We start from the raw sequence: 144,179 nt of genomic DNA, 5'->3' as shown, positions 1-144,179 counted from the left end.
GGACCAGCCTTTATTAGGGAGAGCATGTTTCATGCTTCTGCTTCTAATTGCTTCTCTAACCCATAGTTTACAGTCTGATAGATTCATTTAAGCATTAGCCATCCCTAGCTATATAGGAAGGACTATATCCATCCGAGCATAAGATGCATTATGCCCATAAAAATCAGCTGTAATAACTGAAAAAGTAAGCACTGTTTATTTCCCAAGTGATCTCTTTCTGCACAGAGGACCACTACTAGCCCTATAGGTTGAAGTTGTTCAGTACCACTTAGAATGTGGTCCCTTCCAGGATCAGACTTACAAAGGAAGACTGAGAGGCTAGAAGCATAATGAAGTATAAATAAAACTGGAAGTCCTTTCATTTGTACAGATCCATGGTCCAAGAAGAACGAAATACAAAAATGCAAGCAGAAAAGAAATACAGGAACATAACCAGGATTTGAAATTTTTTTGTTTTAGTCAGCCAAGGTGCTATTTGTAACAAAATATATATATTTTACAGCGTGTGCCTTTTTAAAGCTGAAAATGTGCTTTGAATACTGCTTAGAGTTACTAATTATAATAATTATCTAGTGAGGAACATGGAGGCATGAGAAAAAAGACAGTAAAAAATATTCCCTAAAATATAGGGAAATATACATGCTTAATAAACCAAGACCTGTCTGGGCTGCCCCATGTGCCTGCACTGCGTGGAGCTAAGGGGCCAGCCACAGGTGGGATAAAATCACTTGGAGAGCTAGATCCAGCCCACAGGCTGTATTTTGCCCACCCTTGCCTTATTTGTATTTGTCACTTGTTTCTGGGTTCTCTCCAGTTTCTCTACACCCTTTTTTAAAATACAGTGCCCAAAACTGGAGACAGTACTCCAACTGAAGAATACTAGCACCAGACAGAGTAGGTAAATTACATCCTGTGTCATGTACACTACACTTATATTAAAACAAACCAGAATTATATTTCTTTTGAACATCATTCTGCTAACTTGAGTTTGTTCCACCATAACCCTGACTCTTTTCATCAGTACTACTGCCAAACCTGTTATCTGATATTCTACTTTTGTACATTTGTTTGTCTTACCTTTAAGACTACACATTTGTCCCTATTGAAGTCCACTGTTGTTGTCTAGATCCCAGTTCTACAGTTTACTAAGATCCTTTCGAGCCCTCCCAGTTTCATTTTGTCTGCAGATTTGATCAATGCACTCTATTTTGTATCCCAGTTATTAAGAAATGTCAGAAGGTCCTGAACTTCAAAAAGCCTCGTGTGGAACCTCACTTGAGACTTCCTTGTAATCTCACCTTGATCTATCAATAGTTTCTCCTTGCTTGTGATTATTCATAAAAAATAAGACTAATAAAGATGAGTGTTAGCTATAGTTTCCTACTCATTCTTTCCTCCAGAGAGAAAAGCTATGTGGCTGCAATGTGGGAGGAATGTTGGAGTATGTATTATGTGTTTTGTATGAGCTCCTTATAAGAAAAACAGAGCTGAAGAAAATACCTTTTGCATTGACTGGAAAGTGTTCAGGCTTATTGTCAGCCTGTTTATTGGACTGCAGTTTTCAAATGCCAGCCACCATTTCTGTATATTCAGGCTTACAGGGACAAAAACTGTGGTTTAATTATGGCTGGGACAAGAATGTGGGCTTCTGACACCAAAATACTACCACAGATTGAAAAAGACAAGGGGAAAAAATAAACAGAAAAGCTATTAATACCTGGAAACTTTTTAAACACCAACATTGTCTCCTACTAAGTTATGACTAATTTTTTTTTTTTATGAAAGAGAATGTTTGGTAAAAGAGAGTGTTTTTCTCTGAATATTTTAATATTCTACATCTCAAAGCATCATTTCATTTATTGGGGTGGCAGCTGCATCACAGGTATAAATCTGAATAGGTGCATTTCTCATTTTTCAACCAGGTAGTTAGATCTGAAAGTCTTTACGGGCAGATTTTGAGTTGGTGCTACTTTCCATAGCTCCCTTGAAATCAGTGGAGTTTTGCCACTTTACACTAGCTGAGGATATGCCCTTCACATGCCTTTCTTGCATGCTATTAGCTTGCAGATGAGGGCAAATTCTGTGGGCTAAAGTAAAGATGACTAATCCTGCAGCAAGGGAAGAAACAGTTAGCACTGAGACAATCCTGGAATGAAGATATTGTTGGTATTGCACACAAAGCGTGTTACTACATGACGCTGCATCTTACTAGTATAAAGATCAAACAGGCTCCTTCTATATGAGAAATATACCCATTTTTGCATGATATGTTATACCACCTAATTAAATTGCAATGGCATTGTCTCAGCCAGCTAGTGGGCAGGGAAGCCTCTGTATAGTAATTCTGCATAGTTACTGAAGAAAATCATATAGCTCTATCCCAATTATGCAATGTGCAATAACCCTACCAAATGCAATACTTCTGAGAGGTTCACATATAGTCCTGGCCAATGAGTAAGGAACTGGAAGTTATTTCTAAAACAAAAAGTAAACATGCAGAACTTCTTTTCTGGTTGATTCCTCTACACAGATTTTTTGAGCTTTCTGCCGTCAGCAATGATCAGTTTCATATTTCCTTCAGCTGAATGTAACCTGTAAAATTCCTCTAAAATACTCAAGAAACAGAAATTTTTAAAAGCCTGCCAATCTGTGAAACTGCTGACACAAAAATTGTTATAGAAAATATTAAAAACAATTCACTCATGTGTCATCCCACTCTCTTATACCCCTGCTACAGGTCAAGAAGTCTCTTATCCCCACATGATACATACTTTGGGTATTGTCATCATTCATACAGACTGAGGTCAGTTTCTTGTCTTTACCTTTAATTTAATTTTGAAACACAAATTCCTGTGTTAGTTACAGCACTATAAGAACACAACAAATGTATAGGAGTTGGCAGCAAGTTTCCTTGGAATAGAGATACTGTAGAAGACCTGTGGTGAGTCCTAGCTCCAGTGGGCCAGAAGGAAAATTTCTATTCGTACCAGTAAAACTGCATTTTTCTACAGTCTTGATGTATATTTTTAAAGAGAAATTTGCCAACATCATTTAACTTATCTGAACAGTTATTTTCTACGCATATTCCAAATGAGATATTTGGGCCTTGAGATAAAAAGGAATGGCTAGGAAAAAGGTCTGTTGCGCGTGTAGCATTTCTGACAGTTCTTGTACACACACGGAAGATGTCCAGTGCTGCATAGACTTTTACTAATGACATTCTAACTGCCTGCATCTTTAGAAAAAATAGACACATTATCTTGTATTGGGTTCTGCAACAGCGCACTGTCTAACAGACATGCTCTAAAGGATGCTTATTTAAGGTTACAGAGGGTGTGTCTGCACAAGACATTTACTGTGCAGCTGATGACTTAAGCGTTCAGTAAACATCTTGGCATCTACATGTGTGCCCCTATTAGGGCGCTTGAAACTAATAAGCTCTGCTGCAGGATAGGACCTGTAAATACAAGTCCTACCCTCTGCAGAGTTTTTCATGTGCAGCAGCGCACATGTAGACACTCAGGAGCTGGCTAGGGCATAAGAGTGTTTCAGTTTCAGGGCTACCTAGCAGCTAGCCCCACACTACCACACACTCATGCCCTAGCAAGCCCCTCTACAGCACACTGAGCCTGGTGGGAGCAACCCTGGGCTGGCAGGCTGCCTCCCTGGACCTCCTGCTAGCTGGGACTGCTGCAACATGTTATGATCTGGGCATACATGCAGACACACCCAGGAGCTTCCCCGGTGCAATAAACTGCAGAGCAATAAGCTCCACAATTTATTGCTGACCCCTGTTGGCATGTGTAGATGCACCCTGACAAGGTCAAGCTTGTTCATAAGGCAACTGAGAATATGGAGCCTATCCAAATATGAAAATTGCCTTGAAATGTGGTATAACTCCTAATATGAATAAATCTCATTGTGTCTACTTTCAGGCAGAAGGCAGGACAGCATGGCACCTTAGAGATGAACTGGTTCAGAGAAGCACAAGATTTTGTACATGACAGCCTGCTTCATAAGATGCAAAGTGGTCTGTTACCTGCAAAAGTTTAGGGCTCTCTGAGCCAGTTTATCTCTGAGGAGTCACGCTGCCCTGCCTTTTGCTTGACTTCATACTAATATGAATAACTGCCTCTCTCTGCCTACTTTCCTGTATATAAAAAAATTCTTGATAAAGGGGCTACTCCAGCCTCAAAGAGCAACATTCTGTTCTCAATCTCCCATAGTCCTGACCAATGAATCTAAGGTAAATCTAAAGTGAATCCACTGAATAAGTTCAAAATTGCAATGGTGTTCATGAAAAATTAGTCCCATATCATTAATTACAGGAGTTCAATTCAAAATGGCAGGACCTGATTCTTGAATTACTTTACTAAACTATGTTTCTCTGAACCTGAAGCACTGAATGTATTATGTTTGTGCATAGGCAGGCAACGTTCTTCTGCGCTGCTCCCTTGCAGCATGGAGAACAACAGAATGTGTGGTATGTGCCACCGCAGACACGTCTGTGGCATAGCTGTGCTCATCTGGATGTGGCCCTTTAGTTGTATCCTGGTTTCTCCAACATGCCAGGAGTTGGGAGGAGTGGGGAAAGAGCAGTCTACCCAAGGTGGGGCAATTTGCCCCACACCAAAGTGCACATGCAGGGACATACACAGTGGCAAAAAGTAGCAACACTAATGTGTGTCACAACTTTTTTTGCCACTGCAAATGCATGTCCCTGCATGTGGAGTTGTGCCTTACATCCAGATGAGTGGACATGTGATGCCATAGACCTGTCTGCAGCACCGCTCACTGCACATGCAGCATGTGGGCGGGGGGAGGAGGGGTTGACCCCAGGAGATCCTTGTGTCAAAAAAAGCCATGCTGAAAAAAAGCAGATCGGTGCATGTGGTGACAGTGTGCACCACTCAAAACCAGAGCCTGGCTAGTTGGAGCCATGTTCTGGCTGTGGGCCAGACTCCTAGCTGCAAGACTACCACAGCTATAGCTCCCCAAGATAGTGTCATCAAGTTGGGGGTGGGGGGGTGAGTGGGACAACCGCCCCAGGTGCCGAAGTGAAGGCTGAGCTGCTCATTTGGGGAGGGCACCAGGATGGGAGGAGGGTGGTTCCCACCACTTTGTGTGCACTCTCAGGCAAGCATGAGGGGGTGTACCCCCCCGGATCTGTGCCTGGGGTGAAGGTGGGCTGCTGCTGCAGGCCTTTTCTGGGCACCAAACTTCCTTGCTACGGCACTCTCCCAGGACCCCAGGTAAGGCTTCTGGGGTCCACACAGTTACTGGCCCTAGCCTCCCTCCCCTACCCAGAGTAACCTGCCACGTGCCAGAGTACGTGTGGCAAAAGTGTTCCCTAGGGACAAGTAGCAGCGGCACAAGGTGTATCGCTGCTACTTGTCCCCAGGGAAACAAATGTTGGCATTCGTCTGTAATGTGGCCTGTTTTTTTTTTAAAGGTTTGCACTCCAAAAGATCTCCTCCTTTGGGTCAAATACTTCCAAAGGAGGAATACTTCCATTGAGGAATTTATGAGAAAATTAACCAACTTTACATCTACACCTTCAAGTTCTAAAATCAACTGTGAAAATCCTTTCCTAATTGAAAGGTATGGGCATACAAACAGTTTAGCATTGGGTAAAAGGGAGCTGGGTTTTACCATGCATCAGCTGCTCTAAAGTAGCTGCCCATTGACCTGCTCTTATCCCAGAGCAAGTTGAAGCTGAACAGCTCTAATTCATCCTTTTTAAACTAAGGTATGAGTTCCTACTGGTAAGCTTCCCCTCATCAAAAGCTAAGAGTAGTCCATAGGCAGTTATTTTGGAACAGCTGATGTGCAGTAAAGGTCATTTGTCACACAGCAAGTTGTTCATATGCTCACATGTGGCACATCCAAACAAGCGCACACGTGCAGTTTGCAATGCCACGGACATGTTTGTGGCACTGCAATCCACACACAGTCAACATGCAACTGTGCACTATGCTGTACCAAAAATTGATACTGGGATGTCCTAGTATCAGTAAAAAAATCCCTGCAAAAAGCAGTATGGTGCACACAGCAGCAGCATGCACCACCAGAAATGCAGCCTGGCCATCCAGAGCCATGCTCTGGCTGCCAGCCAGGCTCTGTGCAACTGGATCAGTGCTGTTGCTACCTCAGGAAGCCCCCATGTAATGTTGCTTACATGGCCTCCCCTCTCCTTCCCAGGACAATTTTGGCATATGCTGGAGCACGTGTGTAGGGGCATGCACTGGGCACAGCTATGTGCCGCTGCTGTTTGTGCTGTGTCAAACGTGTGCCCTCACCTGTGGGGACATGCCCACGGTGGGGGTATTACTCCACTATATCTGCTGTTCTCCCCAGATATATGCTCTTCAATACACCTGAACTGCCTGTTCCCAACTACATGAGACAAAACAAGAAAAGAGGTGATGGAGCCACCCTCCATTGCTGCTCATGAGCACACTGGAAATGGATCTGAAGAAGAGTGTCAGGACCCCTTCTCAAAGTGGTTTCACCACATTCGAAGTTCAGTTTGGTGCATGCAAGCAAGAGTGAGTGGGCAAGATATGTGCAAGACAAACATTTCCTGAGAGTGTCAGAGAGTGGGTATAAACATACTCCAAGTTACAATAGTATAATATGGAATTAACAGCGATAAATGCAATGGAGTTTCTTTAGTTACATCAGTATAACTAAAAGCAGAAAATGGCCAAAATTTTTTCTAAAAGACAAACAATTTTTAGTGCCTCAGGTTCAAGCTTATGAACTTGACCTTCCTTCATAGTTTCATAGTTGGTAGGGTCAGAAGGGACCTGAGCAGATCATTAAGTCCGACCCCTGCCATGGGCAGGAAAGAATGCTGGGGTCAAATGACCTCAGCTAGGTGATTATCTAGCCTGCTTTTGAAGACCCCCAGGGTAGGAGCAAGCACCACTTCCCTTAGAAGTTTGTTCCAGATCCTAGCCATCCTGACTGTGAAGTAGTACCTCCTGATGTTTAGCCTGAATCAACTCTCCAACTTATGGTGGTTATTCCTTGTTACTCCTGGTAGTACTTGGGGGAGGGGGAGGGAGGACGGGGACTCTCCCATTGCCTGCTGGTCCCCCTCGGTGAGTTTATAGATGGCCACCAGATCCCCTCTCAACCTTCTCCTGTGGAGGCTGAACAGGTTCAGGTCTCGTAGCCTCCCCTTGTAGGGCCTGCCTTGCTGCCCCCAGATCATGAGAGTGGCCCTCCTCTGGACCCTCTCGATGCTTTCCATATCTCTCCTGAAGTGCGGTGCCCAGAACTGGATGCAGTACTCCAACTGCAGCCTGACCAGTGCCGCATAGAGGGGGAGAATCACCTCCTTGGACCTGCTCATGAAGCATCTACGGATGCATGACAGGATGCAGTTAGCCTTCCTGACCACATCCCCACATTGTCGGCCTATACTCATCTTGGAGTTAATAATGACTCCAAGATCCTTTTCTGCCTCTGCACTGGGGAGAAGGGAGTTCCCCAGCCTGTAGGTATGCTGCTGGTTCTTCTTCCCCAGGTGCAGCACCTTGCACTTGTCAATATTGAATCCTATCCTATTCTCATCCACCCACCCCTGTAACCTGTCCAGATCTAATTGCAGCCTGTCCCTCCCTTCTAGTGTGCCCACTTCTCCCCACATCTTAGTGTCATCCGCAAATTTGAACAAGGTGCTTTTCACCCCCTCATCCAAGTCGCTAATGAAGATGCTGAACAGTGCGGGCCCAAGGACCGAGTCCTGGGGAACCCCACTGCCCACATCCCTCTAGGTCCAAAATGACCCATCCACCACCACTTCGTGCATCAGCAAACTCTTAAAGGAGCCAATTTTTTTCAGTCCCAAACAGCCCCCCTTTCTCTGAAAAATCACACTCATTGAGGTGTGTCAAGTTGGGCAACCACAACAATGAGTCACTTTGAAAAATCTTGGTATTTATTTCAGCAAGTCTGCTCCACCTGCCTCTCACAACATATGGATCATGAGAAACTGTTTAGATCTTGTTAATAACAGTTGGTCAACCTGATACAAGCACTAAATTTTAAGGTTTTTTGGTGTTATTTCATCTTGTGATATTCGATTTTATCCATGGAGCAGCACATATAAATTCCTTGCACTGCTACTTAGTATGATTAAACTTCCACCTGCTTCCCCCAAATATGACAGACTAGGCATAGGGATCAGACCTTTTTTGTTGCCATTTTTAGTCACTTTTCAGAGTGAACTGCTCTTTATTTTCTGGTATATTGCCTTTTGGATAGTGGCAATCATAGAAATGCTTTAACAAAGATAAATCATTGTATCATTTTTACTTTAAAGGAACATTCCGTTTCTTTGTTAGTTTTTCTTTCTAAAACGCTGTGCAGGACAACACCGGTTTCATCTTATTTATTGAGACATTAATCTTCAGACTGGGCTAGTACACAAGACATTGATCTGAAGGGCAGGGATTTTATGCTATGCAAAAACCAGTTTTAATTCCTTCTGCGTAGTTCTTCATAGTGGTGTTTGCCTTATTTTTCAAGGCTAATACAAGCTGAAGAGCCATTTCATTTAATTGACTGGGGGAAATAACTTTAATCTAGACCTTGACCTCATGTGGCCACGAAATACTTTTTAAAGTCATCAACATGTATTTTGTGTAATATTCTGATAATTAATCAATATATAAATATTTTAAATCTGATATATTTAAATATATTTTAAATATATATATCTTGAAATCAGAGAGTTCAATATGAAGCACCTGACCCCAACCAGAATTTACTCATTATTGATGTGGTAGCAGAGACAGGCTTAACAAAAGAAATAAAAAATAAAAAGAGTTTTATAAAGTTTGAGAGAGAAGGAAAAGCTGAAAGCAAGATTACATAGCTTCTTGAAGGACTATAATATTCATCTTCTAAGGATGCTTGCTTGTTTCAGACGTGGGACACCTTTGTGTCTGGTTTGCCATTTCATCAAGCCATAAATTGGTTTCACATGTGACATGTCGCAATTTTTGGTTCCATTAATGTATAAATCACACTAGAAATGTAACATTCGCCAGTGGCCAATATAATCAGGGTACAGAAATTCAGAAGAGATGACCACAGATAGCAATAAAAAGAAAAGATGCAAAATAAACTCAAAAGTAAACAGGAAGCAAAACAAACTTGACAAAAAGGAGTCCATAAGGAGACACTAAAGAGCCATCCTCAGCAGTAAGGGACAAATTTGTAACTCCTAGTCAGACCTCTGCTCACCAGCCATGTAGTGGTAAGTCACAGCTGTGCAGCTAGGGAACAGTCAGAGAAGGTTTTTAGCCACAAGGTGTGACTGCTCCAAACTCAAGCTAGCAATAACACTGATCAGTATTTGAGCAACTCAAAGTGTAAGAAGGCCCTTTGTAAGTTACATCAAACTCTATTGTCCCAGAGAGGCAGAGCTGGGTTCACATACTGCCAAGTGGTCATACTATTCTGTGCTGCTTTCCAACCCAACAGGGGCAGAAATTCACATCCCAGACCTCTTGCTATAATATTCACCTCTTGTGAGTCAGCATATGTGGCATTATTTACAAGCAAAGTTGCAGGAAGGTCAGTGATCAGGAGGATGCTTCAGCCAAGTTTTGAAATGAGGACCATTTTTGTAAAGTAAGCTCAGTAGCCACTGCAAGACAAAAACTGACAAGTCACTGCAGAACCCAATGACACTGAGCAGGAACTTAGGGTGGTTGGGTTCATGTCTGTGTCGTTTTACAAACAGTGAATATGATCACCAGGACTAAATGCTTGGCACCTATCCTGAAGCAGAGACAATGTCAGAGTGCTGAAGGGCAGCAGCACAGATGGAAAGTCTATGTGTACTTGGCATGAAGGCTGCCTACTGAAATTTGTAAATACCATGTCTGAGGTAAAGGAGAGCTCCTGCAATACCCACTCCTGAAATACAGGCGGCATCAGAGCCTTCCCTCGCCACCTCTCTTCCCTGGGTTGAAAAGATGAGTGATTCTCAACCAGGGTGACATGGAACTATGGGGGGCTGGGGGGCTGTGATATTCTTTTAAGGGTGCTGCACAACATTATCCCTATCCAGGATGCAAACACCTACTTGTGGATGTGTACACACGTACTAACTTTCTGACAGTTAAGCCAACTTAATTTTTTTAAGTTGACTTAACTGTCAAACTGTATACACATATGTGGAGCAAAGTTGACGCAAATGTGGCATAAAATAATATATCTCCAAGGTGTATTATCTTGAGTTGCATTAAGTAAGTTGACTTAGCTCACAAGATGGCTGTCACCATGTCAAGGAGTGTGTACACATGGATGTGGCTTAAGTCCACCTAGTTAAGTCAACTTAACGAAGTTGCCTTATTTTAAGCTGATTTAATATATGTGTATGCACCCTACCTGATTCACAAAATAAACCCAGAGGTTTCACATAGGAATCCATAGCATCAGAAACATTCTGATCTATTGTGGTTTTTCTCAGTTCTTTGCAACAAAATTGTTCTGTTATTTTTCAGTAGTCAAAAAGCGAGGGAAATCTAAGAGCTGCCATTTTCTTTAGGGTGCCTCAAGTCAGAAAAGATTGAAAACGATTATTCTAATCACTATATTCTTCTGAGTTTAGGTTTTTCTGTTTATACCATTTAGTTATCAGTTTGTATTCTCAACTCTTAAAAGTTTATACTCTTTCAGTTTAACAAAGTTTTTATCTGCAAGAATACATGAAATTAAGTAAAAATATGATGTATCTAAAGTGATTTACTTTGTGCTTTCTTACACCTGTTTAGCAACCAACCAATATGTGGCTCATTGTGAAACATGTAAACATAACAGCAAATAAAAGCCCCCACTTAGAAAACAGGTAAAAATATGCCTATATCCATCTCTATTCAGGCAAGTATAAGCAGGGCATGTCTACATGTGTCCCTATAGCACCATTGTTACCACAGCATCATTTAGTATTTCCTTTTGGAAGTACTAAATAATTACACAGTAACAGCCTGTCCTGCATTGTTCACATGATGCATGGTTCTTTTTAGCCTCTCCATTGCCATAGTGATGCACTACACCGAGGGAGCACTTTGCTATGGCGACAAAGTGTCACATGTAGACGTGTCCACATTCACCTAACTTAGAATTTGTTTAAATTCCATTGACTTTAAGATAGACATGTATTCAAAATTGTTCCTTGAAACAGTTGCTTCCTGAGCCAAATTCTGAAATCCTTATTCAGTATTTACTCAGGCAAATCAATGAGTTTTGTTTGAGTGAAAAAAAAGTAATGATATTAGCATTTGTCCCATTATGTTTAAAAGTAATAAGGGATGAAATGGTAATAGTTCCTTACAATTGTGACAGATTGTATAAATCATTTAGGCTTTCTAGGGGACGTGTCTAGCTCAGAAGCACCTTGCCCTAGCTTCTACACTGGAAAAAAAAATCTGGAGGATAGAAGGCAAGTGCTGAGTATGGCATTCTTCAGGGAAAAGCTTCACCTTCAGAAAGGCCTTTACATTATAAGACAGACACAAGTTATCATTGAAACCCCTAAACTGCCAATAGCCAGAAAAAGTTAATAAAATGTAAAACTCAAAACCAAAACCTTACCTGAAACAGATTGTTGACCCAGGAAGAGAGAAGTGCAAAGAATCCATGAAGAACTCTAGGAATTGTAATATTGTTATCAGTTTACATAGAGAAGCAGTTAAATATTGTAAAAGTATGTACAGACAAACTCATAATCCTGGTGAACAATATCATGACATAATTAAACCATTGCTAACTTCCTCAGCAGTTGGAATGATTTCTAATGGGTCTTTCTAGTCCAAGCACTGGGTGTCCAAGACTTATTGATGGAGAAACTTGCAAAGGATATGTGAATAAGTGAACTGATCTCACTCAAAATCTGATTTGACCAGTTTGAACTTCATCTTAACCAGGTATAGTTAACTGCATATGGCTACAAAACAGTACTGTCACCCAAAGGAAATAGACCAATTCAGGATACTAAATATTTCTTCTCTCAAAATTATAATTACTTATGGAGTATAAATTGGAAACCTACATGATGTTATCAAAATAGCAATTCTTTATTGCCTTAAAAAGTCTTTGATTATCTTTATTCTAAGACTGGTCCTTTGTAATTTCTCTTCTGTTACAAATCAGAAGTACTTAAGCACTGAATTCTTTAGACCATGTAGTCTTCATAGACTTCATAGACATTAGGGCTGGAAGGCACCTCAGAAGATCATCAAGTCCAGCCCCCACCCGAAAGGCAGGAAGTCAGCTGGGGTCATAGGATCCCAGCAAGATAAGCTTCAATTTACTCTTGAAGGTGTTCAGTGCAGGTGCTTGAACCACCTCCGATGGCAGGCTGTTCCAAACCTTGGGGGCTCAGACAGTAAAGAAATTCTTCCTTATGTCCAGCCTGAAACGGTCTTGCAGGAGTTTGTGACCGTTCGACCTCGTCATCCCTTGGGGCGCTCTGGTGAACAGACGTTCCCCCAGATCCTGGTGGTCACCCCGATAAACTTATAGGTGGCCATCAGATCACCCTTAAGCCTGCACTTTTCCAGGCTAAAGAGCCCCATAGCTCTCAGCCTGTCATCGCGAGGTCTGTTTTCCTGACCTCTGATCATGCGCGTGGCTCTCCTCTGGACTCTCTCAAGCTTCTCCACATCCTTTTTGAATTGTGGAGCCCAAAACTGGTTGCAGTACTCTGGCTGCGGCCTCACCAAGGCTGAGTACAATGGGAGAATGACGTCCCGGGATTTGCTTGAGAAGCATCTATAGATGCAAGCCAGCATGTTGGTTGCTTTACCAGCCGCAGCATCACATTGAAGGGTCATATTCATCTTGTGGTCAATGATGACCCCCAAGTCTCTTTTTCCGTAGTGCTAGCCAGCATAGCACTTCTGGGCCTATAAGAATGCTGCAGGTTTTTCCTCCCAAGGTGGAGAACCTTGCATTTTTCAGTGTTAAACACCATGAGGTTCTCGTCCGCTCATCTGCTGAGCCTGTCCAGGTCATCCTGGATCGCCCTCCTGTCCTTAGGTGTGGATGCTTTGCCCCAAAGTTTGGTGTCACCGGTGAACTTGGCCAGTCCGCTTCTGACTCCAACGTCCACATCATTAATGAAGATGTTGAACAATATGGATCAAAAGACAGAGCCTTGGGGGACCCCTCTGGTCACAGGGCACCATGATGAGTGACTTCCATCAATTACTACCCTGTGGGTCTGACCACGGAGCCAATTTTCCAGCCAGCAGATCATGGTGGGCCCAAGGCCACAATGTCAATGAGGTGCATCACTGTTTTACACATCGAGTTTTAAAATCCATAAAAATCTCATCAAGGATTATTACAGGGAGTATGGTAGAAGAAGAAAAAAGAGTACATGTAATTAGAGGCCTGTGTCAAAATGGGACTAAGCGCTATGCAAGTGTACTACAAAAAAGTGATAGAAGATGTCAGAGAGGAGATGACAGGGATCATCTGGAAGAGAATGGACTGTCACAGACTGTTTAGAGGTGGGCCCCCTGAAGAGAGTGATGGTGATGGTGATGGTGATGATGATGATGACGATGATGATGGTGGTGGTGGTGGAGCCAGCGAGAGAGAAGTTGATGATGACAGTGATGACAATGATGACTGAAAGGACTGGGAAAGAAATAGGGGTAGCAGAGGTCGGAGCAGGGAGCAGGGAAGGAGTGAGCTTAGGTTTAGAGGAAATGTTTGCATATTTTGTGATGGGCAAGGGTGATGATGATGGACATGTGGATGCATAGACACGTGGAACTGTGGATGTATGGTGCGGATATTGTGACAGGAATGTGCATAATATAATTGCAAGGATGTGCTTTGGAGTAAGCCATAGTGGCCACAGTTTGGTAGAGGTACTATGATATAGGGATATATATTCCTACAAAACAAAAATGTGGAGGAGAAATCACCTTGCTAGACCCTGTATGTAATTCCTGTAAGTAGGAAGAAGCTTTGTTGAAGTTTTCCATTTATTATTGGTTTATTCAATAGCAGATGTATTGGATCAACCCTTAAGATAGAACTGTGTCCGTCAACCTGAGGTAAGGAAGACGTTTAAATGGATTATTCCTTTTTTTTGTTTGATGAACACCTGGTGGATTGAGAGTAACTATAAAGAGAGATATGAAGGCTGCAGGACAGGATGAAGAAGGCTTGTGCCACAGGTACAACAATCTGAACAATCTGTGGTAATGCAAATCATTGAGTGGTGTAGCTGTAAACTTGGGAGTAGCCTGGAGTCTGAGGCAAGCAAACTGAGATGATGGAGAAGAAGCCAGCAAGCTGTTGGCCCATCCAGGAAACCCAGGGAGCCACCTGACACAGAGATCTGTCCAGGCAATGAGACCCTGCCTTAGGATTCTTCCACACCTTTGCTTCAAGCAGAGGTAAGACACCACCCAGATTAACTATTTTTCCAACAAGGTATGGCAGACAAGTGAAACTGGGAGGTCTCCAAGTAGGTCTCCAAGTAGGCACCCCCCCACAAGGTCCAGTCATAGTACAGCATGTAAAAACTACTTAACATTGAGCACTTTGAATTGTTTTAGCAGAATAGCTATCCAGTTCTCTGGCACAAACTCCAGAGTCAGCATTCAGCTTGTCTTTAGGGATCTGATCCACCATATTTAGTCCTCTATTCTTACTGTTTGGTTCAGTAAACAATTTGTCATGTTTGTTAGTATGTAATCTTGGTTGTTTGAAATACTATTTGCTTACCCAAAGTTAATAGAGACAGCTGCAAAATGAAATGACATTATGTGTGGGTCTTGCTCTGTGTGGGCTACAAGTGCACAGCCATCTGCAAAGAGTAGTTCTCTAATAAGGGCCTCTGAAACCTTTGTTTCTGCATGTAAACAAAACAAATGGCAAACTGCCTGAGAAGAAACTAGAATCTGTATTGCCAGGGATGGATCATGAGTTGCTTCATCTAACATTGCTGCAAAAGGTCCATACCATGGTGCAGTACCATTTAACACATTCTGCATGGAAGGCCGTCCAATCTTTGGCAATGTAAACATGTACAACCATGAACTTAGAGCATCTAAAGACCAGAATGACCAAAAGTAAGCAGGTCACTAACCCAGCTTCCTTATCTAGGCCAGACAGCACTGCATCCCCGTGCAGCAACCTCATCCCCACAAGAAATAAAGCAAACAACACATTTAGCAAATATGCAAACAGTAAACAAAACCAAAATATGCTGTCCTTCTTCACTCTTTGAGAGGAACAACCCAAGATTTGCACTTCTACCTTAGCACCATGGCTTCCTTTCTCCCTTTGCCCTCTGCTCCTGAAGCTTTGGACCCTCTTTGTAGGATAGATCAGAGGAACCACAGATTAATGTGGCTGCACGAGGAGCTTTTCAGCTGCTTCAAAATAAACACACTCATACCGTCAATGGAAGGAAGTGGTGAGTCACTAAGGATGTATCCCAAGGAATAGCAAGAACTTGAAGGAACAAAATCAGGTCAGCACAGGCAAAAAGTGAAATACAACTGGCAAAGGATGCTAAAAACAACAAAAAGGGTTTCTATAAATATGTGGAGTAGAAACTGTGAGTTTCATAGTTTCTAGGGTCGGAAGGGACCTGAGCAGATCATCTAGTCCGACCCCCTGCCATGGCAGGAAAGAGTACTGGGGTCAAACGACCCCAGCAAGGTGTTCATCTAACCTCCTCTTAAACACCCCCAGGGTAGGAGCCTGCACCACTTCTCTTGGAAGTTTGTTCCAGACCCTAACCGCCCTGACCATGAAGTAGCGCCTCCTGATATCTAACCTAAACCTACCCTCTGCCAGCTTGTGACCGTTATTCCTGGTCACTCCTGGCGGTGCTCGGGGAAACAGTGACTCCCCCAGTGCCTGCTAACTAGTTTATAACAGGCCACAAGATCCCCCCTCAGCCTTGTCTTTTGGAGGCTGAACAGGTTCAGGTCCCGCAGCCTGTCCTCATAGGGCCTGCCCTGCTGCCCCCTGATCATACGAGTGGCCCTCCTCTGGACCCTCTCCATGCTGTTGACATCCCTCTTGAAGTGCGGCACCCAGAACTGGATGCAGTACTCCAACTGCGGCCTGACCAGTGCCGCATAGAGGGGGAGGATCACCTTTTTGGACCTGCTCAAGATGCATCTGTGGATGCATGCCAAGGTGTGGCTGGCATTCCTAACTGCCTCCCCACAATACCAACCCATGTTCATCTTGAAGTCAATGATGACCCCAAGATCGTTTTCCGCCTCCGTGCTGACAAGAGGGGAGTTCCCTAACCTGTAGGTATGGTGCCGGTTGTTCCTCCCGAGGTACATCACCTTGCACTTGTCTGTGTTGAAACCCATCCTATTCTCGTCTGCCCACCCTTGTAACCTGTCTAGGTCTGAGTGTAGCCTGTTGCCTCCTTCCAGTGTGCCCACGTCCCCCCACATCTTAGTGTCATCAGCAAATTTGAACAGGGTGCTTTTTACTCCCTCGTCCAAATCACTGATGAAGATGTTGAACAGTGCGGGCCCAAGGACCGAGCCCTGAAGACCCCACTGCCCACATCCCTCCAGGTTGAGAAGGACCCATCCACCACCACTCTTTGGGTGCGGCCCTCCAGCCAGTTAGCGACCCATTTGACTGTGTGGGTGTCTACACCACAGCTCCCCAGTTTCTTAATGAGAACGGGGTGAGAGACAGTGTCAAAAGCCTTCCGGAAGTCCAGGAAGACTATGTCTACTGCTACCCCAGCATCTAATGATCTGGTGATCTGATCATAAAAGGCCACCAGGTTGGTCTGACAGGACCTGCCACTGATGAACCCGTGTTGGTTGCCCCTAAGCATGCAGTCGCCAGCTGGCCCCTCCTGGATGTGTGCCAGCATAATTTTCTCAAACAGCTTGCCTAGGATCAAGATAAGACTAACCGGCCTATAGTTTCCCGGGTCCTCCTTCCTGCCTTTTTTGAAGATGGGAACCACGTTGGCCCTCTTCCAGTCCTCCGGTACCTTACCAGAGCACCACGAGTGCTCGTAAAGCCGTGCCAGGGGTCCTGCAATGACCTCGGCCAGTTCCTTTAGAACTCTAGGTTGGAGATCATCCGGGCCGGCTGACTTGAATTCGTCCAGCCCCTACAGAAGCTCCCTAACTAAATCCTCGCTGACCCGTGGCCCAGGTGTGCTCACTAGCCATGATAGACTATTTAATGGCAGAAGAAAAGAAGACAGACCTCTTCGAGGGTTACTTTATCTCAGTCTTCACAATAAATAAATTGAGCACCTATACATATGCCTTGGAATGGGGAGTGTTAATTAGAGCTGCTCTGATTACAATTTCCACAGTGTCTCATGTACTCAGTATCCCACATTTCCAAATGGCGACAGGGGTGCTTTAACTAAAGCTCATGTAGGTGTGTAGTAGGTACATTGGAGGGTAGAATTCGATTTCAGAGTGACCTGGACAAATTGGAGGGTTGGGCTGAAAGAAATCCCATGAGGTACAACAAGGACAAATGCAAAGTCCTGCATTTGTCCTGCATAGAATGGAAGAATACCATGTACTACTACAAGCTTGGGACCAATTGGCTAAGCAGCAGCTCTGCAGAAAAGGACCCAGGGTTACAGTAGACAATAAGCTGAACAGGAGTCAACAGTGTGCCCTTGTTGCCAAAGCTAACTGCATAGTGGGCTGCATTAGTAGGAGTGTTGCCAGCAAATCAAGGTAAGTGATTCTTCCCCTCTATTCAGCACTTGTAACGCCACATCTGGAATACTGTGTTCAATTTTGGGGCCCCCACTATGGAAAGGATGTGAACAAGTTGGAGAGAGTCCAGTGGCGGGAAACAAAAATGGTTGGGGGTTGGGAAACAAGACTTATAAGAAGAGGCTGAGGGAACTGGGCTTACTTATTCAGAGAAGAGAAGACTGAGGGGGATTTAACAGCAGGCTTCAACTACCTGAAGGAGGTTGTAAAGAGGATGGAGCTAAACTGTTCTCAGTGGTGGCAGATGACAGAACAAGGAGCAGTGGTCTCAAGTTGCAGCCAGGGAAGTTTAGGTTGGATATTAGGAAAAACTTTCTCCCTAGGACGGTGAAGAAGCACTGGAATGGGTTACCTACACAGGTGATGGAATCTCCATCCTTGAAGGTTTTAAGGCCTGGCTCAACACAGCCCTGGTTGGAGTGATCTAGTTAGGGGTGATCCTACTCTGAGCAGGGGGTTAGACTAGATGACCTCCTGAGTTTCCTTCCAACCCTAATTTCCTATGATTCTATGACCTCAGGATTTTGGTGGATCACAGGCTCTGAGTCAGTAATATAGGATCATAGGTAACTAGGAATAAAAGGGACCACAGGAGGTCATCTAGTCCAGTCCCTGATTAAGGCAGAATCATCCCTGACTAACCCCACTCCCCGCCCCCAGCCAAGTGTCTGTCTAACCTGCTTTTGAAAATTTCTAGGGATGGAAATTCCACAACTTTTTCCAGGTTGCCTGTTCCAATGGTTAACCACCTTCATAATCAGAAAGTTCTTCCTGATCTTCAACCTAAATTTCCTCTGCTGCAGCCTGAGGTTACTTCTCCTAGTTCTGTCCCCTACAGTCATAGAGAAAAGCCCATCTTCATCCTATCCATAATTGTCTTCCACGTATTTGAAGAGTGTTATCAAATACATCCCCTTGCCCCAGTCTTATCTTCTCCAGACTAAATAACCCTAATTCTTATAGCCTTTTCTAATAAATTATGTATTACAGACCTCTAGTCTCTCTCTCTGTTGTTGTTGTTCTTCTTTTCTGCTGAACTCTTTCCAATCTGTCTACATCTTTCTTGAAGTGTGGAGCACAAAACTGGACACAGTAATCCAGAAGTCTCACCATTACCAAATAGAGAAGAAGAATCACTTCCCTTGATTTACAAGAGATGCTTCTGTTAATACCATTTGGTACATTACTGGTTGTGGTTTTGTTGTTCCTGGTTTGTTTTTAGAAACAAGAGCACACTGTTGGTTCATACTGAGGTTATGGTGCACTGTAACTCCCAGGTCCTTTTCTGTGGTACTGCAGCCTAACCAATCATTCCTCATTCTGTATTTGTGCATCTTAGACTTACCTTTCAGAGGATCCACCCAACCTGGTATCATCTGCAAATTTGCTAAGTGTGCACTCAGTCCAGTTGTCCAAATCACAAATGGAATTTTACCCCATGGTTAGATTCGTATTAACTCTAGGGGGTTTTGCCTTCCTCTGTAGCCAGGGTCCATGGCCCTACCTGGGATTTCTTGAGTATATATTGACATTTTATACAAGCATGATATTGGCTGCCATTGTTCTCCTGCTTTACTTGTGGCAGGTTTGGGTGTTAGGTCAATGTTGTGTCAGGGTTGAGAAAGGGATCTTAGAGTCATAGTTGACTTCAAGATGAACATGAAGTGTCAATGTGACAAAGTGATCAACAATGCTAACCACACTTTATCATGCATTAGCAGGTGCATGACAAACAGGTCCAGGGAGGTGATGCTTACCCTCTATGAGGCACTGGGCAGGCCCCAGTTGTAGTACTGCATCCAGTTTTGGGCACCGCACTTCAAGAAGGAAGTGGAGAATCTTGAGAGGGTTCAGAGGAGCACTTCAAGAGGGATATGGAGAATCTTGAGAGGGTTCAGTTAGAGGCCTGCAGGCAAGGCACTACGAGGAGAGACTGAAGGACCTAGATCTCTTCAACCTTCGCAAGGGAAGGCTGGGAGGTGATCTTGTGGCTTCCTATACATTCATCAGGGGAGGGCAGGAGGGAATAGGAAATACTCTGTTTACTAGGGCACCCCCGGAGTACCTAGGATCAATGGCCACAAATTGCTCGAGAGCAGATTTAGGTTGGACATTAGAAAGAACTTCTTCACAGTAAGGGCTACCAGAACCTGGAATGGGCTTCTAAGGGAGGTGGTGTTCTCCCCTACCCTGCAGGTCTTCAAGAGGAGACTGGACAATCACCTACCTGGGGTCATTTGACCCCAATGCTCTTTCCTGCCCAGGGCAGGGGGTTGGACTCGACGACCTCCTGGGGTCCCTTCTGACCCTAACATCTATGAAACTATGAATCCAACCAGTTATGGATCCACCTTGCAGAGCATTCACCCAGTCTGCATCTTAATTATTCATTAGAATTTTGTACATCAAGGGTCAACTTTGAGTCTGTTCCCTTTTGCAGTCATGATTAATGTGTTTACTGAACAAATAAGATGACCACCTTGGAATGTGGTGTACATGGATGACATGGTCATTTGAGCTGAGAGTCTAGAGGAAGTGCAAGTTGTATTGGACCAATGGAGAGAAGTCCCAGAGGGAAGAGAAATGAAGATTAGTCTATCCAAAATGGAATATATGCACTGTGATTTCTCTTAGGTACCTGATATAGGAAATGTGATAACTGATGACAAACATGCTTTAAAAGTTGACAAGCTCAAGTATCTGGGGTCAACCATTCAGCGGAATCCAGTTAGATGAAGAGCTGAATCACTGAATAAGGGCAGGGTGGACAAACTGGAAATTGGCAACAGGAATATTATGCAACAGAAGAGTATCAGTGAAGTTGAAGGGGAAGGTCTACAGGACATGTGTATCCAGCACAAAAACATGCCCCCTAAAGAAAGCTCAAGAAATAAGACTGAACATGACAGAGATGAGAATGTTCTGATGGATGGGTGGAGTGATGAAGATGGATAAAGTGAGGAATAGTTACATCAGAGGATTGATGAAGGTAGTGGGGGCATAAGAAATAAGAAAGTACAAAACAGAAGACTGGTATGGTATGGGTATGTTCAAAGGAGTGTGGAAGAATATGTGGAAACAGAAGTTACCAGAATGGCACTACCAAGGAGAAGAGGAAGAGGAAGATTGAAGATGAGATGGAGAGAGAGAGAGTGCAGAAGGACATGAGAGAGAAGGAGTGGGAAGAAGATACGTATGACCAAAGCTGGTGAAAAGCTAGGATCCTTAACAGCGACCCCGTTTAGATGGGTCAAGTCAGGGAAGAAGGATTAACAAGAATTTTGTGGAAGACGGTATCGGAAGCCTCACATTCACTGCTATCCTCCCATTCACAGACCCTGTAACCTAAACATTGAAGGCAATCTGTGACTTGCTCTTGCTCTTCCTGGTCATTTTGTCCTTCATTCCCTCTTATTATTTGTATACAACTCCTGCCTGCCATAACCGCTACCACCACACATGCTTCCCATGGACTTGCAAATCTGTAGGAGAGATTTGCTTTGGTATGATTCAAAGCCACTGTTAGACAAAAATGTCATCCCTATCTTAAGCACATTTAATTCCCACTGGTTTTAATGGACATACGCATGAGTTTAGAGTTAAGCAGATGTTTAAGAGGGGTTTTTTTCCTAACAGGGTTGCTCCCCTGAAACATAGCCTTAACATTTTGGCTCATTATCAGAGTAGATTTCTAAACAAACAAAAAGCTTTATTGTAAAAGAGTTAAGGTTGAAAATATAGTTCAATGGAATTCAGCAAACACATGGAACAATATTACTTGCTTTATGGAATTTAAACAACTTCACAAAACCTAATATGTTAGAAAACCTGGAAATAAACAAGTAACTCAGACTGTTCCCATAACTCAATGTTGCGCTTCACAGTTCACACATGTAATGAACTGTATATTTTCTTCTTAAAATTAAAAAAGTACAAAAGTCAAACTCCTAATCACTAGGAAATATGGGATATAATATATTTTTTCTCTTTTCCCAAGATTCCCCAAATCAGTATATACAAAATATGAATAACAAATCTGTATCTTGAGAAATGGACTCAGCTAAACTTCCACAGACCAGAAATTAGGGAGGAATAGGCCCATAAACTTTTCTGTGAACCTCTCATTTTCCATTCCCTGACTGAAAACATACACTCTTATTTAAGAATAAAGCTATTACCAGTTCCTTGCTGGTAGGGAAAATGGATCATTTTCAAGAGTAAGGAAATTCTGATGCACAAACCAGTCATCTTCTAGAAGATGGGTTGGCAACCTACAGTCTTTTGCCTGAATCCAGCCCACAGAGCCTTTGGATCTAGCCTGCAGAGGCATGGCTTTGGTGGCATTTAATGGCAGGTGGCTCTCCCTGCACCACAGTTGGGCACCTGGAGTGGGATTCTGGCACATGGCACTACAGCTGGGCAGCAGGAAGAAGTGGCAGCCTGGTCCTAGTGCCCACTTTCTCTAATCTGAGCTGTGTCATTCTAATTCCCTACCGGAAAACATTGTTGACCCCTGTTCTAGAAAGAAATGATTCTTGAAAGCCACTTGTTCCACCTTCTTTGCCTTGGGTTCTCTGGGTACGGCTGAAAGGGATATGGCTTCAATCAATTCTTTCTGATAACTGAAGTTGAGGTGGGCCACATGGAGGCCCTTGATACTTCAATCATCTGTGTTGCCCTTTTGTTATTTAAAAATGTAGACCAGATTTGCACATCTAGGTATACAACGCAAATACAGGAATTTAAAGTTAGGCCCCAACATCCTTATTTAGGCATCTAAGCAAACCAACTCCGGTTTCGGAAGCGCAGAGCAATGACTTTCATATGCTTAAATTCTAATCACTAGGAATCTGCGGCGTCAGTGCCAGGATTCAAGGATAGAGTCCAAATGATTATAACTGTTGTTCTCTGATAATTGGATTTGAGGTTTGGAAAGAAAATACAAGTGATGCCCATGCTTTTAGGAGCATTAACTTTATGGGGCTGTTTCATTTCAGCTGTGGTAGAATCAGGACAGTTTTGGCCTCCTGTTCTTGTAGTGCTATACCATCACAGTGTATTGGGATCTCAGTTATTCTGGTGGAATGAGAGGTGTGGTGTGGAAGGGAGATATCCAGTCAGCAGCATTCAGGTTCGAAATTAACACTTTTGCACCTTTCTCATATTATGATATGTTGAGAGCCAGATTGTTTTCGTTGACTAACAGAAGCAACATCTGTTGTCTCTTTAGATGCTAGCATTCCTAGAATGGGAGTGGGATGCAACAGAATCCAGATGCCAAACAAGTGTTTCTCCAGAATGGGTGCACTGGGGGATATCAGAGTCCAGATTTTTAAGGTGCAGTGGGTACGGTAAACACGTTCTCTATTTAGACAGTGGCGGTTGTGAAAGTCAGGCAAAACAATTGGCAACATCAGCCAGGCTTCAGAAGCTATTGCCACATGTTTACACTCCTGGTGCAACTAGATGTGTTGCAGTTGGAAGCACCCACACTTCTCCTCTGTGGAGCGTGGGTGGCCAAAACGGTGTCCAGGGGCTGGGTCCAGGTTTGGGCAGCATTTGCACTAAGGTGCATCTAGTTTAGGTCTGTTTTATGTGCATGCAGCGAAAGCAACAGCCTGCCTTTCTTTCTCTGTTTGCACAATGGGGGAGGGACAAAAATAGGTAGCATCCAGGTAGGGCGAGCCTTTGCCTTTTCCAGTCTGGATGCATTCATCCCTCATGCCCATTTTCCATTTCAAAGCCAGAGAGGACAGCTGTCCTAACTTGCCCCTGGCATCTATTTGGAGAGACAGGATGGGAAACATCCCCCTGACCCATCACGCATCCCACCAGGTGTCTTCAAAAGCCGCCCCGAAATGCAGCCCGGCTCGTGCCCGCCGGCTCCCACGGGGCTGGCCCAGGCTGGCCCCCTCCCGCCTGCGCGGCTCGGCAGGAGCTCCCGGGGACGGGGGCTGGGGACTGGCCGTGAGTCACAGCCTGGGGACAAGCGGGGAAACTCCAGCTGCTCGGGGAGGCTCCAGCGCTAGTGGCAGAGCGCATGTGCGCCGCCTGCCTCTCCTCTCCTCTGCTCTGCTCCGCTCTCCTCCCTCCTTTCCTCTCTCTCTCTCCCTGCCGGCTGGGTGCTGAAGTTGGGCGGATGGCAGCAGCCCAGCTCCGCTAGGGACCAGCTGCACCAGCCTTTCCCCGGGATCGCTCCGTGCCAAGCGCGCGCGTCCAGGCGGGGCTGGGTAAGGCGGACCTGGGCTCTTTGGTGTTGGGTTTTGTTGGGGTTTGGGGGGGAGGGGTTGGATTTGAACCTGAACCTTGGGAAATGCCACCAAAATGTCTGCTTGCTCCTGGTGCGAGGGGGAGGAAAATAAATTAATAAATAAGGGCGAGATGGGGAGGGAGGGAGGGAGGGAGAGGGTAAGGGATGGAGGGCAGCTGCGGAAGCACTCACAGGGGGGACTGCCTCAGGGGCGTGTGTGTGTGTGTGTGTGTAAAAGGGGCAGTGAGCAATGGATCGGCGACTGGGACTGCAAGTGTGTGCGTAAAAGGGGCAGCGAGCGACGGATCGGTGGGTGGGTAGGGGGGTGCGTGTGCCCGTCGCTCCCCTGCACCGCTGCACAAAGGGGCTGGGGCTGGGGCTGGGTCCCGCCGGCTTCCCCGTGCCCGCGGGTGCTGGCGCTGGCGCTGGCGCTGGCGCTCCGAGGCGCGAGGGACCCTGGCGAGCCCGCCAGGGGAGGGGATGGCCGGGGGGCTGCAATGTGACACCCGCCACCTGGCACATCCCCAACCGAGGCTGCCTCTCGCCCTCCCGCATGCCCCCACAGCGGCTGCAGGCTTCGTGCTGGGGGGGCAGGGGCGAGGAAAGCCAGGATGGCTTTCAAACGGGGCGGAGACGGAGAGATGCCCCTTGCCTTTCCTCCGCTGCCTCGCTTCCTCCCCCGGGCAGGGGGCCAGGGCTGCCCCCGGATCCCCCACCCCAGCGCCGGGGCTGCGGGGCCGGGCGGGTCCCGGCCCTTCATTGTTAGCATCCAGCCGCCCGCGGCTCGAGCAGGGGCCGGGAGGGGCCGGATCCCCGCCCCCGCCGGGAAGATGTCGGAGGCCGGAGGCTGGAGGAGGCCGGCTGGCCGCCCCCGGCCCGGCTGGCCGAGGGAGGAGGCATCCCCGCGAGCCGGGCAGCGGTGCCCGCCTCGCCCGCCGCCAGCGCCCCCCTCCCGGCGCCTCGCCGAGCCCGCACCCCGCCTGGCAGGCAAGGCTGGCTTCCTCCCGGGGAGGAGCTGGTTCCTCTTCTGCCTCTTCTGCGGTCCCTTCAGCCCCGGGTTTCTGTTTTTCCGAGCAGCGCTCACCTCTCCCCTCCCTTGAGCCGCAGATGGGAGGTCCTGCCTAGCCACCTTGGGCTCCTGCAGCTCGCCTCCCTCCTAATGCTCTGGCCCAGCTTATTCGTAGGGCGCCCGCCAGCACTGGTATAAGGGCGCTTTCGAGCTCAGAGTTGGGGTGTCCAGCACTTTGGAGGACTATGTCTCCTCCCCCCTCGTCCTGAAGAGTGTGGCCCCCATGTGTCACCAGCGCAGACGGGTTTCTTGAGAAGTATTTAGGTATCCAGCTCCTATTTATGTGCCTAACTCCCAATGATTTTAATGAGAGTCCTTTGCCTGGACACCTTGTTGAGCCATGTCTAAGATCTTTCTGAGCAATGAAAGGGGGGGGGATTTAAAATAACCTAAGTGAATATTGTGAATGTATCAGATGCCGACCCAGTCGCTGCAGAGATTGTAGAGACAACATTTATGTTGTTTTCATACATCAGTGCATTGGCCTTTACCTTTGATCCTTAGTGGCCTCAGAGTTTTTCACTGTCAGGGAAAATGGATGAAACCTCAGAAGAATAGGCTGCACTGGAGGAAAGCTGGGAAAGGGGAGTTAGCGACTGGCCATAGATGTTATAGCTAAGAAAGAAATAACCGGCGCTGTGCAGCTGCACCAAGTGCATTCCCATGTATTTCCATGAATGCTAATGTTATTATAAGACTTCAGAAATGTTTGGCTGACTTCAGTTATTGCCCATTGAAATAAACAAAGAGGATTTACCCCTAAACATTGGTAAGAAACATCACCTTATATCTTTGAAAGTATTGTTTTGTTGTTGGTGAGATATCCCACCCTATCCAGAAAAACTCAGAGCAGCTTACAGATGAACAGCCCAAAAGATAAGAAACAAAAACAGACTCCCCAGTGGACATCCAAAAACTTTAAAACTCTACCCTATACCACCCATACCCATTTCCTGCATATTACTCAGGCGAGCAAATCCTCAGGCCCATTGCGGCCATGCTTTCCAACCCCCGTTCACAATTAGGTGTACAGAAACGTTTTTCTTTTCTTCCCACTCCTTGCCTACCCAGAAGCATAACAAGCAGAGTTGGTGCCCTGGGCAAGCCCTGGGAGAGAGCCTGGGGGGTCGTGTAGATTCTGAGAGAGGGGGCACAAGTTCAAGAGTGGGGACATGGGTCTCAGAGCAATCTTACCCATGCTGGGGGCTCTTGGCTGAGCTCTTGCTGCCCCTACCTCCACTCTTAAAACAGCAGCAGCTGGGAATTGTTTTGGCCCTGGGCAGAAAACAAGCAGTCCCCAGCATGAGTGAACTGTGGGGCTGCTCTTGCTTCCAGGACATGGACTCTGCAAGGCTGGGGGTGATTTCTGTGCCTTTCTTAACTTTGTACCTACTCTCCCACCCCTAGATATGTTACTATCTCCACGTGCACATCTGCCCCTACTCCCTTGCCTCACATCCAGGGGAGATACCCTCTCCTTGAATGTTCCTATCAAGTCTACTCCCCCAGACTATCGTTACTTGACCAAATGAATAGCCACAATGTGCAAGGTACCATGAACACACACAAGAGTGTGCAGACTCTGCCCCAAAGAGCTTGTAATCTACGTACCAAGTCCAGATCAACAGAGGTATTCAGGTATCTAACTCCTATTTATGTGCCTAACTCCCGATGATTTTAATGGGAGTCTTTTGCCTGGACATCTTGTTGAGCCACGTCTAAGATCTTTCTAAGCAATGAAAATGGGAAAAACTATAAAATAAATAATGTAAGTGAATATTGCGATTGTATCAGATGCCAAGCTAATTACCGTAGAGACTGACTGTGCCCTCTCTCTCTCTCTCTCAAAAGCGCATAGAACACAGACAGGATAAACCTTTTGCAACTTTCTCAGGCTTGACCAGAAGGTTACCTTCTGGGTGCAAGGCCGATTGTTCTCCACCCCTATTCACTCCTTGGTGTTTCTGCTGAGACTACAAATAAGAGTAGTGGGGCAGGGCTGAGTGTTTGCTTTTAATGTGATATGGACATTTGTGCACAAGGAACTGGCCTAAAAATATCAAGTCAGTTCATAAAGCTGCTAAACAGCAGTTCAGTGGTAATGACTTTCCTTCACTACTGATTTGAACCAAATGCAGACTGGCAACAAAGATTCCCTCTTCTAGTTTAGATCTCTGAACCAGCCAGTCCCTGGGAAAACATGGGCGGCTTTTTTCATGAACTAGGGTTTTTTTTCTTCTCAAAATCAACTGAGTGTAAAATACAATCTCTGGAAGGACATATAACTCCAAGTTTTGCCTCTTTGCATGGTACTGTTGCTAATTGCTACATTAAAGATTCATTTAATGTAATGTTCATTATTTGAAAGGTAAGATAGAACTGCCCTACAAAAAAAGTAAGATGGTTGTGAAGGAACTGTGACAGAATTGCTCCTCCAAGAAAGGTCTTGAGTCAGGTTCATGCATAAGAACACTAGAGTATATCAGGTTTGCTTGGCAAAATATTCACCCAATGTATCCTGTGGATACAAGTAGGAATACCACAATTCCTCTCTAAAGAAGAATATAATTAGAAAAGATGGAGTCCTACAGAGCAGCAAAGCATGACGTGGAGTCCGAATACCACAGGCTGATGTTCAGAATGGATGCAATGCTGAAACATGACAATCTTCAGGGACAACACATGGATGAGGTAGATACGCATTTGAAGAGTGAGTCCCTCTACAAAAAATAAAATGCTAGCATAGACAAAAAGCTGAAACACTTCTTTCCTAAAAGTGAGAAAGTAGAGAAGAGGCGGCAAAGTTAACAGAACTCTATGGAGGACATAGTAAAAGTATTAAACTTAATTCAGGTAGACATCAGGAATTCCTGCTGTTTCTGCAACAACATGTGTATGTAAAATGTCCTTCACAATATAAATAATGTCTTCAACCAATTTGCTAAGCACATAACATTAACTTCCCCTAGCTCTGTAATGAGTAAATAGGGCTACTTGTCTATTTCATATCTTTAAATATGGAAAATATGGAAATTCTTAAAAATACTATAAAAGCATAGGAAATAAAAGAGTGATAGTTATTACAGAGGTGTTTGTAACAACTGCTTTGTGATTCTTATAAGACTCTAGTTAAGGTTAAGATCTATTTTTGCATTTTGCAATAGTAAAGCAGGACTCTGTTTTTGTTTCAGATAAAAAAATACATTAGCCTCAGTATACTTCTTAGGTATACAGGTTGTAGCCATATTGGTCTAGAGGCAAAAGGAATCAAAACTCATGACAGAGGTGATATTTTTATTAAACCAATTAGATATTTGCAAACATATTATTTTATTTATTTGCAAGCTTTCAGGCACACACACCTTCCTATGCTTGAATGTAAATAAATAAAATAATTTGTTTGCAAATATCTAGTTGGTCTAATAAAAGATATCACCTCTTCCACGAATTTTGAGTCAGTATACTTCTAGCACTTACTCTAGAAGTGCAGAATGAATTCTCTAAGAATTTGCAAATACATCTGTTAATTAAATTTGAGTTAAAACTAATATAAATCCTTTAAAAATGTAGCATCTGTGTCAACCTTTGTAATGTGATCTTAAAAAAGAAATAGTACAGACACTTAAAATTCTCCACATTCTAAAAATTAATTGAAACCTTGTACACAGGCTCTCTAAATTATATAAAGGAATAAATTAAGTTGTATTTACTCTAAGTTGTTCACAGTTGTATCTAATTATTATGAATATATTGGCTACAGGCAGGTTCAGGTCTACTCTTAAGTAGGGTCATTGTGACATTGTTTGCATGGAACAATTCTATTGCAGTTAATGAGTCAGTGGTACAATGGAGGCTGCATGCATGTCACAGGCATTCTCGCTATTACTTGGTTCAGCAGTTAATGCTCTTCAGTGTGTTACTGTCTGCATGCCGACTTGGGTATCAACACTTGTAAGGCTTTGCATGCCAATTTTGCCTTGTTTCCAGTACTCAGAAAAGCAGCAATGATGGGTGCTAAATGACCAGGAGCCAGGTGAAGCATTTAAAACACTCAGACATTTGGTCTCAGGGTCTCGGCTACTTTTGCCTTGTCTTCATATAACAAGGGTCCTCTAAATCAAATTAACAGTACACTTGGGCTGCTTTGCTTAGCTCTAGTGATTAAAAAAAAAAGTGTAACCATATAACATGCTCTGGCTGCTTTGTGTTGTTTCAATGAATTACTGAATCTGCTTTTAAATGTTAAAAAACAAAAACATCCCTATTATTTAAGGTCACTATCACACATCTTACAATAATAAGAACTATATCATGGTATCCTTTGGTTTTGGTTCCCTTTTTGGTGTTCATGTATGCAACTTTCTATAATTTCTAGGGATAAAGGAATTCCTAATAAATAAATCTATTAAAATGGAGATGAAAGGGAGGAGAGTGGATCCGGCTAACTACAGGCCCATTAGCCTGACTTCTATCCTGGGGAAGATCTTAGAAAAGTTTATTAAGGAGGCCATCCTTGAGGGACTGGCCCAGGCTAACATCCTAAGGGACAGCCAGCACGGGTTTGTTGCGGGTAGGTCTTGTTTGACTAATCTCATTTCCTTCTATGACCAGGTGACCTATCACCTGGACAAGGGAGAAGAGATTGATGTCATATATCTTGACTTCAAAAAAGCTTTTGATCTGGTATCCCATGATCACCTCTTGGCCAAACTGCCCAGTTGTGGCTTTGGCTCTACCACGATCCGCTGGCTGGGAAATGGGCTTCGTGGTCGGACCCAGAGGGTTGTGATTGATGGCAGTCACTCATCGTGGTGCCCTGTGACCAGTGGGGTCCCTCAAGGCTCTGTCCTGGGACCCATCCTGTTCAACATCTTCATTAACGATGTGGACATTGGAGTCAGGAGTGGACTGGCCAAGTTCGCCAATGACACCAAACTTTGGGGCAAAGCATCCACGCCAGAAGATAGGCGGGTGATCCAGGCTGACCTGGACAAGCTCAGCAAATGGGCAGACGAGAACCTGATGATGTTTAACACCGAAAAATGCAAGGTTCTCCACCTTGGGAGGAAAAACCTGCAGCACCCTTATAGGCTCGGCAGTGCTACGTTGGTTAGCACTACAGAAGAAAAAGACTTGGGGGTCATCATTGACCACAAGATGAACATGAGCCTGCAATGCGATGCTGCGGCTAATAAAGCGACCAAAATGCTGGCGTGCATCCATAGATGCTTCTTGAGCAAATCCCGGGATGTCATTCTCCCCTTGTACTCGGCCTTGGTGAGGCCGCAGCTGGAGTACTGTGTCCAGTTCTGGGCTCCACAATTCAAAAAGGATGTGGAGAAGCTTGAGAGAGTCCAGAGGAGAGCCATGCGCATGATCAGAGGTCAGGAAAACAGATCTTACGATGACAGGCTGAGAGCCACGGGACTCTTTAGCCTGGAAAAGCGCAGGCTCAGGGGTGATCTGATGGCCACCTATAAGTTTATCAGGGGTGACCACCAGGATCTGGGGGAACATCTGTTCACCAGAGCGCCCCAAGGGATGACGAGGTCGAACGGTCACAAACTCCTGCAAGACCATTTCAGGCTGGACATAAGGAAGAATTTCTTTACTGTCTGAGCCCCCAAGGTCTGGAACAGTCTGCCAGCGGAGGTGGTTCAAGCACCTACATTGAACACCTTCAGGAGTAAATTGGATGCTTATCTTGCTGGGATCCTATGACCCCAGCTGACTTCCTGCCCTTTGGGCAGGGGGCTGGACTCGATGATCTCCCGAGGTCCCTTCCAGCCCTAATGTCTATGAAATCTATGAAATTAACAGTGTGGATCAGAAACAGAAGGTTCAAAATAAAATACATTAATTTTGTTATCATCCCAAAGCCAAGCATTACAAATCCAGGAAAATCATAGAAATTTATACTTAGATGAAACCCGAATATGTCAAGGTAAGATATGTATCCCAGTAACTTAAATCTTCCCCATCTCTAAAGCCATAGAGGGGAAAAATAGAAAGGTCTATAGTCTTTAAAAACTAGCTTAAATGTAAATCTGAGACTACAGATCTAAAATCCTTTAATTATTATTGTACAGTCATCTCATGATATTGCTTTAGCTCTTTTTACCCTTGCATTACTGATTCTTATGTTCAACTTTAACTCTCTAGTTACAATTTATTTTTTGCCTGGGAATTATCAGTAGAAGCATTTAGGAAATACTAGGAGGAGAATGAGGAAAGAAGTATTTTATTTTATATATTATATACTGGGGTATCCAGGGCCCTCTAAAGTTGACACTTTTGGAAATGTTTTGCTTGATTCCTGTAAAATGTCAAAAACTGCAAATGCACTTCCAGAGACTGTAACAGCTGACAGGTTACTGCTACTTGACTCTGTACTTCAACCCTACCCATAGAATAGGTTGGAGCGGCTCAGGGGCCATTCTAGTTCATGTCAACTAGAAACAGTCCCCAAGGGATTGCCAGTCAATTGGGATTAGCTGGAATGCATTGTGGTCTGCACATACCTCCTTCACTCTTTCCCAAAACCCATACACCTCTTCCCATATTTTCCCCTTACTTTCTTTCCACATACTCAACCTCAGTGCAGCATTGGGGATTGTAGGCTGGAGTTGTGCAAAAATAGGTTATGCCCTCCATATGCCTACTGAGACCTCAGCAACTGAGGATACCCTCAGCATGGCAGACTTACATGCAGTCCCCACCACCTCCATGTCATCTTGGCAATATTAAAACTGTGGTGTGACCTACAGGAATTTGTCCAAGCCGTTTCAAGACAGATTGTCACTCCATTATAGTTTATGGTTTCATAGATTTCATAGATTTCATAGACATTAGGGCTGGAAGGGACCTCAGAAGATCATTGAGTCCAGCCCCCCGCCCAAAGGGCAGGAAGTCAGCTGGGGTCATAGGATTTAAAATACACCAAATAGTCCACCTCACTATACAGTTCTTTCCAAACCCACTTTAATTTTGTTTTAGGAAAATAGAATGTGTTTGTAACTTTTATAAAAAAAAATTGTCATTTTGTGTAGGACTTTTTTTTTGTTTTTACATTTTTTAAGGCATATGATTAAGAAGGTAAAGTCACTGTCACACTATATTGACAGGTCTAGCTTAGGGTATAGCAAAATGGGCACATCTACATGCGTTATTAATGCAAAGCAATAAACTCTGGTGTATTTTGCACCAGAGTTTATTGCTCCCAGGCACAGTTTCCACATGTGCCCATGACCGCAGTATATTGAGCCAGGGTAGAGCAGCCCTGGTTGGCAGGGGGTGTCAGGGATCACCTTATCAGTCCTGGGTTGCTCTGCCTCAGCTCAACATGCTGTGGGGGGCCTGGCTGGGCCATGAGGGTGTTCCAGGGCAGGGCCAGCTGGCAGGCAGCCCCTTCACTATAGCATCCTTGTGCCTGGGGTGACCACTCATCCTTAATTGGGCAGGGCAGCCCCAACTGGGAACCTCAAATCCTGGTCCTGGACTGCATGACTTTAGGACAGCATTTATCCTGGATTTGCAGCATCATGCAGGGATCCATGGCAAATGGCAGGTTTCCTCTGGCAGGCTGGCAGCATTCCAGCCTGCAAGTGGCTGCCTGGAGTGGGATGCAGGGGTTGCCAGGTGTATGGGCAAACCCACGCACATGCACATGGCTGGAACCACACACAGGCAGCCTGGAGAGAAGCTCTCTGCAGATAAGTCTATGGGGGGAAGAGGCTGGGGGGTTGGTAGGGGGTGCAGATCAACGCCCCCCCCCCCATGAGGGAGGGAGTGAGGAAGAGGCTGGGGGCACTGCCCAGTCAAGATGAGGCATGGGACCAGAGCATGGAGCAGGGCAGAACCACAGGCAGCTCATGCAGGGGGTATGGGGGGAGGGGGCACATGCCTCCCCAGATTTGTGTGCAGGGTGGGGGTGGATGCAGGCTACCTGCTGCAGGCTCAGGGCTCCCCGCCCTGCTGCCCTACCCCTGACAGCCCCACACTTGCCATACTGTCATGGCAAGGCACCCCCTGCCCACCTGACAGCAGCAGGGGCAGCCATAGCATGGAGTTGTGCCCCCATATGTAGGCTTTAGAGAGGCCAGGCAGGCATGATGGGCTGGCATGGGGCTCCCAGGGGAAGGCAGGCATGTGTCCTGCCTTTCCCTTCTGAAAATGTGGTCACCTACTCATGCCCCAGTCAGCCATGTCAGTATACACATGCATTGTAGCACACTAAATAGTGCCACCATAGGATAATACTTGTGTTGGGCAGTACTATCCTATGATGGAGTTAATAGCCTAATAGCAATGCACATGTAGATGTTGATGCTTCACTGTAGAGTTAATTAACTCTTCAGTAAACTTCTCATATAGCTGCTCCCAATGTCTGTTTATCACCAAGTACTATCAGGCAGAAGGTAGGGTAGAAATGTGCCCTGTATAAACTAAATCAGAGATGAATACACTTTTGTGAGACAGCTCACTTCATCAGATGCTATGAAAGAACATGCACAGAGCAGGCTCTGGCTCACAAAAGCTTATGCATCTCTGATTTGATTAATTTATAAGGTGCCTCTCTACCCTTCTTTCAACCTGACTTCAGACTAACACAGCTAACTACTCTGCTCAAGCAGAGTCAGCAATAGTAAAATAGTATTAAGGGTCAGAGACAAAGCTAGTAAAGCACAGAAATAGTAGATTAAGGCTCTAATGGTATCATTAAATGCAGCACAGTTCTGTCTTTGTATTGCAGCTCATCAGGCTCCCATCAGGAAATCTCAAAACACAGGGCATTCTGAAATGTATTCTGTTCTGCAGTTCCTAGACACACAGCAGGCTTAAGGCAGGAAGGCTTAACAGGAAGTCTCTGGATTTCTTGCTTTGTCTCTGACCAATAAGGATGGTATCTACACATGGCTCTGGGTATTTGCATTAGGGGAAAATGTGTAAGGAATGACAAATTGCATGGTCACTACCTTACATTTGTATTACTGGAGTGGCATCACCTTCTGAAATTATGAACTCATCTGTGTACAGGTCACCTATTACAAAATAATTATGGAATAGATTCAGTCTCCTTGGATCAGACCTTTAGCTGGTATAAATGGGTGTCACGTCAGTTTATACCAAATTAGTTAGTTGAGGTTCTAGCCTTCTAAGGAATAACTTACTCCATGAGAACCCCATTGCATAGCCCATTAAATGAACATAATATGGTAAACTTAGTCCCAGTCAGTCAGTAGTGTTAAGTACTGAAAGATAACTGATAGTTACTTCTGTATGTCAGAAATCACAAATGCTAAAATATTAATTAGCAACTCTCAAAGTTATCTTTGGGAAGAAACGTAAGATATATGTTGCCATATAGTCAGTAATTTAAAAACTTGTATAAAAGCATCTATGCACCTAGAATCAAGCTAATGTAATTAAATGATTGTAATACAGTATCTTGAAAAATCTGATGATAATATTGTAAAACGTAGGATTTATAATGTGCTATATACTAGCTCACCTTTACAATTCAACAGTGTAAGGAGTTCTGACAGATTTTTAACCATATAAATAAGCAGCATCTCACACCATTACAGCAGAATTACTTTACATAATATTTCATATTTAAGACCAAATCCTGGATCCTTGCACAGACACCAAGGATTTCAGAGTACTTTTTAAACATTAAATAATCCTCACAACAATTCTAGGACATACTGTACATGGCACTGTTATTTTGCGTGTAAAATTAGCAATCAAGCAATTAAGTGTTTGCCCAGTATCACAAATGGCACACGTACAATGCAAACCTACTAAGCTAAGCAGCTGGCACCTGAAATATGCTGTGCTGGTCCACCTAGGTTGCCTGCTGAAAGTAGTATAGTTGTGTCCACCTCGCACTCAAGGTGGGCTTTATACACTTGCTTAGTGGCAGTGCCAATTAGCTGGCCTGCATGTCAGATCGATGTATATATGTTGCTTCTGGTTTAGTATGTTATGGTTTCGGAGCCAGGCAGTGTGTCCTTGGGTGCCACTACCTAGAACAGTAAATTAGCCATCTAGACAATACTTGGTAAAGCAGTGGCAAATCCAGAAACATAACAAAGGTGTGAAATCCTAGCCCCCAGCAAAGTCAATGGCATAGGTCTGGCCTGTCCAACTACCAGCCTGCAGGCTGCAAGTGGCCTGTGATTGGTAAAAAAGTGGCCCCAGGCTCCCGCCTGGCTATTAATCCCCACATCACTGTAGCTACAACAGCAACCAAGGGTTCCAGGCTCCCCTCCCAACTCCAGCTTTCTCTGCCTGCCCCTGCCCTAAGTGGTGGGGCAGTGCAGTGTAGCATGGCCCAGGGGAGCTGAGAGTAAGTCTGGGGCTGGCAGTGGAGTGGCAAAGAGAAGAGTGCTTGGCTGGGCATATGGTGCAGCAGTGAGGGGAGGAGCAGGGTGCAGTGGCCAGGACAACAGAGGAGAGGCTTCTGTACAGTATGCAGCCCCAAGGGTCTTTGGCTCACCGTGGCACAACCTGTTGGCATGCAGCCTCTGCTGGTGCAAGCCTTTTGGTTCAACTCCCAGCCACTTAGAAGTTGAAAAGCCCTGGCATACATCATTGATTTTGACAGACAAAATTTCATTTTAACAGTGTTGACTCTCAATCTCACCAAATGCTCCCTTTATAAAAATACTTTGACAGTTGAAGATGCCTAAAAGATCCAGTTAAAAAACCAAAGCAAGAAAATTTTCACAGAATTCAACCCTGTCAGTCTTTCTATTCATAATGTTTATTTCAGTCACTCTGAAAATGTCTGGGTTGGTTTAGATGGGAATGATCGTGCCTAGAGTAGGAAATTGGACTTGATGACCTCTAGAGATTCTTTCCAGCGCTACATTTCTATGATTTTGTGGAAATAACTACAACAAAGTAGATGCATTTTCTTTCAATATGTTCACTCCTTTAAACTTAATTTTGTAACCTAATATGCAAGCTGAATACGTGACCTAAATATAAGCTGGAAAAATGTTGGCCCTCCTACTGAACTATGCTAAAAAACCAAAATCCATTATGAATACGAACTGTTCAAATGTCAAAGACTCCAAGCCAGACTAGACCCCAATATTTTGTATGCAGGAATTAAACTATATGTATATTCTGCAGATTTTACAGTTGGTCCCTTGATGTGTGGTGATGTTTGTTTAGACCAGTTCTTTAATATTATCTGCTTTTTTGGTGATTTATTCCATCACAGCCTGCTGACCCAGCTCCCTTTTATGCAGGGAACTCCAATACAATTAAACATAGTTAAATAAAATCCGTCCCAGCTTTAGCAAATTACTAATAATATTTTTCTACATTTCATTTGTCTTCATTATTAACTTTTGTGACATGACATCCTGGAACAGTAGGGTTGGAGTGTTGTAGCTGTGATGGTCCAGGGAACATATGAGAGGCAAGAAGTTTTTGTGATATCTTGTATTGTACACTGTATACTTGGAAGAGATTTTGGACAAGCTTTTGTGCATCAAGTACCCTTCCTCAGCACTCATCCTGGCCATGCAGTTATGATCTGTACAGCACTGTAAGAAATATGTGAATTTGTTTACAATTGATAAGGGTAACTCTGAAAACTATAGCTAAGTTCCAGAATTGAATATATCTTCTTTCAAGTCTGTTGAAAAAACTATAGGTTTTTGTTTGGGTTTTTTTTTTATCTGAGGGCATGATATACTGAAGGTGGATCTGTAGCTTATGTGCAGTTAATTAAAAAAACTGGATCTATTAGGCTGAGTTGGAGCTATGAAAGTCCACATGGAGCTTATCCAACCAGTACTTTCTAATGGTTTCAACATCCAAAGGCAAAACTCTATGATTTAACCTGTAATCAGTATATTATTATTAAAACAGCAAAGTGGTTTTTTTCCCTGTCTAAAACCAAAAGAAAAGCAGGTTCAAGACTGTTTTAGAGCATATTAGGACCAAGTTCTGCAAGGTACTGAATGTATCTATTTAGGAAGTGCACACCTCAACTTTATTGAACTCAAGCTTGCAAGATGCACTTACTGACCACATCAAGACAAGCACAACCATGTGGTATGTGCCACTGCAGACCCACACACAACACATTCAGATGTATTCTTCACTGCAAGGTAGCAGCATGGGGTTTGTTTCTGACCCCAGGAGATCCCAGGGTCAAAAACACCTGTGTAAAAAAAAAAGGAGCATAGCGCACGCGGGGACAGTGCAAGCCACCCAAAAACAGAGCCTGGCCAGCCACAGCCACACTCCAGCTGCCAGCCAGGCTCCAAGCGGCAGGAGTGCCATGGCTGCAGCTCCTGGAGGTCCCCAGGACCCCAGGTAAGGCTACTGGGGCCAGCACAGTTGCTGACCCCAGCCTCCTACCCTACCTGGGGCAACCTGCCGCATGCCAGAGGGTACATGGCACAGGTGTTCTTCAGGGACAAGTAGCAGTGGAACGCTTTACTATGGAGTTGACTAATTGGCTCCACAGTAAAGCATCACTATTTACACATGCATCCCTATTAGGCCAAAGTAAACTAATTAACTCCACCATAGAATAGTACTGCCCAACACAAATACTAGTCTGCGGCAGAGTTATTTACTCAGCCACAATGTACATGTAGACAGTGACCAGGGCTTGCTGGAGCATGAGGGTGCGACAGTTTGCCTGCCAGCTAGCCCCACACTGGAGCACCTTGTGCCCCAGCCAGCCCCTCCACAACACGTTGAAACAGGGCAGAGCAGCAATAGGCTGACAGGCTGACCTCCTGAACTCCCTACCAGCCAAGGCTGCTCTGCCCTGGCTCAACATGTGTGGTCCTGGATGCACATATAAATGCTGCTCTAGGGGCAATAAACTCCAGCATGAACTCTGCCAGGATTTATTGCATCACATTAAGATCATGAGTAGACACACTTGCTCTCTCACGGAATTAGATTACTGCCGTTTAATATGACAAGCTCAAGGAAAAAGGTACTTTTTGGAAATCTGGAAAAATAAAAATATAACATTGGAAGGGACCATCTGGTTCACTGAACCCAGTTCACTGCTACAGTGGAAGCCACGTCATGCAACCCTTTTAAAAAAACTAACTAGGCTGCATTTTAAAACCATTATGCTTTTACCCCACTACAATTATGAGAAGTCTGTTCCAGAACCTCACTTCTCTGATGGTTAGGAATCTTCTCATTATCAACCTTGATTTATTTGTGACCAGTTTATATCCATTTGTTCTTGTGCCAACATTGTCCTTCAGCTTAAATAACTCTTCTTTATTTCTCATGCTTACTTCCTAGTATTTAGAGAGAATAATCATAGCTTCTCGCAGACCTTTGCTAATGCATGTGCCTGTTGTGCTTCTGAGATCCATGCACCAAAAAATTATAGTTTCATAGTTGGTAGGGTTGGAAGGGACCTGAGCAGATCATCAAGGTCGACCCCCTGCCATGGCAGGAAAGAATATTGGGGTCAAATGACCCCAGCAAGGTGTTCATCTAGCCTGTATGCAGATCTACAAATCTTGTGAAGGTGGCTGAGATACCAGGATAGCAGCATTTCTGCTAACTGTGAAGAAGGCCCTATAGGTGAAGCATGTGCATTGGGTGAGAGAAGAATGAGGGATCATTTCCTCCCTAACCAGGCCCAGGGGAACTCATAAGAGAAATGTAAGAGGTTTTAAAGTTTATGATTTCCTTCCCACTCCTACTAATGCCATGGAGAGCCCCTTTAAAGGAGCTGTGTGGGAGAATCTGAGTGCCTCTACACATGTATAGTAACGCAATGTAATAAACTCTGGTGCTTATCACACCAGAGTTTTTTGCTCCCAGGTGCCATGTTTACACATGCACCCAGGACTTCAGCATGTTGAGCAGAGTCGGAGCAGCTCCAGCTGGCAGGAGGGCCAAAGGATCAATCTGCCAGCCTGAGGCTGCTCTGACCCAGCTCAACATGCTGTGATGGTGCTGGCTGGGGCACGGGGGTGTTCCAGTGCAGGGCTGCCTGCCTGCAGTGCTGCAGAGGAAAAAACTCTGCAGCAGGATTGCACTCGTATTTAAAAGTACTGTCTGTCTGCAGAGTTTTATGGTTTGCTCCAGCTTACTAGCCCTGCACCTGTAGATGCCAAGATGTTTACTGTGGAACTAATTAGGCAATTCCACAATAAATTTCTCATGTAGACAGGCCTCTCTCATCTAAAAAAATCCTGACACTGGGACCAGGACTCAGGGTTAGAGAACAGAATTCTCATGGCAGCACAATTCCTCTGTTGATCCATCCCCCCCCAGAGCCCAAGTGGATCAGAGAGCATCTGTGGGGTTTGGGGTTGAGTTTAGCTACCTCTAGAGGTGGGGAGAGTGGGAAACTCTGCAAAGGATATTGCTACCTGCAAAGGATTTTCTTCACTTAGCACTTAGCCACCACCATAGTGGCTTTTTTTTCTTCCACAGGAGAAAGCAGTTAGACTATTTCTGTTCACCTACAGTTATGCAGCCCTTCCTTGTTTGTTCCTGTGAAGAGTAGTGCCCAATCAGTGAGAATACTTGTGTAAGAAAGTGTTCACCAGTGTATGTAAGGATTTGAGTCTTGCTCTAATTAGGCATATTCTGCTGCTCTAATTTATGATGAGTAGTTCCTTACTCTGTGAGTAATTCATTGATTACAGGGTCACTTTTCACATTTGTAAGTAATTAATAACCATTAGACTGGCACTTAATTGGTTTCATCATATATTATACAATATAAAACACAAAGACTACTACCACATTTACCATTAGCTGGCAGAAAAGAAATAAAATGCCATTATTTTCATGTACATTTTCCTATCCTTAATCTGTCATGATAAAGTTCTGAGGAAACAAACAAAAATAAAGAAGAAATGGAAGTATAAGTACAGTATGAAGAAATTTAGATATAATGCACCACTCAGAAATAAACATTCTAATCAGTCTTTAAAATGAATGTATGCTGACAAAGTTATGCTGATTTCATGCACATTTAGAGAAGATTTAGTTTAGAAAGAGGAGACTGAGAGGAGACTTAATAGCAGCCTTCAACTACCCGAAGGGAGGTTCGAAAGAGGATGGAGCTAGATTGTTCTCAGTGGTGGCAGATGACAGAACAAGGAGCAATGGTCTCAAGTTGTAGCAAGGGAAGTTTAGGTTAGATATTAGAAAGAATTTTCTCACTAGAAGGTAAAAATTCCCACAATGCCAATAGGGAAAAATAACAAATTTAGTTTTTTCATCTGGTAGAGTCACCTAAAGATGACTTCTATCAATCCCCTCTGTGCTCAACACCATACCATCTATCAGAGTGGTGGACATAACTTTTAAAGCATTTCAAATGCATTTGAATTGTTTTAAAGGGTCAATTATACAAATGTACAAGCCTTTGAAACATTCCAAAGTGGCTTAAAGACTCTAAAATAATACCTTTTTAAATGGGTTACTATTTGGAGTGTTTTACTTTTGGTTATTTATGCACAGGGGAGGAAGGGAGATGGATGTGGACAGCTGATAATGGTGCACATGCCAGGTCCAACTCCAAATCCCAGGAAGTCCTTGCCAGGAAATCCAGGAGGGCCTTGCGGGGGAATGCATGCTCAGGGGCAACCAACATGGGTTCATCAGTGGCAGGTCTTGTCAGACCAACCAGGTGGCCTTTTACGATCAGATCACCAAATCATTAGACGCAGGGGTTGCTGTGGATGTAGTCTTTTTGGACTTCCGGAAGGCTTTCGACACTGTCTCTCACCCTGTCCTCATCAAAAAGCTGGGAGACTGTGGTGTCGATGCCCACACGGTCAAATGGGTTGCCAACTGGTTGGAGGGCCGCACCCAGAGGGTGGTAGTGGATGGGTTCTTCTCGACCTGGAAGGATGTGGGCAGTGGGGTTCCGCAGGGCTCGGTCCTCGGGCCCGCACTGTTCAACATCTTCATCAGTGACTTGGATGACGGGGTAGAAAGCACCCTGTTCAAGTTTGCTGATGACACTAAGATGTGGGGGGATGTGGGTGCACTAGAAGGGTGCAATAGGCTACAAGCTGACCTTGACAGGTTGCAACGGTGGGCGGATGAGAATAGGATGGGGTTTAACACTGATAAGTGCAAGGTGTTGCACATGGGGAGGAAGAACCGGCACCACACTTACAGGTTGGGGAACTCCCCTCTTGCCAGCACGGAGACGGAAAAGGATCTTGGAGTCGTCATTGACTCCACGATGAACATGGGCCGGCAGTGTGGGGAGGCAGTCAAGAAGGCCAACCGTACCCTGTCATGCATCCACAGATGCATCTCGAGCAGGTCCAGGGAGGTGATCCTCCCCCTCTATGCGGCACTGGTCAGGCCGCAGCTGGAGTACTGCGTCCAGTTCTGGGCGCCACACTTCAAGAGGGACGTGGACAATATGGAAAGAGTTCAGAGGAGGGCCACTCGTATGATCAGGGGTCAGCAGGGCAGGCCTTATGAGGAGAGGCTACGGGACCTGAACCTGTTTAGCCTCCACAAGAGAAGGTTAAGGGGGGACCTTGTGGCCTGCTACAAACTGGTCAGAGGGGATCAGCAAGTATTGGGGGAGTCCCTGTTCCCCCGTGCGCTGCCAGGAGTGACCAGGAATAACGGTCACAAACTGGCGGAGGGTAAGTTTAGATTAGATATTAGGAGGCGCTACTTCACAGTCAGGCCGGCTAGGGCCTGGAACCAGCTTCCAGGGGAAGTGGTGCAGGCTCCTACCCTGGGGATTTTTAAAATCTTGCCGGGGTCATCTGACCCCGGTGCTCTTTCCTGCTAAGGCAGGGGGTCGGACTAGATGATCTACCTAGGTCCCTTCTGACTCTAGCTACTATGAAACTATGAAACTATGAAAGTTGCCAGGTTCCCATTGAGACCCATGACATCTAAGCTGGGACTTCTATCTTAACCATGCCTGGAACAAGGCTTTTACCACACCCCCTACCAGACTGCTGCCAATGCCCACAGACCCCAACCACTACTGCAACTGGGCTGTAAAGCACCAGTTTCCTCTACCTGTCTGTTTGAGAGAGGGAATGAAGAAATATAGGGAACTGGATTTGGAGTATCAGCAGGTCTGGGGAGTCCCCTGCCTTTGACTTTGCTCAGGGCTCTTGGCCCTACCATCCCTTCTGGTCCCTGTAAGGGATGGGGGACAGGAGAGTGAAGAGTGTACCTACAAGTCGCTACAGCCTCCTCTAGCATCCCATGGCTAGGCTAAAGAAGGCTGCAGCATTTTGAATGTTCCTTCCAGGAACAGACAACAGAGCTGTACTTATGTCCTCCAGCTGCAACATTTCCTTTATGAAATCTTTCTAAGGGTGCTTCATTTGAAATGTTTCTATTGCTATCCCTGTCTACACCCTACATGAGCATTATCAAGTCAAAGGCCTGTCTAAGCCCAAGAGCCCATTACAGCAGTATGCTTAAAACACACAAGATTCTGTAGTCCATAGCACTCAAGGGGTTGATGTACTTAATATCACATCCAGCCACCTGTGACTTCACAGCCTGGATTGTCAGATACCCATCTACTGCTGGGTTACCTAGACACAACCTTTACTATGAGTCTAGAGCAGGGCTTGAACTCACACCTCTAGGGCTGAAGCACTAGGCCTTACCTGTGCTGTCATTGGGTGCATCTGTTAATATGTAGCAATAAACTCTGGAGCTTATTATCCCAGAGTTTATTGCTACTCGGTACATGTCTGTATGTATGCCTAGGATCACAGCACATTGAGCTGGGGTGGAGCAACTCAGAGGGTAAGCCTGCCAGCCTAGAGCTGCTCCCTCGCTCAGTGTGCTGCAGAGGGGCTAGCTAGGGCATGAGGGTGCTTCAGTGCAAGCCTAGCTGGCAGGTAGTTCCCACACTGAAGTATGCTTGTGCCCCAGCCAGCTGGGGCAGCATTGGTGACCTCTGCACCCCAGCATAGGCACATGCACCCCGAGATTGGCTGTGCACCCCCTGGAAGTGCTAGGTGCAAAACCAGAAGTGCATTTCTGGTTTCATCACTGGCTCGGCGATCAGCTGCTGGGGGACCCCACTGTTACCAGATTTGCCCGCTACTTTGGGGTATGCTCATTTATTAGGGCTAGGGTCTTGGTAATTCTATCAATGTGCTGCTTGTGTTACTTGTGTTTCTATACGGAGCTGTATCTCTCCCTTCTGCAAGCCCTCACCCCCAATGGAGCTATCTTGCAGGACTCAGTTCAGTGGGGCTGGGTTCCTCCAGTCCCCAAATCAGTCCTACACACAAACACACACAGATTAACGTGACATGCCTGACCTGGCCGGGTTGATCAGCAGGGACAGGCTGACACCCTCATATGCCAGGAATCAGTTCATCAGAGCAACAATAACTACAGTCAGACACAAGCACACAATTAAACAGAATACCTCTGAATCTGGCTGGGTGTCCAGATGACACCCTCATGGGCCAGCATTCAGTTCATTAGGGCACGTCTGAGCCACACTGGGTCAATCAGCCTGTACAAGCTGATCCCCTTATGTGTTTTGAACTCAGCACATCCCAATCTTTTAGTCTTTTGATGAGCAGACCCCACAGTATTTCTGGGCTTCACAGGGATCTTTAGCTTAGGTAAGAGGGGTGTTGCTACAGAGCAAGTAGGGAAAGAGAAGTAAAGAAGACGAAATATACTCAGTTACCACCAGTTTGACTATAAAAGTTATTTATTGCTAAGTAGATGAAATATATCAACACTAGTAGTGATAGACATGCAAAGGAAAAACAAACACAAACAGTCACAGTATACCCTGGGTTCACTAAGTATTTGGGGAAACTTAGCTCAAGCTTAACTAATACAGTTCAAGTTCAGAAATCTATGCTTAGAGGGAGAGAAGAGAAAAGAGAGAGAGAGCTGGGATCTCACCAGTCCAAGGCACTAGGGCTGCAAAGCTGACAGGTTAAAGGTTTCAGCACGATCCTTGAAGGGAGATGATTTTTCTCCTGCAGCCTCTCCAGAAGAAAGTGAGTGGTGTCAGCATCCCCACTGCTGCTTCTTTTACAGATTTTTATACCCTCAGTTTAGTTTCTTTCAAGCATTGTCAATATTGTAAATCAAATTGTTTTGACATTTTTATGGATAGCAGATATCTCTCTTGGTGTTTTCAGAAACAACCTCTCTATTGACAAGGGGTTATCTGAGTGGAACATCTCAGGAACTTGATGGATACTCAGTAAAACACCTACTTGGAGCCAGCTTGACATTTTTATAGATAGCAGATATCTCTCTTGGCGTTTTCAGAAACACCCTTTTTATTGACAAGGGGTTTTTGGATTTTTGCTTGCTGTGAACAAGCCTCAGCTTAGTATGACTTTTTAGATCTTACTATAGTCTTTTAACAGACTTAAGGCAATTATTGCAGTGTTCATAACCTGTTGTGGAGAGGACTTCCACCAGTCGTCTCGGGAAAAGTATGACAACACTTGTGGTCAGGGCTCCAACGGGCTGGACGCTGTGATGAACCCTGTGCCATTGTTTAAATGTTGCCCATACCCCCTCTGACTCGGTCTATTGCCTCAGCATTCCCTAACCCGGCAACCGAGTTTTAGCCAATTAAGTTTATATAGGCCTCTCATAGTGGGACCGGGGAATGTACGGCCCAAGATGCCTATTAAACTTACTTTTGCTTAGAGTTCTGTGTGTGTGTCGGGGGGGGAAAGTCCTTTGTAAATCCAAATTAGAACTGGTCTGATAAATGCTGAGCTGGGTGTAAGGGTCGATTAGCATTCGGAACACAGCTTCCCCATCATGCAGTGCTCCCCTGCTTCGTTGATCCCAGAATTCACTGCAGTCTCTGCTTCAGGTTTTCTGTTTAGGTTGGGGGGGTGAGTCTTTGTGAGTTAGACAGTCTGTGTCCTGTATCAGGGTTCCCCAAGAACATGGAGCTGACAGGTAACACCATTCCCCCCTGTCAGCGATCTGGTGCCCGCCCCCCAGACTCAGAAGGCACCAGTCACCCATGTGGGGCAGCATCTACACATGCACAGCTGTTGAACTTTTTACTCTGCAGTAGGATAGTACAAGTATTTACAAGTACTATCCTGCTGTGGAGTAAATTAGTACTATCCTACTGTGGAGTAAATTCTTTTATTCCATCCTAATAGGGGCACACATGTAGACACTGAGACGTTTACTGTGCTGCTAATTAGTCAACTGTGTAGTAAACAACTCATGTGGACTGTGTCCCTGAACAAGCATTATAGCAGAGGATTTATCAGGTAGACTTAATAAAGTTAGAAAACAAGGTGATAGGCAGTGCTCATTCTTGACAGGCTCATAAACCCAGCCATGAGTGTGTGAACCAAGTGTATTGGCACAGAACAGACAAGCAGTCCTCTCTTTCATTTAAAGCTGCTTGAATTCCTTTCTTATCAAAGGGTCAAGTCATGCATTAAAATTAAAAATTCAGGCTGTTTAAATGAATTGCCTGGAAGAGAAGTTTTGTTCTCTTTACAATGACCTACGTTTTCTAGAAGATATTTGCTCTGAAGAAATGTTTTCCTCCTTTTCTTCCCTTGGAAGGTTCTGACAATGAATCCTCAAGGTACTTCATTCACTGGGCTGGCTATTTCAAAATATACATGTATCACACATGTGTACATGGGTTTGTACTCCCCTCTCCAGTTGAGGGAATTATTGGCAGGGCAGTGTGCTGTGGAGGGACACAGCAGCCCAGCGGCCGTCTCCATCCCCTATAGAGTGAAGCTCAGTCAATCAGTTACTTAATTATATACAAGTTTATTATTATAACAAAACCATTAGAGGGGAAGAATATGGTTTTATACACACACACACATATTTATATATAAATATATGAATATGAATAAATTTACAAAACAATAAACCCTATACAATATATAGGTACTCTATTATTCAAAATGCAAATGAACAATAGCTCAATCCAGAACAAATTATATTGATTGGGCAACCTGAAAACTCTCTTAATATATAAGCTATTACTACAACTGCTACATGCGCCGCTGCATGTAGGGGGTGCTTTGCCTTGTGCTATGGGTTAGAGGCCCAGGCCACCTTGTGCGGCACCACAGCTAGGCCCACTCCCGGACTTTCTGTGCAACATTGCCTGCACCCGCACCCCAGCCCCAAGCCAGGGGTTAGAGACCTGAGCTGCTGCTGGTGGCTCCAAGCATCTTGGCGCTGCTGCGCACCACCTGGTACACTGAGAAGCCTGGTCGCTTGCCAAGGGTCACAAACCCGAGCTGCCTCACATGGCTCTCAAGGTTTGAGGCTCTGTGCACTGTACTGTGCACTGAGATGCTAGGGCTTGCAGACCCAAGTTGCCTCAAGTACTTCCCAGGGTCTGAGCTCCATGCACAGCCCTGCACACCAAATGGGGCTGATGCATGGGTCCTGGTGAGTGAGTCTTTGGGGCTCTTCAGGGCAACTGGAAGCACCCACTGGGCAAATCTACCCAGCTCTTCTCTGTCCCTTCTTCCTCCTTCTCTGTCCCTGATGTGTCTCTCTCTCTTCACATGCTGAGCACACAGCTCCTTTTATTTGCTTCGGAGGCTCCACCCCCAAAGTCTTGTCAGACCTGCAAAACGCAGGCTTCAATCACGTCTGGGAGGCTCTTTGCCCCCACCCACCTCCATGCAAGGGGCAGGGCTGCCCTCCCCCAGCCCTTACCTGATTGGTGGACAGGTTCCACCAATCAAAATGAAGATTTTTTGAGCCTGTTTGAGCCTGGCTGAATTTGTAAGCTTGCCACATACACCTACAAGAGCTGTAATAGGGCAACTCCACAGCCCATGCAGCAGCAATGCACAGGGCAGCACCAGCTGCATAGTGCTTACGGTGGCAGTGGATATTTTTGCAAACCCTACCCAAAGGTGGCAACTGGGGCTGTTGCCAAGGTCTCCCCCTACTCCCTCAGTTAGTCTACTGACATCTAATATTCTTCACATTTCAATGTCAGGTCTTGCAAGGCATTCAGTTCTACTGAGGTCTCTTTAATCCCTCCTAGACTCTTTCAAGTTACCACTTAGGGTCCTGCCACACATTCAAATTAAAGCTGGTTAAACCAGCTATAGAATTGCTACATATTTTCAAGCACTAACTTTGTAGCTAGTTGGCTCTCTATAGCTGGATAGTCATTTTTATGGTATGATAATTATTTTGCACATGTGGCTGGTAAATGTATTGTGTGATTCACAAGTTAAGTGTGTGATAATTACTCTGCACTTATGGCCGGTCTAAATTTATTGCATGATTAACTGGTTAATTGCATAAGATATGCAATGTGTAGCAGGGGCCTCGGCCTGTGTATTGCTGGATTCTTAATACTACATTTTGATTATATAATTTCCACACATAAAAAAAAAAGAAAACGTACTTGTTCCAGGTGTCTTCATCTCTGATAGTAGGAGTGAATGTAGCAGATCAAGGGAAGTGATTCTTCCCTTCTATTTGGAACTGAGGAGGTCACATCTGGAGTACTGTATCCAATTTTGGGTCCCCCAGTACAGAAAGGATGTAGACAAATTGGAGAGAGTCCAGCAATGAAAATAGTTAGGGAGTTGGAGCGCATGATTTCTGAGGAGGGTAAAGGTAGTAAAGGAAGGTAGTAAAACACTGAAACAGGTTACCCAAAGGGGTATGGCCTGTCCATCCTTGGAGGTTTTTAAGACCCAGCTAGACAAAGCCTTGGCTAGGATGAGCTAGTTGGGGATGGTCCTGCTTTGAACAAGGAGTTGTACTAGATGTCCTCCTGAGGTCCATTCCAACCCTAATTGTCTATGATGCTATGATTTGGATAAATGCATACTCCAGATAAGTGCATAACCTATTTGTCCAATATGTGAACTCCTGCCTTCAGGGTGCATAGTTAAAATAATGTTGATAAAATTTGCTTAAACACTTAGATTGATATTCAACCAATATCAGATTTGGAGGGGCCTGGGTGCTAATTGGGTGGACTGTGATCTAACCAAATCTGACCTATATGAATGCTAGTACACTTCAGGCTCACCTTTGCCTATGCCCCTGCCTTTGCATAGTACAAAATAGTAAAAGAAACATTAGCATCATCACCATGTTGAAAAAGCTTTGGTCTGTGTCTCCTAGCTAGTACTCCCAAAGACAAGAGAAATGATAACATGGAACTTCACAAATCAGCATCCGTGAGACCAATAAGTAAGAAACTACTGAATTCATGGCAGAATTGGGCTGTTCAGCAGCTCCTTTGATCATGCAGGTTGTCTCATGCACTCTCCCCTCCCCGCCCTGGCCAATTTATGGAGGGTCCCTGCCACTTGTTTTTGATTGGCAGGGAGGTGAAAACTGTGGTTTTAAATATGGCAGCATTTGCCTTCCAGTTAGTGGGCTAATCAGCCATGGTGGGGGAGGGGGAGCGGGGAGGGATGTGCAGGGGAACCTGCAAAATTAAAGGAGCTGCTGTGCAGCCCACTTCCACCATGAACTCGGTAGGTCCCTGCAGATAAACAGTTACCACATGGGTCTTTCTGAAGGTCCAGAATGAAGCTCTCACCAAGCAACTACTGTCCGTTCCTCCTAGACAGTAAGCAATCAGCATCTCTGGATCAACAATATCAAATGCAGCTTATAGAGAAAATTATGCCATCATCTTCACATAATCTTTTGTCAGGTACTGTTAGTCAATCATCAGCCAGAGCCACTGGTGTAATGTGACATCTAGATAGCACATATCAGCAAGGTTTAAGGAAATCTGAGACATCTAGATAGTTGGGGAGATGTCTCACAAAAACCTTCTCCAGAATTTTAACCAGAAAAGGAAGGTGAGAAATCTTAGACTGTCAGCAGCAGGAAATGGGGTTTTTTTTTGGTTAAACAACCTATGTACACTTTCCTCAAGCCCCTGGTATTCTGCTGAGAGATGGCATTAAAAAAAAACCTCAATAAAGGTCTCAATATTTGCCAACAAGCCTTCAGCAATGATGAGGTGAATGGATCCAAAGCACAGTTTTTTGGGTGTTTTTTTTAAGTTCTTCCAGCATTTCCAGTACATCCATCAGCAGTATAGGTCCAAAGCCAATGAGAAAGAGCTGTACTTTCTCAAATCCTGCTCTACCACCACAGATGCCAACTGTTCAGCCTGAAAATGACCAGTTTTCTCTGCAGTTCTAAGAAATGTCCTCACAAGATGATGTATCTGAATCAGCTCTCAATGACAATACTGCTTATCCCATATACTAAGTGGGATAAATCTTCCTATAACTGAATTGGGCCTCAGGAACAGCCTTGACGCCCCCCCTGGTGGCCAAGCAGCTTCTGCCCTGCTCTGGCTCTTTGGGTACCCTTCTTTTCCTCTCACCTGCCACAACTTTGATGTAATAATTAGGTTACAAAAAGGCAGACTTCCCCGGGGTCCCAGACTGAGCCCTCTTCAATTCTTGATCCAGCAGATCCCTCCTGGACCCAGCTGATCCCAGCCTTGCCCTCAAGTTTTAAGTGGGGCTCTCCTGACCCTGCCCATGCCCCTCAGGGCATCAGTCACCTTAAGGGCTATTGGTGGCCTCCTTTCATTCCTACAGCTATGATCATGCTTCACAGGTATTACTTTTTAAATCATCCACTGGGCCTGAAAACCCTGCCCATCACTCAACTAACTGAACTGGTCTGCTGGGCCCCTGGCCCTGGCTAGGCTCTAGGGCATCTTTACATGTGCACTGGGGTGGAGCAGAGGGCATTTTAATTAGAGTGGCTCTTGGAAGCCACTCAAATTAAAACACCTGCAGGATATTGTGTATTTGGCATCCTGTGCTTCAAAATGGTGGCAGGGGCACTTTAACTAAAGCTCATGCGACGTTCCCATGGGAGCTCACCATTTTGAAATGTGGGGATGTTGAATATACATGACATTGAGGCTGTTAATTAGAATAATCGACTCTGCTGTAGCATATTCTAATTAGAGCACACTGGAGCAGGCATCAGGCCCTGGCCCATTTTCTACCAGTACTGGCCTTCAGCCCCTTTCCAGGTGCTAGCCTCTTGGCTCAAATGTTCTCAGTCTTGGCTTCCCTACTATGGCCTTAGCCTTCTACTCTCTGAGTCCTTGGCCCTTGCCCAGCTGCCATAGTCCTATTCTAGCCCTCAGCCTCCTGGGCCTCTACCCCTAGGCCAGGCCACTTCTTCTCACTCTAGTCAGGCTGCCAAACCCCTGACCCTATGAAAGCTCCCTGTGTTCTCTGGGCCCCTCACCCTAATCCCTCTTCAAGCACTTCAGCTTAAGCCTGCTCTGGCCTCAGCCCTTCATTCTCTGGGCCCCTGGCCCTCGCACAGCAGCTATAGGCCTGTCTTAGCCCTCAGCCTTCTGGGTCCCTGGCCTCTGGCTGAGCTGCTTCTGCTACCCCAGACTTCTGCCCTCAGGGTCCCTGACCCCAAGCCAGTCTGCTCCCCTAATTAAGCAAACAGCTTTCCCTTTGGGCTTATGTAAACGAGCCAAGGGGAGTCAGCACACCGGCAGAAAACTGCTGGGGAGCAGCTACTCACTGCCACAGTCAGGAGAAAGCCAAGCCACATCGCACCAGAGCGGTGGCAGTTTCAAAGCTGGCTCTCCCTCTAGATTGGAGGGAGAAGCACCGGCGCAGCTACTTCTGGCCCCAGAAAGGGGCAGTGCAGGGAGGATACCGGTGGACAGAACGTGGAAACCACTTCTGGGTTCTGCAGAAGCAGCCAGGACTCATACTCCAGTGGGTAGGAGGGGAAGAGCCCGCAGTGCAAGGGTGGCTGGAGGGTCGCTGTTCTATAGAAAAGATGCTCTGGACTCAGAGGCTCTCTAGGTGGCCCAGAAAGTGCTGGACCTGATTGTTGAGGGACCAACACATACCTGAGCAGATTGAGGAGCAGCCTGGCACAGAGGTAGGTGAATCAGGAGGCACCGGGACGACTGGCAGTGTTTTTTTCCCACTGATGTGCTGTTTTGGGGTCGTGGACTTGCCCTTACATGACCCAGGGACATTTACTCTGGCCCAGAGCAAAGTTGAATAGCTCTTAAAGGACCAGCGACACTGAGAGCCGGAGGGGCTGGGTCCAAGCTTCTGTTTGTTCTGTGAGAGCTACAGAGAGTTGAGGGAAATGTCAGGGAGGCCAGCCCCTCAGGGATCTTCTGTAGAGATTTGAGTTGAATATAGACAGTGACCTGACCATAAGGCTGCTTGCGTCAGTAATTGAATTGCATGTGGTAAGCAGTCACCAGACATTGGCAAAAGGACTTTGTTAAGATTGGAGCTGCCTAGGGTGCAGTCACTCCAGTGGCATCCTGAAAGAATACCAGTGTCTGAAAGGGGATGGTGATGTGGAACCAAAAACCGGGAGTCTAAATCAACGGATTTGATGTGGTAATGATGGGCTGTTAAGGGGTGTCAGAGCCCCATAAGAAATCCTGCCAAAGGGTCTTTTGAAGTCATCACTGGTCTCTTAATTCCAGTTCCCATTGAAGAAATTGTTCCATCAGGACATGGCAGGAAAGAGCAAACCATCTGAAGGAGGAGACCATGGCACTCCTAAAATCTACCCTCCACAGCACAGACTCACAAGACCCTGAGAAGGGGAGGGGGGGCAGCCCTATAGAGTGGCTCATTTACAGCTTAATGATGATCAGCCTGCTTTTGTAATACGGCTAGTTCCTGCTCAGCTGCCTGCTGCAAATTTCCCTTAAAGTAAAAGGAGCCCTTGGCTCCCTGTTACACTTCCATTCAGGGTTTAGCTAAAACTTAGAACCATTTCAATCTGTCCTGCACAGCCATGTGATCTTAAGACATTTTTGTGTCACATTCATATTCAGGGAAGCACTTCTGCCACATTTCTTGAGCTTCCTTCTCACATCCTGAGGTAATAGTTGTTGAACTGTAGGAGCAAAGAGACTGCATTATTTATAGAGATAGCCGACAGGGAGATTGTAGAGTGAGTAATTGTAGAGAGCGAACCTCAAAACTGGCTGCCCTAATTCTCTAGCCAAGCAAGCAGTTCCAAAATTAAGAGGCAGTGGTTAAAAGGTGATAGATTTAAGAACACTAGAAAGAAATGCATGGAATTATCAAAGCAAGTGAATGTGCTAGGGTATGAGACTCGTGGAAGTATGGAGTAAGAGTTCACAATGTCATTTCAAACAGGAGTGAAGCTGTGAAGTGTTGTGAAGGTAGGAACAACAAATTTGGGTATGATGGATACAGGCACTCAGGGACCTGGTGCGTAATGATCATAGTGGTGGTAATAACCAATAGTGCCCACATAAGGTGAAAGATAGACCAGAAACTATAATTTTGCTGTAGTTAGGGTAAAAGCTGACCAATGGGTGGGCAAGGATTTTAACAGTATAAAGGTAAAGAAGAGATGGATTATGACACGATGAAAGGGTTGTATTCTGTGATTGACTTGATGTGTGGGATAAAGGAGTGAGGTGTCAAATGTGAGTGAAGTAACTAAAAGGGCCATGAAACAATTGTAGGAGAAGAGGAGAGGAGAGGAATGTTTTGGAGGAAAAAAAATCTTCTTTGTTCAATGATTTTAAATAGACAGTGGAGCATCAAGGATGAGATATGAGATAACCAGTCCCAAATGACACTGAACAGGGGAAGAGAGACCATCAGGAGAAGGATTTCAGGGTCATCATGGAGAATAATTAAAACCACTGGAGTAGTGTGTAGAGGGCAAGAAGGAACAACTGGGAATAAACAGTAACAGAGGGATAGGGGAAGAGGAAAATGAGGACGGGTCAGGGGAGGAGGAGAGCTAGGCAAGAAGAGAGCCTGGAAAACCTGTGGTAAGAGACATTTTATGCTTACTATTTTAACTGAAGTTTGTTTTCTAACAGCTTCTTATTGTTCATAGGTAAGATTGTAGCATTAAAGGCAACCAGTCTTTGTCCTTAAGGCCCTAAAGTTTGTCATCAGATGTTAAAGAATCGTATTCTGTTCCCCAAAACAAATTGCCTGAAGGACTCTACAGTCTATAGAATATGTTACATTTTCCTTTGTCAGTTGTGAAGTCAGATTTCTGTCATGGCCATTTATGACATAGCGTTGGCGGGCACAAACCATGACGCTATTGCGCAGTAGCAATGACCTGCTCATTGTTCAAAGGCCATTGCTACTGTACAGTAGGGTTGGAAACGATCCATGCAGCACCAGGACTGCACAGTACTGGTGGTTACTGCACAGTCGGGCACACATGTCGACATATCCACTCAGAACATGCTCAGTCTGGACCTCATCATAGAAAAACATCTAAATTATGATTTAGATAGAAAAACATCTAAATTATGTCCTAATAGAAGAGGATCCAATTTTCCCCTCTATATGTGTTCCTGAATATCAAGTGTTTAAGCTGCCTGGGTTGGTAGATTTTGTATGGCTTTGGAGCCAAACTTTGAGAAAAGGCAGAAAAGGTGTTACAGAACCAGGGCACATGCTGTCTGACCAGCATTAGGTGATAAATTTGTTAGAGTTAACAAAGCTTTTTGGGTGAACGAACACACACATTTGCTACTGAGCCACTTTTCACTTCTCCAATATTTTCCTCAATTTTTAAAAGAAATTAAGGAACATATTATTAATATTATTTTCAAAATGATTATTTGTTCTTTTACTGAAAGCCAACTTTTAAAAAAGAAAAAACCCCGAAGTATTATTTATTTCAGTTTTTCAATAATACCTTCGGTTTTTTTAAGTAAAAACCACATTATTTCCACAAGATAAAAATGTCAACAATATTGACAGAAAAATCTTCACAAAAATATTGCAATAAAAATTATTTTAATTTTTAAATAAAATTATTTTATTTGAAAATATAATCAAGTTCTTTTTTCATGCATACCAATAATATTAAATCCTTTATTGGGGCATATTGCCCCTGAATAGTAATTGGAAGAAACAAATAGTTAGCTGTCTACTTTAAGTAAGAAGAAAGGCTGCACATTTAGGCCCAGATGTGCAGCATGATTTTGATCCATAAAAGCATTTAGACACAGTGGTCATGTCCGTACATAGCATGTGTGGGTTGTGGCACCACAAACCTCTTTGTGGCACCACAAACCACTTGTGTTTCATGTTAAACCATGCACAGTGCTGCTACTTTGCAGCATTGGGGCAAAATTTCCTACTGGGATTTCCCAGTAGCAAAAAAGTGGCACAAAGCACACCAAAATAGATTACTGTGGAGACTGGGGCAGCAGGCAGCTGTGCAGGCCCTGGGTTGGCTCTGCAGCTGGCTGCAGCTGGTTGAGGCACAGTGTGCCTTGAGACTAGGGCTCCCTGCTCCCTCATCTCTACATGCTGTGGAGCCCCTGCGCTGAGGTACACGGCACCCCAGCCCACTCTCCGGTTGGTTGGCATGCAGTGTTCTTCAAGATGGGAGAGCAGACAGCCCTGTGCTGGCTGCTTCCCTGTTTCTGCATGCCTCAGCATAGGGGATCCACAATGTGTGGAGATGGGGGAGGAAGTAGCCCTGGAGTGCCTGCTCTCCTGTCTTTACATGCTGCTCCCCAACTGGCTGGGGTGCAGGGAGCATTTTACATCCCCAGTCAACACCTACACATGTTTTGTTGCAATTAATTAATCCACTGTAAGATACTCCTGTCCCTGGCAGTAGTATCTTATGATGGAGTTAATGTACTGTGCCATAATACCAGCACATGTGTAGACAGTGATGCTTTACTGAAGAGCTAATCTATTCTGCAGTAAATCATATGTGTAGATGCGAGCTGTATGTGCAAAGCACCCTCCAAACTTCTTAGATACATGAGAAACAGTAGGTGCCTACATTTTTACAACTAAAGTTATTTAGGTGCGTAAAATTTTGTTACTGAGCTTGCCCAAAATGGCTACTGTCTTCACTGTATGTTGGAGCCCATCCCATACCTAAACCATTTTGGAATTCACAGACTAGGCATAAGGCCTCTGAGAGGTTTAGTCCATTAAGTATGCTCAGAGATGTAGGTTTCCTGGAAAATTTTGAACTGGAAAATTTTCTGGAAAATTTAAATACAGCACACTTAATGTGGTTTAAATGTTATAGTCAAACAAATTCAGAGCTTTATGTCGAAAGAAATAACTTTATTGGAATACTTGTAAAAATGTAAAGACAATACACAATAGCATGTACTTCCCTTACGTTGTTTGTTTAAATTTAAGGAAAAAAAATGAATGCACTGAAAACTATTGACATGCTAATTTTAGCACACCCAAAGTATTGTGCATGATATGCCATGGTTGTCCACTCATCTACTTCAACAGAGTTTAACTCTCGTCCACTTAGGTCATTGTGGCACTTCCAGTTTCACTGTCACCATCCGTTGAATCACTTTCACTATTTATTAGTTCTGGTTCAGAATCAGATTGAAGCCAAATCTGGTTCAGAACTGCTTGAACCATATTGTCTTTTGCTAATGGTTTTACCAATGACTCTATGGGCAACAGCAACTTATCATCACACTGCATCTTCTTCACTAATTGTGCTTCTGACTGATTCTCCAGAAGCAAGAGATTTTGAGAAATAGAAACAAGCTTATTTGTTAGTCTATTCCTCTTTTTTGTCTTGATTAAGCTGAAAGCCTTCCAGTTCCGTTCACAAGAAGCTGCTGTTGGTGGGGTGCTTAGAGCAATCCTGGACAACAGTCCAGTGTTACAGTATCCCATCTACCATGTGAGAGGAGACATGTTCTCTGCTGCCCACCAAATGATGTCTTTGCTCCAACGTTTTTCTTTTACATGGTACTTGGCAATGTCTGTTATCACGGCTATTTCAACAATGTTGGGGACATTCTTAGCTACTTCCATAATTGTATCAAAAGATAATTCATCTTCTGATAAATATTGTTCTCTCTGTTGAGGATCCAAAAAGTTTGCTGCCAGATGAACTGGATGACAGCAAAATTCAGATCTCTTGGTAAACATTTGTTTTACTTCGTCTTTTTTGGATAGAGGTGAAGAAGGCAAAAGCTCAATTAGATTTTCATTCAGTTGTCTGAATATCTTTGGAATATTTGAAAGGCTTGGTGTAGCTCCTTCAAGCTCTACTGAAACTGGTAGTAGCAAATTGAATGCTCCTTGAACTGGAAACCAGAAGACATCGTTGTGGAGAATCTGCTTCCAAATGTTCATGGGAATAATCTGGAAGACTGTATCATTTATTGAAGCACACAGTTCTTTGTGCACAGCAAACTATGTAAACACTTTGTAGCTGAGCCCCTTCTAGTTTCTCCTGGCAATAAAATTGCATTTTCCTTCCCCTGTTTCTTTTTCTGTAATTTCTTCAAAGTTTGATTAGCAACATGATGATTGTTGAATACCTTCACAATTGCTTTGTAGTTTGCCAATATTGTCTTCACTGTATTCATACTTACTATGTCTTTTGCCAGAAGATTCAACCCATGAGCAAGACAGCCAAGTACTATCAAATGAGGATACTTTGCCTTTAATATTTGCCATGCAACCTTCATGTTACTCACATTATCAGTTACAAGGGCTTGTACTCTGGAGGGACCTGCACTTTCAGTCTCTTCACTCAGTAATTTAGCTGTGTATTCACCTGTATGATGAGAAGATTCGGCAGGAATTGCTTTCAGGAATACTGGTTCAGGTGTTGCTAACATAATGTTCAATAAAGGATTTCTTAGTGTATCAGTCCCTCCATCTGACATCAGAGTTCGTGATTCTGCTTGGCCAATCCTTTGAATAACCATTGTTTGAACTCTGTCATACTGTCTATCTAAGAGAGAATGTGATAAGTGACAACGTCACAGTAACTTACATGATGGGTGATTTAGTTTGTTATATTCTTTCCAGTATTGATTTTCTGTTATGGAAAGAGGTGTACCACTTGCAAGTATAGCTTGAGCTATGTCTCATCTGCTTTTTCTTGGTCTTCTTTAGACATTTTGTCCACAAAGCTTGATAAAAATCTTAACTGTCTTGAACAGCTACTCATGGTGGATCGCATATCTGGTGACAGTGATCTTGAAAGCGAGGATCCTGCTTCTTTTTTCCCCAGACCTGGCAGCTGAACATTTTCATTTTCCATTTTGTGCTATTTCACTTGAGCTACAAAGTTCCTGCACCAAAAATGGGAAAATATTTTTATTTTAGCCTATTCTAGTCTGGTCTCATCCATCAGAAGGAGAAAGAGAAGCAGTGAGCTTGCTTCCCCACTCCCTGCCAGAAACAACACTCTGCTGCTCAGCTTCCTGCTCAGTTGCCCTGGGACTACAGAGCCAAAGGGAAGTACAGTCTGGCCTCTGCCATAGGCTAGAGGACTAAGCTTGCTCTGCTGGGTTGAAATAGTTAACTATTTATCAATTATGTAATTTTTAAAAAAATTATTGTTAAGCCTAAGCTATTTTGAGTACTTAGTGCAAGCAGAATAGCAGGATACAAATATTTTAAATAAATAAATAGAGTTAATGCAGAGTTGCATTAACAACTTTTAAAATTATGATGTTTTAAAACAATATAGATGCTAGTCAATACTGTGTGTTGTTTAACATATTAATTTGTTTAGTTACATAGGATTCCTGAAGTAGACTTTTCTCAGATGTTGCTGTTCCACCACTTGGTTGTATTAGTTTTCTGTACATGGGTTATACTCTTTCAGGACAGTTTCTACATGTTATTAAATGTTTCTTCGTTCTTGTTGCATTGTTAGCATACTCCTGCCCACAATATTTATATCTAGCAACTTCCTTCCTTTCTTCAGTGGCTTGAATGTCACTATATTGATGCCACACACTAGTTTGTTTTTTTTCTGATTAAGCATTATCATGACTACTTCAAATCAAAACCACTAAAATACTAACAGATCTTATGCAAACACTTCCAACTTCCCCAACTCAAAAAAAGATGTGAGCCACTGCTCTGTGTGTTTGCTGAACTGAAAGTGAAACAAAAATGAATCACAGTTTTAGTTTTGGTTTTGCTTTCATTTGCAGTCTGAGATGAAATAAGAATTTTAGCTTTGGTTTTGATTTGACCGGCACAGCCGATTAGGTAAATTCATAACATGATTTTTGGTTTGGATTATTATGTTAGTGTGTTTACCCTCCTATTTACAAATCATTATCACATATATATACTCTCTCACACACTTCCTGGGGAAAATCACCTGAAAAACATTAAATTACAACTTTGAAACTACCAAGTTTGCCTAATAGTGCATTGGCATCCATTCATTGTTGCTAATGAATTTTATGAAACAATGAACTTTTAGAAATGGAAAATTTCCCACGGAAAATATAAAGCACTGGAAAATTTTCTGTAATTTACTGTAATTTCCCACATCTCTGAGTACACTAGGAGTATGCCTTTCATGAATAACATGGACATCTCTGAGTACACTAGGAGTATGCCTTTCATGAATAACATGGAGTTCAGTGCAAAATACACTATCTGCTTTCAATCAGAATAACAACAGAAGGAAGTAACGATGCATTGACCCTTTGTATAATAGCCTTGTACTTAGAACACTTGTCTAGGAAGCAGAAGACCTGTGTTCAATGCCCTCTTCAAGTGTTCAAAGCAGAGTACCCTAACTTCCAAGCAAGAGGCAAGACAAGGCTGAACTGGGCTACAGAGTCATAGTCCCTCTTATTTCCTTTCCTTCTGGCTTCATGAATCTTACATTATGGCTAGAGGTCCACCAATACATCAGTCTGATATTGGATCAGCACCAATATAAAGAACATTGTCTGTATCAGAAATTGACTTGATATGGCTGATAATTTGGCCAATAAATGCCCCGTACATGTGCACAGCCACAGTGCAGCACATAGGCAGTGAGAAGCACCACTGAGAAGCTTGGAGAGCAGCCTGCAGCTGGTAAATCTGGTGTGGTGGAAGGGGAGGGGGAGGGGGCAGATCAAGGCTCCTGCGGTGAGGAAGGAATGGGGCTGGGGCTAAGCACAGCCCACCTGGGGTGAGACAGGCACAGGACAGAGCCGCAGCTCATCCTGGGAGCATGGGGAGGGGATGGGGGTGGCTCCCACTGCTGCGCACTGCTTGTATGGGAGCTACTGGGCTGGTGGCTTGTCAGGTGCTTGCCTGCTCATTCAGCGGCTCCCACCACTGCTCCTGCCACTCATCTGGGAGGGCATGGGGTGGGGTGGGCGTGTGCCCCCAGCTTTGCATAAGCCCAGGGCTGCGCCAAGCTCTTTTTGGCAGGGTGGGGCTGGGCTCAGGGCAGGCAGTGGCAGTGCTGGGATGGGGAGGTTGTGGGGCTGCAGCCACCCCAAAATTCACCATAGCTCCCCTATCCCCCCCAGTCCCAGCACTGCCACCACACACCCCAAGCTCAGCCCCACCCAACCCCACCCCAGGAAAAGCTTGGCGCAGCCCGACCCTCTGCAAATCCAGGGGCACGCACCTCCCCTTGCCTTCCCAGATGAACCACCAGAACAGTGCTTCCCATACAAGCAGCACGCAGTGATGGGAGCAGCTCCCCGCCCCCCGCCCATCCCCAGACAAGCCATGGCTACGTCCTGCACCCACCCTGCCCCGATTGGACAGTGTTTGCCCCAGCCCCTGCCCCATCCCCAGCTCCACTTCTCCCTCACCACGGAGGCCTTGATCTGTGCCCCCATACCCCTTCCCTTCCCTTCTCCCTCCCTGTTCCCCTTCCACCACAGCAGACTTACCAGCTGCACACGGCTTTCCAAGCTTCCTGGCTGGTACTGGAAATCAAATCGGTATTGGCCAATATGCCCCCTTAAAAATCAGCTGTTAGTATCACCCCCCAAAATCTCTGTTGGTGCACCCCTAATTATTACCTGTACAGTGGCACAGTTTCAATAAAAAGCTGTTAGCGGAAGTGTGTAAAGAACATTGCTGCTGCATTTTGACCTTTAGTTCTGTGGGGATACCTAGGCAGAAGTCAGATGCCTTATGATCAAGAATGAAATCCTCAAGAGCACTGCCAAATTCCTCAGGTACTAACTTTTCATAAGTAAAGCTGCTTAGGCACTTGCTTTTAATCTAAACTGCCTCCATCTTGGCAGAGTAGAGTAGCTCTGTGCCTAAGTCCAGTTTGAATACTCACCCTAGGCAGACACTGACAGCACTTATCTCTTCCCAAAACAGAGCAACTACAGCTATTTTCATTAAAAATACAGCCAAAGAGCAGATAGTGTCTCTCCACATTTACACAATAGCGTAAGAACACTCATCTAAGAAACAGGACATGCAGTTTCTATTCCTACCTCAGCCTGAGGCAGTTCAAAGCCAGATCTCATACTTCCCAGGAATTTACCATAAATGCCTCACTAAAGGTACTCCAGAATAAGAGGGAACACTGCACATTTTGTATGGAAGCTGGACCAATTCACAGTGGAAAATTTAAAGATTGGACCAGAAAGAGAGCATGACTCTGTAGCTCAATGGTTAGGGAGACGAGAGTTCTGACCTCTCTCCTAAAAACTGCTAATTGGTTTTTCATCAAGCATTCTGTGAGAAAAAGTAAGAAGAATGCTCCTTAGAACCAGGACTGGAACATTTTCTTTTTGCCAGTAAATTTTAAATTCTTTTTTTGCAAAGTGATACATGGCACAGCTTCAACAGAAGTGGAGATTTCCTCTCTTGCTCTCAAGTCCCTCATAGCTAAATGTTTAGGACATTCTTGCAGGAAATGGGAGACATTTGTTTTTATCCTTATGGCCTGAAGAAGCCTATAACCTATTGCCTTTAGGTCTCGCACATCCTGGGTGAGTGCTCTGACATCTAAGATACTGTATAAAGGGGTAGGGGCAAAGTGCCACCTACAACATCTTCTGTTTCAAAGGAAAGGAATGATTCCCACCTGCCTTCCACTCCATAGTTTTTTTAATTAATGGCCTAGGCATCTAACCCCAGCAAAGGATATTGCATAATGTAACCCAACCAGATATAGGTGCCTCTCTGCAGCCCAAAGTTGATCACCTGAATCCAGGGGCAATGCATAGGGGGTGCACATGCACCCATGTGCACCCCCTGAGCGTGGCAATGCACCTGCTATGAGAAGGGTGCGTCTGCGGGCAGTCCATGATCCCTGCTGGACACCACCAATTCTGCTGGTGCCATCTGCATGTGGTCACCAACCCCTGGTCAGCACTTGCCACACCGCCCCACTTGCCACTACCACGCTCCTGCCACCGCGCTCCCACCACTCCCACCACCGCTATGTCCCCCCAGCTGCCAGGGGCATGCATCATTCATGCCTGAGCCACTGACGGGTAGGATTTAAAATATACTTTTCTCTTTTGTGTTTTCTACTGGGTAGCTTTACTGGCTTTCAGTTCAGTGTGTTAGCGGTTATGAGTCCCATTCAGAAGTACCTTTATTTCCATGGAAGACAAAGTTCTTTGATTACATTTATTTCCATGTGCATTACATGCTGAGCTTAGGTTCCTAACTGAAGGCTGTGGTTTCCACTGCAGGAACCAGACACCTAAAACTTAGGCACTTCTTAACTTCATCTAAGTCCCTTTGTGGGTCTAGCCCTTAGTTCAAGGGTTTGCAGGGTAGCAAAGCTGGGCCAGCTGTGAGGAATTAATCAGTCCCTAGAGCTCATTAACAGAAGGATGTGCTAGGAGGCATTGTGCAGAAAGTGTAAACTGGAGAGAAGGTGGAATATTATAGAAGGGGCAAGTGGAGCTTTAGATTCCTCATTTCTTCTCCTTGAAAGTCTGGCAAGATGAGTTGCAATGTAAATCTTTCATAGAATCATAGAAGTCGGGTTGGAAGGGACCTTGTAGATCTTCAAGTCCAACCCCACTCCTGAGCAGGAGAAAAACTGGGCTCAGATGACTCCAGCCAGGTAGGCATCAAGCCTCTTCTTAAAGACCCCCAGGGTAGGAGCCAGCTTCCCTTGGAAGTTGGTTCCAGCTCCTAGCCACCCTAACTGTGAAGTAGTTCTTATGGGTGTTGAATCTAAACCTACTCTCCAACAATTTGTGGCTGTTATTCCTTGTTATGCCGGGGGGCACTAGGGAAAACAAGGTCTCTCCCAAGCCCTTCTGGTCCCCCCTAGTGAGTTTATAAATGGTCACCAGGTCCCCCCTCAGCCTTCTCTTGTGAAGGCTGAACAGGTTCAGGTCCTACAGTCTCTTATTGTAGGGTCTGCCCTGTTGTCCCCGGATCATGCGGGTGGCCCTCCTCTGGACCCTCGCAGTGTTGTCCACATCCCTTCTGAAATGGGGCGCACAGAACTGGACACAGTACTCCAGCTGTGGCCTGACCAGTGTCGCGTAGAGGGGAAGGATCCCCTCCTTAGCCCTGCTTGAGATGCAGCTGTGGATGCACGACAAGGTCCGGTTAGCCCTGCCAACCGTGACCTCGCATTGTTGGCTCATGTTCATCTTGGAGTCCATACTGACTCCAAGATCCCTTTCTGCCTCCGTGCTCTCAAGAAGGGAGTTTCCCGTCTTGTAAGTGTGCTGCTGGTTGCTGCTGCCCAAGTGCACCCTGCACTTGTCAGTATTGAAATGCATCCTATTTTGTTAGCCCACCCCTGTAACCTATCCAGGTCTTGCTTCAGTCTTTCCCTCCCTACTAGCAACTCACCTCACCCCAAATTTTGGTATCATTAGCAAATTTAAACAGGTTGCTTTTCACCCCATTGTTCAAATCGCTGATAAAGAAATTGAACAGCACGGGCTCAAGAACTGAGCCCTGGGGGACTCTGCTGTACACTTCCCCCCAGGTCAAATATGACCCATCCACTACCACCCCCCTGAGTAAGACCCTTCAGCCAATCTGCAATCCATCTAACTGTGTAGGCATCAATGCCACAGTCACCTAATTTTTTAATGAGGATGGGGTGGGAGATGGTGTCAAAGGCCTTGCTGAAGTCCAGAAAGACTATGTCCACAGCGACACCTGCATCCAATGCTTTTGTGACCTGATCATAAAAGGCAATACGGTTGGCCTGACATGACCTGCCCCTAACGAGACCGTGCTGATTGCTCTTGAGCATCGCAGATGTGCTCCTTGATGATTTTCTCAAAGAGTTTCCCTAGGATTGAGGTAAGACTGATGGGCCTATAGTTGCCCGGGTCCTCCCTCCTCCCTTTTTTAAAGATGGGGACCACGTTGGCTATTTTCCAACCATCTGGTACCTGGCCCGAGCACCACGAATGCTTGTAAAGCCATGGCAAGGGCCCTGCAATAAGCCCTCAACACCCTGGGGTAGAGAGCATCTGGACCCACTAATTTGAACACATCCAGCCCCTCCAGAAGCTCTCTAACCCCATCCTTCCCAACCTGAGGTCTGGAGGCATTCCCCTCAAGTCTGTCTTGCATCACGGTGGGGAAGTCCCAGTCCCTGCCCAAGAAAACGGAGGTGAAGAATTGGTTAAAGAGGTCTGCTTTCTCCTCTGGCACAACCACCAGATTGCCCAGAGTATCTTGCAGAGCTGCACATTTCCAGTGCTTTCTTCATCCTCCCTATATATTTGAAAAAGGACATTTTATTAACTTGGATCTTGGACGCTAGTCCTAGCTCTATGTCTGCCTTAGCTTTCCTGACAGCCCCACTACAGGCCCGAGCAGAGGAGGTATACTCCTCTTTGGTGCTAGCACCCCCCTTCTACCAGGTGTATGCCGCCTTTTTGGTAATCAGGCATTCCCGGACACCCTTGCTGAGCCATGGGGGCTTTCAGGCACTCTTGCCCCCCTTGCTTCTTGTTGGGATGGTCACCTCTTTGGCCCTGAGTATTGTCTCCATAAGGAACCACCACTCATCTTGGGCACTGAGTTCCCCTACTCTCAAGAACCCCAGTGCCTCTCCCACTAATCTCCTCAACTCATTGAAGTTGGCCCTCTTGAAGTCTAGGGCTACTGCCTTGCTGCAGGCCCTTGACACCCTGCGCTGGATGGTGAATTCCAGCAAGTGATGATCACTATTGATCATCAGAGATTGATGTCATATATCTTGACTTCAGAAAAGCCTTTGATCTGGTATCCCATGATCACCTCTTGGCCAGACTGGCCAGTTGTGGCCTTGGCTCCACCACGATCCACTGGCTGGGAAACTGGCTCCGTGGTCGGACCCAGAGGGTTGTAATTGATGGCAGTCACTCATCATGGTGCCCTGTGACCAGTGGGGTCCCTCAAGGCTCTGTCCTGGGACCCATACTGTTCAACATCTTCATTAATGATGTGGACATTGGAGTCAGGAGTGGACTGGCCAAGTTCGCCGATGACACCAAACTTCGGGGCAAAGCATCCACGCCAGAAGATAGGCGGGTGATCCAGGCTGACCTGGACAAGCTCAGCAAATGGGCGGACGAGAACCTCATGGTGTTTAACACCGAAAAATGCAAGGTTCTCCACCTTGGGAGGAAAAACCTGCAGCATCCTTATAGGCTCGGCAGTGCTACGTAGGATAGCACTACAGAAGAAAGAGGCTTGGGGGTCATCATTGACCACAAGATGAACATGAGCCTGCAATGTGATGCTGCGGCTAGTAAAGCGACCAAAACGCTGGCTTGCATCCATAGATGCTTCTCAAGCAAATCCCGGGACGTCATTCTCCCCTTGTACTCGGCCTTGGTGAGGCCGCAGCTGGAGTACTGCATCCAGTTTTGGGCTCCACAATTCAAAAAGGATGTGGAGAAGCTTGAGAGAGTCCAGAGGAGAGCCACGCGCATGATCAGAGGTCAGGAAAACAGATCTTACGATGACAGGCTGAGAGACATGGGACTCTTTAGCCTGGAAAAGCATAGGCTCAGGGGTGATCTGATGGCCACCTATAAGTTTATCAGGGGTGACCACCAGGATCTGGGGAACGTTTGTTCACCAGAGCGCCCCAAGGGATGACGAGGTCGAATGGTCACAAACTCCTGCAAGACCGTTTTAGACTGGATATAAGGAAGAATTTCTTTACTGTCCGAGCCCCCAAGGTCTGGAACAGTCTGCCAGCGGAGGTGGTTCAAGCACCTACACTGAACACCTTCAAGAGTAAATTGGATGCTTATCTTGCTGGGATCCTATGACCCCAGCTGACTTCCTGCCCTTTGGGCATGGGGATGGACTCAATGATCTCCCGAGGTCCTTTCCAGCCCTAATGTCTATGAAAATCTATGAAAAATCTATCACTCAGGTTGTCAAGAACCTGGAGGCCCCTTCCCAGGTTGTCACCTGTGGCCAGGACCAGGTCCAACAGGGCATTTCCTCTGGTGGGACTGTGCACCTCCTGAATTAAGTGGAGGTCCTGTATCTTGGCCTGGAACCTCCTGGAATGGTCCAGCCTGGCTGACTGTTCCTCCCAGCAGATGTCCGGGTAATTTAAATCACCCATGACAACTACATCCCTTGCCTTAAGTGCCTCTGCCAGCTGGCCCAAAAATTCCTGGTCTAGCTCCTCCCCTTGGCTGGGGGGTCTATAGTAGACCCCCACTGTTAGATCCTTCTCCCCAAGGAGTGCAAATCATTGCTTTTTATGGGTTGTTGTTTTGTTTTGTTTTGTTTTTTCTTCCTCTAACATGTCACAATTTGTCATTTCAGCAGCTTTTGCTGTGCTTGGCTCTGAAAAAAGAACGATGCTTTATTGGTTTGTTGTTTTACAAAGAAATACCCTGCACTGGTGTCTGAGTTTTATGTAGATGTTTGTGGAAACTTCTGTATCTTCTATAGTTCTGTCTAGTTTGTTACAGACTTCTAGCTTTCTCCTCAAACGTGCCATTGCCAAACATCTGCTACGAGGTGGCCCTTGATACGTGTTGATATCTCACCAAAGCTTTAGTTTTCCTCTAGTCCGTGGCTGAATAGTAGGAGTGGATCACAAATAATGTATTGATTTTGGTTTGATTTATGGAGCTATTTAAATATTTTACCAACTGTGAAACTAATCTGAAATTTCTTGGTTGTTTTTTTCTTTAAAATTTACTTCTGAATTTGAAAACCTAAGCAAAGTGATGAGATTCAAGTTATCATAACAACTTGACTAACATGTAAATAGCAGAAGTAAACTGTCTGTACAAGGGGCAAATGGCTTGTTCAGACTATTGGATAAATAATTAAAAATAAATGAATACATCGTAAGAAAAATGGTATGGGTCTCTGGCTGGAAAAAAGGGCTATTTTTTTAACAAGACCATTAAGTGCTTGTTACAAATATCTTAATTTCTCCAGACTGGTGTTGTGCCTGTTGTCTAAGTGCATTCTCACTCTAACCAGTCATCCAAAACTTTCCTTATCTGCAAGTTCTGCAGTCATCCCAGGTACCTACTCATCTGTACTTTTCTTCTGTTAACAGCATTTTTCAGTTTCTTACTCTCTTCAAAATCTGTCTGTAACTTCTACCCTTTTGTAGTCATTGTGCCTCTTCTTAGACCAAGAAAATGTTCATGAATTTGTCTTCCACTGTTTTTCATTAGTTTTTCATTAAAAACTTGGGCTCATCTTGATGTAGAGTGGAATTCTTATTTTGATATCAAAGAAGTGTTCCATGGTTTGGAAAATAAGTTTTCCACCCCTTTTTATCATCAGAACTCCTGTGTGATATAGGGAAGCACTACTGATTTCTCTCTCTATGGACAGGAGGAGAGCCCCTAAGACTCAAACCTCACTGAGTACATGCACACGTCTATGCCAACGTCAGAGCATGAACACATACAGCTCATTGACATAGTGGCATCCATCTTATAAACCCTTCTCTGCAGAGTTGACTTAACTAATGCAAGTCAGAAAGTTAGTACGTGTATATGCCCTACTGATATCCATAGGATTTAAGCAACTGTATATCCTTTTAGGATCTGCATCTGAATAACTTCCCCAAGGTCATGTGGAAAACCTAAGGTAGTTGGTGAATTCAGTCTAGACCTCCCACTCCTAGGTTAGTTCCTAACCCCTGGGCTATCCTTCCTCTCTAATGCATAGATTGTTCTTGGTCAAGGAGGTATGGAGGCTGACTTAACCTTCATGGAGAACTTTCGTGCCTAAATAAAGCATGTGGGATCATTTGAGAAAAGATTAATACCAATCTTTTCAGTTTTAAACACTTCATTTTTAAATGTCTATAGGTCATTCAGTGACACACTGCAAGATTTGAATCAAAGCAATACTGGGTGTTACACTGTGGTGTGTGTATACAAACTGAAAGAATAGCTCTGAGGGAAAAGAAGTGCCATTATTCATATCAATAAGGTATTTCTCAAAGTCTAATTAGTTACATGTAAACATTATCTGTTGTGCTGCTGATGTTCTTGGAACCATTTAGCTAATGGTTTTCATGCACTATTAGATTTTTAGAGTAGAAAGAGAGAGAAGAGGAAATGAACACTGAAAAACAGATCAGATAAGTATAGTTTGCTCTGTGTCGGAAAGAGAAGGTGGACTGAGTCCAGGAAGGAAATAACAGTGAAAGAGAGATGTTTTAAGATACAGCTCTTTAAACTAAATAAAACTTTAATTGATAGTGTTGCAACTAATGCACAGCACTCTTACTCCTTTAAGTAAAAGGCATATGTGGTGGGGCAAGTCTCTTTCACTCTGGCTAACAGGCTGCTGGTAAGTTATTCAAACCTCCTATGCAACTGTCAAATGCACAAAATCAGGAATAAATTAATAGAGTAAGAAAGGATCATCCCCACCCCTTATGGCTCAGGAGTTTTGCACAAAACAACAACAGAAAAATAAATAAAAAGGGAGATAAATATCTGTCTATGTAGCACTAAGCTTGTCTTCTACTTGAAGCTATAAAAGCAAGAAATTGCCAGACTGAGTGTTCTCCATCCTTCTGAGAGGAGTAATTTTTTTTTAAGAACACCAGTTCTTACATCTGCTTTCTCAGCAACTCAAACGAACAAGATGGTTTTAATGTGTCTTAGGACTTGAGTTTGGAAAGCTATGTCCTAATGTCACTTACAGTAAAACCTGAAAAAATGATAGCCTGTGCCTTGAATATAGCCATCTCAACCTTATTACATTAGAGATACCTTCTGAAGTGAATGGGCTTTCTGTAAAGTAAGGCCAGTTGCTTTTGTAAGTTATCTTCTGAAGTGACAACTGAGTTGCCAGACTCACCTAAAATGACTGACTATTAAAAGAGTATGTCAGGTGTATACTTGTACATCCATTATTATCTTAACTTCCTATGTATCACTAGTAATGTAGTGCTAATAATGAAAGAATGTATTATCCTCCGTTGGGTAAAAGCAGATTTTTATCTTAAGCGGTCTAGCAGTTAGTGTGTTTTGTGAATCAATATAGTGGTTTAAAATAGGATTGGTTAATCTACATTGCAGGAACTCTGCTTTTCAGGATGTTGTGTTTTAAATAAAACTCCTGCTTCTGTTGAACTATCCTCCAAATGATATATAAAATAAATATAGCATTCTCATAAAATGGTTAATACCGTCAGATGTTACTGTATGACACATACCAAGTAACAATAGTGTATTAGCAGAAATGGGCTGGAAGACCTTGATTCTCTTTCATATTATTTCTCTGGGACCTATTTGGTTTGAAGGGCTATTGTATTCTTCTCCTGAGTGCAGATTAGACTCCATAAATTCACTCAAGATAATGAACCTGGCGAGAACTGAGCTACCAAAAAGAAAGTGCTGCTGCAGGAAACCACACTGAGGAACGATTTCTTGGATATCTAACTAAAAAGTTACTCAACAGATCACAGGCTGGATGTACTACTTCAGAATCTCATTTACTTAAATTGTAATAGTTTAATATGTAGGAGAGGTTTAGCTGTGAATTGTCACTAGCACCTTAGAGTCAATATGTTTGTGGGTTGAAGTGTGAACACTCGCTATGACACTGAGATACAGTTAGAGGAGAGAATGAGGAAAGGAAGAAGATGCTAGGATACGCTTGTCTTTGAAAAGAAAGCTAATGCTACACATGCATATTCCCATAACTTGCCAGCACCTGAGTATGAACAAAGGGATGTAAACAAACTACAGTACTCTGCATCCATCCTTAAGTAATTCTAATTCACTTCAGAATCCTTCCTCTATGCTGTTGGTATGGGCAGACATCTGCTAGTGACAAACTGACCTTCTCATTCAAATTCAACCACATTGACTAGCAAGTAGGCTACTGCTCTTCAGGGAAGTAAACCTGTAAGTGTAGTTTGTTCCAAGGTAAGGAATTTCCCTGTATATTTTTCATTAGCCAAACCCCAGTCTAGCCTTTGACTTGTCTATGGAATCTTTATTTTATTTTTTCAGTAACCTAGATCCACCTTATGGAACTGAAATGGACAAATGAATGGGAGCCAGGACCTCATGTTTTCATTCTTCACTGAGCTGTGGGCTCATATGAGCTTAATTTACAGTTAATCTTGTTCCCATAACTTGCCCATAAACATGTGATAAATGTAAGAAAACTAAGGCCATACGTGTTCATACTACCTCCTTCTCAATCTTGAGACTGCTGCCATGAAACCAAACCTTCCCATTTGCTCCTGCTTTGCACGTGCTGCAGGCTGACAAAACATTGCCTATTTGCTGTTCAAGAGATGCTAATTTGCTGTTCAAGAGATGCAGTAATGTAACTAAGGTGGGGCAGCCACCACTATGTCCATGTGCCAAGCGTGTTCAGAACCACTTACAGGAGCATTTTTGAGATCCTGATAGTGTCCCCAGCACATACCAAAAAGCCAACAAAATTACTTTTTTCAATAAGTAGCATGTATGCAGCTGGGCAGCAGTCTTGGTCACAGTCTCAAGACCAAGGCCATATAGACATTTTCTTTCTTAAAGGGTTATTGTGAAACATCATAATATTTGGAGTGCTTTGGAGCTGATAGGAAGTGCTGTGTAATTACAAAGTGATAATACTGCATAACATATTAGATGGCGCATCACGCATAATGCTACCTTCTTACTGAACAAAGAGCTGTCCTGCAATAGCTCAAACTGATATAAACCAGCAAACTCACTAAAAGAAAGCTTCAGCTGTCCATTTCATAAAGTGAGCACTCATTGATATATGGGGGCATTAGGGATACAGGGTAGCAGTGCAGTGGTGCAGTAGCACTCCCTTCCACACTTGCCAGCAGCTCCAGTTTCTCACAGCCGTGACATCTGGATCTCCTACACAATCCAAGGTGTGGCTGGAGCCTTGAGCGGGTGTGGGACCGAACAGGGAATGTGAGTTGGAGGGGACCTGGCTACTGCTGCCACTGTCCCCAGCTGACCCGGAGGTACGGGAAGCCCCAAAGCAGCTCCTGCCCTGCTCAGCTAAGGATTGGAGGAAGTGGCTGTTGGGCTTAGGTAGCAGCAGAAGGTTGGTCCCTGTTCCCTTCCCCTCTACTGCATTTCTCTGCCATTCCAGGGGCTCCAGCTATGGGGTGCCAGGCTCAGCAGGGTATGGTGGCAACAGGCAATCTCCTATGCCAGCACCTGCTTCTGGCCAGTGAAGGACACTGGTGGGGACTAGGTGGGGAGCAGGAGTTCCTGGAAGAGGAGATCCACATAGCACCACTGTCCCTGGCCAAGCCTGGCTTCTTGCTGCCACTCACAGGAGGCCCTGGTTGGAACCTGGCTGGAATGGCTCTAGGGCCTCCCTCACCTTGGGTCAGCTGGGACTGGTCATGGTGGGGATCCCCCTCCTTCCTACACCCAGAGGTAAGATCTGGGCAACCCCTGCTTGTGGGGGTTGGGAATGAGAAGGAAGGGGAGGTACTGCTGAGCACAGCAGGGGAGGAAGTGCCAAGAGCAGGGAGAGTCTTACCTGCCTCTAGGACAAAAATGTCACCAGCTGCAGCTACTGTGTTTAGGGGGAAGAGAAAGTGTTGGGCTGCAACCACCCTTGGCTTGCTGGTGGCATCTCCCACAACTGCCTTTTTGACTTCCTAGATCTGCCCATGGGGATATAGAGACACACATACAATGTTGAACACTTTAAATGTGGTTTAAGTCTGAAGTGGACAGACATACAAGCTGTTAAAGTGGTTTAGCACCATCTGGAAGGCTTCAGATGTGTACTTGGAAAATCAAATACTATTTGAAACTGATTCACCATGAACTGATTCAATGTTATGTTAACAGGTGTGCTGCGGAAACTTTTTATTAATGTAAATCTGCCTTGGGCTAGAAAAGGTTGGGAAACACTGCCCTACCCAGTGCTGCAACTGGCTGCTCTGGTATGCAGCCAAACCTCTACTGCCCCCCTTCCTCTCCCCCACTTTATATTATCAGTTTATCAATACTTATCACTGAGCAGCTCCTTTGTGCTACTTGTTCAGTAAAAGCTGCTATGTTCTCACCCCTGATTCAATTGAATCCACTCTTCTGACATCTGCAGACTCAACAGAAGGAAGTAACCGCGGTAGTTTATTGCTTCTCCATGGAGAGACATCTAAGTAGAAAGCTTGCTTGTAATGTATATGTAAATGGACCTACAAACTTAAACAGGCAAATAACACTGGGGACCAAAAAAGCAATTAAAAATGAATATATACAACCTGACAGGTACCAAGTTGACTGGAAATTGATTCATAGTCCTTGTGTGTAAAGCATAGATAGAAGTATTGCTTCCCATGCAGCCGGTCAACATTTTTTTAAGGAGTGAACACTTCAAGAAATGAGTATTCTGATCTTCATAGATTCTGGCTGCCCTGCTATAGAGCTCATCATATGGCATAGACTGCTAAATGAGTAGTAGCCTGTAATTTTATGGCTTATAACTTCTCTGCAAACCAGCTATGAGAGGACAAGATAATTGCAAACTGAAGAGCAGGTTTTTTTCTCACCTAGGAAATGTAGTAGTACGTTAATCTGGTGCATCTTTTAGCCTGGATGACATGATGAAAACACTAGAGAAAATTGACTTGTCCACAATTTCTCTTTACAAAGCATGATTAGAACTTGTCAAGGCTCCACTAGCTGGCACAGGTAAGATAGCTTTCCCCAAAAGTGACAGTTATCTCACAGTAAGGACTGACCATCCCAGTGTGAGCAAGGAAGCTAGCTTCTCCAGTGTTTATATAGTTCACATAAGATTAACTTCTGTTACACTAGTGCCTAGTTTAGACAACTATAAATCAAGCAGTTTTGAGAGGAAAGTAAAAAGAATCTGCTAAAGGTTATGGCCCATATACTTTATTCCCATTGCGGGGAAGAGAGGAGTGCAAAGACCTTGCCATTTGCAATGCTCCATGACATTATGCTGCTTCTACCCTCCAAAACTCATGGGGTTTTATTTCCTGTTTGTGTTATCATCTCCTATAGTTTATTGAAGTCTAAGTGTGAAACACCAACTTTCTTACTCTGTTAAAACCATATATCTAGACATGCAATTCATATAATCTCTTGTTTTGAGAACACTGGAACTGAAAAACTGTAACAGACCCATAGTTGATTTACACTTGTCAGGATTCCTGTTGCTGGGGATACTCCTACGTGTCTTTAATAGAAGAAATAAAATTATCATAACATCCCAAAGCATTTCAGTTTTCTACAGCATTGTATACTTGCAATAGCAGAATACAGCCCACTGATTTTTGTGTGCTTTTTTTTTTTTGCCATTCAGTAGTGATGGCCCTATTAGCTGGAGAAACTTTGGCAACTTGTATGTATAATAATATTTATTTTAAGTCAAATATGTAACTGACTAAACACTCTGTGTTTAGATGTAAAACAACCAGGTATATCTTACAGAATTAGAAGCATATTGAATCAGTAGCAATCACTTAACTACAGCCAGAGTGACAGTATTTGTTCATTTCTTAGAGAAAACAGGTTTCAACACAAGTGGAATTAAAAATGTACTCCCTAAATATTGTTTTACTTTCTTCCAACCAAGTATTTGTGAATTCTGTAACCTGGCCTGTGATTTTCATTTTAGCTGTTTTCTTCTTCCTAATCATGTCATAGCAGTCTCCCTACTAGCATGTGAATATTCAGAGTATTTTTGTCATAACTTCATGAAAACATAATCATAAGTTTAAATCTGGAAAATTAATGGGCTGTAGGCAAAAGGGAAATGAACTTAAGTGGATTGTATCCTATTTCTTATGTGCTACAGTTTCTGAAAAACAGTTTATATTCATTCCTGCCCAGTTTTAGTTTGGAGATGAAAATACAAACACTTCCCCTTTTCTAGGAAATTTTTTTTTAAAAATTCCTATTTTGAATTGGGACAGAGTTTCTAAAATATCACAAGTTTTATGGAAGTTGGGAGCAGATCTTTCAAAACAATATATTTTTAAGGGAAAAAGGCGAAAAGAAAAAATAACTAACTAGAAAACAGAAACTCATTTTGAACAAAAATACCAAAGGGGAATTTTGACACCAGAGTTTTTGAAAGAAAAACTCTTTTTGGATTAGAAGATTCAAAGCTGAACTGATTCTGTGTTCTGCTTTGGTTTAGATAAATTGTCATTTTCTGATAAGTATTTAACTGAAAAATTCCTAACCAGATCTGCTTCAGATTCACCTGGGAATTGATTGGCACCTAAGCAGTGAGCCAAAGAAATATGATATTTGGGCTGAAGAGAGAAAAACAAGCTGAAAAGAAAGCAGCTTCTTTCCCACAAAGGTCTCATGGTAAACTTGCCATGTCTAGCAGCAGCTCATTCAAAGATGTTGCACTATCACAGGCAGGCTGCCTCCTGAGCTGAAAGCAGTACTTTATCACTCAGCAGTGGTATTAACCTGTTCAGTGTTAATTAGCCCAAGTACAGTGCTATATGGATTTGTCTACATTGCTTTCTGTTTAGGAAGCTGCCACTGTGAAGCAGCACAGTATGCTTGAGGGTGCTGCTGATGGGCGTAATCTTATTATGTAGGCATGGCCACAGGGAGCTTAAACCATTACTGATCTTGTATGCCATGAAAAGACTAAACACAGTCAAAGTGTCAGGCAATAGCGGATGGTGGGAAGTCTAAGCTTCTAATACGCTCTGTTCCCTTCCATTTTTCCTCGAAGAACCAGTCTCAATCTGGCATGCTGTAGGTTCTGTACCTTAGCAAATAAAGAGAAGCCCACTAAACACATGGGCCAGGGACAGGCATTGCACTTATATGGGTATAAGTGACCAGAAACCAGGCTATGGGCATCTTTACATGTGCTCCATGAGTTCAGGAGGCACTTTAATTAGAGCGACTCCAAGACTTGCTCTAATTAAAGCACCCTCAGTGTCTCATGTATCCAGCATCCTGCAGTGGGGGTGCTTTAACTAAATGGCAGTGGGGGTGCTTTAACTAAAGCTCATTCAATAAGCTGTAGTTAAAGCGTCCCCACCACAATTTTGAAGCATGGAGACTCTTAATACATGAATCGTGGAGACTGCTGGAGTGCATTAATTAGCAAGCTCCAGCAGACTCAATTAATCAAGTTTGCTCTGACACACCGTAACTATAGCACATTGGAGCAGCATCCTAGCTTATCTACAGGCACCCTATATCCATAATGAAACAAAAGTTCAGCTTATAAAACCAGTCTATATCCATAAAAGAACAGAAGTTTGATATGCACAGACAGATTTAAAAATGGTGGAACCTGTTTTAAGATTTACTCCCCCACCAAAGGGCAAATGTGTATTTTGTTCGCTACCAATCTAAACTATGTTGCTTACAAAAAACCATGTAACTTAGATCAATTCCTTCTTGGGCTTTTTGAATGCCTGTACCTAGTCCTTATGGGCTGCAAATTATGAAGCTGTATGAAGATTCTAAGGAAGCATGTAATATGACTGCATTGTAAAATTTAATGTTCTCAATTCAACACTTAATGGGCACATTGATACATGCTATTACTGCTATAAAGGCTTGCTGCTCAGTAAAACACTGCTCAATGCATGTGTCTACATGAGATGCTTTACTGTGCAATAGAGCTAATTACTGCATAGTAAGTATCACTGTCTACACGTGCTGACCCTTACTTCACATTAATTTGTTCTAATTGTTAGTAAATTTACTACCTGTAAATACAAGTAGCAAATTTACTCATGAGTAATTACTGTGAAGTATCACATGTCTAGACAGCCAACCAGGAGTAAATTTGCTCCCAGTCAGCCAGGTGGCAAGGGGTGGGAGATTGCTCCCTGCGCCCAGCAGCTGCCTGCTGCCATGGCGTGCACTGCCACTGGAGCTTGGGTGGGGACAATGTCTCCCTGCCCCAGCAGCAGGGAGCTCCCAGCCCCCGCTCCACAATTGCAGGGTGGGGACTGGGAACAAGCTCAAAAACCCTACCCAGTTGGGGACTCACTGTTAGCTACCCCACCTATGGGTCAGGGCAGGGAGGTAGGGATTGCCCCTCTCCTGCAGCTCTTTCCAAGGGCCCTGCCTCCACTCAGGGAGCCAGGGCCTGAAGCTCCCTGCTGCTGTGGCAAGGGAACATTGTCCCTGCATGGACTCTGCCACCAGAGCCTGTCCTGCATGAGGGGAGAAGTGTGGGGCAATGAGAAAGTCTTGGGAAATAAAGTCACCCCATCCTTACCTAGGGGAGAAAAGGAATACAGCTGGAGCCAGGAGTGTCCTACCATGTTTCCCCAGTGAATGCTCCTTCTGGATTGGTGTTGAGGGAACCAGGAAAAGTACTTCTGGCCCTGGAGAGGGTAGCCAGGGATAGACAGCAGTATCCAGACAGAGAGAGGACAATGGAAGGCTCTGCAGTCTGCGCTGCACTACAGCTATCCATGGAGAAGGATTAGCAGGCACAGCTGGCAGAGGTGGTTGGAGGACCATGAATGAAAGGATGGACCCTCAGCTATGGAGAGCCAGGTGGACCCATCTGGGCAAGGACCAAAGCCCAGAGGACTGAAACAGGTATTGTATTCAGCAAATGGGTGTACAGGCATGGAGTGGGCTATGCAGTCTTGCCAACATAAAAGGGCAAAATGCCTCCCCACCACTGAGGCAGAAAGGGAACAGTCAGCTGCACCAGGAGCAAAACCAGTGAGATAGTTCACCCCAAACCAGGATAGGGGTACAAGCCAGAATAGGGGTAGAGCACCTGATGCTGTACATGCCTGCCCAGGATGGGTTTACCCAAGAGTAAACCCATCCCACAGTATTTGCATGTGTACACATGCCCAGTAAGTCTTCCCTTGGAGGACATCCAACCATGCTCCCTGTTGGGAGAAAATCTGTTCCCAACAGAAGTAGCCCAGTAAAGGGCTGCTCCTACCCTGCTCTGGCCTCCTGTAGCAGCCAGGGGGGTCTAAGGCTCCCCCAGGCTTCTAGCCTAGGGGCTGGCAGGGAGCACAGGGGTTGGTCCCAACATACACAGGGCCAGGAGGGCTCTGCTGGCTGCAGTGAAAGCTGTCTCCTGGCCCTGTGCACATTCAGAGGGGTCCTGATATGCATGGGGCTGGGAGACAGCTGCCGCTGAAGAGCTCTCCCAGTCCTGTGCACATGGGGACAAGCCTCATGCCCAGCAGGGTTTCCCTGCACAGTCGGGGGCTGGCCAGGAGCTGTCCCACTTCTGACAGAACTCCCAGCTAGCCCCCAGCTGGGCAGGGACTTCCCCTCAGTCCTGGGCTTGCCAGAAGCTGTCCCAATTCTGGACTGTCCCAGAAGCAGGACAGCTCATGACCAGCCCCAAGCTGCTCAGAGAAATCCCTGTCTAGCCAAGGGCTGGCTGGGAGCTGCCTCAGAAGCAGAACAGCTTCCAGGCAGCCCCAGGCTGTGCAGAGAAATCTGGCCAGCCCCCAGCTTCATGGAAAACCAGAGAGCTGCCCAGTTCCAGTGCTTCTTGGCTCCCAGATATACATGGGGAGCTGGGAGCTGAGCAGCGCTAGAGGACAGGTGACAGAGAGCTACCCTGTCCTGGTGCTGCTCGGCTCCTGGCTCTTGGGGGAAGCCAGAAGCTGAGCAGTGCCAGGACCAGGTGAGTTTCCTGTCCACTGTACCCCTAATGTTGGGGCTGACTGGAAGCAATTTTGCTCCCAGTCAGTGTCTACATATGCACTACTGTGCAGTATCTACTATGCAGTTAATTTACTATTGGTATTTACAGGTAGTAGCTAACTGTGCAGTAGACTAATTAACTGCACAGCAACTAGTGCACACACATAGATGGTGGTGTTTTAATGTGCAGTAGGTTAGTCCTCTGTTCAGTAAGGTGTCTTATGTAGACACACCCAATGGAAACTACCTAGGAGGTTTTTTTTGAAGGGGAGAGAAAGCATTATAATATGGAACTCTTGACTAGAAAACTCCCACACACCCTGCTTCCTGAAAGATTTATATACTACTTCTGCAAGCTACTTCACATGTAGAATTGTCAAAATAAAACTAAAGGGGTTTTTCCCACTAAAATTGAGCAAAACAACAACAACTACTATTTGCTGTGACACTTCAAATTTGTAGCTCCTCCCATTTTGGGTAAATAAATGGTCAATCTTTTATTAATATGACCAAAGTACTTGACAATCCATCAGACATTGTCAAATACCCTGTGTGAGCAAATGCCTACAGTTCTGCTAAGTGATGTATTTACCACTACCCATCACTTACTTTGAACATGCAGATGGGCATGCTGTAAATTCTGAATAAATTACATTTAGAGTATGTCTCAAATCTCCATTTTGAAATAGCCAGATCCTAGGCACTGACAGTCCTCAACCATGCATAGTATCCTGGTAAGGAGAACCACTAATAGCATGGAGAGGATGGCCTTTGGTAACTTGTTTTATAAGGACAGTCACCTCCACATGGGCTTTAAATTGACCTACCAAATTCACAGCAGGAGTAAGCTGCACAGGGGCTCCTTTAATTTTGAAGGTTCCCTTGTGTGTCCTCACCAATGATTGGCTCGGCTCCAGGCAGAACACCACAGAGGCCACCACAGACCACGCTGCCTGGGCAAGCTCTGCTGCGCATGCCATCTATCCCCTCCCCCTACTCCTGATCAGCGGGGAGGAGAAAACCATGGTTTGAAATATGGTGCTGTTTTTGCCTCCTGGTTGGTCAACAACAGACAGAGGAGCTGCCACGGCCCCAACGCCCATCAACTGCGAGCGGCAAAAATGGTGCCGTATTTAAAACTGCAGTTTTTGCTTTCTGGCTGATTAGGGGCAAGCAGCAGGCCCCCTCCACCAATCAGCAGTGGAGTCACACAAGGGAACCTTTAAAATTAAAGCAGACACTGTGCAGCCCGCTCCCTCTCTGAATTTGGTAGGTCCCTAGTTATAAAAGACAGAGAAATGGAAATCCATAGTGTTTGAATGGGGTGGCAAAATAATTCTTTCCTTCACTAGAGAGAGTGGAAATAAAGTCTCATCTCTCTGGATTTTAATGAGTTTTATATATCCTCATCAAGATAAGAATACAGCCTAGTATCAACCTAGACCGAGTAAACTAGAAAACCCCAAATGTTACCTTACTTCTAGCTGGCCTACAGAGATCTTGTGACTTCTATGGATGTTGCTACAGGGTCCTCCCACATCTTCCACAAAATTCTAAACCTCCAACTACTTTGGAAATGTCAGCAATCTGTGTAGTTATTTCCAAACCAAAACATTAAAAATAGTTTATTTTTACACTGTGTCTTGTTACGGTGCCAGGGTCATCATATTTTTAACCAACCCTATGTGATGCACTTCCAGTGGGCATGTCTACACGTTCATCAATGCACTTTTGCTAATGTGCATTAACTGTAGTACCTCCTGACGTTTTTTACATATGCTCCAGAGGTAGGGAGGATGCTTTAATTAGACCAGCTCCAAGAGCCAGTCTAATTAAAGTGCCCAGAGCAGCTTGTGTATCAGCATCCCCAAACTTATCTAACAAGTTTTGTTAAAGTGCTCCCACCACCATTTTTAAGTGCAGAGATGCTGATACGCGAGATGCAGAGGCTGACTAGAGCACAGTAATTACTACGCTTCAGCAGGCTAGTTTAAATAAGTCTGCTCCAATGTACTGTAAATACAGTGTGCAGGAGCAGCCTCTGGTCTCACGTACAGGCATTCTCCATTGTGAGGTACTATAAAAAGGTGCGTTATCTTATTTTAATGTGCATTAGTGAGAGCATACAGATTTTTTGTGACATTTTAATCCACATTAAAATGTGCATTAAAGCACACTTGTAGACACACCCACAATCATGGAACTCCCTGGGGGCTGGACTCAATGATCTCCCAAGGTCCCTTCCAGCCCTGATGTCTATGAAATGAAATCCTGATGTCTATGAAATGACACATTATCTGATTTGGTCAGAAAGGAAAAGAAAATGCATCATGTGATGTGGAATCAGGCACAAAAGCATAGTACAAAGGGAAGAATTGTGGCATGAGACATCACAGTTTTTCTGGCATATGCAATTTATTGTTGAACTGACCCAAATGAAAAATATTTTGTCCTGCTCAAAAATTTTTTAATGTGGAAGACAACTGGAAAAGGTTTAAACAGCATTTCACTCTGCATCTGCAAACAATGGTTTCCAGAGAAAAGCGAGAAAGTCAGAACATAGCCCTTTCTTCTGGCTCTGCAGCACTTGATGTTTTTAAAAGTGAACTGAATCTGCAATTTTCATAACTGAAAATTATAAAACTGGATTACAGAAATTCAAGGATTTTGTGTTGTTCTTTTAAGAATGTAATAAATGATTTTTGACAGACCATTTTTGAGGGGGATACCTGGGTTCATGACAGGTAACTTCCAAATCTCAGTCATTTTCTGGGATATAGGGAAAATCAATCATTCAGACTACCAGAAGACCCAGAAGTCATCCAGGAAGGAAGTCAAAAAGGCCATATTTTAGCTTGTGGAGGTTGCAGAGTGCTTTGATGTTGTAGACAGGAAGAAACCTGAAGCAGGAAGGTATGTTGAGCACTTGGGATGCACACATTGCACAAACAAACAAGTTAAAACAATGGCCAGCACCTAGAAAGAGATGCAAAACCATTGTGGATAATATCACTTGCAAGCACAACCAGAGGGTGCATAAGATAAACACAGGATGACAACAGCATTATTACTTCAGACAGATTCCTCACAGGAACAACAAACAACATTGCAGTGGAAGATAAATGGAGTATTGAGCTGACAGTAAATGAAACATTACATTTGTTGCATGTTGGATACTGGATAAGCCAATGTAGGAGAGCTAATAGTCCTGAAAGAAAAAGAAAAGCTATGGTCAGTAGAAGATAAACAGGTAAAATAGCAAGCCTACTATGGTAAGCTTATACTCACTAAAAGAGTATGTGAACTAAAAGTATGGCTAAATAGACAGTTGGAAAAGATTAAAAACAGCCATTATTGAGTTAAAAGTATGTCATTCTCATGATCTCATAAAAAAGTGCAGTCATCAGAAGGGGAGGGGCATCAAAACATCTAAGAAAATCTCAAATGCTGTGTTTTAGAAAATAAGGAAACTCTCAGTGCATGACTTACAGTGTTTTTTGGTTACTTTTTTTTCCACCATGTGTGCAAATCTAGAATATCACAGCGGACTCCAATAGAGTTACCTGGATATAGCAAGCATAATTTATTCCTTCTTCTTTCAAATACTGTTTCACCATTTCTCACCACTTCACTTATTAGCTACATTGCCTAAAGAGCCTCCATCTTTGTAAGGGACAGGCCTGTATTAGGTCCAGAGTGCATATTCATCCCATCATCACACACATAGCAACCAGATATTTTTCACGGAGGGAGAAGAGGAGGGAGTACAACCTTTGGCTTGCTGGCTTGATGTGTTTTTCTAGGTTTATGCAGGGAGGGAAGTTGTGCTAGTGTTATAACTTAAATTGTCTGTATACTCAGGGTTCTTATACAAGTTTCTTAAATTATTAAATGTTACCTGGTCTTCATACACTTCGTTTTTTCCTAAAATTTAACGTGGAACTTGCCTTATTTCATTGTTTTAAAGAAATGCAGCTCTTTATGCAACTTTTTTATGTTTTTATAAATAGTTTAGTTATGTAATGCTGAATTTTCTAAGCCTGGATAAAACGGCAGTGAGGAGCTTCCCTTGTGAAACCCATATTCTAACCTGCATTAAATAAAGACATCAAACAAATTGCATTACCAGTGAGCAGAATTTATACAAAGATCAGTGACATAATAGACATTCATATCAAGCTTTGTTAAGTAATCTGCGAAGATAGCATTCTAAGAAGTCTCATTTGCTGATCTTTAAGGATCTTTTTATCAAAATTAAATGGGTTCACTGTATCCTAGTGCATGCTGAAACAGAATAACTACTTAATGGCTTGCTATATGGTATTATAGCTAGGGGACTGCACATTTGTGCTAATTCTCAGGATAAGATTATAAAATTGAGAAATGTACAGGTCTGACTTAGACACAACACTTTCATTCTCAAATTTGCATGTACCCAGGGGATTTTCAAGGTTTCAATTTTGATAGCATGTCCTTAGTTCTTTTCCTTTGAACATTAGACTATTTAATACCAGCACAATAAATAGACATGGATTATGATAAATCCTGAAATTTGTATCACTGAGAAGTAGTTTCAAATTACATCAAGTTCCTTAAATTTTATCAAAAACTAAACTAGCTGTTATAAATTAGCCTGTTTATATAACATTTTTCTGTGACTCTTTTATAAATAGATCCAGACCATGGGCTATAGATTGCCTACACCTATTCTAGAGCATACGGTTTACTTACTTCTCCCAAACTTCTATTGTAATTTCCAGGGATATTGAAACGCTGCAAGAGAACTCCAGTAAGTATGAACCAAATCACTTTATTCATAGATCAAGCCAGCCAACAGAGCTGATATGTGCCAGAGACTCCAAGGTTAAACTTCTTATTGTTGAATCTGCTGTTGGTAAATGACTCAGTTTCGCATTATGTTCACAGTAGAATCTGTGCTGGCAAGCACAATGATATTCTCACCCACATTAGTGCCTTGAGTTATATTGTTTCTTACTATAGTTGTGGACAACTACAGCAGGTCTGACTGGCCTTACTTTTTCCCTCTAGCTCATCCATTCTAATTCCCTGACAAATGGCAACAGTAATGTCAAGATGTGGGTAGGGGAGGGCCATTTTTTCTATACTCATACTCATCTACAGATCTTCCATTTTCATAATATTGTTCTTTCCTAATTGGTTGCCATGTCTCCCCTCTTTTCTTATGATGCATTTTCCTTAATAGGAAATTAACAGAAGAGAATACCCCCACCCCTTCTCCCCCTGGCTCCTCCCATAGCTTCTGCTAATGGCTGTGTCTGATCCTCTGATACCTAATCTTTCATCACTGTTTCCACTTGTAAGGCCTCATTTGTACCCATAGACTTTAGCATCCTGTGTAGAACCAGTGGGATAATGCAGGCAGCCTAACAGAGATCCATAAAACACAAAACGTTATTATGTGGAGTTTAGAGTTGACACATGGGATTACCACCTACTGCTGGGGAGTGGTGAAGTACAAACCATGAACTTGATTGTTTGTAACACCAGATTTTCTTCAACATGCAAGAAGCCCTATACAGCATATTTATAAAATGTAAAATCATACTTAATAGACAAAGATACCCAGAGGCAAGTTATAAATAGATCCCCAACCCCCTTCCTCCATGTACAACACACAAAGCTAGCCATAGTTCCATTAATGCCAATGGCAAGTCTGCGAAATAGAAGCATTATTATTGTTGTTGATGTTACCACTTAGTGGATTAGTAAAACAGGACCCAAGATGCCTCTCTTTCCTCCTGCTCTCGAGGTGAGGATATTTAGGTTTTGTATTGCTTTGCTTTTATTGAAAATGTTTTGTGGGAAAGCAAGGTCAGATTTGCTCACTTTTAATGGCAGAAATTGTATGGGCAAAATAGGTTGCTGTCTCATGTCTGAGATAGACTGTCTGGAAGATGCACCAAACAGAACTCATGGGGTAGGGACAGACATTACACATAAACCAGTTTAAGTGATCAGAAACTGATTTAAACCTGTAACAGAACAGATGTTCAGTGCATGTAAACCAGCTTGAAAATGGCTGAAATTGGTCTGAGATAAACCTGGTTGAATGCAGTATCAGACTTAAGTGATTTGGGTCAAACTGGTTTATGCAATGTCTGTCCCAGACCCCTTCCTGGTTTAAGTTAAAACAGACTCCCCCAGCATCCTGGCATGCTCTCTGGGTTGGGCAAATGATTCTACAGCAGAGCTGGCCCCTACCCTCTGCACCCTGGCTGCAGCTCCAGCAGAGACTGCAGATGTCTCTTTGGCTTCCCCCTGCTCGCACTCTCCTCCACTCATCACTCCCTGCTAAGCAGGGATTCCCCCCTCCCCTTTGCCTTACACAGACACTTCTCAGCATTAGCTAGGATACCACATGCTGGCTATGGTCTGTGCTGTGGCAGATGGGACAAAGGCAGATAGGACTGTGTCCCTTTTGTAGCTAATCAACAGGTAGCTGGTAATGTTCCTCCTTGGAATGTTCCCTTCCTTTGAAACAGTTGTTTAAGAAGAGCTTGAACTAATGCAAGGGATGTTGTTTTCTGATGGGGTGCTAAATGTTGATAACAAAACTTAGAAATGCTCTGTTACTGGGGGGGGAAGAACCCCTCCCTCATCAGAACATCCTGCCAGGGCCTGGCCAGGCCCCCCTCAGCTCAGCAGTGTTGAAGGGAAAGGAGGGCTGCTGTAGTGCCCCTGGCTTCTAGCCTAAGCCACTGCAGGCATGTGCCTGCATTTCTGGGATGTCTTCACAGTTACAAACTGGTTTAGACTATCCAGGTTAAACTAACCTACAACGATTGAATCAATTCAGGCTGAGGCTTTTTGAATGTCTGTCCCTAAGTCATGATCAAGAAAACAAAGGTGCCTTTTACAAGGACTGGAATACCTGACACTGCAATTGCCATTATATTGTCAAGCTATATTCAAGCAATTCATTGTCATGCTGAGCACATCTACACATGGTATTAGCATGCAGCAATAAACTATGAGGCATATCGTACTGGAGTGTATTGCTCCCGGGCATGCTATTTGAACATGCACTCAGGACTGCAGCGCACTGAGCCAGGTCAGAGCAGCTTCAGCATGCAGGAGGCCCAGGGAGTCAGTCTGTCAGCCCAGAGCTGCTCTGACATGGTTCAACATGCTGCAGAGAGGCTAGTGGGGGTATGAGTATGCTCCAATGCAGAGCTAGCTGGCAGGCAGCCCCCACACTGAAGCACCCTTGTGTCTCAGCCAGCCACATTAGCATCTACATGGATGCTGTGGGGGAAAAAACAGGGTAGTATTTGTATTTACTTTTACTACTCTGCTGTGGAGTTTATTAGTTTTCTGTGGCCTAATAGGACTTCACATGTAGACATGAGATATTTACTGTGGAGCTAATTAGTCTACTCCACTGTAAACATCTTGTATAGATACACCTACTGACAATCTGAGGAGAAGATACCTCTACCTGAGCAATACCAAGAACCAATGAGATGCTGCCCAAAAAAATAAAGCCAACAGCAGAGTGGAAGAAACACCGACAGTGAGAACATAGAAAAGATGTGGGAGACTCATTACTTGACTACCAACCTAATGTGATTTGATAGCCCTCAGTCTTTCTCTTGTCTAACCTCTCAAGTCCTAGGTGTACCCATATGGTGGCCTTGACATTAGTAACCATTTGCCACAACAAATCAAACAAAACTACAGAAAATCAGTTATTAAATGAAAAGGTGTAACAATTTGTGTGATACTCAGTGGAAGGTTACAAAAGGAAAGAGTTGTTTGGAGGGAAATACCAGGAAACAAGCATGTTATCCAAGACACATTACAAGAAACAGAAAATCCTTGTTCATTCCTCTATTACTGGTCCCTCTGTGTTATTCTCTACTACTATTTCAAGTCCATCAAAAATGCTACCGCTCATGTCATCCCACCCCCCCATCATCCTGACTGAATCATATGTTCATTAAATTGAAACTTGTTATTTCCTGAAAGGCCCTTTGTCTTGCATTTACCCAAATCTGTTCATCCTCCCTTTTCCTCTCTCAACAGATCAAATGCCCAATATTTGAGATTCAAACCTTCTTTATATCTTTGCTATAGCTACCTCAGAATTGGCTTAAGGGATTGAGTCCTCTTATTGATATTCCTTGAAGTATTATTTTATTTCCGTCTGTTCATTCTAGAACAGTGTACACAAGGATTTCTCTAAATGAAATATATTTATTGATCAGATTAAAATCCTATAGTTATACACATTAATTGCTATTCTGCTTTTGGAAGTTTGCCAATATGGCCCACTATATTGTAAACATTGTACATCACCGTTTGAAAACAAACTTGTTATGATATCTAGACAGATCTTACTTTCTCTAGAATACTTATGAAGTCTTTGTTGAGCTATTAATTTTAATTTTTCTTTTTAATTTTTGATGCAGGTAACAAAACACTAAAATGCTTGGAACTCAGAATGAAATCTATTTTTACAATAGAAAAAATCTAAGAGCTCTGTGGGAGCCATAACAACAAAGCTTCTAGCTTTTTCATAGATTTCATAGACCTCAGGCCTGGAAGGGACCTTGCAAGATATTGTGTAATTAATTGTGTAAGTGCCTTCGTTATAGGGATCCCCTTGATTTTTATCATATACTTCTTTAATTTTCCTTCAATGTGTTAGGGCCTGCAAGTCTGCCTTTCAATGAAAATAACTTTCACCATTAGGAGCTTTACTTGGCAAAGTCAGCTTCAACTACACTAGCCAAAACCAGCAGGATGGACCAATAAATGAAGCACCAAATGTGAAATTCAGATGCTGTTTGATACACACAAATATAAAAATATGTTTGGAGAACATAAAACCGTTCCTGATGTATTTTTCATTTTGCATGTATAAAGTATTCCTAAAAAAGTTAGCACAGCTCCTTATTGTTTAAGTTTCCTTTTTAAACACTGAAGTAAAACACTACTTGCAGTTACCCCAAACTCAAATCATTCATTACTGATTTGTAACTAGGCAGTACAGATTTCCCTCGCTTTATGTGGTACATGCATTTCTGTAAAATTGTGCATAAATAGAATTTTCATAAAAAGGGAACCCAGTTTATAAAGTAACAAATAGGGATATGTTCCCACAGGGGTGAGGGAGGGAGGGAGTAAGGCTGGGACTAGGGAAGAGACAGGAGGAGGGGTGTGGCTCAGCCTGTCAGCCACTCCCAGGGCTGCAGCAGGGAGCAAAGCAGAGGGAACTGTCCGTGAGTGCGAGGTGTTGGATCTGGGGTGAGGCGTGGCTCTGCTGCTATGCACACCCTGGGAGGGGTGTGGGCTGGGGAACTGCACCGTGCCCCCAGATCTTCACAAGGGATGAAAGCAGGCTGCCACTGCAGGCTGTGGCCAGCAGCAGCACTGGGCTCTTCCCAGCACTCATGACAGGCTGCGGCAATAGGAGGGGGCCTATCACCCCAAATTCACTGTGCCCCATGCCTCCCAGGCCTCTTCCTGCAGCTGTCATGGGACAGCTACCTGTGGGGACAAGCAGAGCCCTGGGAGATTTGGGGTATGGTGCAGCACAGCAGCTGCAGGCAGCTGGTGGCAGCTGCTCCCAGGGCCGCTGCAGCAGGGGTTGGGGTGAGTGGAGACAAGCTGTGCTGTGCCTCAGGGCTTCAATTCTCCCCAGTCACCCCAGCCTCTGCTGCAGTAGACCCAGGAGCAGCCGACACCACCTACCTGCACTACAGCATGGGGCTGGGGTGAGTGGAGGCAAACAGGGCCCCAGGGGGTTCAGGGCATGGAGCAGTGCAGCAACTGCAGGCAGCAGGCATCAGCTGCTCCCAGAGGAGCTACAGCAGGGGCTGAGGTGAGTGAAGCCCTGGCCCCATGGCCTTTTTCCTTCCCCCCCGCAGACTTACCTCTTTGGGGGAGAGAGGTGCATGCCTATGCCAATTGCATAAGAGTGAATTTACCTTGCATATAATAAATTTTGGGTATAAAAAGGGTCATCACATAAGAGTGAATTCATATATACAGAACCTGCATAAATCAAGGGAAACCTGTAGTGTCTTATTTAAAACTATGAATCCATAACGTCTCTGAAAAGTAAAAATTAAATGGGGTTTTCTAAAGATACTAAATTCACCTTAAAATAATTTTTGTTTAAATCTCAAACAGCCTTTCTCACCATGAAGGCTGCCTAGCAGATTCATAAAAAAATCACGGTATACAGGAGAGGGTCATTGTACTGTCCAATCAAATTAAAGAAACTAATATGGGGCTAAATGGGCATTCATATCACAGAATTCCATTATATCCTAGCAAAGTTTGTCTTCCTTCATTCACAGAGAGTGCCAGGTCTAAAAAGAAGCTGAATAGTCTGTAATGACAGATCTATGGAATATGGATAGTATTTGGAAAAGATTACCTCAAAGGATTTACTTGCTTAGCATGTGGCCAAAATATAATGATTGGTTCCTCCTTTCTATATATTTCCATTTATGTTTTAGAAAAGATATTATGCACTAATACACCAATGATAAGAAATATTTAGTCCTATAATTGAGAGAAGCAAAAGGAAAATTTGTGAAGAAAGTATCACAATCACAAGACCTGCCAGGACTTGTCAGAGAGATAGCATCCATTTACTTTATAGACCAAAGGTTGATGGAGAGCAAGCTTTACAGAAATCATATGGCTATCAATAAAAACTGAGACCAGGGATGCATATACACAAAAATACTTTGTGTTTATTGAGAGTATCAGGCACTGAAATGAAAGGCCTTTTAGATAGCTTCTCTGTGCCCTCATAGCTAAAAGAATAATTTGTTTTAAAAACGCTTTATAAGAATCATGATGAGGTCCAAATGCCTTTCCAATAGCAGGCCTAACATGACAAAGACTTGCTCCACAGTAAAACATTACCATCTACACATGCACCCCTATTAAGCCAGAGTAAACTAATTAACTCCATGTGGCAGAGCTCCTTTGGGGTGCTTGCCGCATGGCAAGGGCTGCAGTAGGCTGGGACAAAGCCAGCAGGGAAGGCACCCAAGTGAAGCCCCCCAAATGTCATTCTAAGAGGGAAGGTGTGTGGCAGAGCACCTTTGTTGGGGGGCTTGCCACTTGAGGGCTCACACAGGCTCTGAGGGGAGCCTGCTTTGGAGGAGCAGCAGGGGAAACCTCCCCCAGGTACCATTTTAAGGGGAAGGTCTGTGGAAAAGCAGGTGCTTGATTGCAGCAGCCATTTTAGACCCCTGGCTGCCTATATAAACAGATCAGTCTGCTGCCAGCATCTGAGCCCACCAAGGAGGGAAGCTCCATTGCCTCAAGTGAGGGGGTGGTGTGGAGCCCCAAGTGTGGGGGTGGCCCTATGTGGAGGGAGCAGGGCAAGGTAGGTTTTTGGATGCCTGAGGCTGTAGTTTAGGCCAGAGGCCAAGTAAAGGGCACTCCGTCCAAGAGATAGGGGTGAGTCCTGACCCCAGTAAGTCCTCCATCGCCGGAAGGCCTAGTGGGGGTCAAAAAGAAGAGCTATAATAAAGCACAATGACTTGCTGCTCTGGGGGGGGGCAGGGTGAGAGTCCCTGTGAGACCCTGGAACACCAGTCTTGTTTTGAGTTACCCCAGCTCCCACAGCTGGGCAGGTTACCCCTTAGCAGGGGCCAGAAGGTGGACCCAAGAGAGAGAGTGGGGCTAGAGGCTCAAAGGCCTGATGTAGAGTACCCTCAACTTGTCAGTGCTGGGGCCAGGACCACAACGGTCAAAAGGGCCATGGGCCAACCGCGAGGGATGCCCAGAGCTGAGGGCTGTGGAGGTGAGGCCAGGGCCTGTGTGGCCAAAGGTTCCGGGGGGACCATGCCTGAGAGGGGAAATAGTTTCAGGGAGCTAGGCAGCCTGGAATGAGGGTGGGGTAGGTTGCCTGAACAGAGGGATCTTAGAGGGGTCCTGATAGAAGGATTCTGGGGCCCAGTGTGGGGCTGGTGAGATTAACATCTGTGGATGCCATCTACAAGTCTTGGGCTGTGGTGAAGGGGAGGATCGGAACCGCAAATAGTGCCCCCTGGCATTGGGGCAAGAATGGGCAGCCTCCTGCCTTAATTAACATCAAAATTAATTAAGAACAAGGTATGGCAGGTGAGTCAGGTGGGTGGCATGCCCAAAGGCAAGTGGGGAAACTAGGACTGTGGTTAGTTGGGGAGCCCACTTTGATACACTCTGCAATAGCATAATACTGCTCAACAGAAGTACTGTCCTATGATGGAGTTATTTACAGACTTACGACACAATTGGTTCCTGAAAACCACATCTTAGGTCAAAACGTAATTTGGAACAAATTTCTCATAAGAAACAATTTTATAAATGGGGGATTCATTCCTAAACCAAGGCACAATACCCTATTTTCACCAAAAATACCTCAGAATTTTGTACTCATTCAATTATAGATGAGTAATATAGCTACATTAATGCATTTATATTGTAAATGGCAATCATCTAGATTTGGAAGGACTTCTTTGAGGTGACGTTGCTGGACTTTTTGAAGGGCTTTTGGCTGGAGTCTTCTCAGGAGTCTTGCCTGCAGGTTTTTCTGGAGTCTTGTCTGCTTTCTTAAAGAAAGTGTCCAAGGAAGTTTGGACAGATGTTCTCCAGCGAGATGAGCGATGCAGAAAACTTGTTCGCTGGCATGGCATCACATCAGATCAAGTGTTGTAAAGTCGAAATGTGTTGCAAGTCGAGGACTGCCTGTACTCTGCTATAACACACATGTAGACAGTGACTGGGGCTGGCTGAGGCATAAGAGAGCTTCAGTGTGGGGGCTGCCAGCCAGCTAGCCCCACACTGGAGTACCCTCATGCCCCAGCCAGGCCCTCTGAAGCATGCTGAGCTGGGCCAGAGGAACTCCAGGCTGGCCCCTCAAGGCCCCCTGCCAGCCAGAGCTGCGCTGCCCTGGATCAATGTGCTGTAGTCCCAGGCACAAATGTAAATGCTGCACCCAGCAGCAATAAACTGTGCTGGAGTTTATTGCTACATGCTAGAGGCACCCACTGACTGCATCCAGAAGTACAGGCATGTGTGGTTTGTGGCACTACAGACCTCTTTGTGGTACCATAAACTACATGCAGTAAATGCTAAAATGTGTCCCATGTTGCAGATTTGCAGTAGAGGGCCAAAATTTGCTATTGGGATTTCCTGGTAGCAAAAAAAAACCCACAGAAAAAAAGGGGAGCAATGCATGTGCAACAAGCGTGCACTGGTATACATGGAGGCTGGACCTCTGTGCTGCCCAATCTGTGACCTGTCTGCTGCAGGCAACCAGGTGAGACCAGTGCTGGACCCATCTGCCAGCTCTCCCTGGCTGAACAGCTGGGAGGAGGTGGGCAAAAGCTGTTTGCCCATTGGGGTTAATTTGTCTTGCATTAAAGTGCATGTGCAGGGGCATTCACTGTGGCAATTAGTGTTGCTGCAAGCACATATCCCTGTATGTCTGTGTGCAAAACACACTTGGGTCTTGAATCCAACTTGGGGAAGGAAGAACTACAACATCAGCTGCAGTAAGAGCCCCTAACAGTGATGAAACAAAGAAGTTTGTTAATACTTCAGTCTCCCAAGCTTCAGAAGAGTAATTTAATAGCTGTAGAGGTCCAACACTGTGGCTAAAGCTCTGTACTAGGAAGGCAGATGATACAAGTTTAAGTCATCTCTGTGAAGCCCTTGAACCTAGGTCTCCTACTTAACCTTACCCACTCTGTTTACTGGGGTTAAAACATTCAGGGGCATTTCCTCAGCACCTTCTTTTCCAGGACTTATGCTTCAGTATGTGCATACATAGCCAGGTAGCTGACCAGTGAGTATACAGCTAGTGACTGTGCATGTTAGTCGTGGAAGTTTTACATATCCACTCTGCATGGGTAATGGAATCAAATTAACCATTACCCATTTCTCATCACATGGAAGCTGTAAGTACCAAACATACCAGTTGCATGGCTGAAAACTGCCATTTAGACACATAAAGAGCACTAGAATTCCTCATTAAGTGAAGCCATTGTTACCTCAAGACTAACTCAGCAGATGACTCTTCTCTGTGACTAAGTTGCATGAACTTGTAAATAGTTCTGTCAGTTGTAACATTTCAGCAGCATGAGGAATACTGGACACATTAAGAATTCTCATGGATTGAGTAAAGTGGTGACACTGTCACTGTTCTTTAAGTGTACTTATGTATTGGGTGTATATGCTGCTCTTCCCCAGAAAAGGCTCAGGGTGGCTCACAGTAAAAGACAAAACAAAAAATTATGGAAAATATAATAAAATATTAAAAGAATAAGATACAACAAAACAAGCTCCATCTTCCCCCAAACCCCAACATTCAAAAGCAGTGCACCCTCTCTTCTGGTCCCCTGCTTCTGGCCTAGGACAATATCCATCCCCCCCACCCAATCTAATCTCTCTTCTCAAACCACATTTAATACCTCCATAAAGGAAAACAATAATCCCCACCCCCCACTTCTATGCCATTCCAACCCACTCCCACCCTATAGCCTCACATAGGGGGAACCCCTACCTTACCATCCCTACTAAGCCCATAATGCCTTCTGTCTAAGGGAGCCTGCGTTTGTCCCCAAAATCCACTTGTCCTCCTCCCCCTCAAGAAAACACATTGTTCAATTTAAAACCTAAAAGGTTAGAACAGGCAATGCAATAAAATGCTCCTTTTCCCATATCTCTGTCCCTGCCAAAGGTCACCATTAAACATTGCCCTTTACCAACCCTAGTGTGACCTGCAGTCCTTTTTAAAGCCCACAAGCTAGGTAGGCCTTTCCCTTTTCCAGATCAGCTGGCTGTTCATTGTGTCTGCTCAATGTTACACGTCCCCACCACCTCCAGTCTGAGCTCCCCAAAGTGGGGAGGCAGCAATGTTAGTTGGCAGGTGTTAGATATATAGTGACTACATGCTAATTAGGATCCTGGGGCTTGAAACCTTCCCTTGGCACTGCTACCTCTGCTCCACTGTACACTAGGTACTGCTGGAGGAAACTGAGGCAGTAGTACATCAGGTCTTCAGCACACAAACATTAAGATTCTGTTTTCCCTGCCCTGTTTAACTTAGAATAGCAATACTAACATAGCCCTGTAAAACGCTGAATGCATTGCAAATGAAAAGCCAGATACAGGATGTTCTGGTTGGCTTTATTGAAAGAACAGTGCAAGCAGCTCTAAATGAACTCGCTAGCTGGTGTGATATGATTGCTTTGTACTGCATTGGTATAATAGTAGATTTATGCTTTAACTAAAACATGATGTCAATACTGATACTAGGTAAAAAGCATTAGAAATACTATGCAGCAGCATTCTCTTTGGTATTAAGCTTTAAAATGCCAGGCAAGCAAATTCCCAGGTGAGCCATTAAAATGAATGATGGAGGCAGTTGCCTTGCAGAATAGACCCTGGGGTGAGATTTTGTGCTGTGCACACAAAGGCATAATCTCAGGTAAGGAGAAGCGGGCTTGGCTAGCTTTTTTGCCTTCCCAATCTTGGCCTGCTCCATGGGATGGAGAGGCACCCCTCCTCCAATAGAAGTTTGACTATCCTGAATGGAATGAAGACATTTGAAGGAGGTTCAGGTAAAGGAGATACCAGAAGTGGCATAGCTGACAAAAGAGGGGTAAGGGACAATACCAAAAGAAAAGCTCAACTATGTAGTGATGCAGTTGTGCAAGGCTTTTAAGGAAGGGGCGAGAAGTTTGATCTTACTACAATAGATGAAAGGAGCCAATACAGCAATTGAGATGGTAGTCTGGTGCAGTGTCCAAAGAACAAAGTGAAGAGTACTGTGTCTTGGGGATTTCTGTGGTAAAGATTCTAAAACTGAAGTTCATGCCCTTTGGGAGATGGAGAGACAAGAACAGGAAAAGGTTTTGGACAGATTGTCTCTTCATAAGTTCCAAAGGTGTGATCCATTACAGCTTTCTGACAAAGTATTCATATAATCAAATGTGTTTACTGTGTTCACTCCTTTTTGAGCTCTCTTCTCAAAATGTTCGTATCACAAGGGAGTTTCTGTAATAATTACTCCTGAGTACATAATGGAGTTTATGGTAATTATTTCTCCATGCTATGGTATTTGGATTTGATGGCATCAAGAATCCTTGTAGTCAACAATGAGCTTTACTCCAAGTGTTTTAGGTCTGTTAGTTTTACTCTTTCTATATTAATGTGGGACTGACAGTCTCCAAGCACTGCTTCCCTCCTGCTTTCCTTTCTACCTTTTTATATTCAAACTAGCCAATTGCCTGTCAGAAATGACAGAGGGGAGGTGGGGGCAGGCAGGGATGGAGTGCTGCCATGCACTACCCCATGCCACCATCATCTCCCAGGCGTTGTGGGGGAGGGAGCTTGCCCCGCTGTCCCCTCCATCCCACTCGGCCAGCACCCTGTGCTGCCACTGGCTCCAGTGGGGAGTGGGGGTGAGGCCAGCAGTGCTGGCCTCATCCCCCCATTCTGTCAGCTGCATCACTGCTGCCTCCAGGGAGTGGGGAAAAGGGGGAAAGGCAAAGCCAGCAGTGCTGGCTTAGCCCTCCACTCCGTTCCCTCTGTTCCCTCCATCCTCACCATCATGGCAGTGCTCCACCATGCCGCTGCCCTCACCTCCTATCCAAAATGCTCTTGGAGCACTCTGATTAGTTGTTTCAGTCAGCATTGTAACTGGCTGCCGAGACAACCAATCAGAGTGTGAATAAAGCATTACAGACAGACAGACCGACTAAGGCTGCTGCCACTTGCCCTGTTCTGCCCAGAGTGAGCCGTGCCCGCATTCTGCCTCCCCAGACCCGGCTGGGGAAGTGGCAGCAGGACACAACCTGAGTTCCGAGCGCTGTTGCACCCGCATCCTGCACTCACCCATTCCCCTCCCCAAGTCCAGCGCCCCCTGCCCTGGCTGGGCAGCTTTTAATTAGTCTCCAAATTCAATTTGGATTTCGAGCTTTGGTCACCGAATTGTGCCAAATCTCTTCTGAATCAAATCGGCTACCGAAGCGTCGCACAGCCCTACTAGATACATTTCTAATTTAGTTTATAAGGTGCAAATCTACCTTGTTTTCTACTGACTGCATACACAGGATCTATATGAGTCTCTTGCTTTGCAATGTTAAATTAAAAACAAAACCAAACCAGAAATTCACATCTTTATGGAACTAATACTCAGATAAATAATCTATGCAGTTCCTGCACTCCACATCTGTAGAACAGGAATAGTAGTGCCATATGTTACAGGTATATTATAAGCCTAAAAAAAAAATCCCATTTGTGTTTGTGAGGCATTCAGATATTATCATGTTGCGGTCATAATATATACTAGAAGGTAGATCAGTCCTCATTTGAAATGTAGGTTGATTCTCACCTTCTGCTATTGTAAATTAGAAGTCCTATCACTAAAGTTACAGCTAAGCTGAGCAGTCAAGTTACAAATGTCTTCATTATGACTGCATATGGAACCCTAATTGTGCCAAAAATGATATGATAGAGTATTTCTAATAGTCAGTGGTGAGAAAAAATGTACATATTTCACTTGTATGCCTAAAGTTATGCAAAAAATGGATAATTTTAAGTATATATATGTGTTGGACTAGCTGGCAACAGCCTGGCTTGGAAGTGTTCTGAGCAATTATTTGGGCATTCCCACCAATCAGGTGATAGCAGAAGAGACTAAGGAACTTTTTCCAGAAACCTTCCAGTCCCTGCAGAGGAGGAAGAATTTGAGTCCTGGGTTCCCCATATACATGAAACTTTGCTAACCTGGCAGATACTGAAGAAAATCTTCATCATCTGCTGGACATACTGAGAGAGCACGTTTGGGGTTGTAAGGACAGCCAAGCTTCAAAACCCCAGCATCACCACCCAGCAATGTCTCCAGACTTTGGAAGGTATCTGGATGACCTTCCAGGAGTGAAGGCACCTATTACGAATTGCTCAGTACCTTCCAGCGTAAAGGTGAGGCTGCTTCCTCCTATATTCTATGACTGGATCAGGTGCTGCAGCGAGTAGTAGTACAAGGGGCCCTCAGCTTCAGCAGGTTCAGATTGGGGCACAGTATAGTTTGACCCTCATCAGGGATCTTAATTTGGCTGGGCATAAAAACAACCCACCAGGGTTTAGCCAGCTCATCAAAGAGGTTTGGGAAGAGGAGGAGATCCTCCATTTAAGAAAAACTATGTAGGTCTCGGAGGATGCTCCGCCTCAAAGAGGGCCTGTTTGCCAGGTACTGATGGTGGCTCCACATGAGGAGGCCTCCTTTGGGAACAAGGAGGAGCCCTCACCCCTTGTATTAGTGGGTGCTGTGGCTGGGTACTATTTGATGTCCTCAAGTCACGGATGTGCCGCTGGATCTGGGGGTTGCCGGTGGTCGGCGGCTGAGTTCGCTACAACCTCTGGGCCCCTTGCAGGAGCCCAGAGACAGTCCAATGTCACGCCCCAGCAGGGCAGGTCCAGCCTGGCCATCATCGCTGCCGTGAGATGCTGTTCTGGCAGTGGGCAACCAGCACTGTGATGACATCAACTAATATTGCAGGGATGGGTCATCAAATTGGCATCTGGCACTCAATGTTCTTCATGCAGTTTATATAAAAGGCTAAAAGCTTTAAAAAAGTTAAAAGCCTAAAACTGCAAGGGGGGGGCCGCCACTGGGTAGGGTGACCAGTGCCTTAAAAACACCAATAAGTTACAGGGGACAACAAAAGAGAAAACAGGGTGTGCTTGTGCGGGTCATAGGTTCAAAACTAGTGCTCCCCCAGGGGACACTGAGCAGAGCACCCCAGACAGTGCCCACCAGCTCAGAAACTGAGGGAGCTCACCAGCAGCTACTGCCCAGTGGTACTCCTCTCGGAGACACGTGCGAAGGACACCAAGGAAAAATGCCCCGAGGTCGCTGGGAGCCTTCCCAGCCAGAGCCTCCTTCCTGGATAGCCAGATGACAAGCTTGGCCAGAGCCAGGAGGAGGTTGACCAGTAGGTCCCGGGCCTTGGTGGGGCGGCGGACAGGGTGTGCATAAACCAAAAGGTGAGGAGAGTAGTGCAGCCAGAACTTGAGGAGCAAGTTCTGGAGGAGGAGGTGCAGGGGCTGCAATCTGGGGCACTCAATGGCAAGGTGCGCCAGAGTCTCCCTCTCAAGGCAGAATGGGCATTGGTCGGAGACCGGTTCGAAATGGGCCACCCACATGCCCGTCGCGATGGCCCTGTGAAGGAGCTGCCAGCCTAGGTCCCCGGTGGCTCTGGAGATCAGGTCAGAGTACAGGCTCTGCCCCCGGGGCCCGTCGGCCTCGCCTCGCCAAAATAGTCCCGCCAGGCGGTGTCCTGGTGGACCACGAGGTCGGTGTGGTGTATCGTATGGTGGACGAGAGTGTGGCCGGGGCCTCTCCTGGAGTGCAGCCCAGGCCAAGCCTTTATGCTCTAGCTAGACCTGAGGTAAGAACCCATCCTAGAACCATGGGGTTCTATTCTAGACGTGGGGAATATGGGCACCTGATCCACGGGTATATGCAGCCAGATAATCCAGACTTGATTTTCCAGAGGCTAGAGACCCAGTGGGAGATGGGAAATGGGAAAGGGACAGAGCAAGGGAGTCAGCTCCACCCCAGGCCCCATCAGACTCCCAGACTTCAACCCTGAACTCCCGGCTAAAGGGACTAGTAGGGCCTATAGCCGAAGTCCTGGTGACTGTAAATGGCTGTGGGTGTTGTGCCATTCTGCATAGCAGGTCACAAGTGACCATTCTGTTTGAATCTTTTTATAAGGAGCATTTTAAACACTTGCCCTTGCACCCTCTTATGGGCTTAGTGCTCTGTGGATTGAGTCAGGACCAATATCCGTAAAGCAGCTGTGTTGCTATACGAATAAAATTTCCCACGCCAATAGCCAAGACAGAGAAAGGGGTGTCCACTATTGCTCTGGTGTGTCCTGACCCAGGGTGGATGAAGAGAGCTTCCCTCATTATAGTAGTATAATGCAGTATATTTCAAGTTCTGCTATGGTATTGTAGACAGCAGGTCAGCTCATGTTACCAAAAGCAATTGAAAATACATACACTGTGCTCCAAAGTTTACACAAGGTGGGAGCATAAGGGTGTGGATACTACCTCCCAGGTCTTGGGAACACTGCAGTTTTCTGGGGCTGCGCCTCAAAGGATCCCAGGATTGCCCATATTATGCCAATGGGAAAAGGGCCCCCAGCAAGTGTGGTTGGTCATTGTGAAGACTTTCCCTGGAAAAGAGGGACCTAGAGTTTTGAAGGTCCTCAATGGGCTATGTGAAACCCAAAATACAGTGAGCTGGTTACTGTTGTTGTGGTCAGCCCCACTATGTGGGGTGTTGTGGTGCACCCGGGACAGAAGGTAGCTGCAGTGAGAGAGGCTGAAGTGGCGAACCCTACATTGAGGGGTGATTCTCCACCAATCAATCCCAAATGGTTTTACTTTGGGGGCTCCCCTGTGCCTGAGGCTTAGAAAGTCAGGCTCTGGAAAAAGCTCCGGGGTCCATCCCATGTATTCTCCTTGCATGATTGGGGTGTGGGAGAGGCCTAAGGTGTTGAGCACCAGATTTTCCTTAATGATCCATGGCCTTTCTGTGAAAGAACTCACCATATACCATTAGCTGAGATGGGGGAGGTCAGGTGTCACCTGCAGGAGCTCTTAGACCATAAGATCATCTCCAAGTTGAAAAGCCCCTATGCTTCACCCATAGTCATCATGTGAAAGAAGAATGGGAACTTGTGAATGTACATGGATTACCACACTCTGTATGCCCACACTGTGGTCAACCAGTATACCATCCTATGAGGACAAGAAGCCCTGGACTGTTTGGTAGGTAGCAAGTGGTTTTTGGTACTGGACCTTCCAAGTGGTTATAATCAAATCCCTTTGCAAAAAGCTGATAAAGAAAAGACAGCTTTCATCTGTCCTCTCAGATTTTATCAGTTTGAGTGCATGCCCCAAGGCATCTCCAGCGCCTCAACCACTTCCAAGGGCTGATGCAAAAGGTGGCTGGAGAAATGCACTTGACCCAGGTATTGGTTTACCTGGATTATGTTATTGTTTTTGGTAAAACTCTAGAGGAACATGAAGACTAGCTTCTCCGTATGATGGATTGACTAGAAGTGGCAGGGCTTAAGCTAGCCATTGATAAGTGTAAATTTTGCCAGTCTTCTATCAAGTATGTGGGGCACATAGTGTCACAGGATGGGATTAGTATGGACCCTGAGAAAGTCAGTGCTGTGACTGTCTGGCCGCAGCCGAATAATTTTAGAGAGTTTAAGTGGCTCCTGCGGTTCGCTGGGTTTTACTGGTGGTTTGTGAAGGATCATCCAGGGTTACCAAGTGGGAAAGCCATCCAGGAAGTAGGGGGCCAAAAGCAACTTTAAGGGCCTTGCTGGGGTGTGAACCTTTTGGCTCTTGATGGAATACCCAGTACGAGGGTACCTTCTGCAAGGTCATCAAGCAGCTTACCAATGTGCCAACGTTGGCCTACCCCGATCAAAACAGACCTTTCATCCTGCACACGGGTGCCAGTCTTTCAGGACTTGGGGCTGTATTATATCAACTACATAATGGATGCTGATGCCCAGTGGCTTTCACTAGCCAGGGACTAGCCCCTAGTGAGGCCCAGTACCCTGCTCACAAGTTGAAATTTTTAGCCCTCAATTGGGCAGTTACAGAGAAGTTCAAAGACTACCTATAAGGCACCACCTTCTAGGTGTGGATGGACAATAGCCCCCTCACCTGTGTACTCACCACTGCGAAGTTGGATGCCACCAGCCATCAATGGATTGCTGCCTTAGCTTGCATTATTGAGCTGGATGAAAAAATGTGAATGCTGATGCCCTCTCCAGACCGTCATCCCCCACCTCTAGGAGTGTATGGAAACCTGAGACTGTTCAAGCCATCTGAGATTTACAGACTCAGGACTCCATGGTGGAGGGAGTGAGTGCTGTCTGTGTGGCTGAGATGCTGGGGGTACCCCCTAAAGGGATCCCACAGACTTGGGCTCGGTATACGACCCTGACACCCTCAGTACTGCCCCAGATGACTGCTGCAGAGTGGCGAGCAGCACAAGAACAAGACCAAGACATGCAGGGCATGCTGCATGCCCAGCGATTGGGACTAAGCCAACCTCTAGCCACCAGCCACATTACCCCCATGGCCTGTTTCCTATTACGGGAATGGGAGAGGCTCAGATTATTTGATGGGGTATTACACTGTAAGGTACAGGCTGCAGAGGGGTGGAAGCTTTGGCAGCTAATTCTTCCCCAGAGGCATTGGGCACTTGCCCTCAAGGCCTTACATGATGATTTTGGACACATAGGAATAGAGAGTACCCTGGCCTTGGCTTGAGAGCATTTTTTCTGGCCCAGAACAGCTGAGGATGTAAAGGCAAAATGCCTCACATGTGATCAGTGTGTCCAGCAGAAGACTTTCCCTATCCAGACTGTATAGTTAATTACCATCCAGAGCTCCAAGCCCATGGACTTGGTATGTATGGACATTTTATCCATCGAAGGGGATGGGAACCAGAAGGGAAACGTGCTAGTGGTAACCAAGCACTTTAGCCGATATGTGGAGGCCTTTCCCACTCAAGACCAGATAGTGCAGACTGCGGCAAAAGTGCTATGGGAAAAATATTTCTCTGCGGTTTTTTTGTCAGCCTGGATTTATTCTGATCAAGGATGGGATATTGAAAGTAAGCTGCTGTGGGAAGTGCTGACCATTGCTGGGATCCAGAAGTCCAGAACCATACCGCACCACCTTCATGGAGATCCTCAGCCTGAGCGCTTTAATTACACACTTCTAAATATGTTAGGCACACTCTGGTATGAACAGAAGGCTGCGTGGAGCCAGTATATAGCATACTTGGTGCACTTCTACAATTCAACATGAAATGACGCCACAGGAGTCAGCCCTTATCTCTTCATGTTTGGGAGAGAGCCCCATTTGCCCATTGCTTTGTGTTTCAGAGTGGAGCGGGCCTACGAAACCCAGGTGACCCATGAGCAATTTGCCCAGCAGTTAAGAGAGCGCCTGTGATGCACATATCAGTTAGCGGCAGAAACTGCTGGAAGGAACCAACAGTGCCACGAAAGAAACTGTGACGCCCACGTCCACAAATAAGGGCTGCAGCAGGCAGACGGGTACTTCTAAGGAGCCTAGGACTGACTGGGAGGCATAAGATCGCTGACCGCTGGGGAGCAGAACCTTACACTATAGTAAAGCAATTGGGGAATCTTCCCATCTATGAGATTGCCCTGAGACCAGGTCAGGGCAAAGTCAGGTCATGCATAGGAATCTCCTATTGCTGGTGGGAGAACTAGTGAGGTCTTGTTGGCCTGAGAGGGAACCACTGCAACAAAGGCCTCACCCATCACATCGAGTCAGGCCTCCTGCAAGGGAACCCACACCTGAGGCACCCCCAGTGGAGTCAGACTCCACCTTAGACAGGTGGTACCCCACTGAGTTTCACCAGAGTTTGGGGCCCGCTACTCCTGAAAGTGATGAGAACTCAGGAGCTGTTTTCAGGGGGGCCCCACCTGGAAGGGCTGAAGGGGAGGACAACTCAGCTGCATGCTCCAGAAAAGAAGCACCCCATTGTCTCCATCTGCAAGTAGAGAGGAGTCTGCAAGTGAGAGGAAACCTGAATCACCAGGGCCTTCATGGAGCCCTGCCCAGGACAACACTCCTCAACTGAGGCGTGACCAACGACCAGTCTGCCACTTCATCTATGATGCCCCTGGAGTGCCAGGGGGAGTACCCATCTCTGCTCCTTGGGCCCAGTAATCTCCGGGCCTGGAGTCCACCCTTCACCAGGGACAGTGTAGGGTTCAGGGGAGGCTGAGCAACTAGTGGGGCATTCCCACCAATCAGGTGATGGCAGGGGAGAGGCTTGCCCTGCCCATACCGAGGGGCAAGGCGAGGAGATGGACCTGAGAGGGGACTAAACCCCCCCCCATTTGGTCCATTTGCAATCTGGGGCAGAGCCCCCAAAGGGAATAAAAGAGCAGCATGCCTGGCACATGGGTAGCTGCATTGAGGGATGGAGAGGAGGGCAAGGAAGAGCTGACAGAGCTGGCCAGTGGGGCGGAGCTGTTGCCCTGGAAGAGCCTGAAGACTCCTCATCAGATGAGGAGCAGCAAGTGGCTGCGTCCCACAACCCTGCCACAAGGGAGCGCAGCGTCGGCCCACAGCCAGTGCACAGAGGGTCCAAAAGAGACTGAGACCCTAGGAGTTGCACAAGGCAGCTTGAGTTTCCAACCTCCAGCACAAGGCCAGGCAGTCGGTGCATGGGTCAGTGCATGCAGGGTCCAGGAGCAGACTGACCCTCACGAGGTGGCTAGGGTCTCCAACCCCTGGCACAAGACAGGGCCAATGGTGCACGGACCAGTGCACAGGGCCCTGAGCAGGCAGGAGGCTGGAAGAGTCCCAAAGCAGCTGAGGTCCCCCTGCTAAGGGGAGATATGCCTCACCCTGGAAGATGAAGACAGTCTTACCAGAGGAGTTGTGAGTTGCCTGAGAAGGGGATTCCCACAGGGGAGTGGGGGTTTCCCCCCCATGATGAATAGTTGAGATATTTAAATTGGTTAAAAGGGAAGCTGGGGTATCTCCCCACACCCCTCTTCTCATCTAGGGCCCCTCCTTTTTCTGGGGTGTTGCTATTGTTTGTTTATTTCCCCCTGGGTCCTGCGCCTCATATTTTGTAGATTAGTATTTCACTAGAATATAAGATTGTGGGAGCGAAGGAGCCACACAGGGAGCAGATGAGCCACACAGAAAACTCCCTTGCCACTGCTCATCCCCTGCTGCCCTGGTGATGTGCCTCCTGTGTGTGGGGCTGCAGTGAGGACAGTGGCATGGGGCTGCACCCCTCAAAGCAGCAGCTGGCACTGGAGGCGCATTGCCAGGGCAGTGGGTTGGCAGCTTGCAACAGTGAGGAGTTGCAAGCTGCCACCCCATTGTCCCCATTGTCCCCAGCCATGCCAGGTCAGGCCTGCTGGGCTAGGGAGGCCCCACGGGAATGAAGAAGGGCAGGAGCTCGAGCTTGCAGCCTGTGCCTGCCCAGGGTACAGATCTGGGGATTGCGGAGGAGTATGCGTGGCAGTGGGGAGCCAGCCCTCCCCCTCCCTCGGACAAGCCATCCACGGCCCCAACCTGCTCTCCACCAGGGCCCCCAAACACTACTCAGCTGGGCAGCAGCCTCAGCCTGTGCCTGGCCCAGGTACAGATCTCGGGGGTCTCCCCTACTCCCTGGGAGTGCACGCAGCAGTGGGGAGCCACCCTGCCTGAGCCTGCAGCTGGCAGGGAGTGAGGGCAGGGGGCTATGGCCCTGGGTCTATAGTCCTGTCTGCTGGGGGCCCCCTCCAGCAGGGCTGGGGAGCAGAGGCTATGATTGGGGAGTGAGGGGCACCAGCAGGGCCAGGGGGGCTGTTACGGGGAGAGGGGGGGCTTTAATTTTAATCATGGATTTGGGGGTTTTTTAGCAGAGAATTTGTGATTTTTTTATCAGGGACAATCAGGATTCCTGCTGATGGTAATTTACATATATGCAAATTATTAGGTGTACCTACAGATTTAGTTAACCCAGAAGTGATTCATTCTACCTTTTTGCAAACTGCTGCAAGTTTCAGCACAGAATATTTCATAAGGAGCATGGAGCGTGGCGGGTGAGACCACACTGGTCAAATGCAGTGGACTGAGAGAGAGTGCAACAGACTTCCTTCATCTACACAGACATTTGGTGATGTCTGCCAGACATTTAAGGCTGATAGAAACAGAAAAGAATGGAGCTGCTCAGCTGTGGAAGTGAAGAGGAAGTCAAAATGTATTTGATGTAGTGGTTAACTATGACTTGAGGAAGAGTCAGCACTGAGGGAGGACTGAGCACAATGGGTATTATATCTTATTTGGGTGTGCTGCACTAACCTAGCTTTCCAGTAAGTTCCCATCAGTAGATGGCTTCTCAGCCTGGTGGCCAAGATCAAGATGATGACCTGGTCTGGCTGGAAGGTATAGGATGGATTGTCAGTGGATGGAGCAGCAATGGTGGCAATGGCAGCAGCAGCAGTTGGAATGAAGGCAAAGGAAGAAACAGGATGGACAGCACCTGGTGGAAGACAATGGATGAGAGCTGGGGGGAGGAAGCGGTTCTGCATAGGGATCTCCCCAAGGTAAAGTTTTCACTCTGGCATTTCAAAGCTGGAGATGACTCAGCTGGATTTCAGCAGGGGACACAGAAGCTTTGGGCACTTGATATGAATCGCCTAATCCAGATGCCAAGCAACTTGGAGTGGGAGGTAATGTTTAGAGACGAGATGGCATACCAAAATTTCTGAGAGGCCTACAAGGAATGTTGGGAAGACTTCATCCTGGTACATTTTGATTGTGAGGCTGTTGAGGACACCCAAGAAAGAGCAATCACAATTAAGATGTATATGGACTTCACTGAAGAGGAAGCTATACTTTTTGGCTACTGAGGCACTGTGAGAAAGTAGAGAACATAGATAAGGTCTGAGGCCCAGAAAGGATGTGGATTAGGGCCTGGAGAGCCTCGGTATTCCTCTGGGTGGACTCAGTAGGGGCAGCCGGGGTATGAAACCTGCCTCCAGGAATCACCTTAGGGCCCCACAAAAGACTGATTATTTACTGTGGAAAGCTGAAGCTATCTGAGGTGCAAGGTGGAGAGGCATGTGGCAATGGGCTTCCCATATGAAATTTGCATGGCATGTGGGGAAAAGGGTTATGGGGTGAGAGTGTAAGAAAGAACAGAAGTGTCATTTTTCCAGAGAATTGAGTCATGTGTTCCATACCAGTCCCAAACCATCCACAAATGCAATCAAAGGAAGACAGGATGGAGAGCGTATGGCAGGAGAAAGCAGACAGACAGGGAGGAGGGGAATAGGACTGCAGGAGGCAGAGATGAGGGAAGAGGAAGCAGATGAGGCAGGGAAAAATATTAGGCCAGATGGGTAGGGAAAGATGGGGGCCCATAGAGGAGGAGCAGTCTTTTGCAAGGGAGAAGGAGATGAGGAGAAAGGTTCCCATCAATATGTTTGCCCAGTATGGGCCATGCAGTTTACAGGTATGCTCAGTGTGGGCTGCATTCAATCAATTTCATAGTTGGTTTCCATAACTGCGCACATGCTGTTTTTGGCAGCAATTTAATGATAGACAAGGTGTTTAATGAGGTTTTTCCATATGTGAATATAAGATAAGAGGCTTTTTTTTTCTTAAGCCAATTGGGAGGGGAAAATATCTTATATTCAAGTAAATATGGTATATAGATACTTTTCATTCTTATAATTTAACCCTGTGTGATAATATCCAATATTTCTTCATTGCCAAAGACTGATCCTGAAAACACTTTGATGTGTGTTCACAGGATCATAGGAGAGTAAAGCCAGGAAGGGGCTTCACGAGGTAATCTAGGCCAGCCTCCTGCTTAAAGCAGGATCATCCCCGGCTAAACCATTGTGGCCAAGTTTCTGTTTAACTTGCTTTTGAAAGTTTCCAAGCATGGAGGTTTTACACCTTCTCTAGGTAGCTTGACCACCCTCATAGTCAGAAATATCCTCTCACTCCAGCCTAAATTTCCCCTGCTGCAACTTGAGGCCATTGGTCCTAGTCCTGTTCCCTACAGCCACAGAGAAAAACCCATCTCCACCCTCTCTACAATCACCCTTTGAGTATCTGAAAATTAGCAAATCCTGCCCTCAGTCTTCTCTTCTCGAGGAGAAATAACCCTAGTTCTTTCAGCTTTCTTCAGAAATCTTGCCTCAAAGGCCTCTTGTGATTGTTGTTGCCCTACACTGGACTCCTTCCAAACAGTCCATGTCCTTTTTGAAGTGCCCCAAAACTGGACACAGTGGGCACTGTTCTCTAGGAGTGCAGGAGGTGGTGCTTTAATCAGAGCAACTCCAAGAGCTGCACTAATTAAAGTGCTGCCGTGTCTCTTGTATTAGGGTCACCATGCTTTTAAATCGTGATGGGGGTGCTTGAACTAAAGCTCATTCAAGCTTTAGATAAAGTGTCTCTACCACCATTTTTAAGCATTTACCATGCTCCAGCAAACTCTATTAATTGAGTCTGCTCTGACACACTGGAATTCCAGCACATTGGAACAGACTCCATACTCGTGTATAGGTGATGAGTAGTCCTGGTGAAGCCCCACTAGTGCTGAATTAAGTGTAGTCACTTTGCAAGTGATGCTTCTGTGCTCATATTGAGCTTGTGGTCCATCGTAACCCCCAGGTGCTTCTGTGCAGTACTGCAGCCTAGCCAGTCATTCCCCAATCTGTGTTTTTTCATTAGGTTATTCCATCCCAACTACAGGATTTGTCTTGTTGAATCTGTCATTTGTTGAACCTGTCATTTGGGGGGAGGGCATTTCCCTTGTTGAATCTTTTCTTGGTGTTCTGAGGGACTAATAAATTGTGTGTAGTGATATCCAAAATGTTTATAGCATTTATGTCTGAGTGAAATGTACTTACTTTCTATGTGGAAAAAAAATCTGTTTTGTATGTCCCTACTCAAATCTTAGCCACTGTGCAGGCTTCACCAGGCACAACTCAAGGTTTTGGACATATCATCTCTTCATTTTATAAGATTTCGTAGATATTAGGACTGGAAGGGACCTTGTGAGATCATCGGGTCCAGCCCCCTTCCCAAAAGGCAGGAAGTCAGCTGGGATCAGATCACACCAGCAAGATAAGCATCCAAGGCATTTCTTGAAGTTTTCCAAAGTAGGTGCTTGCACCACTTCCGGGGAGAGTCTATTCCAGACTCCGGAGACTCAGGTGGTAAAAAAGTTTTTCCTTATGTCCAATCTAAAACAATCTCCCAGCAGCTTGTGACTGTTTAGACCTTGTCTTCTCTTGGGGTGCCCAGGTGAATAGACGTTCTCCCAGTTCAAACCGTTTGGAGTTTAAATTCCTCAGATGTGATCCATTATGTCTTTCTGGGCATAAAGTATGTGTATAATAAAGCAAATGCTTTTAACTGTGAACAGGGCCAGCCCACAATTTTTGGGGGCCTCCCGAAAGAAATTGTTTTGGGGCCCCCCGACACGAAGAAGGCATGGGAACAGGGAGGGCTAAGTGGCCAAAGAAGGTGGTGAGCGGCTAAATGTGAAGCTGGCAGTGGTGGGGGATGCCAAATGGCTGGATGCAGGGGGTCTCCTGTAGCCACAGGTTTTGCAGGATAGGACAGGCTGGCCCTGAGTGTGAAGTAGCCTAACTGCAACTTACATTAAGAGAGTTGTCCCTGTATGCCATTCAGAAAAAGTGACTGTCAGATGTCTGACCTGCATGTCATCATGTTTCATAGTTTCATAGATGTTGGGGGCTGGAAGGGACCTTATAGATCAGACTGATGGCATTTCCCCTCACCTTCCATGAATAATAAACCAAATGCAATGCTAGCATAAAAATAAAGGTACTCCTCTCAGCTGTGTCAAAATATCCAGTCAATTACCTATGCTTGGGGTTGACTAAAAGGTGAAAATCTTTACTGTAACTGTCAATGTCTTACAAAAAACACATCATTTAAATCTTCAGTCCTCTTTGCTTACATCTGTGGCCTTCTATAAACTATGACAAATACAAACATGAGAAATAGCATCAGTAGCATTAGTGTGAGTCTTCACAAAGGGTAGATCACTCTCGTAGTTCATACCCAAGCAGTGGAAGCCATAGTTCTGGTTTGTATACAGTGCCTTATGATTAAATATGTCATTCTTGAATATGATCCCACTTTTTTTTTTATTTGATTAGGCCACTTGTATATAATAACAGTGTAAATAGTATTCCTTTATTAACTTCTTCTTGGAAGGTGTACAAGCATTTCCACACTGCTCCTGGCCATGCTAGGGAGTACTGCAGTGAAGCACATCATGCATAGTCAGTGAATGTGAACTACTGCTTGAAAAAGTGTCAAGTACCTAGTTCATGGTGGGCACTAGGGCTGTGCAAAACAACACCTTTCTATTTCAATTTGTATTTCGCTTCATCGAAACAGTGTTTCAACGTTTCACCTATTCACTGAAATGGGGAAGCTCAAAACAGCGTCTCTTATCCAGCAAGCAGATGGGGGCCCACAACCCCAGGAGGGCTGCAGGGGCTGTGCCAGTCCTCCTGGGGCTGTGGGCCCCCATCTGCCTACCAGATGAGGGAGGGAAGCTGGGTGCTGCCACCTGGGACTGGGGAAGGGAACCGACCCCAATCACTCAGTTCCCCTCCCCAGGCCTATGGTCAGGCTGAGGAAAGGAACTCAGTTCCCTTCCCCTGCGCTGCGATCAGCTTCCCGCAGCCTGGCTGTGGGAGGTGGGGAGAGCCAGGGCTGCACTCCTGGTTGAGCCATATAGGACTGTGAAGGTGTTGGGAGTGCAGCCCTGATTCTCCCGTCTCCCACCACCTCGCTTCTGGCTGCTTTGAAACTCAAAACGTTTCACACCTTTTTAAATGTTTCAGCTAGCCTCATTTTATTTTGAGGCTATTTTGAAGCCCTTCATTTCAATTTAATTTTGCTGTTTCAAGCTCAAAATGAGTCAAAACAGTGTCAATTCAAAATGGCTGGTGAAATTTTGCACAGCCCTAGTGGGCACCCACTTCTGCTGCCAGGCTCTCAGCCTCCATTTTGGTTTTTCCTGTATAGCCAGAGTTGCTTTAAAGGCACTATATTGATTTCCTTTTTGCAGCATTTGGCATGAGCAGGGTAAGATCAAGGGGGAGTTTCATCCACAGTGGGGCTCCTGAGCCCACCATGGAAGCAATATCAGCATGTCCTAAGAGTCTAATGCGTGGAATGGAGGATGAAAACCTGAAATAACACCAGCCCCAGGTTGTTTAGTGGGGCTTTATGGTGCCAAAGAGTAGTGCCCATGATGAAGAATGTGAGCAGATATATCCATGGACTTCAGTAGCTACTGTTATGGAATGTAGCATTGCAAATACTTCAGGGACTTTAGAAAGAAGCAATTTAAATCCAAATGCAGACTGTTTCTGCTTGGGTGCATGCAAACTGAATGCTATAATTTGGTGTGCAAATGAAAGAAATGCCATCTCAACACTTCTAAAATAAATGTGTCTTATCATTGGAGTTATTCTCTTCTGCAGCTAATGCCCAGGATATCCATTCCAGCTGGGTATTACAGACCACTGGAAGGAAAAATAACTTGGCCTAACAAAATCTGAGAAATAATGTTTGATGAGGGGTGGAAAAACTTTTTAAATCCAGAGTAGTTCCAAAACCTGAGAGGAAAAGCATTTATGGCTCTTTGAATTCACAAAAAATAGCTGTCCGGGGGATGAAATTTAAATTATGATAATAATTATTTTCTCTGACAGTGAATTTTTACTTGCATCAGTTTTAGCATCCATCTCTGACTAGTGAAGTTAGTACTGATTTGGAGTAACAAAAGTAAAACTCAGGCTCATGTTTTATATGAATTACTGTCTTACGATTTTCAGTGAAAAAGAAAAGATTGTGATAGTTTCATTGTAAATGATATTCTAAGCTCTACCAAGTGCTATGCAAGCTCTGAGGCATGTCCCAGTGTCACAAAGCTAGCAAGCATTTTTTATTCCAGTCAAAGTGATAAGAAAAGGTGTGACTTTAAGGCAGTGGAAGCATAAGAATGTCACTGATATGCAGTACTTTATCAAACTGCTTATATCACAGTAGACTTATAGATAGAATCATGATCATGTGTCTTTGTGGCTAAAAGTTTTTGAGGTTCAACATAAAGAATGTAGAAAATGTGATTGTACTTCATGTTTGAGTGTAGTAATGCTATAAATCTCTTATGTCTGTGTTCTTATAGCCACTTGGGTACTGAAGTAGCTGAAATGAGAAAAAGGCAGCAGTCACAAAATGAAGGAACATCTGCTGTGTCTCAAGCACCTGGAAACCAAAGGCCCAACAACACATGTTGCTTTTGTTGGTGCTGTTGTTGCAGCTGCTCATGGTATGTCATGCAGTCTTTTTGGTTCCACATCTAACACAGGTAAACACTGAGAGCAAAAACTGCCAGCTGCTGAGAACAAATGAACTTCTCTCAAAACCGTGCTGCCAAAAATCAGACCTTATTTTTTCCTTCCTAAGAATTTTACTAAATTATTATTTCCTTTTCCTGGACTTGTATTATAGAAGGAAAAAGTTGTAACAATGGAAATAACTGATCTAAACCTAAAGATATCTAGGTAAAGAAACGTGAGACTGAAAAACTGAAATTTTACGGTCAAGACACTTTTCCTGTTTATGTTGTTTAGCATTTATTTTTCTCTAATCCACAAGAAATGTTTCAAAACTCATTAGCTATACTTTCAGTGAGGAAGAGGCCAATCAGAAATGGGAACTATATAGTACTAAGTTTTGCTATTTTGTTGTCGTATCATTGCTGTATTCTGTAGTCTAAGATCAAAAGATGATATTGGAATTTGACTTTTACAATTGGCAAAGCACCACTTTAGTGGAGAACAGCACATATTGCCATTTTTCTCTTTCTAAATAAAGAACTGGACAAGGGAGATTGAGTCTTAAATCTATAAAATTATTTTTCAAAAGAATCTTCTTCATTTCACTAAACTGTATGTCAGAGTCCCCACTGCCATATTATGCAGGCCTATATACTTCACTTTGGGTATAAAATACTGCTATTGAAACATGAGTTACTCATTTTGCAGAACTGCTCAAGGTTCATGCATGTTTATTAACTGGTAAAGGTATAATTGGTGGAATCTCTCTGGAATCTCTCTGTTCTGTATAAAGGGGTGTTAGTTGTAGCCATGTTGATCTAAGGACACAAGCAGACAAGGTTCTTTGGGTAAATGTGATATCTTTTATTAGACCAACTAAATAGTTGGAAAAAGTGTTTTTTCCAAGCTTTTGGGCACAGAAACACTTCTTCAGGCATAAGGAGATTCTGCTGCTGTTTTGTGCTCTCCTGGATGGAATAGAAGACAATATGCAAATCATGGCAGTAAGGATCAGAGATCAAGATCAGATCTGACTGCTTTCCATCACAAATTCAATAATCATCACCCTTCCATCAGACTATCTGTTGAATACTCCAGCACCAGTACTTCCTTTTTAGACACTTTGATCACTATCCAGAATGGCAAAATACAGGCCACCACATACAAGAAGCCTATTAATATACTTATCTGCACAGAATAGAAATCGCCCTAAACTCACCAAGAAAACTGTAATATAGAGCCAACCCCTCCAATACCACCGAATTTGCACTGAAGAGACCACCCATGATAGTCACCTCACAAATCTCAAAAGGACTTTCACTCAACAAGGATACTCCTCCAGAGAGAGAGATCACACTTTTGAACGAGCTACCTGGATACCAGGTAAAGAATTGCTGTAGTACAAAAAGAAAATCCCCATAAATCACACACCGTTAATTCTAATCCTCAAAGGGAATTTACAAAACACCTTTTGTAGATGAGCCTACAAACTTCACTTTATAAATCTATGGGATACACAAAATCATAGACTAAACACTAACATTGGATTTATGGCACATTGAAACTTACCTGCCACCTGATGACTCTAGGTAACCTCTCTACATTTTACCAACTACATTCTGTCACCAGGTCAACATTCCCCCTTTACCCACCCCCACCTACGTATCTCACACCTATTGTCTCCCTGATCCTCCCTATCACGCATTTGCATTTTCACAGACCTGGATTTTGTATTTAGGCTTCTATTTCATCCAAGAGAACACAAAACAACCGCTGATTCTCCCCATGCCTGAAGAAGGATGTTTGTGCCCGAAAATTTGTAAAGAACAATTTTTCCAACTATTTAGTTAATCTAATAAAAGATATCACATTTATTCAAAGAACCTTGCCTGTTCTGTATGCTCCCTTTGATCCCTTTCCCACATCTTAATACTGTCACAAATGTACTAAATGTCATAATGGCATAGCCTTTTCCAAGCCTCAGCCATCTTTCTCTCTAAGGTAGGAGGAGTAATAGACTAGAACTGCCATGAGGTTGGGTTTCCATTTCTCATGCAGGTAGAGGATCCCCGGGAAAAAGGAAGAATGAGAGAGACATGTTGTCATAACACTACTTTGCCCCCATTCTATAAGCTCATGCTACATAGCCCACAAGTGAAAGCAACTTAAATGTGAAAATTTAGAGCATGTCCCCACAAGCACATACATGCGGGGGGGCATGTTCCCTGCAAGACAAATAGCAGCGGCACATATTTGTGCCACTGCTATTTGTCCCCCAGGACACCCCTGCATGTGCACTGTGGTGCACAGGAAATTGTCCTAGGTGGAGTAGGAGAGGCTGGGGCCAGCACCTGGGCTGGCCTCAGCAGCCTTACCTGGGTCCTTTGGAATCTCCCCAGGGCAGCAGCAGCACCAAGCCAGCCACTTGGAGCCTGGCTGGTAGCCAGAGTGTGTGCTCATGGGGATGTACCCTTAGAGGACTCTTCTACCTCTGTTCTCATCTCCCTTGTATAAAGAGTCTTGATGCTGTTAAACATCGAATTTACTTATGATACTTAAAGGCAACAGATCTTATTGTTGTGACTACTAATGCTCCATGATACATATTTGAAAATTCCAGTTCTGAAGAGTTAAGTTTCCTTTGGATAACTTCCAGGGTGGTTACCAGTGCCCATCTATTTGTACAACTTGATCATATTCAATCTAGCTATGAGTAGGTACTGTTAAAATGGTGGGTTTATTGTCAGCTATTCTAGCAACAATATTTATTGCAGATAATGTCCCAGATTTTTTTATAGTAGCATAAACTTGATTAAGTGTGGGAAAAGCCCTGTCCATCTAAGCCTACTTTCTATTTTTTTAAAGTTTAGTATGCTTGAAAAAGGAACATGGTGGAAATGCATTGCTAGTGATCTTAACACTGAATTGGACAAAAATCTGATGAATATAATGTAAAAAGACCTGAACTTGTAGCCAAATGGACCCGGTGGTGGGATCCTGTTTCTCTGTGGTCATTAAAATGGCAGTTTTTTCAGCATTTATGGGCGTGTATAGATGAAACAAGGGGCATGTGTGCATGACACTTTAAAGTGGGTTAAATGCTTTTGCACCACTTTAATGGTGTTGGTGTTTGGTGTTTGGATGCGTCAGCAGTGTATTGCACAGTGATTCCAGTTGCTATAGCAAATTCAGCAGAGTAATGCACCTTGAATGATTTGGGGCGCAGCAAACTAAAACTCCTCTGAGAAGTTTTAGTTTGCTGCCTTCTGGCCATGGAGCAAAGCACGGGGCTCTGTACAGCTCACGGGTTCTGCAGGAAGCCTGTGCAGGCAGCCTGGTAGCAGCCTGGGAAGGAAGGCTCCACCCAAGAAATAAAAAAGCAGCAATCTTTTTCTTTCCTGGATCCTGCCTGCCTGCCTGAGGTACTGGTGCTTCCTTCTGTGGCTGTGGTGCCCCCTAGGACCACACAAGTTGGGTGCCTGTGGGTGGGTGCCATCTGGGGAGGAACTGCCACTGCCATGGATGGAAGTACCAACCTCTCCCCTGCAGCCCAGGGACTGCTCCACCCACCAGCAGCTTGCCCTCCCCTCTCCGCCACCAGAGAAGCAGGTAAGTGCATGGGTGTGTGCATGACACAGGGTTTACTTGGCCTTAAATTGAAGCGGTGTTTTTAAAAACGCACCGCTTCAATTTAGGGCCTCCGTTTCATCTACACACACCCCAAGTGTCAGTTTTGGTACTAACATACAAATAGCACACCTTTTTGGATGCATACTTACATCCACGTCCTGAAAATGCAGGTGGCCCCAAATCCAGGACTAACAGATGTTAAACGGAGGAAAAAAGTGAATTTTCCAATTTTTAGCCCCCGTTTTGTCTAAGTGGCCAGGGGGCTTCTCTGAGAAGTGGGAAACTCAGGTTCTAAGCCCCACTTAGAGGGGGTGTTGAAGCTGCAGCTCTTCGACTTCTTAGCTCTGTAACCTAACAACCATACCGCAGGTCTGGCATTATCCAGGCCTTTCTCCAGTTCTCCTTATGAAGCTGCCTCCTTGGGTAGCAAAGGGAGGGAGGTTTGTGAGAAATATGTAAGAGAAGGACACAAGCAAACCAGAGAGTTTCTGGCTTAGTGAGCTGGCTACTGCTATGAAAGAGAATAGGACTGGGGTTCTACCTTGGAGCCTTGCTCCTAGTTCAGCAGATATTTCTCCACTATGGTACCCTCAATTTTATGAAAAGACTATTAAAAGCAAGGTACAATGATTCATTTTGAAAAGAAATGCTGGAGATAGGACAGTGTAATACCTGACCTGTGGCATGGTGGTTTAAGCATTGTGCAAGGAAATCAGCATGTTCAAACCCAATCTAGGCAATGGTGTACCTAGAGTCTTCACCTTCCTAGGCATGTGTACTTATCATTCATTTACTACAGCTAAAATGTCAGGGGGAGTCATCCTCCGCTTCTCTTCCAAGGCTCATGCTCAGGTACACATGTGTACAGTTGCCTCTGCATTTAGGGTTACACATTTGTGGAAAATGAATTCCTACCTGCATGTAAACACCAAAACCACCATTTATGTGACTAAAAACTGTCCCTTAGATGACCAGAAGGAAATACAACTCTAGCTCAGCTGGCCTAAATAGGACTCTAGCAGCTTTAACTTTTATGATCTCTGATCGTTATTTTTGATCACCACATTTGGGATTAGGAAGGAATTTTACCCCATAGTCAGATAGGTATAGACGGATTTTTCCTTTTTCTCTGAAGCAAGGGGTGCAGCTCTCTTTGATCTCTCCAGCAGACTGGGAAAATTTGAAAGCTAAATAAATAAATAAAGTCAGAGCCAGATGTTGAAGAGCCAGTATTCAAATAGAGAGAATTTTGGATGATATGAGCCGTATTCTAAGGGAGCTACTCAAATTGTGATTTTGCAGATTTCACGGAAATCATGAAATTGGGCAATTTCCATGAAATCCCCAGAGGGAAAAATTACTGAACCTAAAAGGCTGACTCATTAGTGGGAGCCAGAAGTCTTCATGGCCGCTATGGCCTCGGCCATGCAGCCTGCCGGGGGGAAGGGTTGCAGGCTAGATGGCTGCTGCCCCACCTTCTTGCCACTGACTGGCTGAGAGGTCTGCCTGTCATGTGGCTCTGCCCTTCTCCACCAGTTAGTGGTATGATGAGTAGCCTTCTTCACCAATCAGTGGCAGAGGGTGGAGCCACCAAGGCCTCTCAGCCAATCAGAGACATGAGGGGGGCACTACACTTCATCCATGAAAATGGCTGCCAGGCATGGTCTGCCCATGAAATCGACCAACTGCCTCCTTAAGTTCAGTAGACCTCTACTTATTCGTATCCACCCTTAATCGCTGCAGGAAGGAGATCTTGGAAGGAGATCTATGACTAAGGCTAGTTAAAAAATCATCTAGATTCAGTCCTACTGGGGGAGGTCACCAGTCCATAGGAGAAAGCAAATGGTGGTGTATACCTCCACCAGGGAACAGAAGACTCCTCTGGGGCTGCTGTAGGGATGCACTAAATTAATGAAACTGGCTGCCATTCTGGCCCATCCACTCTACAGATAGCTCCAGTCTCCCTCCCACCCTGCCCCCATCCCTCAGCAGTTCAGCTCCAGTGGCTCAAAGTGTCTTGCAAGGCTGCACTCCTACCATTGGTGGACTTTCTGCCACCACAGCACAGCTGGGCAAAATAAAAAAAATCTCTGAGTTGCTACAAAAAAGCTAGACAGCCAGAAGATCCAAGCCCTTTTCATACTGCAGATCGTATGTGTTTTAATCAGTAGAAGTGTCAGGGCCATAATAGCTCAGTAGGAGTATTATTTTTTATTTATATGCTTACACTAAGGTACATTAACTTAAGAGCCTAGGCCCTAGAACAAAAAGCTTAACTAGAACGTGGATGGCCTCAAAATAAGCCTGTGATCAAACTTAAAACTGAAATGGGACATGTGGATTTACAGTGTTGTTTAATAGGTAAAAGGAAGCTTTGAAAATCCTTCTTACTGTATTCAACAGTGAAATATACAAGAAACTTGAATATTTAAAATCTAATCAGCAGAAATTCCTATCCAAATACAATATTCTGGTTCCTAGTTAACGTATCTGTAGGTAGTAGGCATTTGACATCTCAGAAGGTTTGGGATTTAGTGCACCAAAAAAATAAAATAAAAATAACAACATGAGTTAAGAAGCATGCATTTCTCTTATTGCAAATAACCAATATATTATTTCTCAACCCAGTAAGTTTGTTTTTAAAAATGGGTGAATGAAGATGACAGCGGGAATTTCAACATACTATATGCAGGTGTTATATAAATGTTTATGCTTAACTCTGGCAATGTACCTGTGTTCCAAATTGCAGCATCTCATCTATAATTAAGTCTTGGGTCTCTCTTGTTCAGGACTGTTTGTATTAAATTGTGTGGTGGTTGTCTTTAATGTTCCTTTCTGTCTGAGACCAATTGTAGGGTTTCATTCTGTATCTCTAAGGATGGGAAAAAAAGGTCTATGTTCAAATACATAACAGTTGTTTTCAACCATTTTGAAATAACTAAGCTTTTGTTGTGTAAAATCAGTTGGATCCAAGTTAATTTAATATGGAAATCAATCCATTAAGCTCAGGATTGGCATCTACCCCAAATATAAAAATATAAACCAGAAATTTTACAATAACTTTGAATAAAATATATAAGATAGCATGCTCTCTTCCCATTCTGAGAGCTGTAACAATACTGAAGCTAAATCTGAGGAATACAGGGGGGTGACAATAAAAAGCCCTAGTTTTCTTCTGTAGCCATTTACACATGGGCAAAAGAACTGAAGGTAGCTATGCAAAACAAGAGGTAAACAAGAATTGGACATCATGTAAATAGCACTGGATGTGTCTACATTTTCATTAATGTACTTTTGCTAATGTGTATTAAATTTAGTACCTCCATTGTTAGGTACCAGAAAAAGGTGCATTAGCAAAAGTGCATGGTTTTTTTGTGATGCTTTAATGCACATTAAATAGGCTGATGTGCACTAAAGTGCATGTGTAGACGCACCTACTGAAATCACTAAGGTCACTTGTCAAAAGCCAACTCCACATAACTGGCAGTGAAGCTCATGTTCCTTCATCAGTCTTCAAAAGTGTGTTAGATCTATTTGTTTAGGTCCTAAACTAAAAGTGCCTTCAAAATTGTTGACAACACTACAGAATTATTTTCAGAATACCCTTTGCCAATATCAAGAACGTAGGGGCATAGCTTGAAACTACTGTATACAACTGAATATCAAGAACAATATTATTTTGAAAGAAGAATTTAAATTGACATGGGGATAGATGGATTGTTAAGTGAGTTGTTGGCATAAAGAGTAAGATAATGGCACTTTGAAATCTAACCTATTCTAAGGTATGAAACATGCCTAAGAAAGAATGCAGGTCTGTAGTAATGATGTAGACTCAGAAAAATCCCATTAAAATTCCATGGTAGGAGGCCACAATTACTCAAGTTAAAGCAGTAAATTTCTAAGATATACAGAAAATGAGCTCTACTTCTAAGACTAAAAACTAAAACTTTTTTTGTTTTATTCTTCCTGGGAGAAGACTAAGGCCTAGATCCTACTCTGCCTACTAGATATCTAAATCTACAGGTCCACTTCCCATCAAAAAGTGGCTTGCTTCAGGAAAGCTACATTAGTCTACCTTGAAAAGTGAATAGCAATCCCACTTTGTTAATGGGCAGCCCAGAACACACACAGAGCAAAAAGTTGCCTACAGGCACTCATTTGGAAAGTGTATGATCTTCCACCTCTCATGCATTTGACTCAAAGTGTTATAGTATATGCTTCCATTATCTCAGAATCCAAAATGCATGAAGGAGGCGCTCCTTGTTCTTACATTTTGTCCAGTACCTAATGGTTACGGCACCAGCCCAGGCAGTGGAAGACTTAAGTTCTCTCTACTGTTCCCAATAAGGCATTTTCATTTTGTCCTATTATTAATGCAAAATGCATAAATAACATTGAGTATAGACACCAGAATGCAGAATTCCCTCCCCTCCAGAGTCGTGCCCTCCATTCTGGACTACAGAATCCAGCACCCTACTATGTGTTCACTTTCTGGCCCCTGACTCTTGCACTCTATCCAGCGGCCCAGCTTCAAAATGACAAGCTTGTAGTTTTTTCATTCCAGGCACTCTCCTGGAAACTGAGAAATATGGACTCAAATGCCTTCAGGCTAAGCAGGACATAGCAATCAAGCTTGCTAGTCCCTAACCTCTAGGGAAGTGGGCAAGTCCTCCAAAAGTTTCTTAACTTTTTAGTATCTTTGAATCTGAATATTGCATAGCAACCAGTATATCTGTATGATGCAAGTTAATCAAAACTGTGTTTTTCTTCCACAAGTGCTCATTGTGAAACTACTTCAAAATACAGGAAGACTTACAGTTTTATACTGTGATACACTTTACTAGCTGCACAGTGCCAGTTTTTCCTCAGTACTAGTCAAATTCAGAAAGAAGACCAAAGTATGGGACAGTCCCTTTTTTTTTAGAGCAGTAGTTAGCAATTTACAGCCCATGAGCCACATCTGACTCATAGAGCCAATGTATTTGGCCTGTGGAGATCAGGCTTGAAAAGTGTTTAGCAACAGGGGGCTTCTCATGCACTCTGCCATTCAAAGCCAGGAAGCTGGTCAACCAGGTGACTGGGTGGTGAAGAGATTTGTCTGTGCCACACTATAGGCCACCGAGTCCCAGTGCCAACCCAACTAGACCGGAGCTGGGCCATTAGAGCCCACTGCCAGAAAACATTGCTAACCTCTGTTTTAGAGTATTGCCAAGTCTGGTGGCTTTCACTTACCTTGGAATGCCATATATATACTTAAAATGCTGTGCTCCAGTGCTAATATATTAAACTGGTGACATAAGAACTGGGAAGGAGGCATATTAAATAAGCCTGGTCTTTTTGAAAGGCTGCGAACATAAATTACTTGTTTTTTTTCATATGCCCTAAAGCTCATGCTTATCTTCACTGAGCTGAAAAGAATGTCCCACCTTAACTCCTGGAAACAAAAATATTTCTGAACTGTTAAAACTTACCAAGTTGCTTCAAATAGCTCCCAAGCCACACTATTTAACTCAAATTGTCCTCTAAACATGATCGTGCTAATTGCAAATCTCTTGAAAATGATTTAAACTCTTACCTTAAATGTCTATAAATTAGAAACTGTATGTGTGCAGACAGATCAGAAGAACTGGGCTTGCAACAGGCCTGAAATGATATTTTGCTTACAAGCAGCCAGCTAATGGGTAGTTTTTTAAAGGCTATTTGTTCTGCTAATATGGGATGTTTGAATACACAGGAAGATCTGAAGGAGAAATGAACTGGAAGATCTGTTCGCAAATAGGTTATGTGGTAATGTAGCATGCATTGACACATGAACCTTTAACTGAGTAATATTATCAAATTTATCCCAGGGGGCCAGGTAAACATAAATTTTATCAGAAACTTTCCCATCCTACTATTTTCCTGTCCAGCTTCTCAGCTTTTGTAGAAATCTTGTCAGGAAGTGCTACAGGGTCTAGGCTCACTGTTTTAAAATGAGATGAATACATACAAAATTATCTTGTGGACAGATTTCTTTTGTCTGAGTTTTAGATTTTTGGATCTAATGCATTTTAAACTAAGAGCAATAGAGTTGAATGTTGTAGGTGTGTAGAAATGATTGTAGTTACATGTCTTTTTGAACATGTTCATAACTAGCCATTTGTTTGTTTTAATCTGGAAAAAAAAACATTTTCCAGAAATTTGGTTTTGTGGGGATTTTTGTTGTTGTTATTCAAAACAAAATTATTTCAGTTGTCAAATCCTCCAGAGAGGTTTGCCCAGCTCAGTTAGCAACACAGCAGCTCTGGAGAAAATGCCCATGAAATAGCCTCTGCTATGTTAGCGAAAATCAAAGTCGATAATTACCTCCTAGAGTTTCCCCTGGCCCACAGGATTTGGGGCATGCCCAAGGGTGCAGATGACTGCTAGAAGTCTTCCTGTATTTGCTATTACTGCATATTGAACAGAAGCCAAGCTTTTCAGCTGGAAGCATATTCTCAGTGTGCACAAGTGCCCCTCTGTCTGTTGTGTCCACTCTGTCTGAGCTGTATGCTCTTCAAACAGGAATATGGAGAAGGAGAAAAATTCAGTCACGCTATGCTACAATCTACTAAATGAGATGGGGGAGGGGTGGGAAATGCCACAGGGGAAATTGCTAAAAAAGCAGGTCCCCATGTTCTGGTTGTTTGAAAAGCTGAACTGTATCTTTCATTCTTTATATAGTTACTTAACAGTTTGTGAGTTATATAAAAGATGCAATTTAATATTTAGGTTGAGCAGATACAAACTGGAAAGTCAAGAAATGCCAAAGTTTAAAAATGAATACCAAGGGTGGCCTTTGGGGCCTGTGACTACACATTGCTTTCCCCACTTATGATTTTGGGGAGCTTTGAAATGTTAGGGCATTTTTAGCTTGTATTCAAAATCTTTGGCATGATAACCTTCTAACAACTTACATCAGAGGTGGACAAAGTCCAGTCCATGGGCCGGATTGGGCCTATGGCAGACTCCACTTCCCAGCAGCCTCTGCTTGCGTCGCTCTGGAGGTCAGCCCAAGCGGTGCACTGGCAGGGAGCTGCTCCAGCCACAGTCCACTGCCTGCATGCCCCAGGGGCAGCAGATCGTGGCTGTGCCCTGGCTCTGGCCCACGCTGTCACTGCCACAAGATCCCAGCCCCAGCCCTGGAGCAGCTCCTTGCCCAGCCACGTGCCCAGCCAGTGCACCGCGTGGACTGGTCTCCATGGAGTCCCTGGCTCTATGCTGTCATGGCCTCACCACTCCTGGGGTCTCCATGGAGACCTCCTGGAACAACAAAGGCAAGGGATGCTGGGAATTGGAGTCCAGCCACAAGCCAGATCTACTATTTTGCTCACCCTTGCCTTAGCATGAACTGCAGAGAAATCTACTTACATGGGTGAAGACTTGTAGGGTCAGCATTAAATTCCTAGATTTTCTGTTAAAAATGTGTTTGAATATGTAAACTAGGCTTGCATCCATACTGATTTCTTCTAAAGACCCTGGATGACAATGTTGTTTGTACCTTATCTTTGGGTAAACCAAATATGTCTCAGGCATTTATGAAAATGTGGCCACAGGTAGCTTAATTTTTCTAAAACGATAGCTAAGCAGTTCATAATTATGTGTGTGGACATTGCCAAGTAGATTGATTATAGCCTCTTGGTGCCTTTTGGCTACCTCCCAGCTGGCTGGCTGCCTGCATCAACTTATTCAATGCAAATCTCCATAATTTAGTTTTAGCCACATGATAATCTTTGTCCAGCACAAAGGACAGTGGCATCTTTCACACAAATTCTGGTTTTTATCCGTATCTGGCAGAACAGCAGTCTAACTCCTGTATATTTTCTCTTACTAAATTCAGTCTAGATGTTAACTCCTGAAAGTGACCTGGGCTTTGCAGCAAGGGGGGGGCAGGGAGAAGGGGTAAATACTCTTATTCCCTTCTTATTCTTTTGTTCTAGTTCTTTCTGCCTTAGGACAATAATGCCATACATTAAAACTGTTCATTATTAAACCCTGACTTAAAAATAAAAGCTGAGGTCACAGCAGTCCATTAGAAGCCAGAACCCAGGGCTTCCTCTCTTCCACTGAACCACAGAAGAATAAGTGATTTTTTTTTAATATGGTTACTAGGCCAAAAAAAAATCATAACATGGTTTATTTAAATTAACCCAAAATAAGGATGTTCTTAGCAAGGCAAAAAGCTGAAAAAATGTTCTACATGTTCAAAATGCATTCAGAGAACTTGCAATAAAATCGAAGGAAACAATCTTTCTTACTCGGGCTGTTCAACTTTGAGTAAAACACTTAAATAATTATTGATGTTGAGACTTACCTCCCAAATGGGTATGCAAACCAACAGGCTAGAGAGTCATTCTTTTTTTCTCTTGCTTAAAAGCTATTTAAGTCATTTTTACACATCAAAACAGAAGAGATTAAGAGAAGCCCACAGCAGAATCCAGGGGTTGGCAGCCTTTCACTAAGGGCAGACCACCCCTTGTAATTCAGCAGGTGCTATTCACTGACCTCCACTCCAGTTGTCTGTGCTCCATGCTGTCTTGTCTCTACTGCAGCCTCTGCTCACCATTGCCACTGACAGGTGAGGTAAGCAAGAATTTGGAGTGGTTAATTTGGCTGAGGAAGAAGTGGGGTAAAGATCATTAGGACACTTCCCAAGAAGATGGGAGAATAGAGATGAGACTCCCTCAAGCACAAAAGAGGCAGAGATATCAAACCTGAGTCTCCCTCATCCTGGGTCAATTCATTAACCACTGAGCAACCAGGTAAAAGGTATTGGGGTAATCTTCCTTGTCTTCCAATCTGACTCAGAAAAATTCAGTCTGAATTCATTAATAGTTTGAGGCTAACTGAAATCACTTTTTTCATTCTGTTAGGGGAAAAAAATACCCAGCTTTGTTTGTTAGGTTTAGCTGTATCTGAATTTGGGGGTGACAGTTAAGAAGTCATTGCTTGTTATCATTAATTATGATCTCTTGCATTGACAGGGGCCAGAGAGCATGCGCACGTGTGCTTGTGCATGTGTGTGCATCTGTGACTATGTGTGTGCCTCTGTGTGTGCATGTGCACATGTGTACATATACAGTCCTTAACAGCTCACCAAAACTCAGTAAGGAGCCCTCCAGCCCAAATAATCACCCACCCCTGTTCCACATAAGCAAAGCTATTGAAAACAGGAATTAATTAATGGAAGTCTTATAGCCTGCATTATGCAGGAGGTGCAGCTAGACGATGGCAGTTATGGGATGAAGAGTACCAGGCGAGAGAGTGTGGGAGTTTTGAGGGAGCACTAGGTGGGAGGAGGCCAGAGAGCATTATATCCCATGAGCTGGAACTCCAGAACAGCGCGCATTACATAGTATCGTGGTGCACAGGAAGACCTGAGACCTATCAATCCAAGCAATGCTAGACATGTATCCAGCAAGTGACACAGGCGTTTTCACCTGGCTGGCTTGTGGGTAAGTTCCTCTCTCTCTCAGACCCCTGCTGTGGCTGCCAGGACCTCATGCTCATGGGCTCTTGGCCACTGGAACAGTAGTGCTGGGCCACAGAGGTGCCATCAGGACAGACTGTGCCCTGTTCTCATGGCCGGTTTGTGTCTTTGCAAGTGACTGCACCTATACCTCCAAGCATGTATCCTTACCCGGCAGGTGCATCTTGAGGGCAAGGCAAGCTGTAATATAACTGCACACCTGATCCATTGTCAAGCATGCCATAGGCCTCCTCAGGGGCTTTGCCACTGCCGTCACGAATCTGGTGGCACATTACAGTACAGCACTGAAAGGGTAAGCAGGATTTTCATGGCATGTTGTATTCTACACAGCATTGCCAAATAATATGACTCTAGCAGGGCACTGGGATGTGCCTGCTCCTTCAAGGAAGCAAGCACCTTGGGAGACTGCTTGCAGGTGGACTTGCCTGACTGGAAGAGGACTCAGGCTTGAACTATACACATCCAGAACCTGCACCAGTCATTTAGTTTTTCCTTAGTAGCTATGGGGTAAGGCGCTCCTGATAGCAAAGCAGCAGGGCTCCTGAACTGGCAGTGGCTCTGAATCAGAAACTCTGCAATACAGGGAAGAAGAGAAGGTACTTGGGCCAGAGCAGGGCTTGGTTATACAGGCAGGTGGCCCTGTTTTATTTTAAGCCTAGGGTAGGCTTGAGTACCTGCCAAAGGGCAGGTATTTATTATTAAGTTGTCCTAGAAGTTTAGCCTGAAGCTCTGCAAGGGCTGGCAAGTCTTACTTCGAGGGCAAGCAGCCCAGCAGGGTCTGAGAGTGGGGTTCAGCTAGTGGCAGAAAAGGCCTAGATAGTAGGGATCCAGGGATCCATGAAGTAGGGACCCAGGAAGTGTGACCAGAGGGCCCAGGGACAAGCAGGGCTGACAGAGAGAGTGAGACCCAAGAAGGTCCAAAGACAGGGGGAGTACCTGAGTATGGTACCTGGAGGTTCAGGAGTCAGGGACTGACAAGACCATTGGAGCAGTGGGCCCATGGGCCCAGAGACAGGCCAAGGGCTGTATGAGGGTCCATGAGTCTGAGAGGGGCTGTGCTTGAGACTGGGGGTCTGGGAGCCCAGAGTGAGAGGTGTAAACCAGACTGGGAGTCTAAGTGCCAAAAAAGGCCAAGTGTGTGAACTGCACATTGTAGTGATAACAACTGTGAGGCCCGGGGCATGGTGTGGGGGAGGAAAGGACACAATTTGCACTTAAGGCTAGAGGTGCCCTCTCAGGCTGAGAGGGACCTATCAGGCCTGAGTGCTGGATTGAGGCTAGTAAGGGCTCAGAAGATACCCGGTAGGGAATTGTTAGGATTAAGGCTCACTCTAAGGCCTGTGGGCACCCTCCCTTAATTGACCTTTAATAATAAGAACAAGGCATGGCAGGAAAGCAATCTAGGGAGAGTGACATTAGAGTCTAAGCTGGGAAGGGGCTGCAAGGCCACCAGGGGGCATCATGGCCACCCTGCAACCACAAGCCTGTCAAAATGACTTTCCTTTCCCAGAGGGGTTGGACATGGTCAAAGGGATAGAAAAGCCAGGAGGAGGAGGAAAAACAGTGTGGTCCAGGGGAGTAGACCAAACATGAAGCAGAAGGCAGTGCATCACTGTGACAACTCTGCCAGGCATGGTGTAGCAGGTCCTGGCAATAGTGTAAGGAGGCAGCAGGGGAGGCTTTTTAATGAGTCCTCTCCCTACCACAGATAGCCCTGCCACAGCTACCCCTATTCAGGATGGGGAAAGCTGTCTGATATCTCCTACGAATGGACTTTCACTGTGGAGAAATGGTGGATCCTGAGCTTTCAGCAAGACTCTCCTTTGGGTGCAGCCAGGACTTGCTGTTGGTGCAGACATACTTCCCTGAAAGGGTGGGTGAAACACCTGGTTTGTAGCCAGGGAAGCATGGCTCCCCCAAAAATCTTTTTGCTGGGCAGCAGTGATGTGCCTGTGTTGAGGTGCCAGTAATGTAGGGTGGGGACCCTATGGGGCTGCAGAGGGGCCCCCAGCAGATATCTCAACCAGAGACTCTGTAGAGACCTGACTGTGCTGTGCCTTCCTGCCCATTACTGGAGATGGGCATCCATCACCTTGCAGCTGCTACTGACCTAGGAAGTGATGGTTGGGAGGGCTCCAGGAGACAGAAAAGTACAGATGGAGACTCAGCAGTGGGAGTGTTCCAGGGAGGTCAGGAGTCAGGGACACGCTCTCAGCTGCAGTCGATGTATCTGGCTGTGGGGGCGAGTGAGTACCAGCTGTGGGTAACCCCATGGCAGGCCTGTAGGGGCTTCCTTCACAAACTGCAAGGAGGCTGTAACCACTGCAGTAATGACCTTGCTATGCCATGGAGTGAGGCCAACATCTCAGTACTCTGTTCTGCTGTCTGCTTCTGGGCTAGCCTGGCCCACGTGACCTTGGACATGTTTGAGATTGCTCTCAGTGCAGGTAACATCACGTCTCCTCTCCCCAGCCCAGGCAATATGATATGTGATCTCACCCTCCCCAGCCTACGGCCTGCATGTCCTACTGGCTGAGTTGAAGAACAAAGTGTAGTTACCTCAGGGAGGAAGTGCCATCCCAACCCTGGAGAGCCCTGGCTGCAGACTTGGGTGCTCGGAGGCCAAGGAGGACTCTGACAATATGCAACCAATATGGTTCCCTAGCCCAGAGCCTGCCCTCCATTCCCCCAACTGACAGCCCTGCAACAGGGTGACTGTCTTTGGCTCTCACCCTCTCTGTATCTGGTGGTGAGGGTTTGGGGGTATTGCCTCCTGAGACCACACTAGCCCTATTATGGGGACAGTTGAGGGGATGATGATTGAGCAGGGCATTGGGCCAAAGGCCTGGGGTTATGCTTCTCCAAGCTGGCTATGAAGTAAAAAGAAATACTAGTTTACTCCCTAGGCACCAGCGGTAGATCCTCCAGCAGATTGCACCCTAACCAGATGGATATGTGCCCCCTTTTGAGATTTTTGGAGGTGTGACACTGATACTTTCTTAGGAGTTGTAGGTGGGAGGAAACAGGGTAGGGGGACCATAGGCCTATGTGCTGTCAAACTGTGAAACATGACTAGAGATGACCCGAGCAGGATGCGGGGCCCGGGGCAAATCAGCCTGTGCAGGGCCCCACCCCTGGATGTGAGGAAGCCAGCAGCAGATTCAGTGATGGGGGAAGGGTGCTGAGTGGCCAGATGTGAAGCTGGCGGCAGCTCTGCCTGGCTCCATGGGGCCCTCCAGTGCTCAGGGCCCAGGGCAGTCGCCCGCCGCCCCCCAGGGATGGCCCTGAACACATGTGCATGTGACCCCAGGGCCTTGCCTCACATAGGGAGACCCCACAGGTCTTCCCCAGCCCCCTCATACTCTGGGCCCTCTTCTCCATTCCCATGTTTGCAATTTAGGCAGGAGGCCATTGTCAGGCTCCTGTTGTACCTACTTCATGTCATGGTGGTTAGACACAAAGCATCAATCCACTGGCACTGTAACAATGACTTTGGAGGTCACTGGACACAAAAAGGGCATGATGTGCCAAATAAAGGCCTCCCAGGCAGAGCACCTCCCACACTTCTTGCATTCCTTTCTGGAGGTACATCTTTGTCCACTGCTTCAGGCCCATCCAGCTTTTTCTGAATGGACTCTGTAGTCCATGTCTGGCCTCTCACCACATACACCTACTGCTGTAGCTCTTCCTCCCCAGGCAGTCATGCTCAGTCAGGGTGTTCTGGAGAACCTCTTGTCCCATTAACTCTTCCAGGTACTGGACCATAAAATCATTAGTGACCTGCAGCTTCTGTCATGCAGGTCTGCCATGGTACCCTCTATACCTCCTTAGAGCTGGCTCAACTTCCTCTATCAATTCTGCTTTGCAGTTTGCCTTACCAGCAGTGCACAAACTGGAGGCAGGCCCCCTTTAAAAGGTACTTGAAGCAAAGGCTGGGGCTACCTATCCAGTAAGAAGTGACTGTGCATTCTCTCTGGGCAGTGGAGGGGCAGTTTACCATCCACATATCATGAGCCCAAAGTACAGTAGAACTGGCATTGGCTCTATGCATGTAAATAGCCTTCTTTTGAATCTGCCTACTTAGGAAACTGATCAGCAGTGTACCTCTCTGTGTGCATCTGACCAGCTGCTGACATATCTGTGCTACCCAGCAGCCTGCCTATGTGCAAAGCAGAGCTGTATGCATTGTCAACCTATGCAGGCTTGTGCTAATAAAAATTTCTGTGTTCAAAGTCATGTTTGTGTCTGTGCATGCAACTCGCCTGACCTGCTCTGTCTCCCTGGAGTGCAGTGTCCTTCTCCCCTTCCTACCCAAGACCCTGCCCAGTGTCCTTCTCCCCCTCCCGCCTGTGGAGTGGCCAGGCTGTAGAATTGCAAATGCTTGCTTGTGGCCAAAACTGGGAGAGTAGCTGCTGGGTAGAGACCCTGAGAGTGTTCCCCTTGGAGCTAGGGTGGGTGCCACAGCGCACTCACTTGGCACCAGACTGGAGGGGAGAGTTTTGGATCAAGAGGAGGTGAGAACAGAGGGCAGTGACAGGGCATCAAGTACAGGCAGGAGACCACAGCTGGCATCCAGGGTAGGCAGCTTAGCCCATCATCTAAGCAATGCTCCAAAAATGTGAGGTGCCTAGTTATCTTTGTGAGTATCAGTGTCTTTAGGCAGCTCCAAGCTGCAATTCCTCACCTGTTGAAGGAGTTGCCTATGAGGGAGTGTGCTGTTTGAAGCATGTGGCACTGTGAAGGGGATGATAGATGAAAGACTTAGCATGACGTAGCATGAATGCCCCTGTGTAAGACAGATGCATAGTGAAACCAGAGCTGTACAGGTTGGCAATCTGTGTGATATTTGACAATGGAGATAGGAGACTGTTGTCCTATAAGGTGAGGTGGGCTAGAAGTAGAGGGCTGCAGAATGCTATTATGTATATGTGAACTTTATTTTTCTGAAAGGAAAACTAAAGACCTTCCAGTTTGTTATTAACAACCTATCTGCCTTTCTTTTCCTCTCCCTAAACACAGGCATGCACTTTTTCTTCTTAAGATGCTGGGCAGTGTCTTCCAACAGGCATTTCCTGCATGAAGTACTAAAAAGCAGGCTCCCATTAGAAAGTTTTTCAAGTAATATAGTGTGAAGACATTTGGGGGACTTTAGTTGTTGAGATCACACCTATGTCAATAATATCTAGTGCAAGCCATGCACATATAGGCCAATCACCTAACTGCAGTAACATGATACTTAGATCCATAGGTGACACATAGGGGTAGCATGGGGGAGTACGTGTCCCCCCTGAGATTGGCATCAGCCAGGGAGTGGGGGCACCGAGAGAAGTGCCAGTGGCACTTCCAGCTTTGCCACCCGCACTTTTGGTTTTGCTGCCAGTACTTCCGGGGTTATCAGTCAGCTGCTGGGGGACATCTTTCCCCCACTCCAGGTTAGTGATCAGCTGCTGGGGTGGGGGATTCCCCTCCCCCCCCCCCCGACTCAGGAAGCATCACTAGCCCATGCTTAGGGACTTGTTACATGGTAAGTTCAGATAGCTTCTGGAGCTCTTAACCCTTGGAGTGGCTGCATGTGAACACCTTTTAAGTGGCTTAAAGCACTCATTATCTGGCTTATAGTTCCACCACTCCAGGATGATCTCTGATCCCCCGAATTTTGTTTCTATTCCATTACCATGTGGCCAGCTATTCCACCCAAGCTGAAGTCCTCCAGGATCCCAGAATGCTCTGAGCTCTGAGGGGCCCAGTCTTTTTTTCTCCAGAGCCCAGGCAGTGCCTGCTGCCCTGCACCCCACTGGCCAAGTTCTGCCTCACCTCCAAGGGGCCTGATCCACTCTTTGCCTGCCAGAAGCAATGAGCAGATCTTGCTCCTAGCCCTGCCCCTACTTACTAAGCTTTTGGTGGCAAGTCACAGCTGTGCAGATAAAGCATAGTCAGAGTAGGATTTTTGTCTTACCATGTGACTGCTCCACTAAGCTAAATAACACTAGGCTGATTAACATTTGTTCAGCTTACAGCATAGGATATAACAAGGTCCTGAGGCACTAAGTTGTGCAGACTTCACCGGACATTAACTGATGTGACTGAAATTAGAATCTAGCCCTTTGTGCCACAAGAGATGTACTGACTGTCCAGACAGTGAAGCATCAAACCCCCTCTATAAATTATTTGTATTTTTTTTAATAGTAGTGGGACATTAGTGTCACAATAAAGGCAATAAACAACTTTTTGTGTGGCTGAAAGGACTAGAAGGAATTAGTAAAACAGCTCAAGTAACTCTTAGTGAGGTTTAGGCTCCCAAATTACTTACACTACCCAGTTTGCTTTGCATTTTTACCTTGCTATGCACCAACAGCCTGCAGTATTAGCTTAGAAAAGTAGTCTCTTAACAGAACAAATATTCAGTTGTTGAACATGTATATTAAAAGTGAGTTTCATACTATTCATCTTCCCATGGGTCACCTAAAAATATATTGACAAAAAATTCTGGAGAAGTTTAACCTGGTATTTGCTTGTTTGTGAAATTGTACACTTGCCCTAGCACTGTCTGATGAGTAATGTGTTTACTGTTATGGTCCTGAAATCAAAATGAAAACACTGATTACTGTTTGTATGCTGTTATTTACAGTTGATAAAATAGTTCTTGCCTCTATAGGGAGTTGTTAGTCCACATTATTTTGCAAGCAGAACAAAATTCCTTCCAGCCGGTCCTACTGTAATATATTTAGCTCTTACTACTTCACCATAAAACAAGAAATACGGTAATCTTTCCAAACAGTAGAATTAGAATCCATTATGTGTTTTCCACGTTCTATTTTATCCCCATAGTTTTCAGTTTAATTCACATCAGTTTCTAATTATTTCTGATGCAACTATAGTGTGTAAAATGTATCTCTAAAAACTTGAAGAATACTTATTTTTTTCAGGAAAAAACAGCTGAAATTATTTGATCCAATATAGTATGTTATAATTTACTGTACACTAATTTACAATAATGGTGTCATTGTAGACAACTTCCTTTTGTCTAATAGTTGCCTGAAATTATTCAAACAACATTTTTTTCCTTCTTAAAATTAAGCTCATATCAGTGGCTTGATTACACTGATTTTTATTCTGTTGTTTTCAGTTTAGTGCACTTTAACTTATGTTTTCCACAATGCAATGTTTATATTCTGATAAATTGCAACTTGCTTCCAACACAGATGACTATATTTATGGTAGTAACTAGAGGTTTTCAAAAACACCCATAGAAGCAGAAATATCAAATCAAACACTTTGGCATTATGGACTTCTTGAATTTTACAAAAGAAATATCCACTGGTATTTTCAGTTTTTTTCATATTATCTGGAAGCTGGCATAAAAAGAAATACCAATGCAGTATTATTAATTATAATATGAAATATGGCTATTCAGGCTCACTGTTACTTAAATTGTTTATTTCAATGTAGCTTTGCAGGAGAAAATCATGTTTCTATAGGTGCGACCACTGCACCCTGTTTTGAAAACAGGGCTTTCTGTACAGAAACACCCTAGAATGAAGAAATTAGATGTATATAAATGCAAGCTGGATACTCAAACTTCTTTATGTTTTATTTTAAACTTGAAATTTTCCCCTTTTGTGGGAAAATGGTATATTACACAAATTTTGTTCAACTATCTATTCTTTTAATGACAGTATAGAAGTTCCTTGAGCAACAGAGACTTAATTCTGAATGAAATTAATTCATTTGTACAAATAATAAAAAAGATTGCTTTCATATTAAGACATGAAAAATTAACATGTTAGATGGAATACTAACATCTGTCAAATTTGGAAAAGGCCTGCTAGTATGTTTTGATATTATTTTTAGCTAGAAACATACTGCAAAATGTAGGGTAACAAGTTTGGTGACCTTAACACAGCTCCAACTAGAGTAACTGAATCTGAGGAATTGTTCTAGTTGGCTTTTAATATCCCTTCAAAGTCATTTCATACTTCCTAGGTGGGCTCTCAGGCACTGAAAGTCATCTAATAATGGTGAGGTAAAGGAATTAGTACCAGGTGTTTATGTGATGCCATCAAATTTGTATACACGGCAGAAAACTGCAGCACTACAACTGCCAAAATATTCTCGGTTCTTTTTCAACATTTTCTCAAGATGTGTGATGGAACCCAATGCTGTCAACAAAGCAAACCACAGATCTCCCATTCCAATAACTGCTTTAATAAATATGGAGAGGAAGTCAGCAGCGTCTTTGTCTGCTTCCTTATTTCTTCTTCTAACTCACCACCTCATTCAGGTTTGTTTTTTTTTCTCCCAACTCCAGAGTGAATCCTGGTCTTGAAAACTTCAACACAAGTTTTGCATGGCTAAAGCAAGCAACCTTTGACCCTCTTGTCCCCACTGTTTGCTTAAACAAACAGAATAGTCTAACATCTGTTAGCCGATTAAACTATAGCCCCATTTCAAACCTAAGGTCACGGGACTTGCAACAGCTCCACCCTGAGGCAGACAGATGAGATCAGTACAGTTTAGTTGCTACTTACAAGGCAGAAGAAAAAAGGATGGGTCCTGCCACTGTCTTTAGAAGGAGCCCTATTTACTTTACTCATTCATGTGAGTGTTCACATTAAAGCTGCATGAACAAAATAAGCAGACATTGAGCTTCTAAAGATTAATAAAAAATAAGTTATTTTATTTTACTTACTAAACTGTTTGAGATCCTAAATAAGAGTTTGCTGCAGCTGGTAAGCAGGGTTGTGTCTCAGTGACCAAATGGGAGCTTTGGGAAAGAGTATTTCTTGACTACAACCTGTCTCTGATGTATGACAGGGAGCTCTTCTATTGAACTGTCATTTTGTGTTGCCTCCGCCAACAAAGTTCTGGGCTACAGCCTACCAGTCTCCAATCCATTATTCCTCCAAGGGCCCTGTATCCAGAGGAGTATATAGACTGCTGTATGGGAAGAAGGGACCTGTGGAGGCCTCATCTCATATCTCAGTTTAGTACTGCAACTGGATACAAACAGACCCTAAGCAGTGACATGTGTGGACTTAAAGATTACAAGAAATGAAGCAGACGATCTATATTCTGTCCTTGTTCTGTACATGAACCTCCCATTGGCTTCAGTGGGTGGTCCCTTTACAGATGGTCAGGAAATGGGTCAAAAGGAGGCTTTTTACCTGCCAGCCCCCGAGTTCAGGATGTGTTGTTTCTCCTGCAGCAGTTGATGACATCCTAACACCCTAAGCAGCACAGGAGCTGCATTCCTACGCTGTAACAGGGGAAGCAGGACCAAGGGCCTGAACTCAGGTCTTGGCAGGTAAGTGAAGGAGCAACCGATTTCAAGAAGCTTTGTTTGAAATTGTATGTGTTTGTAATGTTTAAGTCTTAATATGTACTCTGCAGTATTTGGGATCTTAAACTTTAAATTCTTAAGAGTACTTGAGTTCACCTATAAACTCTGCCAAACTAATAGGATAAACATTGTTGATGCTCCTAAGCATAGAGGGGATAAAGATAAACCTTATTTGTATGTACTGTGATACAGAGTTGAGATTTATTTTTCAATGTGAGTGAAAAGCACTCAACTCAGTGGGAGACATAGAACTCTATTTTGTAAAAGTATCTTTTTATGTCTGTAGTTTATTTACCATGAATGAAGGCATCGTCCTCTTATGAGTATTTAATATTCAGAATCTGAAACAGCGATCATGGTTTTTCCCCATTGGACACTGGGGTCACACAATGTGTTCCAAATTCATGGTGTATTCTAGTTCTCAAGTTTAATGAACACACCAGTTTTTCATGCAAATATTGCTGTTGTTCAAATTTGCTTCCTATAAATATCTTCCATTGTTCACCTGAAGTTCTGTTTTTATTAATTATTAAACATTCCTGCCAGTTATCTCACTTGCTAGAATATTTTTAGAAGCAGACATCAGATGTGTAAGTATAGGTGAACAAACATGATTAACGCACACAAATATTTACAGAAGAAAATTATATTATTCGCTCAGCGTTAAAGATAAATAAAAATATATCTTTTGAAAAGGGAAATCATTCTTCTCTCAAATCTCCTGGTAACAGAAAGTTATAAAAGCCTTTCTATTGAAAAGCCAATAAGTTTTATTTATGTGAAAAAATAATAGTACTTGGTATATGTCTTACCATTTCATGATGTATAATGTTTATCTCAGTGATATGTGATAAACTGGCAGTATCTTTAAAAAAGTAAGTGCTTAGAGTAATAAATGCAAGTGTCCTCACAAGAAGGAAGGAATTCTAAGAAGCAGCAACATGTTATAGTTTACCCAAGTTCTGAAAATTTATAACTTGGGCAAAATCTTGTTCATAAAAAAAAATGAGTTCCCTAATAGATGAAACATTTGACAGTGCCCCATAAAATTGTATTTTCTTTCCTCTTACTGGTTACTAATGCTGCTTCATTTATACTTAGAACAACCTTTCTGAAAGTAAGCTGTAAAAGTATGCCTACAAACTGGCATATGCAAGTCTTCAAGCTCTATGAGCTCGTAAAAGATCACACATGCAAACAGCATCTATAAATACTAATCTGAGTTCAGGAGCATGCAAAAATGTGTAACCAAAACCAGGGTTTGAATTACAGGGGGAGCTGATCCCCTTCATAAGAGACAAGAGTCCCCCTGTAAGGTTTGAAAATCATAATCTGGGGGGTCTCCGATTTTATTAGGGCATCGTGATGGGCAGCCCAATTTTTTTTTCAGACCCCGCAACAGTCAAAGTGTAATTCAAACCCTGACCAAAAGTTTCCCAAAACTGTGGCCTTGAATTTAGAGGCTGGAGTGCAAATTACTTCATAAAATGCAACCCTAACTAAACCTGTAATCTTTCAATTTGCGTATTATTATATTCATTCTTTAAATTTACTTACTCTAGACAAAATAAAGTGTTGTACTACATTGCAGCCTCACTGTTAGGAATGAAGATAGAGGAGACAATGCAGGAAGGCCAACACATACAACCAAAATGGAAAGCATCCAGGTCATAGAGGAATGGTAAGTTTGTCACTTAAAATTTCCCATTGTTCACTATGTATTCTGTAAATTATTTGTGGTTTTAATTTGTCTGTAACTAGTATCAAGGCATCACATGATTTCAAGTCTCTAGAAAGTTATTTGATAATCTTTCCTTCCTAAATATTTGTACATTCTGATATGATAATTAAATGTCAAAGATGACATTAAAAATCTTCACTTAACTGCTTTGTATGCGGTTGTGAAACTGTGTGTTTGGCCAGATTTGGGGGGAAAATGTGCTTAACTTGGGAGTGTGGATGTATAAAATTGTTCTATACAGGAAAGATGATTTAGCCTATCCACTATAGAATTATCTTCTCACCTTAGCAGGAAGAAATAGTAATAATACAAGTGGGACAATAAGATTTGCCAAACAGATTTTTAAAGTGGTGATTTTTCTGTATCATAAATGCCTCTGCATTTTTCCAAAATGAGCCAGGTAAGCATTTCTTTTACAGTATATGCTTGCTTCTACACAGTATATGCACTAGACACTCTGTCTCCATACCAACCTATCTTTTTCCCACGTTTCAGCTTTACTGGTGAAAGCAATGACCAAAATTTTAGCATACTAGAGACCACTAGATTCCTAACGCTGTTTTTCAAGGGGAAAAAAAAAATCAAACACAAAAAACAGGTGAAATTATTTAATGGCCCAGTAGATATATTACAATCAGTAGCTTGACTAGTGGAGTCAATTGCTGCTCTCTGTGACAAAGCTAGACCCATATTAATACAATGATGGAAAACATTCAGAAAGTGTAAGGCTACTATAGTCTGTCAGTGACTGGGACTGACTGAAGGCTTTTTACATCAGAAAGAGGTATGTTGCTTATCTGGTTTTCCTCTGACTTAAACCCTACTGCGGTTGTTTTAGTGGGGTAGGTAAAGAACACAGTGGAAATAAAATGACTCATGTAAAATGAAGTGAATACCCAGTTGCAGTTTTTGATCAGATGTTTAGCTGGCTTTCACCTATCCTCTAATCTTGCTGCCCTGCTGGGCAAGGAAGAGGCAGAGTTTGGGGAAATTCTTCATAGAATACAGTAGGCCAGAATTCAGGCTTTTGGATCTCCATAAACATTGTTACATAAGTTCGGCAGAAGAGTGGAGTAGAGAAGGACTGCTGCTATATTAGTTTGTCCTTCCTTCCAAAGGAGGCTCAAGTGATATGCCATCCCTGTTTGAACATTGTGCCTCACGTAACCTTGAGAAGCAGTGCTGCTGCAATTCCAAGACTTCGGATGTGGAACTGTTCTCCTTCTGTCTTCAGGATTCCCTAGCATCTGGCTGTGCTAGTTATACTGGGTGCTGAGAGGGGATTTAAGGATCAGCCTGAATTTATTGAACTCTGTGGTACAAAACCATTTTTCTCAAATTTCTTCACTTAAATAATATTACTCATGAAGCAGGGAGAGAGCAAAGAAATATGCTAATTAGTCATGTTAGTTTGAAGTCAGACAGAGGGCAAGGCAAAATGAGACTTTAGAGGCTAACTTGTTCAGTGGTGTAATCTTTCTTGGCAACAGCCTACTTTGTCAGAGGCTATGAAGTACATCTTACAAAATAGGCTGTTACTCATGAAGCAAGGAGTCTCAGATTTTAGCAAAATGATGCAATAGATGAATCCCTATTCAGAGGATCCCTAACCACAGAATATCTACCTATTGCTTCTATGTACTTCCACCTCCATAAGAATTTCTGACAGAGTTTATTTATATACCACATGTATCTGTGCTACAAACTCCACTGGCTTTAATGAAGTTATTCTGATTCACACTATTATGAGATGAACGCTGGGGCCCTCACATCTAAGGAATCATTCACTGAAGTCTTAAAACAGAAAACATGAAGACTATTGCTTGATTAAGAAAATTGCATCCATTTTGCTTATGACAGTTTTCTGGAAACATAAATATTAAATAGCATCTTGTCATATATCCTGCATTGCATTGCATGTAAAATAAAGGCTGATAAAGGGATGTAAATACATGACATGGCAAAATGCTACATATTGTGTGGCTCATTTATGCAGAAATTCTTAAGAAATCCTGAAACTCTGTAAAGCTTTTGCTGATGGACCCAATCTTGCAGGAAGGGCAGAAAAAACACCTACTGTTAGTTAGTAATATGTTAAACACATGTAATAGTTGTTAAAAAATTTGAAAAAATCCTCAACTTTCTCATTTACATATTAAATAAGATCAACTTCTGATCATTTATCCAGTGCTTACAGTATAAAAAACTGGGAACAGCTTTCTTCAAAACTGGGAAAGAGGAATTTCCCCTCTTCTTTTGTATCTAATTTTGCCAGAAGCATCTGGTGTTACTCATCAAATCATTTGCCACTAGATCATCATTCAGGTCAGTAGCACCAAACAAAGGGAAGCTTAGCAACTCTTAGATACTAGAGCAAAGAAATATGCTAATTAAAAAAAAAAGATCTCTCAGTTGGTATTTTGTTGGGCCTCATTAGTATGCTTTTAGCTGCCAGGGCCTTTTTGCTTTTCTCAGCTCTGCTGATCTACATAATGTAGCAGTACATGGTTGGTCAAGCATCATCTAAATCAAGCAGTTGCATCAGATGTCATCTAACCCAGATTTGAAAAAGAATCTTTTATCAGCCATTCAAAATGTTATCATTTCTAAATGCAAGGGCAGTAATTCAATTTTGCAGTTGTTTCATTCTTGAGTTTTAGAACTAAAAATTAATGCTAGCAGTAAATCTATAGAAAGCTAAAGGTGTAGCTCCTCTTAAAATACAGTATGTTTATTGGGTACTGGGAGATTATGAACACAGAGCAAAATTATTCGGTTAAGACTAAAGCCCTATTGCTTTCAGTATTAGTTCTTGACTATTGTGAAACTGAGGGAGAATTTCTGGACCAATGTATGAAAACATTGTTACAAAAATAGAGGCATATTGTAACGATGCTTTGTTTTTTGCAGCCAAAACCCTACTGCAGATGAAATTTTGTCTTGGGCTCAGAATTTTGACAAGATGATGAAAACACCAGCTGGCAGGAACCTTTTTAGAGAGTTTCTTCGAACTGAGTATAGTGAAGAGAACCTGCTTTTCTGGCTTGCATGTGAAGACCTAAAGAAAGAACAGAACAAGAAAGTGGTTGAAGAAAAAGCAAAGCTTATATATGAAGATTACATTTCTATACTTTCACCAAAAGAGGTAAAGCTGGAGATACTAAATTTGTATTTTCAAGAGTCCAAGAACAGTAATCGTACATCTTGTTGGTATCATGGAGACAGAAAGCATGCCTGACATGCTAGATCAAAGATATTCTTCATACTTGGCTCTTCATCAAAAGTCATCAAAAGTCAGGGGAGGGAGCCAGCGGGGCAAAATCCTCGGTGGCACAGAAGCTGAGCTGTGTGGCATCACTTGCTTAGCTCTTTAAATCCCTAAGTCAGTGATTCTCAACCAGGATGATGCAGCACCTTGGGCTGTCTTTAGATCCTTTCAAGGGTGATGCAGGATGCCATGCAATGGTAACACTGTTAGGTATGCAAACATGATTTACAGGATAAGCCCAGAAATTTCAAACAGGAATCCATAGTGTTAAAAACATTGTGGTCTTTCTGAGTTCTTTGCAACAGAAGAATTGCTTTATTATTATTCTGTAATCAAAAGGTGAATGAAAAGTAAGAGCTGGCATTGTGAAGGGCTGCCCCAAGCCGTAAAAAGGTTGAGAACCACTGCCTTAGGTAACAGAGAGGTTTAGTCATCACCAGAAGGCCAACTGTGCCACGTTGTCTCTGTCTGAAATGAAAGGACCCTTTCAGGGACAGGGAAAGAAGCAAGGAAAGAAGACAAGGGGAGGAGCTGTCACCTATTAAATGCTAGACATGTAAGGGGAACAAAGCAATGGAACATGTTCAAGTTATCCCCTGTAAGGCTTAACTGTGTGAATGATGGTAGTGTCCAATCCAATTGACTGCTGAACCTGGTTATTTTAAAAGATATTTGCTTAGATCATGTCAAATGTAATTAGTTCCCTTCCTTTTCTTATACAATAGACCCTCACTGGCTCTAAGCTAATAGACTATGCTGATTTATACCAGCTAAGGATCTGGCTATAAACATCTTACTTCCAGGATGCTCTCTGGAAGTATCTGCTTGCAATGTCATTTCATATGAGTTTATAGAGCAGTTTTCTTCTTTTCTTCTATTTTTCAATGTTCAGTGTTGCTTTTGACTGAGTTGACTTGTCAGTAAAAGTCACTAGCTTTTTTTTGTTTTCACTTATAATTTAAATGGCTTTATAAGTCAAATGTAGCTTACCAGACCCTTCAGATATTAAAACTAGAAAACTGCATGAATCCAAATTTATTCTATTTAGCTATTGACAAAAATGTTCACAGATTTTATGTATGTGGCACGATAAAGCTTTATAGAAAGATCCCCTCCAATTTCAATGAATTCTGTCCTTTCTGTAGATCTTAAGAGAAAATTACCATATAGTGACTTAATAACCAGCACATGGTCTAAGAAGCTCTTTCCCTAAACCGTATGCAGTTCTTCTCAGAAGAAACTTCTTTAAACACAGCCCATGTATTTACATCACCTATATCTGCTTATAAACCAACCTGTTATTAAAGTACAAAAAATAGGTGTAGCACCATTACATTATCTATATAAATGCAGCAATTTTAGTTGTGTTAGAGCAGGGGTGGGCAATTATTTTCGCTGAAAGGCCACTTAATGAGTTTAGGGAACCTGTCGAGGACCATATCCCTCTCTTCTTTCTCTCTGTTTCTCTCTTTTCTGTGTCACTGTCTTTCCATCTCTCCATCTCCCTTCCCCACCTTGCTGAACCCAGCCAGAGCTGAAGTTTGCCACAAGCCCTGATGCTCAGCTGTGGGTCCAGGCAGCAACTTCTGCCACGTTGGGCAGGTGGCAGTGTCAGCTGTGGGTGCGGCCAGCAACTTCCAGAGCCCTGACAGAGCCTTCCAGCTGTGTCCATAGCTGATGCCTGCCCAGTGTGGCAGCAGCTTCTGATGGGTCCACAGCTGACACTGCCACCAGGTTCTGGGTCAGGGCTCTGGGCAGGAGCTTCCACCATGCCTCACCCGGGTCCACAGCTGTTATCACCACATCAAAGGCTGATGCTGTTAGGGTGGAAACAGTCCCACCCACTCTCCCAGCACCATGTGGTGGCTGGAGCTGCCAGCCACCTTCAGACCAGATGCAGTGAGTTGGCAGCCATCCACCCATGGGCTGGATTGAATTGGTTGGTGGGCTGAATCCAGCCCATCAGCCATATTTTACCCAACCCTATATTAAAGTGTTGTAGGCTGTGATGGTCTAGGAATAATGCTAAAGGAATGGATTGTTATGGGTGATACATTTTATTGGACCAACTGCATTATTGGGATAGAGTTCAATAAACTTTTGGATGCAAAGCACTCAAAACATTTACTGTTTCTCCTTGCTTATTTGGGGATTTTATGAACTAAACATAGTTCTTTGGACAATACCCAGCCCAGCCTCTGGCTTCTTTACTATTTGTTCCATCCAAGAAGATCACACACCAACTGTAGAGACTTCCTCAGCCTGACAAAGAGTTTTTAAACCTGAAAGCTTGCAAAGAAAATGTTTTTTTTCAACTATTTAAGTTGGTCTAATAAAAGATATCAGATTCACCCAAAGAACCGTGTCTGCCTATGTCCTTAGACCAACACAGCTACACCCTACACCCCTGACCACACTACAGAAATAGCAGCTGGACACATCTGCACATACCATTAGGGGGAAACAATAAACTGAGGAGCTTATTGTGCTCCAGAAATTATTGCTCCCCAGAAGCTCCCAGGTGTGCAGTTTACACATGCCAATAGCGCAGCACACTGAACTGGGTTGCAGCAGCCCCAGCTAGGCCAGGAGCCCCGGGGGTCAGCCTGCCAGCCTGGGGCTGCTCCAACCATGCTCAGTGTACTGCAGAAGGTCTGGCTGGGGCATGAGGATGTTTCAGCGCAGGACTAGCTGGCAGGCAGCCCCTGTACTGAAGCACCCTTTTGCCCCAACCAGCCAGCTCATTGTCTATATGTGTACTGCTTTATATGGAAAAACTCTGCAGCAAGATAGGACTTGTATTTACTGCAGAGTTTATTAGTTGCCCCTAAGAGGGGCGCACTGTGTAGATGCTGAAATGTTTACTGTGCAGTTAATTAGTCAACTATGCAGTAAATGTCTTGTGTGATGTGCCCCTGGGGATTTTTTGAGCCCTCAAAGCAGGTAAGACTCTGTTCCATGTGGGGCTGGAGCCCATGGCACAGGCCCTTCTAGTTATGCCTGTGTAAAAAAAGGCAACTTTTTGGCTTGGGTAACAATTCATTAACCTGAAAGCCTGTATTCATAACCTGAAAACTGGTACTAATAATTAATCTCGCCCTACTGTTGTTATTTTAAAAGTGTGTAGGTGTGCTTGTTAATAAACATTGTGTTAAAATTCATAATTGCCTTGAACTGTGCTCTTGACTTCATAATTGCAGTAAGAGCCACCACAGCATTTTTACCATGTGCATGCGGGCTTTGTTTATTCAAGTTGTTGGTTAATTAATTATTATGGGTATGTGCAGATATTACACTTAGATCCACCTAACATGGGTTAGGTTGATCTAAGTGATGAACTGTACATACATTTGGGAAGCTTAGATCTGGCAAAAAATGGCAGGCCTGATTTTAGTTCACCTTACACTTAAATTGACCTAACTAGGGTTAGGGCGCTCTAAGTGCTGATCACGCATATATTCTGGGCCGGGGGTAGGGAGGTTAGATTGGGCAAAAAAATGGCTGAGCCAATCTAATTTAGTTCAGCTGAGAGGTGAACTAATTTAGATCGGGCATGGGTTAACCTAGTCTACTGAATATGTACACACATTCAGAGTGCAGACCTGGGACTGGGACTGGGACTAGGACCCCTTGGCAGCACTTTTCCTAACCCTCTCCTCCACCTTCATCAGGTTATCTGTAACCCCTCAACCCCTGAACCCCAGACATACAGCCCCCCCCCAAACCACCAAGCCCCCTCTCAGACTTGCCAATCCACCCATGAGCTCACTAGCCCCTCCCCACAACTTACTTAGATCACATTCCTGGTGTATCTGCATGATTGCAAGTTGGGTCCCAGAACATTTATCTGCTCATAACCCACCAACCAAATGAACATGTTCAGAGCACAGCTCTGGGGCAGACCTGTTGCACCTTCCCTCCTCCCCCTCTCCCCCCACCAACCCCCCCTCCCCGAACAGTAGTACGGTAACTTGAGGATGGTAAGAGGAGAGCTTAAAAAAACTGAACTACAGAAAACAAGGAAAGAAGATTTCAGCTGAATAATGAGAGTCATCTCAGTATCCCCTACTAAGCAATATCTACAAATATAAACTAACCAAAACGATCAGCATAAAAAGAAAAGTATGGGGAAATCCATGTTACAGCATAGCTTTTGTTAACTGCACTGTTTGGTCAGTGCTAGAGGTGCATCTTTATTTTTTAGTATTACCAACTCATGATTTTTGGCATTGTTCTTAAAGTCTACGTGTTGGGAATGTGAAAAACTTAGCTCTTTCTTTTATATATATTTACATTATATAAAAGAAAGAGCTAAGTTTTTCACATTCCGGAAGCATAGACTTTAAGAACAATGCTAAAAGTCATGCATTGGCAATACTGATTTCATAAGAGAGTGCAATCAAAGACTCAGGTGAACCAAAAAGTGTTTGGTAGGCTTGGATGGTTTTGTCCATGCTTTTCATGTTGACGTTGGAAGAAACAGATTATGCTAACATAGAACACATCTGAAAAAGCAAACTGATAAACTCTTGATGCTTTTTGGATTATGTTTTGTTGGGAAGTCTATGAAACATAGATACTTATAAAGCTACAACCAAAGTTGTTGTTTAACAGACATTTTATACTCTCTTCAGGTTAGTCTCGACTCTCGGGTCCGAGAAGTGATCAACAGGAACTTGTTGGATCCAAATCCTCATATGTATGAAGATGCCCAACTTCAGATATACACCTTAATGCACAGAGACTCTTTTCCAAGGTTTTTGAACTCTCAGATTTATAAGTCTCTCATTGAAAGTATTACAGGCTCTATTTCTGAAACTTAGTTCTAATTTTTTTTTAACCTTTTTTGGAGGGGGGGAGTAGGAAGGGGGAATTGGATGAGGGTGAATAAAAGTAGTTTAATAACATCTGGAGCTGAGTTCCTGGAGAACTACAGTTTAGCACTACTCAGGCTACTGTGAAGAAAACAAATACATATTATGGTCTCTGTCTACATTTTTACTAAGTTCCTCTGCTTGAGTTTGCCAGGGGAGGGGAACAATGGATTTGCCAAAATACATTTGTTTCACACTCCTTTCACTTAACTGCAGTCAAGATTGCAATGATGTATTTGTAGTTTTATGAACAGTCTCCTTGTGTATCCTCACACTGCATGTGCAAGGTAAAACTGCTTCACTTACCACTTAGTTGTTGCAATATTTAATCCAATAACATAAATTATATCTGTATTTAAAAAAAACTTTTTGTGCAATACAGTCTTATGGTACATAGAAATAATTACAGCAAACCAGAAGGAGGCTTGCATTTTTTTAACATCACTAATACTGAAAAAAGCCAATTTTTAAGGTGTAGCATTATTCAACATGCTCTACTGAGTACAATACACTGACTTTTTGAAGCCACTATTTCTGTACAGGAAAAAGAGCTATTTATCACTGTTTATTTAAAATAAATCAAAGTAGGGGATTCCTCTGGTTGTTCACTGCCAAAACTGTGGCATTTTCGTTACAGAGTCTGCAATGTCGGGGGAAAAAAAGCACAAACCAATTAAAGGGATCCATGTCTGGATGACACAATCTATGCGCTGATATTATTTAACTGTTATAAGAACAAAGAGTTTCAATGTACATTTCAGATGTCAGATACTGTAATTGATTTATTAAAGACTGGCTATCCAGTTCTAACATTGTTGTCTAATGTTATGTACTTCAGCAAAAAAAAAAGCAAGCTTGATAATTTAGTTTTTGAATAAAGAAGTTTAATAAAATAATGCCTACATGTAGCATTTTAGAGCATTTTGATGAATTGCATCTGGCCTGTAAGACTTTTTGAAAGCAAAGTTCGTTGAAATGATGTTTTTAAACAAAGTAGTGTTTTACAAGAGGAGTGTTTAAAGGAGATACATCTCAGCTTCTAGCCTCATTGATTTTTGAATAACTCCTTGAAAACAAGGGATTTTGGAGATCATTAAAACCAAATTTCAAGGGCTTATGATCTTATGCTTCTTACCCAAGCAAAACTTATATGAAATCAACAGGTTTCTTTCATGGGTAAAGAACTCTGAATGAGCCCTTACTATTCAGTCAGAACTAAGGCAGTACAGTACTCTGAGAACCTACTTGCTGCCATGCTGTTTTTAACAGGTGTCTACTTGGCCTTTTTTTAAAAATATACATATATAATTTTAGTATGCATTTTGATGTTTAGAGAAATAATAACTTGTAACTTACAAAATCCCATCTTCATATTCCAGTTATCAAAACTGTTTTCAGTGTTAGCATCCCCTGCAAACTATCCTTGAAGATAAATCATAGAATGACTCTGAGTAGATGTTTAAAAGTATTTATTACTGGAACTCTGGCCTTATACCAAGACCTAGGAGGCACGATTCTTCTCACTTACACTGATATAGATGTGGAGTTCACTGGGGTTGAATGAGTCTATAATTGCGTAACTGAGTGGAATCTGGTCATAAAATGCAAGGCCCCCCAATCTACAAGTTATTCCTCAGGGACAGCTCTCATGTGAGAATCCTACTGAAGTCACTGGGGCTCATGCAGGCACAGAGCTTTGCTTTCATGGAATAAACTGTATGATCTGGGCCTTAGTTTATTTGGTGGGGTGATTTTCCTTTGTTTTACTACCTCTCATTTTTTCTTAATTTATTGAACATTTCAAATAGTAGGTTTGGGATTCTTTTTGTTATTATGTTTACTTGAAACCTGTGTGCTTTTTTGGGTAAATATGAACAATTTAAGGAATTGTTTCTTAAATTCACTTGGTTTTGTAATCTATATAGAATTCAGGAGATGATCAAAAGGGCTATTCTTTATTCCCTATGCAAATATTTTAACTGATGTAGTGTTTGACAAAATGGGATTAAAAAAATCTGCAAAGCAGAAAACAAAATTCTGTTTACAGTGGCGTTGCTGACTATCCTACCATATTCAGCACTTTTAAATGTTGTTATTTATGAAAATGTAGTTTAAAATGCAAGACACAAACTATTTATAAACATTTTTTTAATAAATACCTGTTTTGTCTGAAAGTGGTGTTGTGTTACGACAACTTTATTCATGTTGGTTAGTTATTTACCATTATGAATAAAATATTCAATGATAATTATATTGAGAGAATAATAGCTATGATGTTTACAAAAAGATTTTTCCTGAAGGATGGAAGAATTCAACAAGGAAGAATTGCCTCCTTCTACTGTGAAATACTGTTAATACAATGGTTTTAAGATTTTTTTTCTGAATTAGAACTTAACTATGGTGTTACATATCTATAGCACCATTTAGTTACAGCTATATTTACTATGGTACTATATAGATGTAGCACCATATATGTATATACTTACATGGTGTGAGTTAAGGTTTGTTAGTGTTTGAGGCACAATACATTTGGTGCACACAACTAGACAATGTGTAATAACTAAAAAACTGCATGTATTATAAGCCTTCACAAATGTAGATTTGCATATTCTTCATGTTACTATATGATGGTGACCTACTAACTATAAGCTATCTTTATAAGATACTGCAAACAAGTAGATTTTCTTGTTAAAGCAAACAGTACAGCCTTTAAACATTTTTTTAACAAAAGCATAATATAAGGGCCCTAAAATACCATCCTGATTTCTAGCATAGGAGGTCCAAAACATCTGTATTTGGAAACTGTTCAATCATTTTAACAAATATTGAATCTTCAGTGTTATACTGCAATGAGATTGTGTTAAAAGCTCCACGTCTTATATCCCCTATTTTCAGGGATTTATAAATTGAC

The 144,179-nt window shown here is 44.1% G+C and overlaps 1 protein-coding gene across 1 annotated transcript; it reads left to right on the top strand.

Moving 5' to 3' along the window:
• The first annotated feature begins 23,885 nt into the window (after positions 1 to 23,885).
• On the top strand, positions 23,886 to 143,618 carry RGS17 (regulator of G protein signaling 17). Its single transcript, XM_090041604.1, has 5 exons — positions 23,886 to 24,013; positions 108,754 to 108,897; positions 132,977 to 133,066; positions 136,037 to 136,271; positions 141,029 to 143,618. The coding sequence occupies exons 2-5, from the start codon at positions 108,779 to 108,781 to the stop codon at positions 141,215 to 141,217; spliced, it is 633 nt and encodes a 210-aa protein (XP_089897730.1). The 5' UTR covers positions 23,886 to 24,013; positions 108,754 to 108,778; the 3' UTR covers positions 141,218 to 143,618.
• Positions 143,619 to 144,179: the final 561 nt, after the last annotated feature.

This window comes from Crocodylus siamensis, chromosome 1 (genome assembly GCF_052110815.1).
Source record: "Crocodylus siamensis isolate JL-2025a chromosome 1, ASM5211081v1, whole genome shotgun sequence".
Classification (NCBI taxonomy): Eukaryota; Metazoa; Chordata; order Crocodylia; family Crocodylidae; genus Crocodylus; species Crocodylus siamensis.
Note: the sequence above shows the minus strand (reverse complement) of the source record. Positions and strands in the feature narration are given on the sequence as shown.

What these genes read in the sequence shown, in the direction of transcription:
- RGS17 (XM_090041604.1), top strand. Translation starts at nt 108,779, where the DNA reads ATGAGAAAAAGGCAGCAGTCACAAAATGAAGGAACATCTGCTGTGTCT. An exon ending in TGTTGTTGCAGCTGCTCATG is followed by an intron (nt 108,898 to 132,976) that starts GTATGTCATGCA and finishes ACTACATTGCAG; the next exon opens with CCTCACTGTTAGGAATGAAG. An exon ending in ATCCAGGTCATAGAGGAATG is followed by an intron (nt 133,067 to 136,036) that starts GTAAGTTTGTCA and finishes TGTTTTTTGCAG; the next exon opens with CCAAAACCCTACTGCAGATG.